Source organism: Epinephelus fuscoguttatus, linkage group LG18, assembly GCF_011397635.1.
Source record: "Epinephelus fuscoguttatus linkage group LG18, E.fuscoguttatus.final_Chr_v1".
Classification (NCBI taxonomy): Eukaryota; Metazoa; Chordata; class Actinopteri; order Perciformes; family Serranidae; genus Epinephelus; species Epinephelus fuscoguttatus.
This window is the reverse complement of record NC_064769.1, coordinates 21,921,340-22,026,885: the sequence shown is the minus strand read 5'-3', so window position 1 is coordinate 22,026,885 and position 105,546 is coordinate 21,921,340. Positions and strand designations below refer to the sequence as shown.

General features: G+C 41.3%; 5 protein-coding genes across 5 annotated transcripts; all 5 read right to left on the bottom strand.

Moving 5' to 3' along the window:
• Positions 1 to 20,997: 20,997 nt before the first annotated feature.
• On the bottom strand, positions 20,998 to 25,369 carry nrarpa (NOTCH regulated ankyrin repeat protein a). The gene is made up of 2 exons (XM_049604606.1): positions 25,212 to 25,369; positions 20,998 to 25,007 (listed from the first exon to the last, which is right to left on the bottom strand). Exon 2 carries the CDS (start codon positions 24,504 to 24,506, stop codon positions 24,168 to 24,170), a length of 339 nt encoding a protein of 112 aa, XP_049460563.1. The 5' UTR covers positions 24,507 to 25,007; positions 25,212 to 25,369; the 3' UTR covers positions 20,998 to 24,167.
• Positions 25,370 to 32,364: 6,995 nt separating this feature from the next.
• Positions 32,365 to 83,711, bottom strand: exd3 (exonuclease 3'-5' domain containing 3). Its single transcript, XM_049604370.1, has 21 exons — positions 83,619 to 83,711; positions 82,647 to 82,692; positions 78,081 to 78,145; positions 77,054 to 77,215; positions 76,363 to 76,548; positions 76,212 to 76,265; positions 75,943 to 76,082; positions 74,937 to 75,043; positions 74,776 to 74,849; positions 73,300 to 73,338; positions 73,046 to 73,212; positions 72,613 to 72,766; positions 72,233 to 72,431; positions 72,029 to 72,138; positions 70,030 to 70,213; positions 69,716 to 69,888; positions 68,791 to 69,009; positions 68,357 to 68,410; positions 68,109 to 68,240; positions 34,556 to 34,622; positions 32,365 to 34,376 (listed from the first exon to the last, which is right to left on the bottom strand). Exons 2-21 carry the CDS (start codon positions 82,672 to 82,674, stop codon positions 34,021 to 34,023), a joined length of 2,670 nt encoding a protein of 889 aa, XP_049460327.1. The 5' UTR covers positions 82,675 to 82,692; positions 83,619 to 83,711; the 3' UTR covers positions 32,365 to 34,020.
• A 1,165-nt stretch (positions 83,712 to 84,876) lies between these two features.
• LOC125906018 (protein AMBP-like) lies at positions 84,877 to 90,894 on the bottom strand. Its single transcript, XM_049604382.1, has 10 exons — positions 90,728 to 90,894; positions 89,069 to 89,208; positions 88,194 to 88,270; positions 87,969 to 88,085; positions 87,701 to 87,802; positions 87,414 to 87,469; positions 85,720 to 85,804; positions 85,440 to 85,607; positions 85,156 to 85,329; positions 84,877 to 85,069 (listed from the first exon to the last, which is right to left on the bottom strand). The coding sequence occupies exons 1-10, from the start codon at positions 90,845 to 90,847 to the stop codon at positions 85,044 to 85,046; spliced, it is 1,065 nt and encodes a 354-aa protein (XP_049460339.1). The 5' UTR covers positions 90,848 to 90,894; the 3' UTR covers positions 84,877 to 85,043.
• Positions 90,895 to 93,797: 2,903 nt separating this feature from the next.
• LOC125906019 (protein AMBP-like) lies at positions 93,798 to 99,008 on the bottom strand. The gene is made up of 8 exons (XM_049604383.1): positions 98,827 to 99,008; positions 98,555 to 98,700; positions 98,393 to 98,469; positions 95,848 to 95,967; positions 95,639 to 95,740; positions 95,424 to 95,476; positions 95,235 to 95,319; positions 93,798 to 94,073 (listed from the first exon to the last, which is right to left on the bottom strand). The coding sequence occupies exons 1-8, from the start codon at positions 98,944 to 98,946 to the stop codon at positions 94,051 to 94,053; spliced, it is 726 nt and encodes a 241-aa protein (XP_049460340.1). The 5' UTR covers positions 98,947 to 99,008; the 3' UTR covers positions 93,798 to 94,050.
• Positions 99,009 to 100,670: 1,662 nt separating this feature from the next.
• On the bottom strand, positions 100,671 to 105,322 carry ptgdsa (prostaglandin D2 synthase a). The gene is made up of 7 exons (XM_049604384.1): positions 105,108 to 105,322; positions 103,294 to 103,433; positions 103,088 to 103,164; positions 101,508 to 101,618; positions 101,316 to 101,417; positions 101,173 to 101,201; positions 100,671 to 101,075 (listed from the first exon to the last, which is right to left on the bottom strand). Exons 1-6 carry the CDS (start codon positions 105,201 to 105,203, stop codon positions 101,173 to 101,175), a joined length of 555 nt encoding a protein of 184 aa, XP_049460341.1. The 5' UTR covers positions 105,204 to 105,322; the 3' UTR covers positions 100,671 to 101,075.
• Between the last annotated feature and the right edge of the window lie 224 nt (positions 105,323 to 105,546).

Genomic DNA, 105,546 nt, shown 5'->3' with positions numbered 1-105,546 from the left:
AGATCACTGCTGATGTGTGATGTGTGAGTGTCATACTGGACTTTAAGTTTTTGCTTGATAGTTAGGGTTTTATGTCTATTTATGATATTAGTATTTAATAATTTAGTGTTGGAGCGCAAACACTGTTTCATTTTACCTGCATTACTGTTGTATGTTTGGTAAGATGACAATTAAAGCCTGACTTGATTTGATTTGAGAATAAACTTGAACTGATGACACATGTCAGAAATTCACTTAAGAAAATGCTGCATTACCTCTGTTTGGGGTCTCCGGTCTCAGAGACCTCAGCTGTGAAACATGTTTAGATATAAAGGATTTCATATGCTCTGTAACTGTGATTGCTGTTGGCAGTCTGGTGTTGACTTTTTACGCAGCACGGCCCTTTCCCAAATCCCAAATAAGTCTTTGTGGATTTATCTTATTATTAGAGTTGCAAAAAAAACTGGCACATTTGTCCATGAATGACTTCATCATATGTCGATGGATACATGAGGATTTTGTGTACTGTCTATATCTGTATGTTGCTATGTGTATATCTATATTTCTGTGTAATGGCAGTGAAAATAATTTCCCTCTGGGACAGTAAATCATTTATTTAAATGAAACATTGCCTTATTTGGTTTAATAACAATTTTGCAAGGTCATATCTACAGAACTAATTATATTATTAGTGTTATTATTGTCATTATTAAAATAATAATAATAATAAATTACTTTATTTCAAACTAAAAAATAAAATAAAACAAAATAAAACAAACAAGCAAAGCTAACAGTGTCCGAAAAGGAGTAGGCAGAAGTAACACCTATATAACCCTACCCCTTTTTTACATTTCTTCTTTTAACTCATATATTATTTCAAGAAAACAGTGTTACAAAATAAATATGCACTCCTCTAACACACCCATTCCTCATCTATATATCTGCCAAAACATCTTTTTGTATAGTTTTTTTTAAAATTGATTTAAATTTGTGCTTTGTTTCATCTCAACAGGCAGTCCACTCCACAAGTCCACTTCAAACACTGAAATACACAGACTCATCTGAGTTGTATGAACACATTGTTTTTTAAAATTAAATTCTCCTCTTCATAATAATATAATAAGTTTTTTTGGGTTCTGTCATCTCCACACCTTCTGTTTTTCATTGAGCAATAGTAGCCAGGAGGGGGCGGTATTGCTCTATTTACAGATGGTCCATATGCCTTTAACACCATCTGAATCAAATACAGAGCCACTATCAGCTGAATTTGCCAAGTAAGTGCACACATAGAAGGAATTTGACTCTGTTTTATGTTACTCTCAGTGTACTTGCACAGGAATAGACATACAGCTAAAAATATAAACATTTGATTACTTTATATGGATATAAATATGTATATGAAAATATATCTCTGTATGAGAAAACAACATAATGCAATTTTTAGACAATAGTGCAAAGGATGCTGGAATTAATATTGCAACAGGTTGCTGTATGCATTAAGTACATGTATACAGTGAATCAGTGCACAACAGCAGCACCACCCTCATTCCTGTGTTATTAGCTGGTGCACTTCCACGTTAACTCTCTCCCTGCTGCTCATGTTTGTTTTGTTTACAGAAAGTGAGTCATTCAATGCTGCTAAATAACCAGATAACCTCACCACTACTCTCCCTCTCTTTCTCTCCTGTGAAGGAGCCAGGCTTCCTGCTCTTAGTTCCCAGAGTTCCCGGCTGCTGGCAGTAGAATGCTGGGAATATCCGGAGAGGAAGGGGAAGTGACATCACAGCGGTGACCTTCCGTGCCAGGCCATATCACCTGGTGCTGGCTGGAGGAGAGCGACCAAACACGCACAAACACACACACACACATGTATACACACACAGTTCACCAGAAGCACATACTTCTCTTGTTCTCAGCACACACACATTCACTGAGAGACTGTATTGACACACTTTGACACATCAGTTTGCTTTGCAGAGAGAGAGAGAGAGAGAGAGAGAGAGAGAGAGAGAGGGGGGAAAAACTGTAAGCCAGTTCCCATGAAGAGAGAGAGGAAGCGATAACTTCAAGTGCAGAGAACTTTGCATAGACAGGCTGAGCTAACCACATGTTTGACAGGAAAGTTCCCACCGCGCTTCAGCTGGTTCCTCACATCAGCTCTGTCTGTCTTCCTATTTATTTGCCAGCTTGTACTTGCTGACCATCGAAATAAAACAGAATTACTTCATTTAATTACATAGGATTCAGTCAGTCACGCAGTCTACACTGTGCTGTATGAGTCAGCACCCTCAAAGTGTTCTAAGTAAGATACAAAACTTCTCATGAACATGAACTGGGTTATAAGTTCGAGGAAGGAACATCCAAGAAGGCCTGTCATGAAAACTACTTTTGTTGGACGATATATTGTCACAGAAATAGTGGCGATGAATAATATTATCTGTTAATTCAGTTGCATCCAAGACTTACAATGATAAGGAAAACCTTGCTATTTATTCTGACATCGTGTTGGCTAAAGTTTTTGGTGACTTTCTTATGTAAACACACGGCAATATTGTACAATATACAGACATGACCTTTATCCTTTTTGCTGACACATAATTAGCGTGACAGGCCTAAATTCAAGACAGTTAGAAGGATAAAAACCACATCTCAGTACTCCCCCTATACCGTCCATACAAAGCTGAAGACTTCCAGATTGTCCACTATGCTGTAGTGAGTGTGCTTCACCCTCAGCCAGGCCTTCAGCAGTCCTTTAACACCTGCTCAGGGTCCACACTGCCAACATCCTGAAACTGCTTGTCTCAGCAGCCAGACATATAAAAAGAATGAGTGTGGGAATTTTTCTTTCTGGATAAGTATTTTTAACCAAGTACATCTACTCTACATTTACTAATGAAGTGCAGTTTGATGGCACATGTTTGTCATATTTCAGATCTCCATGAGTTGCTATTTTCTACCAAAAATGGAGAATCTAACTAAGCTAACAAAATGTAGCATCTCCATACTAACAAAAGTTTACACAGAAATCTGGTTCTATAGATCCAAAGAACTTCTATAGAAATGAACAACTTGGCAAGCAGACCAGGCGTCTTTTTGAGACAGGCATTTATTTGTCAAAATGTGTAGCCACAATGGGCCAGTAAAGATATATAGAAATTAATACACATTTGTGTAGCAGAACTTTGTCATTTATCTTCTTTCCTCCCCCATAAATCATCTCACAACCTTGTGATCCTTTGGGGGATCATTAACGCTGCAGTTCAACCTGGCTGCAGTTCAACCAGCTAAATTATTAAAAAGCTGCTTATAAGTTAATGCATTAGTATTGACAGTATAATAGTGAAATATATACATAATGGTCTGTACTATGGGCCATTTGTCTGCATAATAAGTACTTTTATTTTTGATACTTTAAAGGAGTTGGATCTGGTGGCATGGTGATGAGGATTGCAGACTGCAACCTGCTGAAACGTCTCCCATGTGCCGAGTGTGAACTCCCGGTTAGAATTCCTTCAGTGTTCACTGTTCAGGACGATTTTACCACAGAGGTCTCTCCCTCTCCAAAATGAATAGATCCCGGGCTTTAAATCCCTTAAAACTCTGACGGAAGCAGCTTCACTTTAGAAATTACTTTTTCTGGGGAGCCAACTGACTTGCTTAGTGTCGGGGCTGTATCCTTGCCACGGTGGCCGTGGGTTTGGTTCCAGCCCACGGCTCTTTGCTGCACGTAATCTCTCTCTCTCTGCCCCTTTCGTGCTGTGTCTGTCCTGTCAGTTAGGGGCTCATCACCAAGGGGCTAATGAAACTAATGAAAAACACAAGAATCCCAGAAAACGAATGGCCCTATCTAGAGTCAGTGTTTGGTTTGTCTGTTATGGGCTACCATATAGTAACATGGTTCAGTCTGTGGGCGAGGATCTGCTCCTTATGTAGATAAAAACAGCTCATTCTGAGGTAAGGAACCCACAATTTTTTTTATTTTTTATACACTAAACAAACATACATATTATATTCACTTTCTGCCAGTATTACTTGGTATTTGTACTGTACTTGGTATTTTGAATGCAGGTCTTGTGCTTTTACTCAAGTAAAGGATCTGAGTAATTCTTCCACTGCTGCAACTACGTTAAATAAAAAATCCTCCACCAACCCAGAAACAGATCTAAGAAAATCTGACATGCAAAAACACTGTTAAACCTACAAATAGAGTGAAGATCCAGACATGCTGAGCAAAGTGAAACAGACGTCAGTACACGCAGGTTGCACACAGATGGGAGCTGGATGTACACACAGTTAACATATGGCCTGTAGTGGAGATATTTGCTGAGTTTGAAGAGTTGTCTCAGAGGTTACATTCTTTAGGAGCAAAGGCTGGAAAACACATATACAAACCCAGATACTTGCACAAACACAGACACATGCACACAGGAGATAATATACAGAGAGAACACGTGGCTCTGAAGTGCAGAATGGACAGAGGAAGACGTAGAAGTCTACAGGGGAGTTTGGGTTGAAAGAAGAGGGAGGGGAGTAAATAGATGCCAGGGAAAGAGAGAGAAAGAAAGAAAGAGAACACGCAGAAGTCCCCTGATGCCAAATCAGGCAGAGAGGGAGGAGGGATGAGTAGTGATGGGGTGAAGAGGGAGGGAGGGAAAGGGAAAGACACAGTGTGTGTGGTGGAGACGTCATTATACAGGATGACAAAAGGCGAAGGGATTCTCTGGTCAGCTGCTGCTGCTGCCACTGTCTATTGTCCTGTCGACAGAGGACCCCCCTCCACACACACACACACACAAATCTCTCTCATCTTGTGTTGGACATCACTTTCTTTCCTTCTTCAAGTTCAACTCTGATTACACGGCCAACCAACTGGCAGCCCCCAACGTTTAAAGACCCCGCTAACCCCCTCCCCTAAACCCCAGCTGTGTCATCTGAGTGCTTTCACTAAGTCTGAGATCCAACAGATGTTTCCTCTAAAAAGGACAGAATCCAGGAAGATTTGCAAAGACGCTCAGTCATGGAAAGAGAGAAAGAAAACCTTAATTACTTTACTTAAACATTAATCAAGTGTAAGTAAGACTGCTTGTGTTAAAAACTAGTCAAGGAAAAGTACAAAAATATTTGTTTTAAAGACTGTAGCCTCGGCAAAGTGAATACTGTCACATTTTTTTCCTGAAGTAAACTGTAAAACTGTTCAGTGAGAAACATATTCTTATAAATACTCCCCAAAAGGCACTCCACAACAGGAATATGTTTCAGCAAATTCACTCAGGCACATCAATGATTGAAAGAGTAAAAACAGAATTTAAAATTAAATGGCATATCCTCCTGATTGTGTAAAAAAAACAGCATAATGGTAACAGAAATATTAAGCAAGGGTAGGATTGAGGATCTCAGGTCATGACTTGAAGCATAGGTAGTCAGAAGCTCGGCTATATAACTGGGGGCTAAATCATGTTGAGCTTTAAAAGTTATTAAAAGAATCTTAAAATCAGTTCTGAAGTTAATTTGCAACCAGTGGAGGGAGAATTGGGGTGATATGTGGCCTACAATTTGTCCCAGTGGAAATACAAGCTGCAACGTTCAGCAGTAGTTGAAGCTACTGAAGATTTACTGAGGCATGTAAACAGTGCACTACAGTAGTCGAGGTGTGAGAATACAAAAGCATGAGTAAGCTTTTTTAGGTCAGAAAAAGACACAGCTGATTTGATTTTGATAATATTTCTTAGGTGGAAGTAGCAGGATTTAATGAGATTACTGACATGTGGTTCAAAGTGATGCCTAAATTTCTCGTTGAAGATTTTATATCAGTTGCCAGAGGACCAATAAAGGGTTGTGATTTCCTTGCTAAGTGATCAGGGGCAAAGATTATTTCTGTCTTGTCTGAGTTTCTCATCCATTGCTTAATAGCAGTGAAGCACTCTATTGAAGTGCTCAAACAGTTAACATTATCTGGCTTAAAGGACAGGTAGATATGGGTATCATCAGCATAACAGGATACTCCATTGAAATGACTGATAATGCATCCAATGGAAGCATGTAAAGTGAAAACAAAATAGGACCAAGAATAGATTGTTGGTCAAAACTGACCCCATTAGAATATTAGTTTCTGTTAAATATAAATATATGCTGGCTCATCATTTAGCTAAACATCATTAGTTAAATTCTATACTTACATCATTCAGTGTGTTTACAGTTTATTTGTCATTTTCAGTGTCAAATGATCAAACTTAAAAATATTAGTCTATCTCTCCAAAGGCTGCTCTTTGACGTGATTGTAAGTAAATCAATAACTGAAATTTAAGTGTAAATGTCATGTCAAACCCTCTCAAGCCAGTCAAATGTAAAATTGTCTTGCTGTGTAAAATAATGTTGCCTAGTTGAATGGTCCAGTGATGCATATGTGGTCAGCAGTAAATGTTGTATATACCTGACAAATCTAATTATTAGACCGAATCACAATGTTGGTTCACAATAACTTTTGAGTACAAAACCCCGATGTCACGTGTAATGAAGCAGCCCCGGGGAAATGCTGCCTCAGCTGGTTAGTTCCTAGCCACCACAAAAAAAGTCCCACTTAAAAAAATCAATATCAGTCTAAGTGTATGCTATATTTAGAATATTTTCATGGCTTTACCTTGATGTCAGACAGCTTTCTCCAACGGGGAACTGAATCTCAAAGCCGCCAGTGTCCATTGACAAAAACAAACAAACAATCACAGTGTTCCCTTTTGAAAGCACACTAAAACTTATCTATTCTTCGCAAGCTTTTAGTTAGTTTTTTCAGTGTATTTTTATTTGTTTATGGAATTAGTATCATTGTTGTTATTATCTCCCCATTTTTTGAGAATAATGATAATAAAAGTACCTTCTTATTTTGTTTGTTTCAAACATTTCCTTCTTGTTTTTATATACGAAATACTTGATTATCTTATATGATGTTTTATGTGAGTCATGTATGATGTATCTTAAGCACATTGAATTTATGCTTGTCGTATGAAATGTGCTATATTCATAAAATTGACTTGACTTTGTGGAACATGGGAGGTGCTGGTTTACTGCTGCCTTGACCAGTAAGTGAGTGAGGTAAAACAGCAAAAATATTCCAAGTTTAACATACAGTCACACTGATATTGCTGAGTTTCAGTGCCAGAAGATTAAGTTTATCAAAGACGCTAGCAAAGCAACACAAGCAGAAAAGTCACATAGGGTTGGACCACTGGTGTTTAGTTGTATATCTTTAAATGTTACAGTTACAGCTGGAAATTACCACAGAAATAAACAAGTTTGCTGATTTTACATATCTCCACAACTGCCAGTTGTCTCCCTGGAAGTGACTGTTGCTGTTAGCGCGATGTTACAATGATTTAAAAGGAGGAAAGATTCCCCTGAATATCCATGGGACGGGTATATGAAACTACACATGGACAGTTGGGGTAATGATTCAAAACTGCAATTCTCCTAAATAAGAAACAACGTAAAAATAAATAAACAAAATAAACATTAGACTTTCGAGAAATACCATGAACCTTTAATAACTTACTAACATAACTTCATACATGATGTATTCATTGAAAGCCATTAATAAAAAGACATCTGTTCTAATGAATTGCATATTATTTATCCATTAGCATTAAGAAATGACTCATTAATAAAGCTATTTACAACTTTACAACTAATGTATGCCTTAGTCGTCTGCCTAATCCAAACTCTACTTCAGTGAATACAGAGTTACTGATTTAAGAAAAAAAGAAGTGCATGAAAAAGCTGTTCAATTAAACGAACAAGAGTGCTTGTAATTAGTTGTTTTCCACCCGTGGAGAAGTTTGATTGTTTTTAAAGAGGGATGTTTTATAAGAAGAGGCGATAAATTCAGCCAACTAATAGAAGCAGCTATGAATGAAGCTCCTTTCTTCCCTTTGTGTGTGCAGCATGTATGTATGCTCCTCACGTAGTCGCCAAAGGTGCTGAGCTCTGCATTATCATTTATCTACCTCCCTCGCGTTTCGGGCACTGTGCAGCGGTGTTTGAGTGTATGTCATGTTGAGTTATAATATCAGAAAGTGTTCACGTACAGTCAGTGTGAGTTCATAACTGTTTACACGTCATTTTTCTGCTTTCAAATCAACCCAGAGCAAATGACCCTTGACCAGATGACCTCAAGAATATTTAACCCTCCACTGTCTCTGCACAGTGTGTGACACTCTGGTCCATTCTGCTTTGATTGACCTCTCTTTGACACACACACACACACTCACACAAACACAGAGGCTATATGACCACTCGGTGACACTCGCAGACAGACACAATAGAAGACCCCAGTGCATTCCTTTCCCCAGGTGGCATAAAAGACACAGCCAGATCAATGGCCTAATGGGCTCCAAACCAATGGCCGACGATCATTAACCCCCAACGAGTGTGAGTTCCTCACACCCGTAGCCAGACTATTGTGTGGCCACTGTGTGTTCATATACAGACTATTGTGTGAGGGTTTTTTCTGCCGTGTGGAGCTGGTTAACTGCTGGACAAGGGGGTCTAACTTAGGGTATTAGATGGTGACATGTGTTGTTGTGACCTGAGAAAACTGTGAAAAGCCGGACATTAACATGTACTAAAAAAAGCTGTCACACACAGATGTGACAGACAGAGAGTGGGGGAATGTAACTGAAGTAATCAAGTAAAATAAGGAGGTAATTGTACTTGAATGTTTCCATTTTATGTTACTTCACCACACTTCCTGGGAAAATATTGTACTTTTTACTCTACTATATTCCTTTAACTTTGACTTAAGTCAAATTTTGAATACATACATACCTTTAACGATCCAGCAAGTTTTGCTACACCATGCTGTTGCTTCTTTTACCGGAGTAAAAGGTCTAAATACCACCAGTGAGTCATTTATCACAGCGCCAAAACATTTGAAGCATTTGCAATAACACCACTCTTAAAAACATGACGTTCTTGCAGCATAATTATACCAACTTAAGACTTAAACCTTTATTGGAAGAGATACCTGGGGGTCACAATTTCGTTTTCATCCCTGTCCTCCACACAGCGCAGCTTTCCTCCCCTCTCCTCCTCACTTCAACCCCCAACAGCTCTCAGATTCAGAGGGGCTCACTCCATCCCTCTTTCTCCTCCAGGCCTCTACTCCAATTCCCTACAGCCGTGTGTGTGTGTGTGTGTGTGTGTGTGTGTGTGTGTGTGTGTGTGTGGAGGGGCTGGTGGTGGGAGGACAATGGGCAGTAAGGGGGCTGGCTGAATGGGACCATTGAGTCTGCTCAGCCAAACAGAAAAGCATCTTCCATCTCACTTCAAAACCCACAGTTTCACTCTGTACAACCAGGCCTTTATTCTCCATAATTACTCCCTGACACACATGTATACACACATGCTCACACACACACACACACACACACACATAGACATATGCACATACACATCCATACATATTTATAAATGTATATGAATGATTGCATATGCTAATTGCAAAAATAACACGCCACACTGACTCTTGACAGTCTAGAAATGTGTCAAGTGTCAGTTTAATAATAATAATACTGTTAAATATTCCATCATTACGGCTGAACCTAGGAGTTCACTCACAGAAAAATCATACAAAGGATGTATTTTACATTATTTATAATGAAATTACACAGCTGTACGTCCAGCTGTTTTAAGTCTATGTATGGATAGGATGACTCTCAATAAAGAAAGAAAACTGTTGCAGTGTAGGTTAAGAGTTAATATGCAAGCACAAATGGAGCCTGTCCTTTCTTTATATACTGATGAAGGCGGGTAAATACACACGTATCGTAGCTGACAGGAAGGCAATGGAAAACAATGCTACTTGTTGCTTTAAAAAGTTTGTGCTTTACAGTAAGTTCAGTTCAGCAAGGATTTCTTAAAGAGCAAAATGCCTTCATTCAAGTCTTGAGTCATTAAATCATGTTGTCATACTGTTTAAAAACTTCTTATGTCACTAACTGCTGACTGGTATACTGGGAGAATTTTGTAAAAAATATATAATCTATATCTATAATATATAATCTATGCATATCAAGGCCCCAAGTATATACATTGATATAAAATCATGCTTTTACACCTGGCCTGAATGATGTAGTTTTTTTCTGCTTGGAGACAGAGGGGCATCAGTAGTGTGAGCGATTTATATATTGAAGGGAATTTTGCCTCATTTACACAACTACATACCACTTATAATATTTCTGCCTCAAGCTTTTTCAGATATTTACAGATAAGACATTTTGTTAAGAAAAATGTACCAAAATTTGAAGTTCTGAGCAAACATGATATTCTCGAGGCAATGAACCAATTTAACCCGGCCACACGTGGGGCGGTTTCCCTTTTTTATCGAATCCTTCATGAGAGAGCTCTGCCGAGTACGGAGGTTTATAAAAAGGCATGGGCAGATGAGCTGAATATTGAGTTGAATGACGAGAATTGGGGGGAATGTCTTCGTAATGTTCAGAAATGTTCAGTCAACGTGAGACACAACCTTATACAATTTAAAATACTACACAGACTCCACTATTCACAGGAGAAGCTACACAGATTTTACCCTACTGTTTCACCCATGTGTAATCGATGTAAATCCATGTTAGGTAATCTTTCACATTCCTTCTGGTCATGCAGTAAACTTCAATCTTACTGGAAAAGCATTTTTCACTGTTTTTCTGAGGCTTTTGGAAAAAGCCTGGCACCCAGCCCGCTTGTAGCGGTTCTGGGAGCTACAAGTGTTCTACCTTCTACCAACAAATATGAGAAGAAGGCTATTCAATTCGGGATGGTGATTGCGAAAAAACTGATTTTACGTTTGTGGAAAATGGGCTGTGTACCGACATATGACTTGTGGCTGCGAGAAATGTCCAACACACTACATCTTGTGAGACTGAGGCTTTATAACGAAGATAGAGGAGAGGTATTCGACAAGACATGGGACCCTGTACTGAGATACCTTAAGGGGCACACTTAATGCTTCACTGTGCGCAGATGTATATGAGTTTGCATATACTTCACTTTATTCTTCTATTTGTTCATAAATGTTTTTCTTTAGTCGTTTGCCTTACTGTCTAACTATGACCATGGACTGATATCATAATTTTAGATGTGCTATGTTCTGTATGTTATCTTTCTTTTCTATGCTCTTCTTTTCCTTCTGTCTCTCTGTCCTTTGAAAAATAATAAACATATATTCCAAAAAAAAAAAAAATACAATCTATAAATGTTGTCTCGTTGTCTGTTTGCACATTGAGGCGAGACTGTAGCCAGAGTACAGAATACACATGTAGTGGTTAAGGTCCATGTGCAACATCTTACTGTTAAGGCCCTGACACAAGAAGCCAACAGTCAGCCATCAGTTAATGTTGTGCTGTTGGTGAGCGTCCGTTATGAAATCACTCTGATTGGCAGTTCAGCTCAGTGCACAAGAGGAGAAATGCAAGTAAAGAAAGCAAACAAATGGCTTGAGTCAAGAAGATGTGAGAACAAAACAAACTTGTAATATGAGGTAAGACTGTTTGTGCAGAAATGCTTTGTAATTGTTTTTGTCATTGTTCGCTAGTGCACAGGAAATACTACCCTTTGTTCTTTCAAAATCATGTTGTGTTGCTAATGTACTAACTAGTTAACTAGCATCTTGAATCTGTCCTAAAGGTTTTCCAGTTTCCCCTTTTTTACTGATGACTACAGACTACCACCATCTGTTGGCACGGAGAGTTATTTCCTCTCATGCAGGAGCAGAACGTACATGCTAGTTGGCCGTCAGCTGCAGTCCTTGCGGTGTGTTCAAGAGTAACTTTCTGGCCGAGGCACAGGCAACATGAGGCAGCGCAACAGTTGGCTTTCGTCACTACTAGTTCCTTGATGTCACTTTGGTTTGTCTGGACCTTCAGAGAATGAAAACCTCTGTTGACCCATTCACAAAGATGGCTGTAGTCTCTGTGGTGTGTTTAGGTGCAACTTTCAGCCAAGACATAGACAACATGAGGCGATGCAACAGTGGACGTTCATCACCACTAGTTCTTTGATGTCATTTTGGTGTCTGGGCCTTACGGAGCAGTGTCAGACTTTATACTTGATGACATCACAGATTTGAGGTTTAGCACTCTTGCTTTTGGATTCAGAGGAGAGTTGTTCATGTTCTCATATTTTCAATCTGTCCTAGAACCATAGGAGTAACATGTGCATCTTAAAAATGGGTGTAGTTCCCCTTTAAGGTCCAGCAGCAATGTGTGCAACGTCTTGCTGTTAATGCTTAGAGACCTGTACAGTTTATTTTGGGTGTCTGATGCACTGAACCAAATTGTGTTCACTCGGGTTAGCTGTGGGGGGGCCTCACGTGTTTCCGTTACGGCACTGGTCTTACTGTAAGAGTAATCAGTTTTATGCCTATATGCACTTTGCTCTTTGTCATAACATGGCAGGGTCATAATGTTGCCTGTTTTCAGTCCTGTAATGTTTGGATGCTATTACAGTCAGCACATACTCTACTTCCCCCCTCTCTTCACTTGCTGTTCACCTGCACCTGACCTAAATATAGGGTGGGATGCGCTCTCAATCACCGAGCCAGAATGCAGCAATTCAGCCGATGCACACAGAGTTTAATCTCCAAAGCCATTTAAGCCTCATTTTCTTCCCTGTAATAGAAAAAATAGCTGTAACAGCTGTGTCACAATATGTATTAACAACCTAATTCACTGTAAGCTCTTTAACAAGAGGTATTATCATAAACAGCCTGTCAGACAAAGGCAGCCGGCCCTGACAGAGAACGTGCTGTCACAGAGTGCGGTATCACCGACAGTTTTTTGTCAGTGTTACACTGGGCCATTTAAACTCCACCGAGCTCGTTAGCCTAGATCCAGCCCTGTGGCCAGCCTGCTCATTGTACACACAGCACACTGAATCATTGTGTAGGAGGATAATCCATACAGGGTAATTGGTACACCCTATCATGCAACACATAAGGACAGCAGGATTTAGGTGTGGATGACACACATGACATTATGTACACAGCTACAAAGGACTTTAAACTCGTAGATAATAATCTTAAACACAAACTAAGAAGAGTTTCAACACAGAGACTCGGTTTCAAAGAAGTGCTATACAATAACTGGAGTGAATCTATAGCCTTTCACATGTGCTAATATTATCTAGACATTAACTGGAGGAGCTGCACGTGAGAATGCAAATGTCCAAATAAGCTGGATCGGACATTAAACAGACTTCACCCTGCCAGCTTCCTAGTACAAAGTCCAAGTTAAGTCCAACTGAGCACATGTGTGAATAGAGCAGGTAACTGTACAGAGAATTCTCAGCAAGCAAGCAGGCGTGTTGATGATGTTTCTATTATACAGACTTCGCAAAACTGGAAGAAAGGATGGTCATTTACACAAAGAGTAACAAAAATGTCTAATTGGAGAGGTGACAATATTTGGGAACCTTCGTCGGTAAGGGCCAAGGTTGAAATCATCTGACAAAGAAAGAAACGGCAACGAAATTATGAATTGGCTACATGACCGCATTGTAATCCACCTCATGTCCTGCCTCCTGCACACTCTATCCAGTTGCCACCTTGTACCCAAACCCAGTGGAGTATTTCCAGTAGATCCAGACCTGTTCATATGAGGAAATGGCGTGTGATTCAGAGGTTGTCTGCACACAGCTCTCATCATGGAGGTGGCTGAGCTGGTGGCTAGCAGCTAACAGTGCTAACAACCTCAACCAGAGGATGGGTGCTACACTTCCACAATGGTGCCATCCCAAAATCAGTGGTAACTGCTGTATGAGTGCAATGCAGAGCTGCGGCGATTAGCTAGCCAGTGGGATACACACGAGATTCACATGCACGACTAAAAGACACAACAGAGGAACTTGAATAAGAACACACACGAAGGGAGTTTAACGTCATACTCCACTGTATCTTTACATATCAAATAGTTGTTTACTGCTATCTATCTATCTATCTATCTATCTATCTATCTATCTATCTATCTATCAGCAGGTCTGTGTGTTGGAATGGCATGACACACACACAGAGGAACAAAGGGTGCAGGCAGCAGGAGATGTGGTGTTGGAGTTGTGTGTGTGTGTGTGTGTGTGTGTGTGTGTTAGGGATGGGGGAAGGCTGGGTCGGGTGGGGTGGGGGGGTTGTGGGGAGGTGGAAGCTCCATATGGGCACCCCACCCCTTGTATCCCCTCCCTCCCCCCTGCAAACAGGCAGATGTCAAATGGGACGAGCCTCCCTGATGGGGCACAGGGTCACACTGCACAGGGGTAAATAACAGAACAGGAGGGACAGAGAGAGAGAGAGAGAGAGAGAGAGAGAGAGAGAAAGAGAGAGAGAAAATGCCTTCCTGCCAACACCCCCCCCACCCTCCTCCTCCCCAAAACACACTAAAAGAGATGTGTACACATGCTACCAGAGAAAAAACCTGCTGACACAAACATGCCAACACACAGCCTTGGGCGTTGAATTACAATCAGTCCAACAACTATAAGCACAAATATAGCATCTTATTGATCCTGACTTTCCAAATTCATCACATTAGAATTGGTTTACATGCATAAGAAAATAAGAAATGTAAAACATATGAGAAATATAAGGAATATTGATAAAATGTATTTACAACCCTTTAAGCATCATTTTCACTGTGATTTAAAAAGCAACATCCATGTCTGATCCCTCCCCAGATCGTGTTTTTTAGAAGGTTGTATCAAATTTAGTGGTGCATTTTTTAATATTAATTTCATCTTATTGTATTATTGCATGTTTTTATTGCACTGCTGACCTAGTATTACGCATTTTAAACTCAATCTAGGGACAAGCATCTCAGATAAGTTTATTTTAAATGCCATAATATGTTGCATTAGTCCATTCACTTCTAATATTTAAGCCGAATGCCACTGATATAAATGTAGAGAACAAAATATTAACACATTTCAAGTCAAACTACATCCTCAGAAATGATAATGAAGTTGAATGAACACCTCTGAAACAGTTGAATTGAACATAATAACTTAAGATAGCTATTATTGTAGGGCTATTGAGACTGATTTTTTGCTAGGTGTACCTAATAAATTGGCAACTGAGTTTACTTAAGTATAAATTTCTCAACACTGAGCAATGATTGGTGTGAGTTAGTGTGTGAAGACTGCATGCCTGTAGTGAGCCCAGCACTGTTTGACTATGAAGGGAGATGCAACTCGACACAAGGACAGGTGTCAGTGTGTGTGTGTGTGTGTGTGTGTGTGTGGAGGTATGGGCTGCAGTCCTAAACAAAGCAAGGGAATGGGCACGCACACACACACACACACACACACACACAGGCTGTTCTCTGTGTATTGAGCCCTGAATAGTTACGCCCGCAGGGCAGGAGTAAGGTTACTTTACATACTGCACTTACAGCTCCCTTTACCACTGGGGTATAAAATGGATTTGAATGAGAAAGAGGGGAACAGAGGGGTGGAGGGAGGGGGGGGAGAAGGGGGGAGGAGGAGGAGGGCCGGGGGACTCCCTTTGTGTAACAGGAGGCGAGCTGCTGCTCTGGCATGGCTATGGAGATGGAGGAGCGGGGTCACTCTCCCTGCGCTCCCTCCCTCTGTCCCTTCACTATAGGCTGGCTGCTCTGTCTCTCCTCCTCATCCCTCCCTCCCTCCATCCATCCCTTCCTCCCTATTAGCATAGCAGCTGCCTAATACAGGGCGTAGGGTGGGGAATGGCCAGGTTGCTGTGTGCATATGTGTGTATGAGGGTGTTTGTTGGAGGGAGGGATGTTGAGGGGGGGAGGACTGAGGGGGGGGTCCAGTCAATGGCGGTCCGTCTGGCTGGTGAATAGCAGCTAAAGCAGGCCCCCGTGAGCTAGACAAAGGAGCCGAGAGGGAGGGGATGGGGTCGGGGTGTGTGAGGGAGATGGAGGGAGGAGGGAGGGGTGGAAGAATGAGGCAGTGAATGGAGCGCCTTGTCACTAGCGCTATGGAAAGAAGCACAGAATGAACTGGAAGAATGAAAGAAAAGTTCAAAAAGGAGCGGAGGGCAAGGAAAAGACCGGCCCGACCACCTGTCTCTCTCTCTCTCTCTCTCTCTCTCTCTCACTTCAGCTCTTTTACTCCCCTTCTTACTCACAGGCAGACTCTGGGGAGGGGGGTTGTTCACTGGTCGTGTTTAGCAACAGACATGTTTTTGTTTTTGGGGAGGAAAGTGTTGGATCAGCAGGATTTCAAGCTCACTGTCATCCTCCAACATCACTGACTCTGTGCTGATTTCACTGCACTCAGTTGGTACTCTGCTTTAGATGAATAATGTGCTGCTTTCTGTGGAATGACTGTGATCAAAAAAGTATGCAACATAGTGCAAACTGTCAAAAAGGACTTTATAAAGGATTCCTCCACAGAAAATGTGCTGACAAGTTATAATAAAAGAAAGCAGGGTGTGACTATGGACACTAGGTAGAGTAGTTGCTGACTACAGACAGAGGAAAGCTCAATCTGTTCATCACATCTTGTGATTAAAAGAAAGCAAGTAAACTTTTGAATAAAGATGAATAAAGAAATACATTAAATAAGTTGTTTTCTTTCAGCTACAGTCTGGGTATATGGCCAAGTATGGCTAAGTATTGGTTAACTTTAGCTTAATGGTGTGTAGCTGACAACACTGAGTCAGTTTGTTGACTTTTAGACTGTGTAAAAGGGACAGCTCACCCCCAAACCAAAAACAGATATTTTCCCGCTTATCTGTGGAGCTATTTATTCATCTAGATTGTTTTGGTGTGACTTGCCAATTGCTGGAGATATCGACTGTAAAAATTTCTGCCTTCTCTCCAATATAATGGAACTAGATGGCACTCAGCTTGTGGTGCCCAAAGCACCAAAAAATGCATCTGGAAAACTCAACAGTAATGTCTCTTTTCAGAAGTCATGACTCAAGATAATCCACCGTCGTTGTTGTGAGCAGTTTCATGTGGGAACTATTTCGATCCAGTCTCACTCCGAAGTCATTGAAATCTGGTGCTTGAGCAGTGACTTGCGTTGTCAGACACTGGGGAAAAAAGACGTCCTTTAACGTTGGCTTGATGGCATCAGTGGTAAACGTGGCGGGACAAGAACAAAAGTTAAGGCGGCAAAAGTTCGAGTAGGGCAGGCGGGAGGGATGGTGGATAGGTCAAACACACACTGACTTTCACCCAGGAGAGCGCTGTTCTTGTTCCATAAGATTCTAAAGCCAAACCCTGTTCTTTTTTTCCCAAACCTAACAATGTGTTCTTGTTGCCTAAACCCAACCACGTGCATTACTTGTTGGACAAAAAAAACCCCTCAATTCGCAGTGCTGTACCGACAAAGTGTGTTTATTTTGAAAGAGACTGTATGTAAACAGTAAATTTCCTGTGAAAACAGAAGTGTATTTTGAAAGAAGACAATGCATGTAACAGGCAGAACTTGACATGGCGTCCCAGAACGTCAACAACCAATGCACCCAGGGTACCTTGCATGTCGCATATGGATGTGGAAGGTCCATAGCCAAACGTCAATATGTAACGAGGTCGGAGTGAAAATGTGTTGACTGTTTTCGTTTTACTGAACTACATCCTGACCAAATCACTTTGCGAAGCTAGCTAGCTAATGTTACAGCTCAGCCGAGGCGGATATCATCAATCTTTACATATTGCACTTTCACAAGCAACAGTCTTTGTCCTTGAGTAGATGCACACTTCCTTACAGCCACCAACTGTTGATACAGTTGGTAGCTGTAGATCAGTAAAAGAAAATAGTTCCTACATGAAACTGCTCACAACAAGGTCTGCGGATTATCTTGAGTAACCAGGTCATGATTTCTGGAAAGAAACATCACTGCTGAGTGTTTCAAATATACTTTTTTGGCACTTTCAGAACCACATGCCGAGTGCCATCTAGTATAGTATGTCACCGGTAAAGTTTTCCATGATATTATCATGTTCATAAAACAACAAGTTAGACGCTGACAGCAACAAGCTGGTCAATACAGTGGTGCATCTGGCTGCTAAAGTGGTAGATATTTCCAAGACCAAAACAGAGCTAAAAGAAAAGAGAATTTTGGATTTAAATTCATCAGGTGGACACAAATACAACCCCATATGAATTCTTTGGCTGCTCTGTGTCTACGAGATCTGAAAATAAGCAACTGCTTGCTGACAGCCTCACCGTATCAATGATATAAAGTCATAATAAGTGTTGTCTCTGCTCTCAACCGGAAAACAAAACAAGTTAATGACGTAAATTGACAAATTACAGGTGTCTGTCGCTAAAAATAAACTAATTACACGTCTGTTAAATAACCTCGCTGTTGTCAACCGAGCAGGTAAAGCACTGTAATGCCAGCCTAAGACACAAATTGGTACTTGATATCGTCATTTGAAGGAGTCAAGCACATGCAGGATATTTAGGGCAGACAGGTGTGTTGTGAAATAATCACTTAACAAGTGTAAGCCATCAGTACATGCCAGGCATGCTATACGTCTGTGCCACAGATCATTAATTATTGTCAACCTACTTTAAGGCCCTGCACTCCCACATCAGTATTTTCAGTTACTCTGGCTGATTGGATCTCAAGTCAGGTGGAGCTATGATGGAAAATGAGTGACATCACCAAACTGTGTGTACCAATAAGACTGATAACAGTAAAAGTTGTCCCGCCTTAACAGGTGCAACTACACTACTGGAGCGACTGTTTAACGCTTCTTTAAGTTCCTCTTTGTGCGGCCACAGGTTCCTGCAACAACTCTAAAAGTTCCTCATATGTGTTCTCATCCTGAACGCTAAACTCATTCAAACAAGCCGTTTGATTATTACCCAATCAGACAGCAATCATGTCCTGGGGAAGTCATACACAGGTTCTCACAATCAAAAACCCACGCTGACATACAGGGGCCGTTATAAAATGAGGAATTCAGTGTTGCAAGAGCAATTAAATTGTGTTTTACACATAGCACAAAATGTTCAGTTAATCTTGTGTCTTACTGATCAAGTGTAACCCTTCAAATGAGGGGTGTAAGCATGGATATGAATATTTTATGAGGCGCGGAACAATGGGCTTTTGAATGGAGGTGGAAGATAATCACACAGACGCACTTGATTGCAGCTGCTGTAACACTGACAAACTAACAATGTTATAAGTTGATTTGTGTGTGAAATACAGAAATAGACAATACACACACACACACATATACACACACACACACACACACACACACAGGATTGTAACCGGTTATGTACGCCAACGTGGCCTGTTCACTCTCTTTCATAAAGTCATGTCGATGCTTCCCCCTTAAGTTTTCTGGACTTTTCCCCAAACAATTCTTTATCTGATTTTCTCCCACTGTCCTCTCTGCAAAATTCCTTGTGTTGTCTGGCTCACTAAAGCAGGCAGCTCCGAGCACAGGCCAGACCAAGACGAGCGAGGAAAGCCAAGGCACATGAAGAACCTATTAGGGGGCCTAGCAGCCAGCAGCAACCCTGGGAGGCCAGCCAACTCAGTGTGTGAACAATAGGGAACCCAGCTCAACAAAAACATCCTGCAGAAGTGAGAGACTGGGAGGGAGAGAGGAAAGGACAAGCCAGATAGCCCGTTTTCGGCCTGCCACGGCATCAAAACACAGAGGGGGCTGGTGTTTGGAGGAGCTAACTTTCCTGGTGCTGAGCTTGACAAAGAGATGCATCAGGTCAGTGCTTGGTGCGGTCAGTGCAGAACATCTGAGGTCAGTGATGGTTCAGCTGCAGCTCAGAAAGCAAGTTTAGCAGCCGCTCTGACAATAAAACTTTTCTTCTCTTTTTGAATTTAAGCTGAAGTGAAAACTCTCAAACCACAGCCGCTATTTAAATTACATCTGTAACCCTCCTTGCTCAAACATTTGCAGTTAACAGCAGGTCGACACCCAGCGAGTGTTACAACATGAACAGGTCAGACATGCAGGAAGATGTATTGTCGTCGTCGCTTTTCCCACGACCCTCCCATTACCGCGCAATATCAGTTGCAGCGCAGCATTTCCATGCAACGGAGAGAGCATGACTCAATGAAGGGTTTCATTTCAAACAAACAGGTGCAGAGCCTAATGAGCAAAAGTATGTTGTGTTTTTATAGGCGCTACACTGAAGTACATTGAAGAAGAAGAAGAAGAAGATGATCACTGAAAGACTTCACTTAAGATTTACATTTACATTTGTTAGTCAGAACAAAAAGCACCCTTAGCCTTTTTGGCAGCAAATGAGTCAGCGTGTTGCAGTTTTTAGACTCATGATCGGTCCAAATTAGAGGCGATAACAGTTCAGCCATTTTCAGAGTTATTTCATGCACCACCACAGGAAGCTTCCAAGTACATATTTCACAAAACAAAAACTCCCCCGCAAAAACAGACATAACAAGTTTTCTTCCCCTCCAACGAATCAGCTGATTGCAAATTAGCGAGTGTTTTTAGAAGCAGAGCTACTCAGCTTATGGGAAGGGGTGAGAGAAGTGAAAGGCACAAAGATAACTGGAGAAAAAGAGTGTAGATGATGAGTGGAAAGACACTCGAGTTTGCGCGAAAGCAGGTTGTTAGCAGAGAGCTGAATCGTAGCACAGAGCTCGGGCCTTATTCCTCAGGAAAAAGAGAGCACAAGAGAGGAGTGTGTGTTGGAAAGTTTTCGAGTGTGTGGGGGTAACATAAAACCAGCTCTCCCACAACACACACAGGGGAGGGGACCCTTCTTTAAACTGAGCCTACCCACAATGCACTGGGCTCTTTTATCCCGGCAGTGAAAGGATGAGGCCAGATGAATGACAAAAGGAGAGAATGGGGATCTGGGTTGGGCCTGGCTTGGAAGACAGGGAGGGAAAAGAGCGAGAGGAGGGTAGGGGTGTGTTTCCCAAACCAACCTTTTCTGTGAAAAACCCAGGAGGAGGGAGGAGGAGGAGGAGGAGGTGTTTGAGTCAGAGAAGACGTAGCTTCTTGCTTTAAGGGATGAGGAAGAAATGTATGCATACACGGAGAATTCGAGTTTAATGATTTCTTTACTGGCTTGTACACAAACGTACAAAAATAATACAGCACTCATCTCCACATGACATCACGTCATCATCACAGTGTTACAAACGTTCAAAAAATAAAAAGAATACAAACAAAATCAAACATGATGGAACATCTGCATCACTCATGAAAAATCAGCCGTTTCCTCTTGCTTGAAATGAAGCAAGACCAGAAACACAACTTGGTCCAAAGAAGTCAGCACTTTTTTTTTCTCTTTAAAAAAAAAAATCATCTCACTCATGTACACCAATCCGGCGGCTGGCTCCTTACGTCATAAATGTTATGACCCTGGTATGCCAAACAACCACACAACCGTGCAATTTGTTTTTAATCATGTTACAATGATCTTACCATCAAATGTATTATTCCCCTTTCAAAAAAAACAGGAAGACAGCACTTCAGAAAAGAAAGTGCCCCAAGATATCATCATCATCATCATCATCATCATCAGCGTCGATATATATATCCATATGTATATATACATACACCCAATCACAGAGATACACGCATCTTTGTTAAAAAAAAACATCATGTTTTTTCCCACAAAGTAACACACACATTAGGACATTATCACCTGGAGCATATATTTATACAATAGTATTTTGTTGTGTTTGTTTTTTTTCTATTCAGAAAAAAATAAAATGTTGACACATAAAAGCCAACGTTTCAACAACAGTCATCAGTGCAATATTCAAAAAAAAAAAAAAAAAAAAAAAAAAAGAGAAATAAAACATCAAGTTTAAGACAAAGCGATGCATATTTAATTTGTGGCCTTGATACCAATCTATACCTTGATGTAGTGGATCTATCGCTTCAGTTTGAACTTGTGGTTCCAGGTTTTTAAAAATGGGAAGTTCTCTTGTTTTAACAACAGCAAGCGACACGGGGGCCCTCAGGAGAAGCACACAATCACACAGACACACTTCAATTAAAAAAAGACACACTCTCTTTCAGCAGCTTCTCATGAGGTACACCTGTGAAGCTTCTATATTGGCCATTTGAGCAGTAGGCTTTAAACAAAAAAAAAAAAACATTAACAAAAAACAAGAAACATACAAGCAGCATTGATACAAATGTTAGGGTGCCATGACTTTCAAAATGCAGCAGGCAAGTTTATGAAACCAATTTTCCTTTTTTTTTTGTCTGTGAAATCCTGCAATAGTCATGTGTTGTTCTTTTTTGTTTTATTTAAAGTCTTCATCGTCCAACAGTATTAGGGTCCTGCTCAGTAGTAGTAACTATTCCAAAGCCTTGGCTCCTGCAGTTACCCCGTACAAACACTGGGGGCGCACAAGGCTCCGCATTTTTGTGCAATAAAACTCCCTGCATTAAAAAGTCATGCGATACAATTCCATTTTTTGTTGTTGTATGACTGGAAAATGAAGACAGAGAGAGAGAGGAGAGTGGAGGTTTATAGGGAAAAGAATGGCAGTGTGTGTGTGTGTGTGTGTGTGTGTGTGTGTGTGTGTGTGTGTGTGAAAGAGACAGACAGAGAAGCAGACTCCCTTGCAGAGAAGCAAAAACGATGCATTGCTTGACAGGTTTGGTTGTAGTGTAAGAATAAACTGTCCCGACTGAGGATGCAGGAGTGGGTTCATTGCATCTTCTGTACTGAAGTCCATCTGTCTGTTAGGCTACAAAATAAACAAGAAAAGGAAAACATACTGGCATGCGGATGATCACAGACAAATTGTGAATCTCCTCAGACTCCAAACAACGTGGCAGAGTGGTGAGAGAGCTGAACAACTTGAGAATACTTTATAGTCGAGGTAGCTGGCAAAAGGCAACCAAACAAAGTCCTTTTAATGGGAGGGAGGGTGGGAGGAGGGGGGGAGAAAGTCCTCTTGAGGGTCAACAGGCTTCAACAGAGGGGTGGATGGAGAGGAGGGGAGAGGAGGGGGGGAGTGGCAGGTCTACCTCCACACGGGACAGTTTATACTACGAGTCTGAAGCAGCTTGAGTCACCCTACTTATATAGATTTTTTTTTCTTAAGAAGAACCACAACATATTCAAAAAAAAAAAAAAATGCATCTTCTCAATGTACCTTCATAAATAAAAAAAAAAACCCAGCCTGCTTTCACAGTGATGACTAGGATGTTAATAAAATACTGAAAGGAGATTATAAAGTGAATTCCAAATGCGACTTGTCTTTTTTTTCTTTTGATACAAAGCGAAAGCAGCGGTTTTTTCCTTAATAACACAATGACCATCGGCAAAGTGGTCGCAACTGGCCTGAAAAAGTTGGACGCCAGCATGGCAAGATCTGCATGAAGAGCGCATTCAGCTACTGTCTCTTTTATTCTTATCTCTTTTTTAAAAAAAAAACAAAAAACAAAAACAAAAAACAAAAAAAGTAAAGCTATTGTGTACAGTACTTCACAACAATGATGGAGCCACTTGTTGTTACATAATGATTACACATCTGAAAGCGTGTTGGATAGCCATAATGCCGCTCTTTAAGTAAAATAAAATTAAAAAAAATAATCAATGGATCTATGAAAGAAAACAGACCTCTGGTAGCCAACAGAGGGCAACCCTTCTTCTCTTGTTCATGTGTCTTCCCTTTCAGATATTCCAGCATGCAGCCATGTAGCATCAAGTGCCGTGTTTCATATAAAATAACTTAAAAAGGGTTTTACAAGTGAACAATGAGGAGCAACAGCCCCCCCCCCCCACAAAGAAACTATTCAACTGGGGGTCATGGATAGAGAAAAAAACTGGGCCATCTGCACTCAGGAGTCCAAACACACACACATGGGATACACAGACACTGGCTTCTTTTATAGTGGACGACGAGATCTAGTATAGACATTCAAGAGGAAAGCTTTAGTACCAACAAACTCACCGAAATGGCGTTGCTTTTGTTAAAGATTGAAGCGCTGTGTATGGAGCATGTGGTGCGCCACTCAGGAGTGCAGAGAGGGCCCCGTTTGGTTTACAATGAGGGAAGATTATTGTGCAGGTCTATTTTTATTTCCTTTTTTTTAATCATTTTAATTTGGCACAACTATGTAGATAATGGCAGTTTTTTATATTTGCTTTGACAAGAGCCTGGCTTTCCCGTGTGTTGCAGTTTTTTTTTCCACTTGTTGTTTTCTATTTTCTTATTTGTTTTACCTGACAGCAGAGACAGATCACCGGGCGCCAGAGGAGTACTTGGCCTTGGTGATGAGGTATAGCACAATGTCTTGGTGGCCCCCGAAGGCGGCGATGTGTAAAGCGCTCCACCCTTCCCTGTTGGCCAGCCGGATATCTGCACCAAACTTCACCAGCAGTTTTACCAGCTCCAGGTTGCCGTCTATGACAGACTGGTGCAGGGCCGTCTGTCCTTCTGGCCCGAAGGAGTTGACGTTGAACTCGCAGTTTGTCATGTTCTGCAGCAAAGAGTGCAGCTCCTTGGTGTTGCCCTTCTTCACCGCCTCCTGGAAAACCCTCTGCGGCGCGGAGCAAGTCGACACATCCGCCTGGCTCATGGTTGCAGCTCGCTGGAGGGTGGGGGAACCAGTAATCCTGCCTGGGCTCTAAAGCTGATAATAATCGTCTTCTCCCTGTTGAGCGTCTCTGGTCTGGTGACAATGCCACAGTTACACTGGATTATAACCAGTTATTAAGGCACTTTAAAGTACTTAAACAGAAAAACGACCACTGTATATATCCCAAAAAGGACAAGAGAGGAAATAACACACTTGGTGTGCAAAAAAATGTTAATATTTGAGAGATCCTAAAATCCCTAAACCATAAAGGGTGCTCTCAAGTGATCCAGGGGTGTCTAGACGTAGTCCCCCCTCTGTAGCAGCAGCAGGTAGCCTATAGCAGGGGATGGAGAAGAGAGACACCTCCGACTTCACTCGGGGAAATTGGAAGTATGACCACTATCTCCACAGGGCAGCCTCCGCAGGTTTTCCTTAAACGGTCCGACCTGATTCCTGGCTACACGTCCCGGCTATATGTCGCTGCTCATGTGGCCAGGATGTCTGAGAAAGGACAAAAAAAGACAAGAAAAGTCCGCATGAATCCCGATTCCTCACCAACAGACTGCGAGAGAGGACCCCGCATTCCGCCACATCCAAGCGTGAGAGGAGACCTCCGTGCGCACACGTTTACGCACGGACACACTGCTTGGTTTTTGCCACTAAAACATGTCTGGAAATGAAATCCGCTGCTGATATGAGACTTACCTGTGACAGATGGACGGGTCCGTAGCGACGAAAACGATACAAATCCACCGTGTGGCCCGGTCTGTGTCCTCCGCGCGGTCCGTGTGAGTCTCTGCCCTGCGCTGCGCTCTGGGGGAATATTTTACGCGTCCTTTATTTGCATGACAATACCATCCCAAAGAATCAACTGTGGAGGAATGGGCGGAAACCCGGGGAGGTTATAGGCTGCCGGCTCTGTTAGGGGGAGGGATCAGAGCCCCTGTGAATCTGCAGGGAGGAGGCGTGGTCTGCTCCGAGGAGGGAGCCAAATGTTGCTGCAGAAATATTAAACAAGCTGCCCACAGCAATATTATGGGGAGCTCTATATATCCGATCTCCTGTTGCCGACCCCAGGAAGCGGAGTGAAAGCCAGAGGCATGGTGCTGCCTGAGCTGTAAACTGCTGAGAGAGAGGGGATGTTGCAGGGGATCATCCACTGGATTAAAATCAACAGGAACTTGGAACAAAACGTCAATCAAGCGTCTCCATGTCTCATGAAAGCGATGTAAACAGACTTAAAGGCATCGGGGAGGATTTATTCATGAGGAGCAGCTACTTAAATTGAAATAAAATGTGCACTTAATTAAATAAATGAATAAATAAATAAATGAATGAATAGATAAAATGTGACAGTCGACCTTTAAACCTTCATTTGGAGTCTCACAACAGGTGGGAATTCAAGGAAGAAACTTTAAAAAGGGGGTAGTAATCAATGCCTCATTGACTGCACAAAATATTCGTCAAACTGGTTTATTATGATGTTTTTAAAGGACTATCTGGACTCATTAACACCCTCTCATGCTAAACGGGAACAGAAAAGGCGCTCATAATGACATATCATCCAGGGAAGGGTGTATTTTTCACCTTGTCACCCTGAGAAACCCTGTCACTGAACATCTCACTGAATTTATGCGCAAATATTCAAAAAAAAAAAAGAAAAAAAAAGAGCACAATTCAGGGTCCAGTGTGCGCTCCTGAGCGTAAAGGCAACAGCAGCTATCAAGTTAAAAGGAAGAGTTTTGTTCTCCACATAATTAAGGCTCAGGGGAGACACATAAATGTAGCTGTCTCAAGTGTGAACTCATCTAAAACCCACAGAGAGCCTGTGTGTTCTCTCAAGATTACCTCCGAACCAAATGGAAAAGGACAGTAAACCCCAAACGAGTCTCTGGGTCCGTCTAAAAACACCCCTGAGGAGGAGATTATAGGTGGCTGTTTGAATCATAAACTGCGGATATATTCCAGTTGTTTTAGACCGCGGGACTTCGAATAACAAAAGCCCTGCGCTACTTCCTTTTTGCAAGTGAAAAGAGGTGACGCTGTGCGCAGATTGACACGCCGCTCAGCCCCCACCACCACCGTGGGAACTGGGTGCCTGTGCATGTGTGTGTGTGTGAGTGTGTGTGAGAAAGACAGAGTGAAGGTGGTGATAGATATTGATAGATAGACACGGGGTTTGACAGAAAGAACGCATGTGAAAGTGACAGAGCTGGATGAAGAGAAGGAAAGAGAAATATGTGGAAACCGCACCAGGTTACATGTCAGCCTCTCTCGGGCCGTTTGCTCCATTTGGCGGCCCCAGACTTTATCTCATCTGTGTAACACGTTATAAACCGCTCTTCGCTCTGATGGTTTGGTGGCTTTCACACTGTCCTCGTTTTCCCACACTCTGAACTGTACATTTGGCGCACGTCTGTGGCCCTGTGGCTGCATCTGTCTGCACGACGGTGCGACGGTGCATTTGCGCGTCAGCGTGGGAGAGACGGTGACATACAGTGGATCCCACATATAAAGGTCACAACCTCATTTATTTCATATGGGAGAAAAGTCAATACGAAAACATGACTAGAGCAATATTTCAATTAGGTACCTGAAACTTAAGTAAACAGTCAACCACAGATCAAAATAAAGACACAAGCTGGTTTATTGAACCACATGTAACCATGGAGATGGTATTCATGCTTGAAGTGATGTGGGAGACGGCTCGAGTTTATATGGTCGTATTTGACTAAATATTTTGTTTTCACCTCTTGCTGTCAGAGTTGTTATAACAGAAATCACCTCCAAAGATATCTACAGTCTGGGCCTCTTCATATCAACACAACACAGACAACACTAGAGTCCACCGGTTACATCAGGGTAGAGGTTGTTGTATACTGTACAGATTGAAGAAGAAGAATAAGACCAATTGATGTGCTCAGTCAAGGACAAGTTCTGGGATGCCGTTTGAAGTTCTGCCTGTTACATGCATTGTCTTCTTTCAAATTACACTTCCATTTTCACAGGAAATTTAATGTTAACATACAGTCTCTTTCAAAATAAACGCACTATGTCAGTACAACACCGTGAATCGAAGTTCTTTTTCCTTCAAAAACAAAAACATGTGGTTAGGCTTAGAAAAAAAAAGAACAGGGTTCGGCTTTGGAATCTTACAAGACATCATGATCGCTCTCTCAGGTGAGAGTCGGTGTTTGTTGGAACCATCTACCACCACTCCCACCCACCCTAGTCAGACTTTCGCAGCCTGAACTGTCGTTCTTGTCCTGTCGCGTTTCTCCCTGATGCCGCCAGGTGTCATTAAACTTTAAGGGCAACTGGCCTAAGATCACGCCGATGTTAAAGGACGCCTTTCTTCGTTGGTTTCTGATGCTGCAAGTCACTGCCCAAGCACCGTATTTTGACGAATTTTGAGTGAGACCGGGTTCTATGTACATGTTACGCACACAAAGGCCCAAGCACAAACAGGACCTAAGCACATGTATTAAATGGAGAGACATCAGAGCAAGTGCTGCCCATGAACTGGCACCCAGAGCGGTTGGGGGTTTGGTGCCTTTCTCAGCAGTGCCCGCGAGGCGAACTGGCACTCTCCAGGTACCAGTCCACTATCCATACTTTGGTCTGTCAAAGTCTCCAGTTCCCAAGCCAAGATATGGACTAAGCCCCAATCCACTGTAGACACCTCAAGGCTTGACTTTAACCTATGCTTATAGGTGCGTACCTATGCTGAACTGCTAATGCAACTGTATAGTTATGTGCAGGCTAAAACAGCACGCACACGGATCTAGAAACGTGGTTTAACTATTCGCCAGAACTATGTTTCAAGGGTCCCAGTGCACAATGGAATCTCACCAGACACCTGCCGACTGATCAGAATCCTGTTGTTAAATCTTTCGTGTGTGTCATACATTTGTTGAAGTTGAGAACTTTGACTTTAGGACTTACATGGTGAACAACAGGCCAAACAATCTGTGTGGGAGCCCGTGATTCATCTGTTTTTCGGACTCTTTTAGGTGCATGTGCAGGTGACTGTGTGCTGTTTGTTCCTCTGCAACAAGTGGCCCACAGCTGCAAATGCTCCAACACAAAGACTGCAGCTCTGACTCATTACTAGAAATGTGGTGGATACCTCACACAGACCTTTTAATGCAAGCTACAGTAACAGTCAGATCTTTTAATGCAACCTTAACAGATGTGTGCTCCTCTCTACAGTTAAAATTCAAAACTCCCACAGTATGTTAGTTACTTATTCAGATTTGATAGCACAATTGGTATTTTAAGGACCATTAAAAGATTTTATTACATTTGTTACATATATGTTTTTTTAGGGTTACTGAATGGTGCAGAACATCTTCTGGAAAATGAGGAACATCTGTCCGCTATCAGAGCTTTGGCTTCAGTGCGTCTGGACACTTGGAAAACATTTGCACAGACCGCAGGAGCCAAACGTTTCTCCGATTGGATGAGTTTTTCTCCCCCAAACTCTGTGGCATTTGCTCTCCTCTCTCTGCCCCCCTCCACCACCACCACCACTTCGCTCCTGAGTCTTTCTTGGTAATGTGAGTCTGGGAAGCAGCCAAAACCAGATACAATGATGAGGCTGTTGTGTCGGCATACTTCAAGCAGTGATGAAATACTTTTACAGTTTGATTTTCTCTTTGACAGGCCTAATTATTATTAACAGTCATAGTTTGCCATAACTGATCCCTTAGTGAGGGTAGTCAGGTATTGTGCAGTCAGTCTGAGGGGTCTCCTTGGCGCAGAGGCTGCGCTGGGGCCAATTCTCCTCAAACTGGTCACACAAAGATAATACAAGTCTATTCTGGTACTATTTGTGCAGCCATATCTCTGTTCTATTGCTGAGTGTTGATAAATAAGACGTGTTTTTTCCCCAGCGGCACAGAGAGAACCCAGAGTTGCGCAGTGTGGTATGGCTGTCCTGCGCCGGACAGATCTGTGCGCTACGCCGAGTTTTGGCGCCGAGACTCGGGGCAGCCGGGGCCAGACAAGACGGGAGGAGCCTCCAGTCCCGTCCGGGAGGAATGCTGCGCACATACATGTCCCTGCAGAGGAGAGTCCAGGTCGGAAAACTCACACAGTGGGACACAGGAAAGAAAAACTGTCATGTAAAAATGTCGATCATTACGCATTGGCAACGTTGTTTATAATTCATGCCAGAAAGCATGCTGAACTGGAGACGAGAGAGAGGAGAGGGAGGATGACGTGTTACCGGGAGGGAGGGCCTTCTGAATCCAATTCATTCCGGGCACCACGTGTCCTCAGAGCGTGGGAAAGAGGCGAGCTTTTCTTCCCAGCAAAGAAAGAGCAAGGATCAAATAACACGGTGCTGCAGCAGAAAGCTCGCGCTCTGCTCCGCGCAGAGGCAGGGGCTGCGACCACCCGGACAAGGACGGGACAAGACACACAGAGAGAGGCTTATTTGGGAGCTGGGGTGTCGACTTCATTCACAGCAATAAAAATACTTCAGGGTAGATTAATGTTACTGTAGTTATTATACAGGCTGCTTAAAAACAGCGCAGGGCGAGCTGCCAAGATTTTTGTATTCCTGGATGTATGTTTGAGAAGAAATATCTTACTTAAAAACAGGCGTCTTGTTCTGCTCTCATTTTAAGGATAGAGATTTTTTTTTACCCTCCTATAATGTAACGTCCTGCAGATAAGAATCAGGCCAGTCTTCCCTCCAGATGATCTCAACGACCATCTTCTGCTGGCACCAACACTTACACATCCAGTTTATCACCAACCTTTTTGCACACCTGGTCCTGTGACATTGAATCATGTGTAATACCAAGTTGGAAACCGGTTTCCCTTATCTAAATGCATGAATGAATGGAGTATAAATAAAATGATGAATGAAACACATGGGTGTAGGTGTCATTTCAACATTGAGGAATGGAAAGGGATGGTTTAGGGGTCCTCTGCCAGAAATTTTTGAGTATTAAAAAAATCAATGTCCTGCATTCTAATGATTTTTTTTCTGCATCAATTTATGGTGTAAATGTCTTTAAATTTGTAAAAATAGAAGTCCTCTGCTGCTTTCCTACGTTTTTATCGAAGGAAACAAATGGACATGTTCTAAATATTTCCGCTGATGACTAAATGGAACCAGATATTTCCATGACTATAAGTCTGACTGTGGACAAAGTCAGGTGTTTCTTTGGTGTCTTGTTGGAAAGTTGTACCACAGACTCAAGATGCAAGTTAGGAAGTTAGCGCATTAGCAACATAATCCAATATTTGAAAGATCAAGGGATATTTAGCATGCACTAGCGAACAATAACACAATTACAAACCGTTTCTGCTAAAGTGCTCAATGGATAAAAGAAATACAAGTTTGTTTCAATCTCATTTCCTCTAGACTCTTTTTGTTTACTTTCCTCACTTGGGTTTCTCCTCTTGTGCACTAAGCTCAACTGCTATTCAGAGTGATTTCATTTAACGACAGGCTCCGATGTCTCCGATTCAACATACTGAATCAGCCAAAAAACATTCGACAAGAGCCGACTAGTGCGGGACACAGACCGACAGCCCGACACTGACCAACAGCTGACTGTCGGCCTGGTGTGTAGGGGCCCTAAGTCACGTCTTGAGACGGTAATCCACATGATCTCCTTTGTCCAGGTTTGTTTCTCGTCATAGCCTTGATGTAAAATTTACGTACAACATCTGAGCAGCTCAACCAGCACTCACAACAATGAACAGTGAACTTCACATTCACAGCCACAGACACAATCTTTAGAAGTGACAATACTTATCCTTACCACATTATTGATGGTGTAACATTACTTACTGCAACAATACGCCCTGAGCCTACATTTTGTAATGTACCTATGGTTATGTAATTGCTAAATGGTGTTACATTACTTACATGTGTAGGTTCTGACCTGCCGTGATGTTGAAAAATGTCCACTTATTCCAAATTACTTTGGAAAGGAAGGACATTTGGTTAGATAACACCTCATTGCAGAGTAATTTCTATTTCCACTGCTTGTTGTAATAAAGGTTGGGCAGCAGCTCAGCTCCCTGCAAACTGACGGCTCGTGAACTCAGTGATCCAAGAATTCCAGCTGTCACACATTGAACACTTAACATCTGTAAACTCCATGTGGCTATTCATGATTTGATAATCAGGTTATAGTGTCACATGTTCTTGAGAAATGCTTTCACCTTTGACGTCCTGACATGTTTTTTATTTTCCAGAGTTACTACTGAATCATCCCGAGGTTCAAATCTCTGACTTAGCATGGCCGCGATGATTCAAACACACTGAGAACACATTTACCTCAGTGATCCACAGTATGACCTGTCTCTGGAAGTGGCTGTGGCTTTTTTGATGTGAGTTAAGTGATCAATTAAATAAAGTGCACATCTGGCTGTGGTTAGGGTTTCTTGAGATTTTATGAGTGTAAAAAAAATTTAACTCAATCTCCATTTCAGGCTTAACAAAATGCATTGTATGCACTTGTCCAGAAAATCTTTAATTGCAGAATTTTCCACATTAGATCTCTTAAACTCCTTCTGGGCAATTTCAGTTGGAATCACACAAATCCAACGTGGGGTTTGGAAGCAGAGGAGAGTTAGAAAGAAAGGTATGAGAAAATATGAAGGGATTCAGGCGGTGTATGTGTTGGGTTACTCTTCTGACCCGTCTGCTCTTTAGCCTCGGGGCAGGAAACCCCCACACTGTTAGTGTTACACCTGACAGACATCAGTGAAGCTTAGATGATGTCATCAATCTGGCCACTCTTAGTCCTTCACCATCTGTTTCGTGAATTCAGAAACACATTAAAGAAATACCTGCACACTGACAGAAACATTGTGACTTCTCCCAGATAAATAAATGAAACAAATAACACTTTATTAACACACATTTAGCTTCAAGCTAAACGATTCAACATTGTACAAATGTAATCACAGAGAATGAAAATATACAGTACCACAGACTGCTAAAAAGGCCAGAGAACCATGTTTTGACTTCATTTAACTGCAGCTTTAAATCTAAACAATTTCTGTTGTGTGAAACAGAACAATCTTAAAGTGGAAATATAAAAGATTTTAGCTTGAACTTATTATTGTAAAGTAAATGTTATGAAGTAAATTGCACAATGTAATGGCTAAAGAATAAAGGCACCATCTACATTTAGATCAGTTCCCTGTAAACTCTCTTTCACAACACAATTCTGTCCGCCACCAGGTACCATTTTGAATATCTATGTAAATAGTTTGCAGTTACTACCCCCAGTCGTGGAAATAGTGGACGGTGGAGCAGCCACAGTAACTGTGGAAACTGGTAGTTTCTGGGGTCTAAAAAGTGATGAAAAGTCTATTTCTACTACAGACTGTATATAAAGATGGGCAACATGACAGCTCCCCGAAAATGAAGCCAGAACACCTCAATCGCTGCCAGTAGCTGGCTGCAGTACAGGTCATTAATCCCACCCTTCCATGTTAGAAGATGGGACATGGGCCAAACTAAAATATCAAAGTACGCGTCAAATAAGACATTCCCAAAGACTAGTTCTGTCATTTTAGGTAGTTCTTATCATGCAGATTTACGCTCAAGTCTTCATTTGTCTTGTCTAAGTTTAGTTATTTGATGCCATAGAAAGGGGGAATGACATCAAATGTGTGTGCCAGTTGGTGCTTATGATCAATGGTGCTGCTCATTACTGGTTGGATGGGAACTTGATGCCATGGAGATCGCTACTGCGCAGACTCTGGCTCCAAAGGACATCACCGGCACAAGATGGAAGCAGCTGTATCCGGGATATTTTGGCTTCATTTTTATACAGTGGGAGGAAGTGGAGACGCGTTGTCCATCTTTATATGCAGCCGTGGGTTTCCACTTTAACAAAGTGCTGTAAAGTCTGATGATGTAAATCCCTGGTGAGCAAAAGTGTTCTTTAGGAACAATTCAAATGATTTCAATACGATCCCAACCATTAATCACCAAAAATATGGTGTAATAGTGAATATGATCAACAACAAAAATTACCAAATCAAAACGTGATCACAGCGTGACCTGTCTTTGGTTTGGAAGTGGAGTTTTTAACTCTTATAAACGCAGTAGGTTTAAAACTGTCAAAACTATATACACATAAAAAGAACGTAAAACCCTAATCCAAATAAATTCTCAAACCACCTCTGTTTTTTTCTATATGACTGTCAAATTATAATACCTGATGGTTAATAGTAGATTCAACCTCTGAGTGAAGTCTGTTCATTCCGGTTTAAGAAAAATATTAACTCACTTATCATAGGAGGAATAGTGGGCTTATATTTATATTTCATCTAAATTGATTTGTTAATTCAAGAGATTTGAAATTCTCAATTTATGCCTCTTTCAATATTTGTATTGAATCAATTAAAAAAGGGAAAAATAAAACTCCTATATGAGGCAATGTCATTGGAGTTCATGACTGCAAGGTTCTACATGTGTAAAATAAAATGATGGTGTTAGAGGGTGCGGTAAACTGCAGTAGCTCTACATCAGTCAGTCCTGCGGTGCCGCTGCAGCTGATTCAGTGTCCTCGTCCGTTATTTGTAAGACGTCCTGAAACATGGAGAGGACGCGGCCAAAGTGAGAGCCTTCCCAGAACACCTTGCCACATCTGGTGCAGACGTAGAAGAGTGGTATCCTCGGCAGGAGGGCAGGGGGCACAGTGTGGAGCTGTACGGGTGCACCCCCGGGAAAGGTCAGGGTGTCGGGGTCCAGCCCTGAGAGGGGGGCCCACTGACACTGAACATACCTGGGAAAGTCAGGGGTCACACCAGGGGTCAGAGTGTCACCAAGCTTCTCCTCCTCCTGATGTTGTGTGTAGTCAGTGTTGTCCTGGTCCTGGAGAAATCCTACAAACAAAATACCAGTGTTTGATGACTGTATTCTGGAAAAGCCAAAATAAAGTGGGGTCCAGCATAGCAGATTAAAAACTACACTAAACAGTGGCAAAGACGTGAGACGTGATGTCATGTTATCATAAAGCGTGCACTAACAGTGAACCCTCTTGAAGCTGTGTGGTTTGACTGACCTTTCTGTTTCAGCATCTTGACCATGTCCTTCCTGGGCACTGCCACGTACTCATCACAGTTACACGCCTGGACGAACAGATGAAGGAGAAGGAGAAGGGTTAAAAAACAGTGTTTCCAAGAGCTTTCACTCATCACAGATGTATTGAAGAGAAAATATGCGGAAGAGGAGCAAGAGGAAATATGTCACATATTTCACCTATATAAGCCCATTTAACAATGCCTGTTCAAGGCAGGAACATTGCGCTGTTATTCCGCCTCACTGTTTTTTCATAAAAGGTACACTGATGGAATAAGAGGACAGAGTCTCTAATACTGACGTTTTAGTTATGTGAGATGGTAAACAGATATTTTGATATAGTTTTGCTGATTGGTCCCCAATCAATCAATAACTGTGGGGGCATGCAAGAAGATAACACGCCATGACTAACTGATTTACAAATGGTCATTTTTTGGGTGAAGTATTCCTTTAAGGCCCTAGATGGCGGCTTTTCTGCCGATTGAGCATGTTGAATAGGTGTCAAAGTCTGTCAGTGAGAGAAATCACCCTGACTGGCTGTTCAGCTTAAGCGAATCAGTGCACGAAAAGAGAGACGGAAGTGAGGAAAGCAAGCAACTTAAGTTCAGAGGGCACACATAGAAGGCTTTGCTCTTTTATTTTTTTGTCTTGTTCTCGTCAGATTATTCCAATGAACAAATATTTTTACGACAAAGTAGCCGTCTGGAATGAAGCAGCTGAGGACAAAGTGGTGAGCAGCAGTGGTGTGAAAATGGTAGACAAACGCTATGTACTGTATGTATTATCATCAATGTTTTATTTATCAGTCCTAGGTCTTCTGGTTTCCCTTTTTTAATGACAAATACAGACGACCGCCACCCGCTGCTATGCAGTTATTTCCTCTCATGCAGGCGCAGAACATACATGCAAGTTGGCTGTCAGCTGGGGTCTTTGCAGTGTGTTCAAAAGCAACATTTTGGCTGAGACACAGGCAACGTGAGGCGGCGCAACAGCTGACCTCTGCACCGCTAGTTCCTTGATGTCACTTTGGTTTGTCTGGGCCTTCAGAGCATGAAAACCTCCGTTGACCCATTCACACCGATGACAAAAAGCCATTTTTCTTTAGTGGTTGCTTTGGTGTGAAAGAGTGTTAAGGAAGATCAGATCAGTGTGTGAAGGGACAGCGTTTACGCCTCAGTAACGTTCACATGGCCGTGCTGTCCTGGCTCTCCATGGTAAAGGTCTCCTTGGTGGGACATTAGTGACCTCTTGTTTGCCGGCCCCTAACGTGCACACACACACTCATCTGTAAGCCGTCCTGACAGCATGTCAGTGCTAAAAGCCTTGTCAACACACCTGAGCTCCACCCAGCAAACAGCATTCCACTTAGAGGTGGGCTGTAAATCAAACCCGAGCTCACAGACCTCACAGAACAAGATCTTTGAGCGGCTCACTTAGAGCCAGTGTGTCTCTCTTTATCTGGCAAAACTTTAATGAAGACTGCAAATCAGGAGTATACACCCACCCAACGCAACAGTATGTCCCCTCCTCTGTGTGCACATGCAGAGCGGTGTTTGCCTCTGTGGTAACTGAGGTCAGGACAGGAGAAAGCTGCTAGACAGTGGAGGTGTGGGAATAGCAGAGGTGTCATCTCCTGTCTTGTCTGTGGGAATGAAGCTCATCTCTCCCTCAGTACACTCTGTATTCTCCTCTTTGTATTCTGCCTTACACACACACACGCACGCACACAAATTCACCATACAGACAAAACACTTGACAATTCGCACGGGCTACACTACAGTGCACATAGACCACATGCATACAAGTGCTCGCAGCGCATACACATGGCTCACACATACGAGTGCGGCGGCAGCCAGGAAAACAGACCCAGCTATTTGCTCAGCTCAAAGTTTCCCAGAGTAGAGCAAGCCAGAACCTGCTCTGAACTCTCAAGGCTAAGCCACGGACAGGCAGGCACACACGCACACTGTCTCACACACACACGCAACCTGGATGGAAGTAATTCTATCTATAATTAATCAAAACACAAATGCATAGATCACGCAGAGATCTGTTAGATGAGCTAATAAAGCAAAGAAGTGACACAGAAAGTGAAATTACATAAGTGTAAAAATTTCGCAGTGATATTAACACACATTATAGTGATATTAACGGACGTCAGTGCTTTAAGTGCAGTGACGGTTCTCATGGAAATGGACATGAAAAAAAGAGCTTGGTCAAAGTGGTGAGGTCTTGCGGTGCCTTGTATTTTAATGAACACAGATGGTAGCTCTGTGCCGTCATTCAAGATTTGAAGCCGGGTTGGAGAGGCTGATTTCTATTACATTTGTTCTGTTTTTGGCTCGCTGCGGGATATGAAGACTTGATTTTTCCACAGCACCACTTAACTACTGGAGTTTTCAGGCACGCAGTTGTCACAAAGAGCCAGAGAAGCACAAACATATGAGGGTGCCTCCTCTGTAGCTCCTGCATGTCTAGCGACACAGGGAGCATGAGACTGACAGTGTTGTCAAACCAATCACAGTTCGGCGTGTTTGCACAAGCAAAATATCATGTTTGTGATCATCAAGACGCACGACATGTCATTCAGTCACCGCGGTCTGTGCAGGTCGGTCAGCTGGACTATTTGAAGTTTTTATAGAACGGATGCACGCAGTCAATGCGTACTGCCATGTTATTGATTGTGTTGTAAACATGTGTCTTTCGGGAGCATGTCTTCTCTCAACCGCAACTCACAAGTTTCTTCCTGTGGTGCTAAATTTACTGAGCAAGTTGCAGTGAGGATGCTGGATTTTCCTCACAGTTTGACAGCATTTGCAAACAAATTCATTCAATACTGGCTTTAATTCAGTGTTCTCACCAGGCATCTTTTTGCAAGTTAAGGCCAGAGAAGGAAGATCAAAAGACCACTGTAAATAAAATCAGCAAACATAAATGAGCAGTTTTTATTTTTAATTAACTGTATAAAGTGTTAGAGAGTTGTGACATTGCTGCATTTTCTTGCTCCGTCTTTTGTTCTTTCTGTGTTTTTCAGGGAACCTCCTGCATTCTCACACTCCGTGTGGCCGCGCCAGAGAAAGAATGCTCCTTGCCGTGACAACAAAGGCTATCTAAAGTGTGATACTGTGTTTCAAAGGATGGGAGGTGGTGGAAAAAAAAGGAGAAAGGGGGATAGCGGAGTGGAGGTAGGAAAGAGGGGGGGGGTGGGAGATTTTTCCCTAACGTCCTCAAACACACACACACACACACACACACACACTGCACTAGCTCTGTAGGCAGCTCCCATGGGAAAATCCTAGACCAATCTCAAAAGGCGGTGCTTTTAGGGCCGATGTAGGTCACATGGTCAGAGCAGCCAATCGGGCCCTGGTGATTTGATTCAAATTGTGGTAAGTCAGGTAAGGGGCAGCGTGGGAACTGGAGAGAAGAAGAGCGAGAGGGGAGGAAGAACCGCACCAACGTTTCCCTTTGAAAATGTTGTCTTTTCCTTCTTAATGTGTCTTCAGAGTCCAAGCTAAGGTTAAAAATACTTAATTCCACTGCCTGGTGTTGCTGTGGTCTAAAACATATACACAGTACCTAAGAAAAGGACAGATTTCTCTAGAAACTGCATAGTATTCCTTCCAAGGAAAGAAAATTAAAACATACAACACCAGAGATTCATTGTTTGCTCCCATCATCCCATGTCTGGGAAATTCTGCCATATTCAGTTCCCTGTCATTCTGTTGGGCAGATATAAAACTTTCTTGCCACTATGAAATGATGTTGGCCCATTATAATTGGGATGGCACACTGAACTGGAAAAAGCAGCCTCACACTACTGTAAAAATGATGAGTAAGGAGAGGTGAAAGCACTGACCTTTTTTCACTGCTTTCCCACACAGTCCTCGGGTCATGTTAGGTGATTTGGACACCTTCCAACAGCGATCGACAATCTCACACAAGGATTTTTTACTGACGGATGCAAACTGTGGAAAAGTGACCCGCTCTAATTTTCTTTGGCTGTGCACAAGGAAGAAGAAAGTGTGGAAAGGAGTGGAAACATCTTGCTTCATTTAGCACTCTTCCACTAAAAAAGCTGACATCATTTCCGTGTTAATCATTAAATCAAGTTATCTTTGAGTGGAGAACGAAGCCTGACTACCAGTTGTCAGTCTGCAGTGTAATACTGGTGACCCGAGAGGTGAGAGTGAGTCACGAAATTCTCTTAACTGATGAAACACTTACTGGCAGACACAGATATGTTGATTTAAAATAGAGGCAATCTTGTGGTTTTAAACAAGGACTAAAATATTGTGCTCTATTGGGCTGACGCCTTCTGGTCGGTTGGTCGATATCCTCATGTCTGACCAAATTCTAATTGGTCGGACAACCTTGGTGTTACTTTCATAAGGGCATGTGTCCATCAAAGCGTTTTTTTGTGCAGCTGAAAATGGTGGTGCTTGTTGTTCATCACTTGTACATGTATGCGACGGTTTTACAATCTCTCCGAAAAGACCCCACAATTTAAAGTTGGATTACAAATGCAGCGTTCCATAGATATTTAATGTTAGTAACATTATGTTGTATACGACATTGTCAACCCCAAAGCTATCCTCTTTTGTGTCCAGTATGTCAGATATTTCTCAGACTCATGAGACAGACTTGTGCACGCAGCTCAGCTGGAAAAGCTCAGTTTCAGGGTTACGATACGCAGTTTATTTTCAGATAACCTTACATTAGACATCACATTTATTTTTTAACTTACGATCAGACAACTGTATGAGATATTCCACTTGTCCTAACAGAATTTACCTGCCCCAGGCAAGTGTTAATTCCGAGCTCTGAATAGCGCTACAGGCAGAGTGCACTCAATGCACTGCAAACATTTTAGTTAATCCAGAGATTACACGCAGATATTTTCCCTCCGTCAACCAATCGAATGGTTAAAGAGTAGTTAGAATTTTAGTGAATCAAGATTTATTTTCTTTGGTAGACGACAGCCCTAGTGCTCTACTGTTGTTTATGCTGCCAACAAGCTAAAGGCAGAAAACATTGTTTTTATTTCTTATATTTGCTACAAAACACCATCAGAATTGCAACCACTCTTCTCATGGTGAATGATAAGATGAGCATTAATGGATAAATAATTTAGTAATTCACATGGGCTGTATGGCCATATTGTTGATTTAAATTTACTCAAAACGTGGGTGAAAAAAAACAAATGTAAAGTAAGAGTCGGGATTTCACAAAAAAAAAAAAAAAAAATCAAAAAAAAAAAAAAAATCAAAAAATAAATCTCTGGGTTTACGGCCAAACATTGGTATTGATTGATATTTGCCTTGTTGACTGTCACTGGCTTCTCGACAAATGTAATTGCTTTACCAATGGCAGTGGCCGATGTTTGTCTGCTGTGTCACATAAATTTTGCACAAGGTAAACAGCAGACCTCAAAACAAACATCATACCGTCATCACAGGGACAATAGAAAATGTTTCTGGGACTATTAGAGATGTTCCCTGGAATGCCTTCGGGACAAAAGGACACAGTGAACTCACCATTGATGCTTCAGGAGACACACCCTATTGTTTATCCATTGTAGAAATAACAGGGTGTGTAATAATTCTACATTGTGAACAACAAATCTGTGATGAAATCGGCAGGAGAAGAGCTAGTTAGTGGCTCAACCTAACAGCAAACGTAGGTTGTGTAGAGTTACATTATGATGCATTCTATCTCTATTCAGTAAAAATGAGTATAGGACGAAGGTAAAATATAACGTTTACATGTGTTCAAATGTAATCTTGTAAAATTTAGTTTTTGGCAAGAAACTTGAATAAATTCAGTTGTTTGAAGGGGAAGTTTGTTGATGTTCTCACAGCAATATAAAATAGATATTTGTCAGTTTTTTTAAGTAGTTTGGTACACCATTTTAAAATAAATTCTTCCTGTATATACTGTATCTAAACACCTGGAGAAGCGGTCACTCTTCTGCTGCAGCCTGAGCACGAGGGAAATACAGCGGTGACCTACTAAATGTACTTTCCCACAGTATCCTGAGGGTATCTGGCCAGTGTCTCAGCCCGACAGTCTGAGGTAATTACCAGCTCTGTTAACTAACCATTACCACCTGACAGCAACCTGAACTTGGACCACAGCAGAGCCTGTCTGGGCTTGACATCACACACACCTTCCTCTGACTCACTTCACTCACACACATGTACAAACATACACTTGCACATACTTAGCAGGCATGCAGAAGATGTAAAAACTTGCATGCAACTCTGTCACACACGCACACCCTTCCCTGACTCACGTTTCACCCACTCATTTCACCTGCAAGTCACACTGTTTCCTTCTTCATTTTCCCAGGGATGCATCCAATATGACTGCAAGCTTGCTGTTCATTTTATATTGTGCATACACACTGTGCATGTGAGAAATATGGAAATTAGCATGCAGAAAGACCATATTACAAATCCAGTGACCTTTTCACCCAAGACAGATGTGCTGTGGTTTCTATGTCAAGTTGTTTTATTATTTCAACACGGCTCAAGTGCTCCTTGTGCTCTACTCAGTCAATTCTCTGAGGGTTGAGGGGCTGTGACTCCATCCGCAAACATCTTATTGGCAATAACGTCCAAGAATAAATTCCTTAAGCTGTTTTAGTTTTTGAGTTGTCTCTTTGAACAAGCAGGTTTGCAGTGAAAATATATTTCTTTCACTTTATATTCTAAAAGAAATCTATCAGAAATCTGTTCATGTTTACCCACTCAAATAACTCATGTCCTAAATGTATGAAATGCAACATTTACTGACTGATAGTCATTGAAGTGGTTGTGTTAAGGCTTTTTTGGACACTCAAGACACACATGTTTATCAAAGCTATTTTATTTTGTCCTTTTTTACAGTACACGTAGTTGACTTAGTTACCTCTTTTCAGGGTTCCTACAGTTTAAAGCAAATTAGATTTACAACTTGTAAAGACTTTTTCATTGCCACTAAGACTGAAATTTAGGCTGAAGTAAAAAAAAAAAGAAAGAAACAAAAACAAAAAAACATGTAGCTACATTAATTACTTAAAAAGAGATTGATTTAAGACATTTTAATACCACTTAAGGCCTTTTTTAAAGACATTTTAAGTATCCATTGGCAACCCTGTTTTTAGTTTAATTTTAAATAAAACTTTTAAATAGAGCTGCAACTTTTAATCAATTAGTTGTCAACTATTAAATCAATCCTCAACTAATTTGACAATCGATTAATCTGTTAAAGCAGTTATTTTAATGGTCCAGTGTGTATGATTTAGGAAATTATATTGGCAGAAATGTTAGGTAATTAAATTATGTAATTCATAACAATGTTTTTATTCGTGTATAACCACCTGAAAGAATCGTTGTGTTTTAGATACCTTAGAGTGAGCTGTTTATAGCTACATATGAAGTGGGTCCTGTCCCTCGGAGTCCACCATGTTGTTTATACCGTAGCTCAGAAAGGACAAACCAAACACTGGCTCTAGATAAGGCCATTTATGTTTTCCTGTCAGCCCCTGCAGTTCTCCTACATCAAGGCCTCAGGAGAGAAAAGTCAAAATTCCCAGATTGAAGCTTATTTTATCTTAATATTTTCTGGTTTCTTAACTCCTCTATGACAGTAAACTGAATACATTTGGGTTGTGGACAAAATAAAACATATGAGGATGTCATCTTGGGCTTTTGGAAGACCCCGATTGACATTTTTCTACAATTTACTGAGATTTTAGAGACCAAAGAATTAAACGATATATTGAGAAAATAATTGTCAGATTGATAGATGAAAATAATTGTTAGCTGCAGTTCCACTGCTAAAAACCCCTAAATGTTAACATGACTGGGCTCAACAATAAGGGTTGCCCGATTGCCCTGGCCAAGTAAAATGCCACATCCGGCTAGGAAATCCAGCAATGCAATTGCCTGAGCGAGCGAGTGGGAAAAAAACAAAAAAAACCCCCAAAAAACCCCAGAGTTTTTTCTGGAGCTGATAATTGAAGTAGCTAAATAGTGTGCCATCTCGCTTCCGTGTCATCTCCATTCAGAGTTATATATGGGCATCACTGATGGGGCACTTGAAAGAAAAAGGTGTTGATACAGACAAAGTTTATGAGCTGAAGCGCAAGCAAGCATTTAGGAGTTTAGTTGAGTGTTGTTAGAGGATGGTGGCAAAACTCCAATCATGTATCACGCTGTTTGCTTCAAGTTTGAGTTGTTATTTGACAACTGATCAAACAATTTGTAAGTAAAAATTGACTTTGGCCAAGTTGACTTCTGACTGTCTTGGCTAATCTGGCAACTAATAAAAAAAAAAAAAACAACAACTTTGAAACCCTCAAGATATTAGTTACTACATTAGGTTATGGTAGGTGACATTACATGTAAAATGTATTACACTGACTGTTTCATTCTTGTCATAACATTAATATTATATACATTTGAAGTTTTAATAAGACATCAGTAGCAACACAAGATGAGCCACAGAATATGCAGAGAAACTTTTCTAATTTTATGCAGTGCTGGTTTAGTCCCGCTCCCTCTGTCTGTTTAACTCTTGCTCAATCCCTTTTTTCTTTCTCTTGTCAACTTTGTTTTCCACTTTCGACTGTTTTCTCACCCTCCACTTGGCCTCAACATTTCTGCCTTTTCTTCCCTCCCTTAGTCCGTCTCTATTGGAGCTCACTAAAAGGGGTAATGAAGAAGATAATAGTCTAGAGTCTAGCAGATAACAGTCTAGCCGTCACACAAATAGCACTAATGCTTTCCTTTGGCTTGGCACAGTCAGTTCATTCTGTTTTTTACCCACTCAACCTTCAACCTCAACCTCTATCTCTGCATCTCTCCAACTGAACCTATGTCTTCTCTCTTGTTCTACGTCTTGCTTGAAGCTCCATCTACCCCCTTCCAGTGTTCCCTTCAATCTCCCTCTCTCCTTCTCTCTAGTTGTCTCTCACCTCTAACCTCTTTCTTTCTCTCCATCCCCAAGTACTCTTTTTTTCTCTCTCTTCAGACGCCAGATAGCTGGGGCCGGTCTGAGCCAAACAGCTGAGGAAAACAGCGTAATGAAAAGGTCCGTTGACAATGCTGCTCAATGGGCAGTGGGTTTTGAAGAGGGATAAAACAGCTCATCTCAAAAACATAAAAAGATGGATTAAACCACCGGCCAGCCACTATTGATGTGTTGCTTTTTCTGGATTATGGGTTGAAATTAAAACAGCCAGACTAAACAGTCTAAGTCGGAGGGGCAATGTGATAGGTGGCACATGACATTCAACACTTGCCCTACTGTGCTTTTCAATTGTAGCAGTTAATTCGCATGTCAGTGTTGGGTTGGGTCACAACTATGAAATGCTCTGTGCTTCAGACAGAGCATCGGCCAAAGGTTAGACAATTAGAAAATGAATCTGCAGCTACTTGACTTATCGATTAATTTTTTCAGTTATTTATGAAGCAAAAACGTTTGCTAAATATACAGTCGCTCCTCAGCTGTGTTTATCGGCTGTTTTTAGATGTAATGTTTTTAGATGTAATGATTGATTAGTTAGTCGAGAATGTAAACAGCAGATATTTTGATTATAACAATAATCGTTATTTGCAGCCCTAATCACTTGAAACGATCCTGGATCTCTTTCCAGATCCTAGAGGTGTAAAAAAGAAAAGGTGAGCATTTTTAGAAAGCAGAGACTGCAGCTTTATAGATGTTGGAAGGATGCTGGTGGTAGAAATGATTGCTGAGGAACAAAGACTTTAAGATCATGTATCATATGTGTTACTCTGATTTTTTTTTCATGGAAGCTGTAGCTTTTTGAATGCCAACAAACTAATTATACACATTTATTAACATCACTACAGCCCCTTCACCACGAGACAAAAAAATAAACACTTATGTCCACTTACATCTATATTTTGTATTTAATGGGAAAGTCTGCAATTGGCATTCCCTCCCAGGACAAATGACTGCAGTAGTCGGGCAAATTTTTGACCAGCTGCCACAAAAAACGTCCGTCTCCACCCAAACAGCCCTTGAACATTGTTCAGAGTTTAGTTGGCACTGAGTTTGAAAGAGAGACTAAGTAAGTAACAGATATTAAAAAAAAAAAGTAACCACTGCAACATTTTCACTGGCGTCCATGCTGCTTTCTATTGTTTACTAACCTGATTCCCAGCCTGTGTGTGACGCTGAACTTGCCACGTGACAAACAAAAAACAAAACAAAACAGAAAAACACAAAACAGAAAGGCATACTTGTCTACTGCGGAGCCATGTACATGACAAAGGGGTATAAGGACTCTAATCGCAAAAAGCTGTACTAGATGGTAATATAGCTTGGAATGTGGATAGTAAACGCCAAAGTGGTAGACCTGTAATTTAAAGAAACCCTACATGAGAAATTATATGAAGTTACAGAAGTCAAAGAAACAGCAGTGACGTGGCTATTACTATCTGGTGGCAACCCTCTACATTAAATTGCACCATCTATGCCATACAGCGGCAAACAGATCTAGGGTTTAGGTACATGTCCATACAGGTTACATACCGGTTCTAATGGTACTATACGAAAAGTGTGGGTGGTAAAGCAGCTTTAGCCTCTTTATTGTGACAGCAAATTCAAGTGTTAAAACTGAGAAAAGAAGTTCCCTTTAACCACATTCTGGTTTGACCTGAGAAATCAAAAATAATCCTTGCTTGGAGATTCACACATGAAGCAAAACAGTACTCTAAATTGTTCTCACAACCTACTGAAAAGGTTAAACTGAGGGAAAACTCCACATGCTCAGCTGCATTTGGTTGGGGGAACCCTGGGATCCTTCTCTCCCTGTTTTCGTTTGGAAAAAACAATTGTTGAGGAGACAAACGGTGGGCTTTGTGCTGCTGTCATATGTGCAATAAAGACAACTGGCTCTCTCCAAGATAAAACATCCATGCAACTGTCAGTTAACATTTGTCTTAAGGCAGACCTGGTGCAAATGTTTTCCCCACCTATGCGGTGTGACATTTACACACGCTCACACACTGTAAGTGTCTAAATACGCTGATTCTTCCCATGCATTCACTGCACCCTTTCAACCTGATATGATTACGACATCCACATTTTTCCTCGACATGCGCAAACAGTTCTCAAACTGTCACTACACCCACACACACGTTAAACTGAAAATCCACCCACTCAACCTGTATCCATCAACCTGAACTACATCTGCGCGCACACAGACAGACAGACAGACAGACAGACAGCTCCGTCATGGGAGAGCCCAAGCAGATTCCTTTGCTAAACATTTATCGCTGCCGGCGCATATTTCACCCTCCAGCCCCCCTCTTCACCCCTTCTCTCACTTTCTTTTTTTCTCATCTCTTCCTGATGTAAAGGCACGCAGGGAATGTTATTGTAATGCAGAGTGATTCATCCAGGACTGTAAATATTGACAGTGGTGTTAGCGGTGGCTGCCACTGCTGGTCTGGTCTGCTCTCTACTGAAGAGCTATGAGAGGAAACGACTCTCTCACGTGCCCTTTTGACAGACAAGGTGTTGGCATCAGGGTTGGGTACCAGGAAATTACTTTACATACCAGCCGGCCCTTTAATTGGCTAATTTTGTGGCTTGAGGCATGCACTGCTGGACAGATTCAGACAGGTGTGGGCTGGTTTATTTGTTCACGTCTTTTATTTACTCAGCACCATAGCAGGATCCCAAGCAGAAGATCTCTTATTTTGTTGCAATCTGAGAAGTACGTAAGTGCGCAGCCTAAAGCCGGGCTCACACTACAGGAGTTTCAAAATTTTAAATCAGGTTGCGTCACGCACATACGGAGAAACTTCACAGATGTTCTCCTCTCTAATCTGAAACACGCACACACCACTAGATTTGAAAATAATCGCGCAAGCACAAGCTACAGGATATTATTAGGATTAACGTGCCAGAGGGAGCATGAATGCATCACCTCACATAATCTCATGGGGAAACAGATGTAAACATAACAGAGACTGACATGGTGTGACTTGCTCTAATGTTAACAGAGCTTTGCAGTGAGAAAAGACAAAAGCAGAGGACTAAACAAGTCTGGATGAGAAAATGTTTGAGGAGACGCAGTCAGCACAGGTTGTCTTCTTCAGCAAAAAATGGAGATGAGATTTCAACTGTTAGTTTTAATATCTGTCAACAGCAGTATGCTAGCTAGTGTTAGCCTCAAGAGCTAGAATGCTTACTGCCGCTTGCTAACACCATCAGCTGCTTCAGGATGAATGACATCATAATCGTAATCACCTGAATTTTTACTCCCAAATATCAAAGACCAAGTGAGTCTGCAAGCATTTTGGGAAGTTTAAGACTGGATCTGAAAGGATCCCAGAACAGATTTCTCCTCCAATTTTTGGGAGAGGTGAATCAGGTATAAATCCATCCAAAACTCCTGGTTTCTGAGCCTGACTTAACTGAGATAACTTTATCCTTTTGTGTGGTCGCAAAATTGCATCATCTTCTACCTAATAATGTCAAATACAGCAACAACATCCCACACAGTATGAAGCGCAGTTTATAGTTTCTGCATCCATCCGACTGTGAGGGTCCATGTGACTGCCCATTTCTGTGAGGCTCTACATAAACTGTATGTATGGACTGTACACAAGGGATGTAATGATCCATCAACCTGGATCAATATATCCATATCCATATCATCATCTTTTAGGATACGGCTTTATTTTGAAATTCTGCATCACCGTCAAACAGCGCAAGGCAGATAATGGCAAGCAGCCAAGAAAAGACGATGAGGAAAGAGTTATTTACTCTGGAATAAATCAGCAGCGTGGAAGTATTTAGGATTTTGGAGAAAATACGGGTCAGCAGACAAAGCCCGTGCCATATGTAAACTAAACTGTTAGGAGATATATTGCTCGACACTCAATATGCAGCATGACGAACCTGCCTGACCGGGCATCTCACCCTGCCAACTTAGCTGCTCTGTTTCAACAATGTTGGGCTGAAAAATGCGCATGCAGGCTGAATGATGAGCTGAATTTTATACTTTTGTGAAATGATCTTGTTGTTTTATGGCAGTTGGGAGAAGTTTGCCTTCAGGGATTTGAGCTGGATAGCCGTGAAGTTCACGAAAAAGATCACAGTTTGGGTTAAAAGGGAAACATTTCTTCCAGAAACGACTTTCTGACAAAAAACCCTAAAGGCTAACTTCTTCCACATGCTGTTTTATGTGTGTTAGGAGAGTCAGTGTAAGCTAAACTTAAGTGCACTTAACCAGTTACAATTAATTACATTATTTTATCTGTTGTTTTAATCTTTTACGGCCAAAGGCAAAACAGAAAGGAGGAGCAGCTTCTTCTTTAACAGATTGTGTTAAATGGGCATCATCTAATATCGGTTGCAGGCTCCTGAAATGCACTGAATCGAAATCGTATCATGGCAGACTATTGTATCATGGTCCAAAGAACCAATATAATATCATACTGTGATGATACTAGTGATTTATACTCCTACTGTACACACCAACAAGCTTGTGAACACATCTGTGAATACAGACGTGCATGCGTGTCCACTGTCCGTGTCCCTTTTTGGACTATATCCGGCAGCCACTGTATATTCTACCCATCTTAGGACTAAACCAGCAGCGGGGGAGTTTTACATCACAGTTACCAAAGAGAGAGCAAGGAGCCCAATCACATGCAAAGCCGAAGACCATCCTTGAATATCAGTTAGGATTTCCCCTCCATGTATGACCACCACTTGTCCTGTGACTAAAGATTCATCCTCTGGCTCATGTGATGAACTGAAACCGCTCCATTCACTGAATGAAGACCATGAGAAGTGACTAAGAGCTCTGTCCGCTCATAATCTTTAAGCTAACATTATTTAGTTTTGATATTTATCAACTGAACTTCCATGCTCACATTTTTAAATGCTATTACCATGGTGATTACTATCTTAAAGAATGCCCAGTTGTTCCAAGCTGCAAATGTCTTTCCTAAATTCATTATGGGCCATCAGGAGTTTTAAGTGAGCATGAAATTCCCAACAGGCTCCTTTAGTGCAGCAGACGAACTGAGGAGGTCAGTGAGAACGGGTGATTCACAAATTTACAACTAAAAGCCACCACATTAAATCTGGCCCAGCACCGCAGCTGAGCACTAAATAGGTGTAAGAGGAAAAACTATGCACTGTGTGTTTATCTCAAGGACAGTAAGCTGTGTTAAGATGAGACCACAAATGACCAACTGGTCCACGGGACAATGGAGAGAGATGCTGAGCAAGATAGTAACATCATTACTGCTTCAAACCACTGTTGAGCTTGTGAACCTTCACAACCAGACACACCCACACACATCTCTGTCTGTCTCACATATACATTATCAGGACACACACACAAACACACAACTCAGAGTGGACGGGCTATGGGAGGGTGAGATAAAGGCAAATAAAAGAGGAAAAGGGCTCGGGGTTAAGTGGCAATAATGATGCAGAATAAGACATCAGAGTGTGTGTGTGTGTGTGTGTGTGTGTTCAACCTTACATCAAAGTGTCTCTGGGAGTCTTGTTCATGTCAACAGGAGACACAGGAGAGGAACACAGCATTAGAAACGCAGTGAGGTAGAGGGGGAGGTAAAGAAAAAGAAGAGGGGGTGTGGGGGTAAAAAGGAAGCAGTACAAGATGGTGAACAAAGGCTGAAGAGAAAGAGAGAACTGAGGTGGAGGAGGGTAAGGAAGGGTTAAGGAGAAGTGGGTCGGAGGTGAGAGGTTGGGGTATTAGGGCAGAGGAGGGGAAGAGAGGGGGCTCGCGGTAACGGGGTTCACCTCTAGCGTGAATGCAGTGAGGTAAAACCAAAAGAAAGGACGATGGAGAGAGTTCCTGTGTCATACACCCTCTTTAATTCCACCATTCCTTCCCTCCCCTTCTCTCCTCTCCTCTCCTCTCTCTCCTTCCCTCCCTCCACCGCTGCTCCCTCTCTGCGACCGGCCCCAGCAAATTCCCTAGGGCCAGGGGCAGTCCCCTTTCAGTCTCCAGTGACACAGTAATTAGAAGTGTGGGAACTGAATCCGTCCCTCTTTCTGAGCCCCGCACTCCCACCCGCACCCCTCCCTCCGTTGCTCCCTCCTTTCGCTGGCCCTCGCCGCCACCCCCCCCTTACCAGGTCTCGGCTCCTACCCTTCCCCTCCACCTCCTTTGCCACCTCTCTTTCTGCACCTCACCTCAGCTCTCAATGTCAGGAAGTAGCATCTACACTTAGAAAGAAGTCTCACATGTTGACATGATGATATTGACCTTATATTAAAAATAAAGTATCCACAAGTCTGCATCATCCACATCGAATATGATGGATGCCAAATTCATATAATTTGTATTTAACTGATAATCATCAGGGTATTGAAGATATGAATATCACCTACTACCAAATTCAATTAAAAATCTAATGAGAACCGATATAGCTTAATCCTCACGGGCCACCTGTGATGTCCATGGGAGCTACACATCACACACACTCACACACATACACTCTCTCAACCCCATACCCTTCATTCACCCCCCAAATCCACCCCACCTCACCCCCGCCTCCTCCACAGCCACAGAGTCCCCTATCTCTTCGAACAGAGCAACGCTGTCTCTCCCGCTCTCTGTCAAGCCCACCACCACCACCCCAACCCCCATTCGCTATCTCCGCGGCGATAACCATGGGAACAGCAGCACTGTGGGAACGGGCCACCAGTTGACCAAAATAGACAGCAGGAAAATGGAGGGAAAGAAAGAAAGAAAGGGCTCCCTGCATCCAAGGAGGCCTGTGTGTGTGTGTGTGTGTGTGTGTGTGTGTGTGTCTCTGAGGTCCATGGGATCATCCAGACAGACAGGTACTCAGGCACTCCAGTCACCTCTGGTTTCCACCGGCAACAAAGGGGACGCTGGGTGGCTTGAGTTGCTACATTAATTCATTAATGGATATGCGGCTTGGAGTTTGAGTTGGTGGGACATACTGAAAGCTCTCCTTCTCACACACTTTTAACGGTCCTTTGGTTGCTAGATAGCAGCGTCCCACGCAAAAAGGCTACACCCTTAACCACAAACACCCACACCCTAACAACACACTAATATTGCACCCTCACACGCCCAGTCACACCCGCAACCACGCACCTCTAAAAGCACACGTGCAAACACAAGTATTCAGTCTAAATGTTTACATAAGTCAGGAATGAGATGACTGGAATGATCGGCATTTAAATAATGATACAAAGATAACTTTCAACTAATACCAGGCTGAAATGTTTACACACTGAAATCAATGCCAACACTAGAAATTAAGCACTAAAATGATCTTTAATGATGATGAATCATGACTGTGATAAGTCACAATATTATTTGAGCTTTTTGTCTGTTATTTTAATCATCGTCACTCTTCAAATTTATCATCATCTTATGTATTTATCTTTGCAATTGCTCCAGTCTTTTCTAAATAAAGCACAAGGCACCTACATTCTATGAATTATAGTTGTTATTTCTAGCATTTGATTATCTGTATTTTGATACCATAAGTTAGGCATTTTTTTATTTAGCATGCACCAGAGCCCTATTGTGCCCTTAATCACAGGAAAACATGGTAGGCAGGATCGGAAATTAGCAACCACCAAGCGTCAAATGTGGGTCGATTTTCCTTTTGGTGAGTAAATCTCAGCAGGCTAACCACCACAACAGTGGGTATATGATTGCAGCAAAACAGTCATTTAATAAAAAACTATGCCGAGAGTCTGTATGATTTTTTTTGTGTGATTTACGGGCAAGCTACTCTGCTGCTTCTCTGCTATCAGTCACTATGTTTTCATGCACAAAATATTCCGTTTTTTGCCCTTATTCTGGAAAGACAATATTCCTACTAAGCTGTTTACATGGCCACTGACAGCGAATATTCCACCAGAAATTCCTGTTTACATGCAGATGTGCATACTCCAATTACCGTGTCCTAACATGAAGTTTATCACGTCAAAATATGGAAAAATTGAACAGCTGGAGCTGCTTGTGCAATGTTGCTTCTTTGCATCATGACAGGATTTTTACCGGAAGCCTCCTTCTTTCATTCCTTCGACTACCTTCTTGAAAATGTCGGCGTTGCAGTGTTGGCACATATCCAAAAACCTGTTGATATCCATGTATTTCATAATGTTTAGAAGTAGGTGTGTTTCTTTTTCTGACCAGTAATGTGGGCTGTTCTTTTGATTTTTCGTAATGCACTGTACACATGCCCAAATTATGCTATTAAAACCCGAATTATACCGACATATCATTCACGTCCTTATCGGAAAATGCTAAATATTGCCATATTTGGAATAATAGTGGAATATTAGTGCGCATGTAAATGTAGTCAGTGTCTATTGGAGCAGCAGGGCTGTCACAGACAAACATATGGACATATGCACACATAGCAGATGTGATTTTGCGCACGTCTGAACATCGTTTCTACCTGTCTCAGGTGCTCCTACTTCTGCGGTACTGTTTACCATACATCAGATTTGATTCACTAAACTATCACTTGCCCCAGTATGCAAAGAAAAGGGTGACTGCAGTAGAGAGTAAGGCGTCTGCCGAAGAGAATTAAGTTGATTAAAATCAATGAGCAATTTATTTTTATGTTTGATACTGAAGTACATTTAATGGCAAATACTTCAGTAGAAATTTGAGATCAAGACTTTCTTGGGTTCTATTCACGCTTGAATCGATGAACTGTTGATGAATATATTAAAATACTTTTGCTTTGGCCTCTTCTTTAGATTTATATTATACAATAAGTCATATTATCTCAATGAAATGTACTGAAACAAACCTATATTTGAGACAAAAAGGGCAACTTTTTATTTTGGCTGTTAAAAAATCTGCTTGGCCGGTGGGTTTATTCACCTACCAGTCCCCTTGGCCGGTGAAAAAAAAGTTAATTTCGGACACTAACGGCAGGATATCGAAGTTTTGATTCTCTACAATGACAACATACATACTTCTTTAAACATCCGGATTAAAAAAAAACAAAACTACTGTACTACTCAGCTGGGCAGCTGTATGAGCATAATCTGTTCATAATTATTGTTTGATACATTTATATTTGGTGCATAAGCAATGCCGCTGGTCTCCAGGGAGTACACACAAGAATACATGCATGCAAACACATTTGTCAGACTTCGTGGCATTAGTTAAAATGCTGGGCTGCAGTTCCTATGAGAAATATCGGTTTTCCTTGGCCTGAAAGAGGAGGAGGAGGAAACGGGGAAAAGACGCAAGTTGCGCATCATCATCATCCTTTTTTTTTTTTTTTTTTTACCTACTGCGGGTCTAATTTTCCATCCCATTTATATCCCGCGTGTCTCTCAGTAGCTTAGAAGTCCAAAAAATCCAAGTCTTGGCTTCCGCTCTCGTTTTATCCCCCTTTCTCTCTCCCCAAACTACGGTATTCATCTATCTTCAGCCTATCTCCCTCTTTTGTGTTTATCAGATATCTTTTCTCTGTACTCTCTTTTTGCTCTTTTCTCTTCTGATTCCTATCAATCCATCTACCCTCTATCTATCCCCTATCCGCACTGCCCCCCTTTGCTCTCTCAGGCCTTTCCCAGGCCAAACAGCCTGACCTCTCCAGCCTTCTACCTCTTTGCTCCCTGAGGGGGGGGTGGGGGTCTGCTTGTGACCATTCCCACCCGGCAAGGACTTTCACTTTAATCTGACTCTGTGAGTAACAGAGGAAAAGAGAGAACAAAACAGAGAAAATGTGTGTGAGTATGTGAGTGTGTGTATGTGCCTGCCAAGCCTGCAGCTCCCAAAGCAAACAGACGTCTAACCTCCTGATAGCATCACATCACGCAAACTGCAGGCTTTGGGAAGAACCACGGTAGGACTTAGTTTAAAGTTTTAAGGCTGAACTGGCCTCACATTCCCACACATGCACGCACAGGCAGCAAAACACCACCCGAACGCATGTCAGACATTTAAAGAATGTTCGCAGAGACCTACACTCGGAGCATAAACTGTGAAAACACACAGTCGCAACGACGATGTACAGAGTTTCACACATCAGAGACAAGACACAATATATCACAGTGGCATCGACTATGAAACACAACACACACACATACACACAACCACACAGACACGGACACACACACACCAAGTACAGTGGTTGAGTTTACAAACCACAGACTATGTGGGGGGTTACCATCTATTATCTCTGTCTCCATGAGGTTTAAATGTAATTGTTGACACAACTCATTCTCGGAAACTGCACACACGCACACACACACACATACACACAACCTTGCACTAACACACAGCGTGCGCTCACACAGGGGTGTCGAAAAAAATAAACTAAGCCCACAATGGATGGGGTTATTGTTGTAAAGCTACACAGGTCAGAGGTCCCCTGCCTTGCTGGTTTTCTATCCCATCCATTGCATTAACCACATTCATGTGACACTAAAGGTGTACATCAGTTCTTGATTGATGCTAGGATAAAAACCCACAGAACCAGGGACCAGGTCCACAGCTGCCTTCAGAGGGTACATATCTTGCACACGCAGAATTCGGGCAGAGATCCTTTTTTTTTCCCCCCATCTTAATAGTCTCGAAACTCTATAAACAGGAGACAGGAAGACACATACAACCACAGAATTTCAATACCCCTACTCTTGTGTGACTCTAAGCACACAGACAACAGACCACACGCATTCATCATGCACAGAGGCAGCAATCATGAGCTGAAAGGTAGCTAAAATTATGCAGTTAATAACCTAACATTAGCAAAACACAGCGGGGATGGATAACATGATTTGCTTCCTAGAATTCCCTCATGCCATAGGGGATGATGTTATTGTAAGAACAGACCTACCTTCTTCTCAAATATTGTTTTTATAACTCTGATGTCTACCAGAGCTTACACTGGTGTCCTAAACGTGAAAAATATGTCACCACAGATGTACAGTAACAGTAAACTTGGGTGCTACGACGCAGTTTAGTCACATAGTTACACAGAAATAAAATCCTATAGTCTTTGACGTTGGTAGAATGACAGCAACAGGGTAATAAGCAGTCTTGAATCAATCAGTAAACACAAGACTGGCTCCATGTTTGCCTGTTAAGTTGTTTGCCTCCAGACAAAAACTGATGTAACCCTCATATTCTTGGCTTAAACCTACAATCAAGTCATTCTCTCTCCTGGAAGTCAGGGCAATCAGCTCGCAGTCCCAAAAAACCCCTACAACCTTCAAATAGAAGGTAAAAAACTGGCCCTCTGCCAAAAGGACTCATTTGTAATATCACATGTGAACAGGCATGGCTGCCTCCGAAGCATGACTGCATGTGGAGGAGTTAGCCGAGCTACTAAAGTGGGCCCGTGTGCCTGGGGTTGTGATAATACTGACCCTAAACCTCTCGGCCTTTTCTCACTGGCAGGTATTACCATGGTTGACAAGAGTTCTTTATCATCCCGGTTGTGTGTGTGCAGCGCAAGGCTGACTGAGCTCGGGATAGTTTGCTATGTTGCACTGCGTGTTGAGTGTGGGAGAATGATCTATGATTCACTAAGCTGCAAAGACCGAAGATCACATTTCACTATCGCAAGGGAAACCATTATACCATGACCACAGACACAAAGACAGTCATACCAGCAGTATCTGGGAGAGGAAAACACGATTGCCGGGGCTCGTTCTCACAACATTTTTCTAAAGTTACCTACTTGATTTCCACTTCATTGGTGGAGGCAAAAATTTGTGGGTAACCTTTAAGTAAATCTAGACAAGATCGCTGCATGGGTTCACACGCTTTCATACAGTTCACAAATACCTCCAAATATCTCATTTTCAAGTTTTGCAATTGGTTTCATATAGTCGAGGTCTCAGGGTACCCCAATTATATTCTTAGCCTGACTTATGTGCCTAAAAACATGCCCACATTCTCAGGTTTTTCAACACAGTGAGCAAAAATGCATTTTTAACGGCTTTATATCGGTTTTCTGAGCGGTACTGTTGACAGTTACCCAAGCTTTGTTATTATACTGCAAAGAATTCTGCCTCCCTTGGGAGACTATTTAGACGCAGAGGGCAATCACTTACAGCAGCACAGTCTGGCCGTGCAGCTACTGTACTCTGAAAAACATGAGAAACTTCCTCTTTCTGTGTGTGTGTTTGAGAGGAAAGCATCAGTAAGTGGTTCCCTCTCCCTGAGCGGCAGGGGAAAGTAGACCCTCTCGAGTGCCTCTCGGCTTCCCCACCTCCCCCATGAGCCAATAACGCAGTCAGACAGACACACACACACACACACACACACACACACGGACACACAGTGTGGTTTCTCCTCTGGAGGGGAACATAAACAGGGCTGTCTGTCTGCGAGCGGAGAGCTAGTTCTCATGACATCACCACCCAGCAGGAATGCTCTGCTCTGCCCCGTCAAAACCCCTCCACCGGCCAGCGACTCGCACACACATGAATGCACGCACACACGCACACACGCACACACACACACACACGCATACACACGCATACACAAAAACACATGTTGAATGATTTATGCACGTCCACATTTTCACAGGGAAATGCACCACATACACAGCATGCACCCAAATGGCATTTGGAGCTATTTTCTCTCTTCTGGACTTTTCATACTTTGCAACTGTTTTTCATATCTCGCTGCAGACAGACATCGTCTTCCTCTGCATCTCTTCCCCTTATCTTTATCACACTGTTTTGCTCACTCTTCCCCGTAATTTCTCATCCTCTCTGTATCTGTATCACTTGTGCTGTCCACACTGTCAGACCACACACAGACCACAGAAACAGAGAGCAAGCACGAGAGAGAAACGAGAAACGCTCAAGTATAACCACCTAAATCCATACAGAATAAAGCTGTAACACCTATGAGAAATGTGTGTGTGTGTGTGTGTGTGTGTGTGTGTGTGTGTGTGTGTGTGTGTGTGTGAGGGTGTGGGGGACATGGGAAATTACGCACTACTTCATTGTATTGGTGTTTGGAGGAAAAGCCCTATTGAAGCTCTCCCTCCTTCCTTCTCACCTCTCTTCCTCCCCCTCTAACTCTCTCCTCCCTTTTCCATCCCTCCATCACTTCCTGCCTCATCATTCTCTTCCTCATCACCCCCCTTCCTCAGTCTCCTCTTTCTATTTTCTCCTTCTTATTTCCCCTTCTTGGTTCTCCCCCTCTCTCTTCATCTCAACCTGTCACTGTAATGTTTTCTCACAATTTCTCTCCCGTCTCTTTTTCCTCCTCTCGGTTTCTCTCAGGCTTTTGGGGAAAGCAGGGGCAGGAAGCAGCTTGGCTCTCAGACAATGGAACACATCAAAAAGCAGCACCAGCCTCACCAACTTCACACACACACACACACACACACACTCACACTCACACACACACACGCACACACTCACACACACAAACAGAGCAAGACAAACAGGACATTCCAGCTGCCGGCTGCACCGGATTCCTCGCCTTGGCTAATCTGAAACGGAGGAGAGTGAGACTGGGAGTGGAGCGGAGCAGGGAGGCAGGGTGAGAACAGCGGGGTGAGGGAGAGCAGGGGAGATGGAGAGCGAGAGAGAGAGAGGGCCAAGCTGAGGGTGAGAAGGAGAAACAGACACCGGGAGGGAGAGCGAGAGATGTTGGGGTGCGAAAGAGGGGAAACTGGAAGGGGGGATTAGAGAAGGTGAAATATGACTGAAAACGGATCTGCGAAAAGCCAAGTTTAGTTTTTAAACAACTACTGCAGAATCCATGTTTCCATACACGTGTCCTCATGTTGTCTAAGAAGCCGTATGTTTATTGTGGTATGCATACGAATTATGATTAGGGCTGCATGACTTGAGGAATGTATGCAATGTGCGATGACTTTAATATCGCTGTAACAATGTTACTTACAATAGAGAAACAGATATTAAAGTGTACTCAGTTCTGTCTTTCTGCTTTTTTCAGTATATTAGTGTTGTCAAATAATCGTCACATATGAATTCTGAATATTTGAGACTAATTTCCTGCAGTATCGATGTACCAGTATCAGCTGCGCTTTCTCACTTTCTCTCATTTCTGTTTACTATAGTCCTTCTGCTGCTCTCTGCTACTAACCAAAAAAAGAAACTGCTGATATCATGTTATTGCTGTTAAATTTATCTTCCAATAAAAGTGTTAAATGCAATTTATGCCAATTTTCCCTGTGGTATCAAAAATGATATTGAATGTTGATATTTTTCAAGATATTGTATTAAAATTAAAAATGACAGTATTGTGAAAACACTACACCGCTCAAACAGAACAAATTGTTTGAAAGGAAATTATTTCCAACGTTATTTTACTGAACTTAACACAAAAAGCACCAGTAAAAGAAAAAATGACAGACATTTTAAAGTGTAGTTTTCTATTGATAATGTCTTCCAGTTTGTAGTTTAAAAATCCCAATATCACATATTTATTGGACAATTAAGATAAACAATATGTTGTGCAGCCCAGCCAAGACAGCAGATGGAAAGTGACCTATGGAAAGTTAATCTATTCTTTTTGTTTGACATTAATGTTGTGTTGTACATAATCCCTGTTAAGGCTGCACAATTAATCAAATATTATCAATATCACAACATGGCCAAGTGCAAAAGCCAAATTGCAGAAGATGCAATTTTCTGATTAAGGAAAAATGTGTACCAACATACCATTATAAATGAAGCATTGTGGTGCAACAAAGATGCCTCGACCTACAAATCATACTCTGGACGTAAGGGAACACGACTGTTTGGTACAGAGCCCAGCAAAAATCATGTCATCATAATTTTTTGTGTTTTCTTTTCAGTGAAAACAAAATGCAAAAATGACCATTCCCACTAAAATAGTGATTCATATTGCAATAGAAATCTATCAAAAATAACCGCAACATAATTATTTTGCATATTGTGCAGCCCTACTCCCTGATGCATTTGATTTTTAAAAGAAGGTCTGAATTTGTTGCATTAGTGAATTAAATATGTATGTGTTTAATTCAAATAATCAAGCACAGAATTATTTTCACTTCCCTTTTATCTGCTCTGTGACAGTGTGTTTGAATGCTGTATGTGTGGCAATGAATGGTGTATATATATTGTAAAAGAAGAGAAAGAAACCAAACAGAGAAGAAACAAAGTGAGGAGGTGGTATGAGGTCGAGAGAGTAAGAGACAGGTAGACAGAAAGAAAATGGGAGTGGAAGCAGAGACAGAAATACTATTGCTACGTCTACAGTGTTGCAGGTACATTCACATCATTTACAGTGTATTCAAATGGTGACATTTATTTATTTATTTATTTTGTATGCCTTCCCTTTGTTCACCTTTTCTTTCAGGCAGCTGACAAACAAACTAGTCATGTAGTTGTTTGAACTTATAGACCATTCTGACAAACATGGGTGGATACGCGCTTCGACACGGCTCAGTTCTTCAGACTCTCTGTGATCACTTATTTTCTGTTTCAGTGTACAGACTGCACAACACAGGTGCTCACACTGGCTTATATTACCACCTCTGGTTTACAACTAATCAACTAAAGTTAAAACTTAAGTAGAGCTCAAAGAAATATGTCAATGACTACATCTGTACTGTGTGATCGGCTATAAGTTCATACAAAATAAACCATGGCAGGGAAAGCTGGAAGCAGCAGAAAGCTGGCGTGTCAGCAAATTATTACCTCTTGAATGATTCCTAGATCTGTAATTAACTTTCCTAAAAAACAAGCTACGTAACATGCACTTGTCTGCCCTCGAAGACAAATCTCTGTGGTGTCTGAGTAACTATAAATTCACACGCAAGTATGCATGCACACACACACACACACACACACACACACACACACACACACATGCAGATACATATCATGCACCCGCACACACAGGTGTCACTGCATTGCTATGTTATCCTGGGGCCAACTAGACTGTGGGAAAAACGAGCAGGCATGATTTCTTTAAGACCAGATGCTTGGTGAGTGATGGCTCATCTTCTTCCTTATCTATCTGTGTGTGTGTGTGTGTGTGTGTGTGTGTGTGTGTGTGTGTGTGTGTGTGTGTCTCTGTGTGTGTATCTGCTATTGTGTCTGCTCCGACAACCATGAGAATCAACTTCAAAATGAGTCAGGGACACAGGTTACAAACTGCCTGTGTTTCTGTGGAATTTTACACCTCTTCCGAAAAAGAGCCGACCCATTTCTCACACTTTCAACATCTAACCAAGACAAATTATATGCTGCATCTACTGCAGGTTAAATGTGCATATCTAAGGGATTGTTAACCATTAAAAAACACAGTGATCTCCAGCATTACGCATTTTCATTAAACACTTTTTCTTGAATTCTTCAGATTATCAATGTGTCAAAACTGTGCGGGGCATCTTTTAATTCCAGTCCAGACTGATCATCATTCATCGACTTTCAGCAGAATCATATCGTGATCTTATGATGACACACCTTTACAAATTTCCCAACAACCTTTGACTAAGAATGAACTTAATGGTCACCAAAAGTTTTTCATTTTCACATACAAAGAGTTTGGTCTCATGTAAGGTACAGCGACAAAACACAGCTGAGTGGTTTTAAAAAAATCAATATGGTAAACTATATAATTATAATATGTGACTGTGCATTTATTTGCTATATCATGATATAACTCTGTCTCTGCTGGGATTGTGATTTCAACAAGGGATGTGCATGCTTGGTCGACAAGACGATTTAATGGTGCTACCCTCACTAGTCGGCACCAGAAAAACTGGTCTCCTAAACTTATCATTAAAGTTCTTATTATTTTATGCAATTGCGTTGACACAAAGGTTTATTTTTTAATGAAAACTATTGTTTTCCATAAATGTGTAAACTTTTGTTTTGTTAGTTATGTTTTGAGGGATAATGTGCAATGTTCATAATACATGGTGCAAAGTGCCACATATTTCAGCAGCATTCGAAATACAATTTAGCTATTAAAATATATGTGAAAAACAATTTCAAATTGATGACATATGCTTATGATACATGCTATATTTTTCAGACAATGTTTAATGTTATAGATTTAACTGTTTTCTGAGTGTGTTCTTACTTACAGATTCATCGACTAGTCTGTATTTAAACATTACAGAGATTACTCATACATCCCTAATGTCAACCACATCACCCAGGCCTTATGATTCACTTTTTTCCTATTGTTAATCCAATATCAATGAATCTGTACTGTACATACTATAATAAATGTGACTTATAATTATCCTTGCCAAGGACTCCTTCATTAGTGTGAGCCGTTGTTTCCCCTTTTATCGACTTGTTAATAATTCCATTGTGCTCCAGTGAAGCACATGGGAATATTTTCATACAGAATTTCTGATGAACGATGACTCGATGAGTCAACATCTCATTCCAGTAAAGAAGTCATCTCTACAGAAAATGTTACACCCCTGAACAGCAAAGTGAAAGCTTAATATTTGTGGTCACGTCTGACATGCTCGCTCATTCATAAAATCACACGTTGGTGTGACACAACAATCACAATGGCCTTTCCAGAATTGGCTCCTCTACTGACTGACAGACAGAAAGACAGACGCAGAAGCGACAGCACGTCGCCCTCGAGACGAAAAACAGACAAAGGAGACGGACATACAGGGTGCCCATCACTCATAACTGCACCCACTGACTTTCTACATGTGTATGTCGGAGAGATTGTGAGGGTGACCTGTGTTGCGTGTGGGAAACACTTTCTCCCAATGTGTGTGTATTCGCTTTTAGCACTTTCTCAAACCGTGTGTGTGCAACAGGAGACGCGAAGCCCTCGCCACACACAGTGGGAAATATTTGGGATGGTTTCCCTCGGAATGTCTTGGCGTGCCTATGGAATGCCCCCCTCCCCACTGCCTCTTCCTCCTCCCCTTTCTCGCTGTCGCTCCCCTCTCGTCTCCGGAGAGGGGAGGGAGAGTGGGAAAACGGCGGGACACACAAATTTGAACCCTGTTTTGCCACTGTGAAAAATGGTGCATGCACAAAGGTGGCGCACGAATGCAGACGAAGCAACAGAGCTAAAATGCACAGAGATACAGTGTGTGAAAATGTGTTGGGTTTGTGTGTGAGCACAGCATGACACTGTGCATATCTGTGGTTGCCTACAGATGCTGTCTGCATTTAAAACAGTCAAATATGAATCAAGGTGTGAGAATATGAGTATGTGTTGTTTATTTTTACTGCATTTTCACGCATACGTACATCCTGATACTGGCTAACCCCCCTTCACTCACATGCACAGATATACACACACACATGCACACACAGTCAGTGAAGGGTAACTTTAAACGTGTCTCAACCTCTCACATTCCTCCTGTTTCTCAGCCCGCGGCTCTCTTTGTAGATCAAAGGACAGACAACAAGTCTTTCTATCGGCTCGCCCTCCTCCACCCCTCCTCTTCCTTCAATGCCACCTTTCTCAGACACTCTCTCTTCCTCTTGCTCTTCCTCACTCAACAAACACTCGGCTTGCTTGCACACACACACACTGATTATTTCTGACTTTCTCACACAATCTCTCTGTAATTCCGTTCCTGCGACTCTGTGTTATTTTCGTCTTTCTCCCTAATTGACTGCTCCTTTTTGTTTGCTTTCAGTGCCGCTCCATTTCTCTGTCTGTCTCTTTTACCTCCCTGCCGTCACCTCTGTTCTCACTTCTCTCCCTCCCTCCCCCTTTTCCTCTCCCTAACCCCACATCTCTCCCACCCCTCCCTCTCACGGTGTGGCGGTTCCTGTTGCTCTTGTTTTCACTTCCCCAGTAGTCTGGTGCGTGGGAACCAGTGTTTCTGCTGCAATAGTGTCTGCGCTTGCCTCTGAGCGTGTGTGCATCTGTGACAGAGCCTGCATGCTCTGTAAAGGTGCTGAGGTAACTGTGTGTGGGTCTATGATGGTGTCTGAGTGTGTTTATCAGTTTGAGGTTTTTGAGAGTGTATGCTTATCACTGTAAACGTGTGTGTGTGGCTTCATGTCTATCTCTCAGGATATCTCTGCTATCTCAACATGTCTATAAAAGGCCAGTATGGGACATCTGATGGAACTGCACAGCCCAACGGAAGTGTGTGTTTGTGTGTGTGCGCATGGAAAGTATAGACGCAGCAGGCATTAGTGGTAGGGATAGGATATAGCTGAATAAGGAAACTGTAATGGACCAATAGCCAACTCCACCCTCTTACCCAACCCCTTGCTGGTATCCACACAGATGAAATTTAAGGACTACAGACTAAGAAATACAGTGACACGTGTCAAATGGATCTTTCTTAATATATTTTTGGTATATTTTGAGGCTAAAATATGTTTTCTTTTTTACGAAAAAACTATTTAAGAATAAATAGATTGTTCCTTGAATTAAAAACACAGGTTCACATCCTGTAGTTTCTTTTGTTTATGCCAGAGGGGAGTGACAAAAATACATTCTTCTGAGCTCTGTTAGTCATGTGAAACATTTTATTTTCATAACAATAGTTTAAATGTGTTACAGCCTTTAGGAGAAACCAAACAGAGTCTTTTGTATCATCTGTCTATCAGCTGAAAAATTTATGAACATGGCTACAAACCAGAAACAGGTGCATTTGGATGTGTGACCGCCACACAGAATACGGATGAAAATAAAATCTTACTCAATAATTTATCTATCTAAATTATTTTTTGATATGTTTTTCCAGCCACACCGAGAGATGGTATTTAATCTTTATATTTTCCTTCCTATGTCTTTTTATAACAATGAATGTTTCTCTAGGGTTATCCAATTCATCGTGTGTAACAGGCCTCCGACATGTTTATTATCATTTCTTTTTATATGCACATGCAGTATATGGCATAGTCTCAGGCTAGAGGGACAGGACTACACTGGCACAAAATCAGATTTTCATAACACGATTGTCATGGCCAAAAAAAGTTCACAATAACTATACTATCGCAATATCTACGGTAATTTGAAAAATAACTGAATACAGCAATTAAGAATAATACTGCTATGAGTCACATTTATAATTAAGGTTGTTTATTGTGTGTTTTGTCTCTTTTTTGGCAAATTAAATACACTCAAAATTCAACTGTAGGGAGGTGGAGAGACAGTCTGTAATTGTAACTGCACAAAAAAGCAAGCACTCTTAATGGAAAGTGAAAAAGCAACAATGCCATCTCTAGATGAGCCATTAAATACATGACAGAATCCACTTTTACTACAGGCAGATGTTAAAATTCAAATTCAAATTATTCTTCCTCTTTTACATTGAGTGCACAAGTACATGTATCTTCTAAAAGAACAATAGGAATACATGATATGCACACCTGAGGGTAAGAAAGGTGAAGATGTAGTGAGCAAAGATAGATGATTTAATGTTCCATAGCTCTGACCTAATCAAATCTACCTGACATTACTGTTGTTAAGACAACATGTTAGAGTCTTCCTCCAGCTGCTGAGCCGTCAAGTACTCGCTGGACTAACATCAGAAGTCCATATGTCCGTGGTAAAACTTATGGTGCTCACGCTGATATCGACCAGACGTGTGTGGTGACAATATTATACAGAGCAGACAGGGGTACGTCTGCAAAGTAGCAGAGGTTTGTAAGAGTATACTAGGGTTCCAAATATGCCATTAGCTGTGGAAATTCTTGAACTTCTACGACAGAAAAAGGCTGGTCATCAAGTTCCATAAATTCTGTGACTTTGTTATTACTACTTTAGCCTTTTGGCTGTCTTTAGAAAACTTTCTAAACACAAAAAGTTGTTAAATACCTGTTGAACAGGCAATGCTGCACTTTCTTTGGTGCCTACACTGGCTGCTGCTGCTTCGTATAGAGAGTGCTAGGAATGAGTCCTAAAACCTGGAAATGAGTTAGTGTTAGATGCCTGAAATAAGGTCTGTGGTTAATAGTAACTTAAGAGACTTTTAAGTTTTGTTCTAAGACATAAAATACATCAGTAAATACCCCACTCATGAACTTTGAAGCTTCTATGTGTCTTACAAAAGGCGGCTGCTAACAAGAGGCAAAATGAGACTACAGGATGTCATCATGCCAAGCCACGCTTAACACGGCTTTACAGTCTTGTTATGGTGGTGACGTTGAGTAAAGTGACCACAGTGTAGTTCCTTTATAGCCTCACGTTAGCTTTTTACTTCTAATTATTACATTTAGGCTTCAAAAATCATAAAAATAGTGTGCATTTGTTTAGATTATCTTGCTGAACAGAACGTGGCCTGACAGGGCTGATTTTTTTTAGCAATAATCCAAAATCCAATAGAAAATCCTGTAAGCTTTTTGACAAGGGAACCGGAGCGATGCTAACTTCTGCGTCGGCCTACAGAAAAACGTCATCCCTGGAGCACTCTATTTCTTCAATACATATTCTTTGCCATGACGACTTTTTAGCTGACTGAAGTTTTGTTGTGTTGAAGACCTTTCCCCTCTTCTCGTTATCTTTGCAGGACTCGATAACCAAAAAATCTACACATCGGCAACAACAGCACACTGCGCTGCTTCTTCTTCTCTGTGTTTATTGGCAAATCGCAAACAACTTTGAAGTTAACGGCTTCATTATCGGTACAATACATAATGATTCAAATTAACCATATATTGCACATCCCTAATGAACAACTCTTAGTTTTCTGGAGTTGGATTCTTTTAAAGCCAGACTGATGAAAATTCAGTCGCAGAGAAATCCATCAAACACCATCAATAAAGGTTGAATCACTGACTGATTCATATACACCGCAGTGTTTTCACCACTTCATTGTTTATAAGTACACACAAGTATGCAGACAAGGACACACATACAGATGAGGCCCTTCTCCATCTCCCATTCCCTCTTGGGGTCTCCACAGAGGACACACATTCCGATGCCTCTAAAAATCTCTGTTGGGCCTATTGATACACAGAGACAAACATTAACCCTTTCCCTGCACAATCATCACACACACACACACACACACACACACACACACACACACACACACAAATCTGTGGTTAATCTCCTCTTCTGTGTTCTTTTTTTTTTTTTTACTTCTCTTTCTTCATGACATTCATCAATGGTGTATGCGCATGAGAGAGAAACACAGAGAGACAAAAGCAGAGAAACTAACCCATCCATTGCTAATCAGAGAGCTTTACAATCAGATAACAAAGGGGTTAACTTCGCCTGGGTGGGCCACGGAGCAAGCCCCTGGGTGAAACTCTCTCCTAACACACACACACACACACACACACACACACACACACACACACACCTAAATTTTAATATGCACTTTATATCGTATCATACAACCTGGGTCGTTAAGGTGAGGTGCTTGTATACACTCATTTTTTATTATTGGTGGTCGGTTCTTCTTCAGTTCTTCAAAAATTAAATGCCAGCAAATTATCAAGGATTAATTAAAAGGGCAAAGGTAGGTGCTTTTCAGGTAGCTGTCATTTCCATTTATTCATTTTAAAACAGATTTTAAATTAGGGAGAAATAGCCACAACCTGGTTGAGATTGTAGGACAAAAGTTTTCCCAGGTTTGCCATCTGAATGATGGGAGCGATGCGAGGCAGAGCTGTTACTGGTGGTGTGTAACACTAAAGTCACATTTGGCCTTCCTTTAAGTGACGTCAGGAGTGACCAGTAAATAGACGAGTCAGGCTGACGACCATTTGGCCTGTGTGTGTGTTTGTGTCATCATCAGGAGGTAGCATCAAGGTGGTCCAGGTTTTTTAAACATTTTTGAGCTGAGTCAAACGCACCCAGTGGTGTATCTTGACACATTTGGGGCCTCCTACTAGGAGCAGACCAGAACACCCAAGTTTAGAAACTGTCCTACAAAGACGCCTCTCACAATCGCAACTGGCAGCACAGGCAACACAAATAGAGCCGTCGCAGCTCACACAGGTTTCCATAAACAGCCACCCATGGAGATATCTGCAGGTCAGGTACCGTAAATCCGACAATGACTGGCTAACAAACAAACTTTTTTTTTCAAGCCCCACAAACAAGATCAAGTAGTATAATCTGTACATAAGTCAGCATTGTTTCTGAAATTGAGGAAAGAAAATAGTGGTACTGAAAGACTTAATTTTTCCTCCAGGTTCAACTCCCTTCCTTCATGGATCCCTCGTGGTTGTGATAGAGAATGACCTCTTGTTTAACTCTTCCCACTGAATAAGATCCCCAACATTTTTCATTTTCTTATCCCCTCTTTTTCCACCCAGGTTGTGGTGGCAGCAGCCTAAACAACGTAACCCAGACGTCTTTCTAATCAGCCACATCCTCCAGTTACTCCTGGGGTCCCCGAGCAGTCTAAGGCCATATGGGATATACACTCCTTTCAAGGCTATTCATTTTAAAACAGCTTTATATCTCCAAATGATCTCCATCCATCCTAACACCCCCGAAAACTGAATGCACATGCTGGGTGTAAACAGGAAGCAGATTGCCTACTCTGCAGTTGGATGCTTAGTTAGAGAAATTCTATGGAGGAAGAGCAGCAATGGCGAAAAGTAAGACTTAGTAAAAGTAAGACATGAGTTTTTAAGGTGGTCAAGGCAGGGCAAAACAGATTAGGAGTCATTGCATATTAACAGTGGTACTGGGGGCATTATCCATTGCAAGAGGAAGCCTTGGCAATGGGAACAGAGTGTCCACACAAGAAAGGTGGAAATCACAAAAGATATGTACATCTTGCTATAATGCTTTGTTTGGGAAACGAACATATGTGTCTCTGTCATCTTTTTCAAAAGTCTTTGTTACCAGCCATCCAGACTAAAATGCAATCCCAGAGTGCTGAAGCCAAAACAGAGTGAGCAGCGTTTTCAACAGTCTCTGTTTTTCGGATTTGAATACGCCAGAATCTATTGGACGTGGTGAAAGTTAAGCATTTTCAACTTCACGCTCTTTTTCCATCCTGTCAGTAAAGGTTAGCCTGATTTGGCTGCTTGTATCTGCAATCTCTTTATTTTGGTCACTATCACCACAACAATCCAGTACAATACACACATTACTTACATTTTCTCACGAAAGTAAAATGAAGGGTTTTTTTCAAAGCCCCTCTTCTCCATTTCCCCTTATCACATAAATTTATTTCTTCCCCTTTCTAAGTATTACACAAAACACCACAGCCACCACAATCTTTTTTCCTCAGAATTCAGGAACCAGTTCAGCTGTGTTATAAAACCAGAGAAATATTGCACTGCTATTTATATTGCTTCATACGCGATTAAGGAACTCAAGTCTTTTCCTTTTCTCATGAACGCTGTTCTGTATAAATGCATCAGCTAAATGCCCAGACAGAAATGCATTTACTGTACTGTATGTGAAACGATAGATGGTTGTTATTGTTTAATTTTATGAATGTATTGTTTTGTCTTAGACTGCTGTTGGTGACTATACGACTCTACATGCTCACTGTTCTCTCATCTGTGTGTACTGATAAGCACTGGCATTATTTTAATTTGTACAACCACACAGAACTCAGCTGATGCTGAAGTTCATACACAGTTGATTTCAAAAATACATTCAGAACCAGTGTCCATTTCCTTACCTGGCAGCGGCTGAATATATCGCTGGGGGTGAGCTGGATGTTGAAGTGTCGGAGGACCCGAACAGCCTGGTCTCTGGCCTTTTCTGAACAGTCCAGGGACAGACAACGACCCTCGCCTACCTGGGACCGCAACTATGTGGGGAGACAGAGGCAACATGAGTATACAAGCAAACATGGAGCAAACACGAACATGCAAATGTAACCACACTTGCGGATTTGTTCATGAGTTCACATTAGTTCGTACTTACACTTTGGAACGGTTGTCCACATGTGAGTATGACACGGCCTTCAGCTTGTGCTAACTGACACACAACAAACACACACACCAGAACGAAACAATAAACTCTTGAATGCAGTGATGTTATTATTGGTTATCTATAATATGCAAAACAGCGATACTCAATTTATGGTCCGTGAAAATTGATTAACACTGGGATTTTTTTTTGTACTTTTAATGTAAATAAGGTGCCAGAGTGTATCAAAAAATCTAAACAGATTTTGTTTACATAAAAAAGAGTGCCGGGGAGGATCTCCCAGACACCCATACAGAGGTCAGGGACAAGCCTGAATGTCCTTGAATCCTACAAACACCCCTGCGTAAAGCAAACGTCAAAATGCTGAAAACAGGCAATTTTTTATTATATACATTGACCAATATTGTGTGTGTCTTCAGCTAACTGACCTTTGCTGCTCTTCTGTGATCATCAGTGTTCTCCAACATGATCACATCGACTCCTAAACAGCGCAGGTACCTTCCGAGTCCCTGCAGCATGTTGTCACACACCACCCGCAACTGCTGGGGGGGCATCGGGGGGCTGTCTTCTGAGGGCTTCTCGCCACACAGGAGGCCTTTCTCTGTGTCGGAGCGAGGGGGACTGACCCTTTGAGCCCCCTGACATTCCTAAATGGACAGAGACAATAATGTGATACTTAATTGATCCCCACAGGGGGATTTTCTTTTCACTTGCACCGCAGCGCAGTGAGGTCAAAGCACGGGGGTGAGCTTTACAACTGCACCCCTGGAGCTGGTAGGAACTGCTGAAGTGTCTTGGTCAAACACATATTGTCCCCTCCCTGCAGGATGGATGCTCAAACCCAGGTTTTTGTAATTTCTCTGTATTTATCGTGTCACATGGAAGCTCAAAGCTCTTAAATTCTCAAAAATTTGGCAAATAAAAGGACAAATCTCATATACACTGTCCTCTTTGAGTTGCAGTTATGTGGCTTTTATTAAAAATACCTTCTCGTACAAAGTTACCTGCTTGTTTTTCCTCTGGTTCCTAGTTTATTCATGACAAAGTTCCAGAAAATGTATTAAAATCTGAGAAGACATATTACACTCATTCAGAGTCAAACGCGAAGATGCCAAGGTCAGGGTCAAGAGCAGGTCAAGTAGTTAATGGATTCTGGCTTCCACAGTCTCATTAATTAAATTTTCCCCCTCTTGATTCCAACCAATCTGTGTCTAAAAGTCTAAACGTCCACGATGGATTTATTTGTCTTCACATCCTAGACCTTAAGGCATTTGGTATTAAGTGAAACCTTCCAAAAATCACTAAACAAATCAACAAGAGCAACGGCTGGAAAAATAGTAATTGACTCCTGACCTCGTTGCCATGGGCCTGTTTCATCTGCTTGGCTTGTTTCTCCTTCTGCTTCTCGTCTCCACTTTTCTCTGACTGGCTTGACGAGAAGCTGCGCAAGTCAGCTGGCAGCCCGAAGTATACTGGGTTGCTGGAGAGGACAGAGAACACATCCAGCAAACAGTGGGCATCTGCCACTAGACGGAGGTTAAGAAACATAAGAGAGAGGGGATAAAGTTATTGGTTTGCAATTTGGCCAGGGATAAGACAATAACCTGTGATATTCTATAGTAAATAAAACAGCAAATATCTGTCTCCCTGTCTCCCTAACACCTTACCTGCATATCTAATTTGGCTGATGCGCAGTGGCCGTTTCTCCCAGTTGGACATCTGCTCTGTCTTGTCGAGGGGCCTTCCAAGGACCTGTTGTACCAGCAGACTGAGACCCTTCTCTGCAGAGTCCTCTCCTACCAGCACCTCTTTAGGTCCATTTTGTGTCCTGTTGACCTTTCGACGCTGGATCTGTAAAAACGTAACAGACATAACAGAGAAAATTAAACAGCATGGTCCTGTTTTAAATGTTCCTCCACTTAAGACCTGCTTTCATGGTTGTAATAAGCAACTTTATCAATTTAAAATTATCTAGAAATTATGACAATACAAGGCTCCAGGTAATACATTTTTGAAATTTAAACAGTCCTTCTCATTTAACATTCTGCCACAACTTCCTTATTGAACTAGACATTCCTTGCAATTTTCATTTCTTGGATTCCTGACATCCTGCAACATGCAGCCTACTCCAGCAGATGGTGAAGCAGCCTCATCACTTACAGACCCATGTTGCCATTTCCACATTCCTGTCCACCTAAGACACTGCGAGCTTCGCTACATATGTCTCAGGCAAACTGCTGGGCCACAGCTGCAGTGCGTACCTGAGTTATGACCATGCAATGAAACAGTTATAATAAACTGAAAATAAACAGAAAATAGTAACATAAAGCCATTTTTGCTGTCTTGAAAATGTATGTGAGATAAGTGTGATACTGATGTAACTTAACAAATCAAAACGTGGATTTAGTAAAGGATCACATTTCTACTAAGTGAAGCTACAGTCCGACTGCTTCTTATAGCCAAGGTTCCCACAGACTTTTCATCCATCCATCAATTCATCCATCCATCCATTTTCAACCACTTATCCAGGGCCAAGTTGTGGGGGCAGCAGGCTGAGCAAAGCACTCCAGACATCCCTCTTCCCAGCAACACTTTCCAGCTCCTCCTGGGGGATTCCGAGGCATTCCCAGGCCAGACAAGATATATAATCCCTCCAGTGTGCTCTGGGTCTGCTCCGGGGCCTCCCACCAGTTGGACATGCATGGAACACCTCTAACAGGAAGCAACCAGGAGGCATCCTGATTAGATGTCCGGACCACCTTAACTGGCCACTTTCAATGCAAAGGAGCAGCGGCTCTACTCCGAGCTCCCTCCGGATGTTGAAGCTCCTCACCCTATCTCTAAGGCTGAGCCCAGCCACCCCACGTAGGAAACTCATTACAGCTTTGTATTTGGTCACTACCTGAAGCTCACTCTCCTGGACAAAAAAAACTTTTCCATGACTTATCAAGGATCCTTAATAGTTTTTGTTTTTTTTTCTTGCATTTTTTCAAAGACACAGGATTCAAATTCCATTCAAATATAATTTCAGCTAACTGGCACACATGAGGGGAGAGACAGAATGCTGAGAGAAAATGGAGAAACGTACGTGATAGTAAATGAAACGTTACATCAACAGCTACAGAAAATAAATTTGCCATTGTTACATTACATGGAAGCTTATTCATGAGTGTAATGATTTCATTACACACCAAAAACATGTCATGACTTTTCCAAAACTTTCAAAGATTTTTAGTTTTCCATGACCATAGGAACCCTGAATAGCATTCACTAGAATCTGTCACACCGAAAACAATAAATCAGAGTCGAGGAGTCTCTAACACAGCAGCCATTCATGTCAATCACAACTACTCAACTAGGCAACACCGATCAATCATATGAATCAAGAAACATATTTTAGTGTACTGTTTAGCTGAAAAATAAGAACCAAGACAAGACAAAAGAGTAGGCAGAGGAACACCATTTTTTCACAGATGGTCTGTCTCATTTTGTGCAAATATATTAGCAAATATCAGATTAGTTATTTATCATAAAAGTTGCCAACTACAGCTTTAAAGAGGCCTGATGCTCTAACAGTGTCTCTTCTATTGTCACCATAAGACCAACTGCATGAATAAATTTAGAAGTAGTCTGTATGAAGTTATGTGAATGACAGGATAATGTTACCTTCTGGTGTATATTAAGAAGATCAAGCATCCCCTCCATCTGCAGTGGCTCCTCTAAAAGCTGGTGCCAGGTGGCCAAGAGACACTTGAGATCCCCTGACATACCATAACCTGAACGGCAACAAAGGAGAAATGTAAGAGACAGAAGTATAGACAAAAGGCCTAAAACGAATTTGATTTAACTTTCATCAAGTCTGTTTCTTACCCAGTTTAAGGATGTTTCTGTCAGAGAACAAGCTCCTGATGAAACTGATAGTGTCTGGGTGTTGACAGAATCCATTTGCACAAAGGTCTAATAAGAAAACCTGGTCCGAAACTGCAAGTTGTATCAGGGCAACTTTCTGAGTTGAGATGCAGCCAAATGTGGGCTGCCACTCCATGTCAACTCCTACTATACCACCGTCCTGAGAGAGGATAAAGACAGGAGTGAGCAAGACAGCAGTAAAAATAACTATAAAAAAAGATTCATATTAAATACTTTTAATAGTAACCACATTTGCCTTCCCATTAGATACAAATATTCTCATTAATGGTTGATTTAGAGACACAAAACCTTTTTTAAATCAAGCATTTAGTTCTCTGTACCTTCAGCACAATGTTTCGACATCTCTGAAGAGTTTCCAGCGAGTCCACAAAATGAACCTTGTCCTTGGTGAGCGGCACCTGGTAGAACTTCTGACGGTGAGACTGAGACGGTATCCACTCCTCAGCTTGTGCTGAACCACTCAGACCTATCTGTCTAAGCAGAGGCGACAAATGTGTGTATTTTTGTTAGAAAAGAAAAACACAACACAGCCATTGCAGAGTGAGAGTGGACAGAAAACATGAAAGAAAGGAAAAAGAGTGACATGCAATATGTAAGCAGGGTATTTAGTGAATAAAACCTATGCTCAGGATGGAACCTCAGGGATAAAAACTCTGAGGCTGCAGCTATGCCTCTTTATATAAAGCAAGCACAGCCTGTGTATACCGCAAGTTGCATAAAAGGATATGTTTATGCATATTTTGGCCAACTCACTGTAGATCAGGCGGTAGACTCTGCTGAGTTTCCCATACCCCACAGGGAAGTCGATTCCTGGGGATGTTGTATCTCAGTGACCACTGAGAGGCTTTCTGTAGACCACAGTACTTCACCAACATCTCCACTAATAGGATCTGCAGCTCAGAGTCATCTGCCACAACGTACTATACATACATGCAGTTAAAAAACACAACCCGAATACCTTATTGATACCAATACAATAAGACAGTATAGTATCTCTACACACCTACCTGTACATGGTCGCTCCAGTTCTCCTCTGTCATGCTTTTCTAAAAGAAAATAGAGTACAGAATACAAATAAATGGGAAATCTGACTCCAATATTTCCTCGTCCATATTGCGATCGCGTTTAACACTTGGCATGTGGGATTCCACTGCTTTGATTCCCTGTATGCAAGGCTTGTAAAACCTTTTGCATAAAACACACCAAGCCTTTCATGCACTGCCTTGTTCCAGTTTCAGTCATGCCACAAAAATCTGAATTAAACAGCCAATTTCTGTCGAATTTTCACTTCCCGATATCGTCCAGGGTGCAGTGACAGCTAGCTAGCAGACAGTGGATCCTTTGCTCTGAGCATTCCGGCCAGAAACAATACATGAGTGTTGTTGGTTCCCTCATATTATATATGCTGCCAATTATTTTAAGATTTTACAATGCTGCCTCAGAAAAGAAAGATTCATAAAATCCTGTCTCCCAGGTCTTTGTACTTTTGAGACATTTAAAAGATTGAATTAAGACATTTTAATACCAAATGAGACTTTTTTTTTTTTTTTTTATACAAAATAATGAATTCAGTGCCCTTTAAGACCTCTAAGAATCCACTGGAACCCTTTGTGAAAGGTCCTGCTGCATTTATTTATTGATAAAGTTGGGTGAATAAATATAATAATATAATAATATGTTAACAGTAATCAGTGTTTTTCTCTGGCACCCACAAGTCTGGGCTTAAAAGTATTTCTTTAGAAAACCTCTAATGCCGTCATCTGCTCATGTTTTAAGGAACTGAATCTATCCATCACACCATAAAAATCAACTCCACTGAGATCTTTTACAAGCTTTTATTGGCTACAGCACGCATGATTATGACTTTTGATCAGTGATTCAAGTTGACGTATGTGTAACTAAAACGGCAACACGAGATCTGAGAAGAAAAACTTAACAATCTGAATAAATACTTCTCAGACACATGCTTCTGCTTCCCTTATTTTTTCTATGATAAAACTGCACTAACCTAATAAAACAAATACCTCTAGTGTTGCTTTGGTGTTTAAAAAACACAGCATTTATCAGTGTATCAAAATTCAAACACATCTAATTTAATTTTTAGACGATTTTGTGGTCAGTTAACTTGAGCCGAAACCCATGGGCTATTCATGTTTCATAGCAGTATTTATGTGCCAAGCTTGTCTTAACGCTTAAATGTTTAAAAATATTTCTTAAGTCTTCTCTTGCTTCTCATACGTACATTACTTATTCACAAGAGGCCAAGTCCCCACTCCTCTTTTACATATATTTTGAAATATCCAGGAAATTCCTCCCAAGTAATTAGAGTCTGACAGACCATGCACTGCTTTTAAAGTGAAGAGCACAACCTTGAAATTAATGCCACTGCCATTAATTCAAAGGAGATTAAAAAATGTAGCATGTGAATACCTTGTAAAGATTACGATGCTTAAATGAAATAGAAAGCCTGCTGCATCACCTACCTCCACAAACCTCTTGTACATGAGGAAACGTAAAGAGTCCAGCCTCCTCTTGTGTAGAGCATTGGGACACAGTCCTGGGTCAAAAAGACGAGATTGCAATCATTTCTGCCTTTGGGTGATCATCCATACATGAACATGTACGCACGTGTCCGGTTACACACCTTGGTCAATGTTGAACCTCTCCATGAGTCTGTAGACATGTTTGGTGAGCAACTTGGGGTGGATCTGGCTCATGCACTGTTTGGTCAAAGAGCAGTGAGGGAACTGCCTATGGAAACACACAGATGCAGTTAAAACCACATGACTTCATACAGCTGCACACTGATGCCTACATACATACTGTACAGTAATTCCCCTAGGATTGCATGAGTTTTTTTGCACTTCCTGAAGATATTCAGGGTGTCCGCTGACATGAGAAGACACATTTGTACACAGTTGTAGATGTCAATTTACTTTTAATAAAATGCCTCCTATACATCATGATGCTCAAATCAGATGCATCATTTGAAATGTTTTTACCAATGTTGTGACTCTAACACCGGTCTCCCCTAACCAACCCTGCATTTTCAGTCGCAGAGAGAAAACGACTCAAATCCTGGAGAAATGCAGATGACAGCTGGTACGCATTAAGATGCCATGTCGGTCATGTGGGTACAATACAGGACAAAACAAAGCTAATTGTAAACACGGTCAGAAAACAGACGAATGTATTGCAGCATCTACAGAAGCGTTTAGTGTGGTATGTGTGTGTGGCGAGTGAGAAAAGAGAGACGGTGTGTCTGCATTTGGGACAGGTAGGTGAGCTAACAGTGAATGTTCAGTATGAACTACAGTTAGTCAGAATCAACAGACCAGTAAAGGTATTTTAGCAGCATGTAGAGAGATCGTCTTGCACGTTTTATGTTATCTGATCGGCTTTTCTTATCAGCCTTAAACTATACAGAAGGAATATCTGCTGTTGATGGTGTTAATTTTATAATTCTTGATCCTGCCTGACACTTATTGCTTAAAGCATAGAAAGTATAACAGTAGTAGAAGTGAGTTAATTGTGTATAGGGAGATCTTTAGCAGTGGTGCTTATCATTAAGACGCCACTGACCACCACTGCTAACTTAATATAGGGGAAACACTGCTGTACATTCCCACATGTTCACATATGTTCAATACCTGCTTATCTCTTCACCACTGAAGCTGGGGTGACACCACGAGTCGAGCAGTGTGACCAGTCGTTGTTCTAGATGACTGTGGCCTGTGACGAAGGACTCTGCCAGTGGCAACTTATTCTGCAAGATCAGTGGTACACATATCTGCAGGAGAAGATTGTAGGTGATGATTTTGAAAGCTTTTGATGAGGCCATTTTGCAAAGATCAGATCTAACACATTTTAAGTATGCTTATGTATTCAATGTTTATGAATAAAGAAACGTTTGGCACACCTCCTCCATATTCACTTCTTCCTGTAAGTTCAGCTTTATGCTGAGCACTGCTGCCTGTGACAAACACAAAGTGTAATTCAGTGTCAATTTTTTTTGTGTGAAATCTTTCTGGCATTAAAAAAATGATGTAAATGTCAAATGAGGAACTCACCTCTTTGTAGCAGTGAAGAGCCTGCAGCCTCACGATGTTCAGTCGGAGTGTGGCTGGATCCAGGGTATTGAGTTGGTAGATGCTTATGAGGCCGTCTACAAAGCTGGGCTGGGTATCTGTTAGTAGGCTCAGAGCCCGCCGTTGAAGTGCTATTGCTTGCTGCTCTGGGAGTGAGCTCAGAGTCACCTGATGGAGGGACAAAAATGACGAGAAACCAAATATTTATACAGAAAAAATATTCTTAAAATGTGGAAAAAGACATTATCTTGCTCGACACTAAGACTGAAAATACCAACAACAGAAAAAAATAAGAGCCTGAAACATAAAGCAATAATTGCTGCTGATAGAGAATTTTAAAATAAAGTTATTCATGAGACGACTCTGGATCTGCTGGAGCTAATATAGCTGTCATAAAGGAAGTGGTAATACGTGTGTGGCCATGAAGTGTGAGATCATCTGGAGGTCAGTGACAAAAAAATGTCCCATATACACCACCACTTTAAATGATCCATGTGCTCCAGTATCATCTTTCGCTCCAGACAGGGCTATTTGCATTTTCACATCAGCCACTGTAGTTCTCCTACATGCTTGGCACATGGAGGAATATTTAATTCTGCAACTCCGCCACTAGATACCACTAAATCCTACACACTAGACCTTTAAAAAGGTTTGTTTTATATATTCCGTCTACCTGAGGATGTTCTTTCATCCACGTCTGGAATTCCATGAGGATGTGATGACCAAGGGTGTGGCTTCGGCCCTTCTGTTTGCCTGGACAGCCCTCCAGAATTGTTAGTAAAGACTCCAGAGGCTCAGACAGCTTTGAAAATCCATGATGGGCTGCCAAATGTAGCTGTGGAGGGGTGGGGGGGCAAAATAAACAGAGCCTTGTATGCATTACCTTGTATCGGTTTCAGCCATGCCACAAAATCTTAGTTACTTAGCCAATTTTCGCTGAATTTGCACTTCCCTATGTCGTCCAGGGTGCAGTGACAGCTAGCTAGCAGACAGTGGATCCTCTGCGTTAAGCATCCCAGAAACAAAATGAGTGTTGTTGGTTCCGCTATTCTGATTAGCATGACACTGATACCAACTAAGGCCTTATTTTTATATTAATGAATTAATCACCTAAGACTTTTTAAGGATGCGCAGGAACCCTGACTTAAAAAAACAGTTATAATCATACTGCCAGTAAATGAGTCACAGCTGTTGGTAAAATGAGTTAACAAGCAAGTGAATTTTTAAAAAGGCTGACATACAGTAGCCAATATCTGTGCAGAGCAGACACAGAGACTTGTGACAGATTTTAGGTCTCAGCTAAAGAATGCAAACTCTGGCATTAGAAACTTCCTACACAAGAAAATAATATCTGTGTGAGAATGCCTTGCCCTGCGTCTTAATTTGCAAAACAGATGTCATCCACTCAATATCCTCCTCACACAGATCTCAAGTTCATTCAGTGCAACGCAAATTCCTTCCTTCCTACTGACAGACACTCTGGTTTCCTCATTAACACACACACACACGCACACACACACACACACACACGCTGGTGAGCTTCATTTAAACATGCCGGTATCCAAGCTCTCTCTCGGGTTCCTTCCTGTGCAAGTGCTTCTCGCACACACACACAAAGACTCCATCTCTCTACCTTTGTAAACACACACACTCAATATTCCATGTGTGGAATTGACACACGCTGTGAAAGTGACTCTCACCGTCTGCAGATCTTTCCGGTTCCATAGCTCGAAGAGTTGGTCTCTCAGCACGGCAGGGTCAAGACCTGGGGGGAGCACACACACACACATAGATGAGGTGGGGTTTCACTCTGACCTTTGACCTCTATCAACCTGTCAAGGAATCCAACCTATCAGACTTTATAGATTTTTTTTTCTTTGTGAGACACCTGATGGTTTTCTATTAGGACTTTTGGTCCTTAAAGTGACGAGCTCTGAATTGGGAAAATGAAACTTTTTCAAGATGCAAATCCTCTACATTGAATCTTCATGGACATAAGTCATTAAAAATATGCAAAAGTTATACCTGACCTAATGAGCTACTGTAATTTTAACTACATTTAAGCAGTAGCAGTCTGCTGCAATAGATTTATCGCTACTGGCAGGTCATCCTGAGTGGGTAGCTGTACTTGTCATAACACCAGTCATGTTAATAAAATGTAAAATTTGTCTTGAAATCCCTTGTTTTGTGTCCAACCTAAATCTTAGTTTATAGGTAATGTGATATACTGGAAATACTGTCATTTAAAACAGGCATAGCAGAGCAGCCATAACATCGGATTAACAGCTGAGACTGGTTGGATAGTAGAGGAACCCGGCATTAGCTCTGCATTCCATCCGAATCTGCAGCCAAAATACTCCGGAGAAGACTCTTGGGGCGCATTTTTTGGAAGGTCATGGTGAGTAAAAGAGCCTAGAAACAAGAGATGTAAGCATGTATGCACGTTTTGTGTCTATCTGCCTGTGCGTGTGTTCCACTTAGACTTCCCAAACGCTCCGGCTCTTTCTCGGTCGCTCATGCTGTGTGGGCTTTACCGTACCTGCCCCCCTGCCTCCTTCCCAGGGCTAGTTTTCCTGTTCTCCTCTCCCTCCCTGCAGCAGCCTCTCTCGATTTTGTCTCGGATTTCCCCAGGAAAGGGCTATGCGCTGGTCATGGTGTAAAAAATACAACCTTCCTGATGCATAGCCTGGGAAAGCGGAGCAAAAGGCCTCTCCCTCTCTCTGTGTTGGCCCCTTTCTTTACTGCATCGCTCCTGGCCTGACACTTTTTGTCTCTTTCAATCTGCCTCTTACACAAGAGCTTTACCTGCCTGAGAAGCTTTCAGCTGCACCCTTTCTCCTGCAGCTTGTTTTTGCAGTCACTATGCTTCTCTTTGATTCACCCATTTTATCTCACTTACATGCTAATTATATATCTGAGTCTGCCTTCCTTCCCTGTACATTTCTCTAGGCTTTGTTTCTCATTCTATAACAGCACATAGACTCAAAAAACAATCTCCTCTTTGCCAAAACAAAAAGCAGAATCATTTTTTCACTGTCACTTGGCTCAGAGTTTTTACAAAATGCCAGTTATGCCATGCTATTTGCCTTTTCTGGCCCATTTAGTACAAATCATGCATTCACTGAATTATGCGCCAGCTACTTTTCAAAATATACACGGTTCTGATTTGTGTTTTTTGATTGTTTTTAGTGTCCACTTAGTATTAAAAACTATTTCCAGTTACTTAGAAGTTGCCTGATAAGTTGCTATTTAGTACATCTCCTTGACTATAATATCTGCTTTAATTTTTGTAAAAGAAACTCAACTGTTGCTTGGTCATGCAGCACAGGCTTTTAAAATTAACCTGCACTTCAATACCTCACCATAATACCACATCTTTGAAAGCAACATGATGACAGCGTGCTTTGGAGAACGGTCTATGGTTTTGGGTTGCAAACTGTACACACTTTCTTTCATCAATCACTGGTAACATTAGCACATTAGCAATCAATTATACTATTATCCCTTATTTAAATAAAAAAAAGGGGGGGGGGGGGCTAAACATGCTTTCAAAATACACCATTACTTTTAGCTGGAATCTAATGGGAGACTACATATTGTTTGTATTTCAGAATCAGATCTTCACTGGATAAATTCAATTTCACGTGTTTGATTCAATTCCAAACGACCGATAAATCATTATCATCCCTAGTCTACAGCAAAGTAGACTGAATAATAAATGAGCTAAGACGAGCTAAAACACTGCAATGAGCCACTGAAAGGCCCTTTAATTTCAAGCATTTCAGTAGCAACAGAGTTTTCTTTTTCTGTTCTCCATGGTCCTCTGCTGTTATACACTCCACTCCAGCCCATTCATCCCACTGACGAACATGCGTACGTGCACAGGGGCTCACAGAAACACTAACAGCGCGATCCACTTCACTTCAGTCTCACTGTTGGTGTGAGGAGAGGTGAGGAGAGGAGAGGAATGTGGAGCATGTAGCTTCCTTAGAGTCTTGGCTGCTGGATGAATGACAGGGCTGGGGGCTCCCCATTCATTGCAACATAATAACCTCCATCACCACATACAAATACACAGACACACATACAGTACATGCACTCATTCACCTCTCCGAGGGTGATTTTTTTTTCTCTTTATATTTTGACGCAAGTCAATTGAAATGAGAAAACTCTGTGTTCACACTAAGTGTATTTTCAAGTAATATGACACGATGCAACCTCCCACTCTCACAACACAATTAAGTCAAACTTAAATTTCAGTAAAATTAGACAGAGACTAAATCTACAGGCAGGTCTAACTGTCTGTTGCCAGGCAGCTGCCAAAACAAAGGAAACACAAAGATCAAGTGTCTAAATGGGGCATTTGGTGTCGCTACAGCCACCAGAACAGCTTCAGTGTGACTTGGCAGAGGTTGTGCAAGTGGCTCAAATCCACTGGAACGGTGCCACAACATTCTTCTACAAGTACTGCTCTCCTTTTGTGTTTTGTTGTAGGAGCTGGAAAAACGTTTCAACAGGTGCTATGACAGAGTCTTGAAAACGAGGAGAGTACAAGCACTTGCAGATTTTGATGTTTGTTCGCTGAGTGTTTGCATGTTAATTACCTCTTCAGAATTTACTACGACTTGGTTTCTGTCCAAATGTGGACTGACACATATCTACAGACTCTACAGGGAAAAAAAGGACTGACGATGCTGATATCACTGAACGCCCCATGAGCTCAAACCAATGTTGCCAAGAAACACATCTAAATAAAGCCATAAATCAGAGATGAGTCATTGTTAAATTACGACTAGGGCTCTGTGATATGGCCTATAAATAACAGTGCAATATTTTTGGGCTATATCACCATACACAATATATATCTCAATATTTTAAAACCTCCTTTAAACTACGACAAAAGACTAAACTACTAAAAGAACTGCTGTTGCAATAAAGTTAATAAAGTACTGTTATAATGAAGTAAAATTAAGTATTGTTATAATGAAATAGATCAAAGTGTAACTCTTTTCAAGCCTCGGCTCATCTCGGTCCAAAAGTGTTGACGTCTTTGCTGTGAACTTGAAGCCTCACAGTCAACAGTTAGATGTTTTCGGTTACCGAAGACTTAAACAGCTACAGCAGCCCAAACAAATGTGAGAATTTATTCACTGCGAAAAAGATGTACAGTTCCCCAGTTCACATATAAATAATACCAGTGCAAGATGGAAGCTTTCAGTCTGTGGCCCTATAGATTCGAAAAACCCTCAGCCTGCTCACACACTATAACCCAGGAGAGGGTGGTCTAAATGGGTGGGGAAGTGTGTGTGACACATCGTATTTGTGCTGGTGGCTTAAGAAAAATGATGCAACATTTTATGCTTGATATTTGCTATATAATCATTTTGTATATCCCACGAGGTAAAAGCCGCAATACACTATAATTACACTACTATTATACTACAGTATAATTGATATATTGCCCACTCCCGGTACCTAGGCACTGGCAACACATTGATCTCTACACTACAATAGCGAATAGCATAAAAATGCTGAACAAGTGTTTAAAACTGTTAGTTGGAGTTGATAATTTAATCTATGAAAAGACCTGGGATTTTTATTAGATTAGATTTTTATTTATTAAACTAAGACACAGATAATACAGTCCAAAAGAGTGATAACATAGTTACAAACTCATTTCAGCATAACAGCCTGCTGGCCGAAACATTATCGAAACAGACTGATTTGCTCAGAGCGCTGCTTTGTTAGCTGTTACATCAATTCCTGTGATAGCCAGTCATTTTATTTTCTCCTGAATTGTTTTAGGACAACGTGTAAATTTGTAACCACTGTATATGAGTTACCTTTGAAGTCTGTATACCCATCATCACTCTACATCTAACTCTCATGTGCGTTGTTTCTATATTACTGGGGCAACAGTAGCTCAGCCCATAAGGTCCTGGGTTGGGAACCTCAGGGTCGGCAGCTCAAGTCCCCATCCAGACTGAATAAGGAGTGTAGACTGGCAGCTGGAGAGGTGCCAGTGAGCAAGGCACCAAGCCCCCCCAACTGCTCAGGGCGCCTGTCCATGGGCAGCCCCCTCACTCTGACATCTCTCCATTTAATGCATGTATAGGTCCTGTTTGAGCATGTGTGTGTATTTCAGGCCTATGTGTATATGACAACAGAGTGAAAAATGTAATTTCCCCTTGGAGGTTAATAAAGTATATCTTGTTCTTCTTGTTAAATATTGAAAGATGTGTGTGTTGTAAAACTGTGACACATACCCACTGCCTCTGGAGTAAAATGGTTCATTTTGGTGGTGCTGTCGGTCTGTTGAGGAAAGCACACAAAGCAACACAGCACCCCAATTACTCATACACATCTCTATCATAACTTAAAACATGCATCACATACAGTTATATGGTAAAGCAACTGCACTGAGCCAGTAGGCCAAGACATGATACCCTACGTGCAACTTGTCTCTTAGATTATGCATTTGCTTTTCGTCATTTGCAGTGTCTTGGGAAACCCCCCCCCACAAACAAACCAAAAAACTGAAGTGAAACTCAAACCAAATAACGCATATAGCAGTTGAAAACACCATGCTGAAGTGTCAACCTAATGATGAGAGAGAGGGAGAGACGTGTGGGAACAGCAGCCTGAGAAAGGGCAAGCTGCCAGCTGGCCATGAGACTTGATGTCAGGCTAAGGATGTTTTTAAGGCCTCAAGTCTGGTTGTTTTTCCCTGTCTGAATGACTGCAGGCTTTGGAGGCCGGCCTTAGCATGCAGCACTATCCGAGCAACAGCACTTTTTTCAGGGGATGGAGGATGAAGAGAGCGAAGCACCTGTCGCCATGGCTTTTAATTATCTTCTATCGCCACCTAGTGGTGATACGTAACATCGCACTTCCTTAGTGCTAGCTTCAACACTTTCTGTTAGCAAACATTAGCTTGTCTGACACAAACAAAACAGGCTCACCTTCTAATGACACTCGTGTCTGTGTTAATATCATAACTGCTCGAGTGTGTCTGATATAACAGCTAATTAAAAGCCAAAACAATGTTAGTAGTTTTGCCAGGGGCGCTTTAATTTACTGGTTAGCTCGTTACTCACTTTAAGCTAGCTCAAACCTCAGTGCTAGCTTGTCATGTTACTCTCCACTATACAGTCTGCTTCATTTTTTAACGTGTTGACAAGTAAAATATATTAAATTAGGCTAATGTAACGTTACGTTGCCGACGCAAATGGACTCACCGTGTGTTACTTTCTTCCAGTTCTCGTCAGGTAGTCAACAGTAACGTTTCCTAGCTTGTTGAGTTTGAGTGAACAGTGTACTCATATGTTGTGTGCAAATTTCACCCTGAGTAATGCGTCGCAGGCAGCTCCTGCCCTCACACTGTGCACAAATACAGATTATTTCGTAAGGATTTACAGACTGTGACCCTTTGAACCATGTCATAACTCTACCAGTAAACACAACTATCCATGCTGTCAGATATTTGACGATGGAGTTTATCGAAAGGCATCAAGCCCCTGTGTGTTTCTCTGCCTGTAAGCCCTGACTTAGGGGGAAAAAAATCCATGTTTCTCATCTACTTCTTGCTTGTCAATGGAAGCTGTCATGCAGGCTCAAACTGCACTGCTGCCATCTTCTGTTGTTTTTCTTTACATATTTAGTTTTTGCCCCCCTCAACATAACCACATAACCATCAGTTGATTCACTGATGAAAGATGCCAATGCTGGTTTAACTGCCTATTTCATATGGTTCAGATTAAACAGATTACCTTTGACTATAAGAAAATCTAACGTTATCATTTTCAGTGGCAAAAACATACTACAAGATTTATCCAAAAATATAATTGAGTCTGTTGAGCTGCCTCAAGTGTCCAGTACAAAATCTGGGGGCATTTTTGTTGATGAGAGTTTGAATTGGAGAGAACAAACTGACTGTGTTAGTAAGAAAATCCATAAATCTCTTGGTATAATAATGAAAGTCAGTCATCTTGTTACCACAAACTGTCTCCGAACCCTATATAGTCTGATTTACCCCTATGTTTCATATTATAATATAGTTTGGGCAAGTACTTTTCTGACTATTTTACATAAAATTTTGGTCCTTTATTTCAGAGACTTCAGATTCTCACTATTTCTGACATTAATATATTTCAAATATGTGTTTTTATGTACAAAATTCCTGAGCAGTTCATGGCTTCTTTCACAGCTTGTTCACACCTACATTCATACTTAACTTGTAAATCATCAGATCTTCATCTTCCTACATTTCTGACTTGTAGAGATCAATTTTCTTGGCTGCTGTAGAAAAAACAGTTGCTACAACCCCCTGTTTTGTATGTGTCGCCATCCCCCCCATTGTTAAAACAAAACCTACACCCTTTGTACTGTGTGTATTGATGGGCACCAAGAAGCAACTGCATCAGCAGAAGGTAAGAGGAATCCTACAGACAAGAATGGTGATAATAAACAAAAATAACAAACACATGAAACACCAGACAGAGTTATCACTCATTTTATTTTTGATCTGTTGTGATATAACTTCACATATTCTGTGACTGCTGAGACAAAGTCACATTTCCTTAATCTGCCCCTTATGTGGTGCTGGTTCGTTCTACGTCTCTGTTTGATGAGTTCATTTGAGCGGTGATGTTTCCTGATGTCATTCAGTTTGTGCTCAGGAGCTCTCCCTCTGTAAAAGAGCAAAAAGACATGAAACATTTTGATGACAGTTGAGTGGAGATTAGGTTTGTTTTTTTATCTACTTTATCATCTCACCATCGTTCATCACCCCGCAGTATTCGTCACACTCTGCTTTGCTGTAGAACTTGTTGGCATTGCCCTGGCAGTAGCCCTGTTTGTAGGGCACACACAGACCCATGGTGGAGTCAAAGGCCCAGATGGATGGCTGGCCCGTGCAGGATTGGGGCGCCAAGGGCAGACGGCACACAGCTAGGGAGACACAACAAATCAGTGTTCATATTTGCCTGTATTTCCAGGAGTTTCATTTTTAATTTTTTTTTCACAGCTCACACATATGCAGATGTTTCTTCACTCCTCACCCTCAGTGCGACATCTCTGCAGACACTCTCTCTCAGTTTCAAACTTGTTCTGGTTGCCCATACACCCTCCATAGTTGAATAGTTCACAGCTCATTGAGGAGGAGTTGTAGTAGAAACGCTGGTGCGTCCCAAAGCATGGTCCTGTATCTGGTGCTGCATTACAGGCCTCTATATGGAGAAAGAGGGAGAGAGACATCACAAAGACCATTAGCTGAAACAGGATGTGCCATGTCATACAATAATATCTAAGCGTATTCAACTGAGCAAGACAATCACTCACCAGTTCCATTGAAAAGAGGTGTGTCATCACCAGAACCCTCAACATCTGCAGGAGCCAAAGTAGGCACCACGTCTCTCTTCCTCCGCTATATCACAGATTAGAGATAAAAAGACATTTGATCACCAGATATTCTGCTTAAATGTTCCATTAGTCTGTTTCAAAATCTTTTGAGACAGGAACTCCAAACTACATTATAGTTGCAGCATTTAATCATAATAGTAAAATTATAATGGCATTGTAAGTTACAACATGTAATGCACTGCCCACATTTATTAAATAATTATTTAACATTGTTACCTCCCTGCAAATATGTAAATGTTTTTGTGGCTGTATGACTGAACAATGCTGTTAGGGTGGAAAAAAGAAAAAGAAAAATATGTATATAAAGTATGATTGTTTTTTATGTACATGCTTTCTAATACTAAAAAAAAGATTTAAAAAAATTATTTAACACTATATTATATATTCCAACTCTTAAAACTATGTTTTTTGAAGAGATCCACGGGACTGATGACAAGCTTGGCTGATATTTGTGTCTTTAAGAGGCTGTAGCCGGCTGAGTTTTAGCAAGAGTGAAGATACTGGTATCATGTGAAACTTGAGGGCCTGAAGAATCCAAACATGCTATGCTATCTTATCAGGAAGGGTCCCTTGACCTCTCATCTCAAGATATCGAAATGAAAATGGGTTCTATGGGTTTTTCTCCCCTTTACAGAAATGTCCACTTTATGCTAGTCCAAAGCACTTTAGGGCAAAAACCACGCTGCATTTTGCATTTGAATATTTCTGCAAACTGGGGTCCCTGCAACAGTCTTGGAATTGCATATATGGGGTACAGCTGCAAAGCTGAGACTCTTGTGGATTCGGTGATCCAGTTTTATTCATGTGTAATGATGTTAGTCCCCACAGAAACCATTTCACTATAGTGAGGCCATTTTTGATAGACATGACTGTATAAAATGACCTATAGTGACCTCTCCAATAACCACAGCCTCATTAAGCTTTACAGCCACAAACTAGAGAGCCTGGATATTCAGAGCATGCATGGCTTTCATAAGTATGTTAATTGTTTCCAGTACAAAAGTGCTCACCAATGTCAAAAGGTTTTGATACCAAATCACAGCATGTAGTTTTCTATGGCGCTCGTTTAAGGTCTTGGTTCGTAATGTGGTATTTTAGAGGGATTTTTACCATTTTTATCAATTCTCAAGTGTCCAAATGTGCTTAAATTTAGTGCCAAATCTGTGTAGCAAATGGTATCAAAACAAAAAATTGCTGCAACAATTTGTGAGACCTAACTGTGCATGGGAATGACCATCATTTGCTTCCATTATAATGTTCTTAGGCGCCTTTTTACACTCTAAATTCTAAAGTTGGAATTATTTTTTTGTATATAGTTATAACTAGAAAACTTGTTGCACCTCAAATTAATCTTCAGGTTCCCTGCTTTCAGATCAATACCACTTCTATGTAGCGTATCCTGTTGACCTATCTCCGCCTAAGATTCCCTGTGCCCCCTAAAAATGACAAAAACGGGCCTAAAGCAGAGCTGATTTAAATCACCAGAAGAATAAAACAAGAACCAAATTATATTAAAAATGTAGTGCATTTGTTTCATTGTGTTTGGTTGAAAACAATCTAAATATACATCATATAATAATTCCGGTTAGATTAATTAAATATACTTTGAGTACCTGAGGCTCAGGCTGAGCAGTCGGCTCAACCACCACCACTCCAGGAACACAGTCACCTGCAAAGATTTTAAACAGAAACATATCATGTAGACACCCACACGCTCTATAGCTATTCTTTCAATGTCAACATGTATTATTTATTTGTATTATTTGCTGCATAATTTCCTCTTTTAGACAATAACTGTTTCATGCAGAGTAATGGTAGCATCTCTTTCCTTGTCATCGCTCCTTAAAACATTGTCTGAATGTTTCATATCCTGAGGTCTATGCAAGTATCTGTGTTGTACCTTTGTCCTGCTTAATGATAATGGTGTCATCACTCATTCCCTGTTCTCTGACCAGTGTTTTGAAGTCCTGCAGCACAGTGTCTCTCACAGTCATAGTTCGACCTGAAGGGGACAGAATAATTGAGATGAAGCGGATGTAAATAAAACAAATAATTAATAATTTATTCATGCCCAATGAGATGCTCTATCTTAGTAAATTGAAGCTGAAATTAGCAAATAAATAACAGAGTGAAATGTTCCAGGGCATGTATGAAAAGTGTCCACTCACTGTAAAGCTTAACGGAGGTGCTCTTATCCCCTGACGATTTCTGTTTGCCCATTATCACTATTGCATACTCATTGTAGTTTGTGTGAACCACGTAGGCATCCACGTCTGCTGCCCACCCTGTTGAGAGGACATTGAGAGAAAATATTACCTGTAAAGAAACTTTGTGGACAACATGAATTGCAAAGCGAGGTGTGTCACTGCAGGATTACACAGAGGGAAACATACTGGCAACATGGTAGGTAAATCGTCCTGGTGTGGTGGTCAACTCATAGTCCACAGTCATCTCCTTACATGTTCCTTGCCTGCACATACACGAAACATTTAGATATGAATTGTCACACAAATCATGTTTGGGAAGAATATATATTAGGGTTGAGCTAATACTTCGATGAAACAAGTATCCGGTACAGATAATGTACTTTTTATGGGTACAGATATCTTCCAAGTGAAATGTGGCTTAGGCCCCACCCAAGTCCAGTTTTAACCCCGCCTGTTCAGAGTACAGATATGGATACAGATTTTATTGGCTGACCACATACAAATACAGCTACAGATAATGAAGCACTTGCTCATCACTAAAATATATCATTGAATTATTTTTAATGTTCTAATGTGTAAGCATCACTAATGTTGAAGCTGGTAAAGGTGGTGCTAATTTTAACCTCTTAAAATACTGTTGGCTATCAATCTATAATAACTCATCGTATCACATATTATATTTTGTGTCATCTGATCTGTCTGATGAAGGACAAAGTACAATACTTCCCTCTGAAATTTAGCGGAGAGGAACAAGTATAACATAGTGTAAAATGGAAATACTCAAGTTAAAAATGTACAATTCAGCACTGTAGACCTAGTATTTATAGTTAGTGACCTTCCACCACTCGATTTTACACTTTAAACTTTGCACTGAAATGTTGTCATATCAAGCAAGTACAAAATATTTGGAGAGAGAGTCAAAAATTTTAAGATTAAACATTCCAAATTTTCACTTTCGACATTCTTATTTTTTCCAAATTTCAAAAACATATGTTTTGATACACAGTATTTGTGCAGTAGTGTGTTTGTGTAAATGCACAATGCGTGCTTTTTCTACAAACCTGAGTACCCTTCGAGTAGTCTTGAGTTTGCCTTCAGTGCCGCTCTGCAGGATCAGTGTCCCAATGGCTGCATCTCCCCTGTTACGTTGCATATAGGGACATGAACTCGCCACGGCAACGTCATGCCATGTTCCCAAAAACTGTGAAAAAGAGGTCCATAATCTACCTATCTAAATATTACTGATGTAATACACAAAAAAACTATAAGCTCAGATCAAAAACACCAAAATAATTTTGTTCATCTCACTTTATTAAAATACACATTTACTGAGTACTATAAAAATAAAGTTGTTACAAAATGAAAATATTTCGCGCAACTGAGACTAGTACTGCATATCCCATCACTACAACCTTCCCAACTAAAACTACATAAAGTTTTAAGTTTAAAGTATTAATTATATTTCTAGATTTTGATATATTTATTGTACTGTATTTGTTTTAAAGATACTTCTCATGACACTTTAAAGCAGCTACAAAGATTTTTTTAACTGGTTATGAAACAGTCTCAACTCAATACTGATGTCCTCATATGACCTACCTAAGCAAATGAGGCAATCAGCGAGAAGATTAGCTATTTCTATATAGTTATTCTAAATGCCTGTCCCCGGGCGTGATTCTCTGTAAATCAGGCAAACAAATTCCTACTATTGCTTCCTACTAGACAGCTAATATGTCTATTTTATTTATGTAATACATTGCGAGACAAGGTTCGACATCAATATGTGAATTTCTTTTGGTGGCTAAAACATAGCCAAGCTATCGTGTCTGTTTTTCAATCACTTCCAAAAATAAACGCCCACACTAGCCAAATTAAGATCTAGGGTTGCAATGGTATGAGATTTTCATGGTACAGTAACCATCTCAGAAATATCGCGGAGCCACGGTAACACGCCATTACTGAATTTGTATCATTATCAGTCAGAATGACCTTTAAAGGAATGAAAATGGAAGGGTTATTGTTGGTTGAACAAATGTTTTATTATGATAACTGAAGCTTGAAACCATTTTGTAAATGGAAGTATGTGTAAAAAGTCTGCCCTTTGAAAATATTGAAACTAAAGGGGAAGTCCAACATCCAGTTATATTACTGGAACCCTATTAAGGTCTTACAAGGCGGTGGTGCTAATGGGAAATGCAGTCTTCATTTTGAAAACACTACTGCTTTCATCCACAGAGGCCGCCAAAATCAACACAAAATGAAAGTTTCTTTTAGCTGCATTAACACTTGTAAGAGGCACTAATAAAGGACGCATACTCAACCAATTGCAAGATATCAAGCCCTTTGAAGAGCTCATGATAATAGTTCTCACGATGAAAAACTTCTGAACACAAAGTCTCACTTAACACAGACAATATAAACTATCGCCTCTGGCCCAAATTGCTTTCACAGTTTCAACATTTCACAGGTGAAGATCATCAGAGGTTTTATTTTCTATTCATGATTTTAATGTTTTTAATATATGAAAGTTTCCACAGCTGGCAGGATGACACATTTTATCCCCAAAATATCAAAGGATATTAATCTAATAACTGAAAGTGAAGGATAGAAAAGAAAACACATAAGAATTGTGCTTCTGCCTTTTACCTTGTATGCTGAATGTATGCATTAAAAAAAGACAGAATGACAAACATAAAAGAGAGGAAAAACTCAAAACTCACCCTGTTCAGGTCAAAGTTCTCCTGCGTAGGATAGAGAGGCTCTGGAAGTGTAGGGAGTCCCTGAAGGGTCTGGGACCAACCCAGGACCAGCAAGGAAACCAGAATCACTGCCTTCTGCATCCTGACAGCCTGTGTGTCCACTCGTCTCTGAGAGGAGTGATGCCTGAGGCACTGAATCCCCCAGAAAGGGCCACCTCCTCATTGTTTCTTACACCCCCCACTCAACTCTTCAAATGGGGACAGGGCATTGACCTGTGTTTTGTGTACTGTGCATGCACCCGCTCCCTTAGCCAAGTAAAAAACAAACAAGTAAAAGAGCAAAGTTCTGCTTTGTGCTTTGACTTGCCTGAGCGGCTGATCATTTGAACGTTGGACTCCAGAGTTTTGGTAACAGTAAATCGATACGAACCATGATCTGAGAGACTCATGAGTAACGTGATATTGTATCCTGTATTCTATATGGTAGGCCAGTGGTTCTCAACCAGGGGTCAAGGCCTCCAGAGCTCCTTGAGTACCCAGATAAATGGGTAATGGTTTATTTTTACTATTTAATTCGCTATAGAAGTGAGTCAAGTGTTAGTAAGACTCTTAAGAGAAAATATTCTGATAGGTTTTACTTACTTTCACGATTATCAACTCAACTGATGTTGACCAGTATGGAATTCTGATCTTAACCATATCTAACAATCATAACTGTTTCAGACAGAGAAATGGGGGCACTTGAACTATGTGTATTAATTGAGGGGTCCTTGACATGATAAGGGTTGAGAACCACTATGTTAGGCTATTTACATGCACCATTTTTTAGAAGCTCTGTACATCAAATGAAATGAAAGTTATTTACAAAAATCCAATAAACATGGGTGACATAGTGGTGCATGGGTTAGTACTGTTGCCTCACTGCTAAAGGATTGTGGGTTCGAATCCATCGACTTGGGCCCATTGGACATGTCTTAAAGACATGCAGGTTAGGTTAACTGGTGACTCCAAGTTGCCCATAGATGTGAATGTGAGTGTGAATGGTTGTCAGTCTCTATGTGTCACTCCTGTGATAGTCTGGTGACCTGTCCAGGATGTACCCCGCCTCTTGCCCAGTGTCAGCTGGGATAGGCTCCAGCCCTCCTGTGACCCTTAACAGGATAAGCGGTTACGCATTAAGAATGAATAATCAACATTTAAAGGGGAGCTATTACACTTTTCTCTATTTGTGTCATGTTGTAATAAAGGATGCTCATATTAATCTTCACCAAAGTTTCACATTATAAGGCAAACGTACATAAAAGTAATCCCTGTGAGCAAAAACCTACCAATCTGAACGTTATGCAAGTGTTAACTTTATGTAGCCTACACTGCCACATGAAGCTACATGCAAGCATCATGGAAACATGTAATGTTGGTTGCTGACATTGTCACGGGTATGGTAAGAACCAAATTGCAGCACCAAAGGCAGACAGGAAAGTTTGTAATGTCCTGTGTTTGCTTGTCAAACACAGAATGGGCAGGCAGGTGAAATAACAGAGTGAGACAATTTCTTGGCTCAGAGCCTTCCAAGATACAGGTTCAGTACTGAGTACTTGGCCTAGCACACCGAAGCAGAGAGCAGGTGAGTCACAGGTGTCTGCTGGATGCACACAAACAGTTCCAACATGTGCAGTGGTTCTGTGACAGAGCAATCAGGAGGCAAAGTCAGAAGAACAGAGGGTCAGATACCAGGTGAGCTCTTGGTTGGGGATAGAAGGCTAAGTGGTTTACCAGGGAGCAGACGAAGCAGGAGAGTCAGTGACAGGTAAGGTCAGCAACAAGAAAGCAGTCCAGGAACACAGACTCAAAAGTCTTGCATGAATATGACAAAGACCAATCTGGCCACGAGAGTCTGTAAAGCTGGGATATTTATAGTGGCAGGGAGTAATGAGCAACAGGTGAGCAGAGCTGGCTTAATGAGGTGTATGTGGTGGATCAACAGGAGCAGGAGATGTATGGACAGGTGATAGACTGACAGGTAGGTGTAGTGGAGAGGCGGGCTAGTGGAAATTTACATGGTGAATTGAGAGAAAGGCATGTATGGCAGGTAGAAAGTGCAAACTATGAAACATGTTGGTAATTTTTCCTTGATTTCAGATCATGTTCCTGATAGTACATGTCTGGTTGTGTTAATAAAACTTTTATTGGTGATTTTTTTAAATGGTAAAAAGTGCCACTGTTCTCCATTAGTCATTCAAATTTAAGAGACAAACGTTTAAACAGAGGATGAATACAGGTGTTTCAGCACAGACATTGAGGCATGTAAACAACTTGTTCTAGTAGAAACCTTAATACAAGTGTGAACCTGTAATTAAGTATAACAGGTCCTCTTTAAATGGCATTATATAACAAGGCTTCCCGCACATGTTTTTCTTTTTAGGCCTCAGCTATTGCTTTCATTCAAAGAGCATTTATTCATTCTGCATTAGAAGGACCCACAGCAGAGTTCCCTTCATGATAAAGAATTGAACATAGATAATCAATAGATTTAAAACAATATAGTATTTGGAGTTAGAGTGCTAACCAGTATATCTAAACAGTAAATATTCATTCATTCATTCATCTTCTAACCGCTTCATCCTCTTGAGGGTCGCGGGGGGGCTGGAGCCTATCCCAGCTGACATCGGGCGAGAGGCAGGGTACGAGGCAGGGTACACCCTGGACAGGTCGCCAGACTATCGCAGGGCTGACACATAGAGACAGACAACCATTCACGCTCACATTCACACCTATGGACAATTTAGAGTTATCAATTAACCTAGTCCCCAATCTGCATGTCTTTGGACTGTGGGAGGAAGCCGGAGTGCCCGGAGAGAACCCACGCTGACACGGGGAGAACATGCAAACTCCGCACAGAAGGGCTCCCACGCCCGGGATCGAACCGGCAACCCTCTTGCTGTGAGGCGAGAGTGCTAACCACCACACCACCGTGCCGCCCTACAGTAAATATTGCTCCCAAGTATTTATTTCATCAGCAAGGGGAGTTAAATTTAACTTCTTACAGAGTTCAGAGCTCCGAAAGATCAGGTTCACACTGATAAAAACGGAATCATTTTATTTGCAAGGTGCCATTATAAATTGACTTTCAATTTTATCAAGCATATTATGAATATGAAAATACAAGACAATAGTTATAGTGTAACATATGGTAATCATACAGTATGTTCCGATCTACAGAAGTCAGTACCAACAAAACAGGGTCATTTTATCCATTGAGTAATTGAGTTTTTTTTTTTTTTTACACTCAGCATAGTAGTGTGACAACATGATAGTCTGGTTTGTGTGACGATTCTCCTCTTCAGTTATTCCACATGATCTGTCCACCCTGTAACAGTAAACTAAATATTAATATGCTCAAACTGGATAGAAATACAATATGTGTCATGTTTTTCTTTATTTCTTTTTTTTTTTTAGATTTGATATTTGTATGCACACAACTGAATACTTTAGAGCAGTGATACTCAACCTACTGCCTACAGGCCAAATCTGGCCCAGTGTTGGGTGGCCAGCCAGCCATTTTCTAATTCTCAGTGAAAATAAATTATGCTTTGAATTTGAATAAGGGGCCAGAGTGCACAAAAATCAGCAAAACAGAGCTTGTTTATTAATTTTGAAAAGTGCCAGTGGAGGATCCCCCCAGTCCTCAAATCCTAGAAACACCCCCTGCATACACCTGACCTGTGCAGGGCTGCTGGGACTGGATTTGCCTCTTGGCAGAATGAGTGAGGATACAAACACTTAAAGGTTGGAAACAGGCAATTTATTTATTATATACTGATAAATATCACCAATATTTTTCTATTGACTACCCCCTGGCCTCCTGTCATTTTGCCAACAAGGCCTCTGGGAAAAGCAAGCAGGCTATCCCTGCTTTAGAGTGTGTGTGAGGATGTGAAGTAAAAAGGCTTGGCATGAAAATGCCTGCTGCAGTTTATTTTCAACATTTCTGTCCTCTCGGTCATCTCTTCACTCCACACTGTCTGATAAAGGCAAAACATGTAGACATGAAATTGAATAAAATGTTGATGACATTGAATATGTGAGGATTACTGATCCCATGGGCTACCACATGTGATCTGTGGTAGTCAGAGTGAGTGTATAATGAGAGGAATTTAACACTGAGCACAATTCGGTTTTTTGTAACCTGTAAAGCTACAATTTGTAACATTTATGAAAATATCATAATTGCTGAAACTGTCACTATATTTTAAAGGGGTATATGAGGCAATTAGTCTGCACTGTCTCCTCTTCCTACTGCTTCTAATGGCATTCATGACGCGCCAACAACCAGTCAGAGCTGAAGAGTCTCTAACAGCTGCCAGTCATGTCAGTCACTGTTAGAATAAACAGAATCTTGGTTCATTTGATCAACGCTGCCTAGTTAAACAGTTTGACCACAGTTCACCAACAACGACTGACATGATTGACAGCAGCATTAGAGACTCCTTCTCCCTGATTGATTGTTTTTATTCAGGTGTGCTCTCACCTGGCCAAACGTTGCCAGCATCCTCCTCCTGTGCAGGAACCATAGGTAGCACCGAATTTCTTTTCCTCCTCTTGGGATCAGAACTCTTAATGACAGACATACAAGGTTTAACTGGTGACTGATTAAACACACATCTCTGGTTTCATTATGCAAATGTCACTTCAGCACATCACGGTGTGAGGCACCTACCTGAGGCTGAGTCGTGATGGCCTTTGTCACCTGCTCATCTGGAACACACTCACCTGGAACGACAGTAAGATGGAAAGGGGGGTGTCTGTCTTTCATTTAGACAACATTTGTTGCCTCTTGTAAAAAAAAAAAAAAAAAAAAACGCCAGAGAAAATGAAATGTTTTATACTCTAGGGAGGGTTTTAAGGAGAGTCCTTAATGTTAGTGTGCATCACCTTTATTCTGATTCATGATGATGGTTTCATCACTCACTCCATGTTGTCTGACCAGAGTTTTGAAGTCCTCCAACACAGCTGCTCTCACACTCATAGTTCGACCTGAGGACATTATTACCATCACACAGAGTCATCCATAAATTCAATTAAAAACAATACATTCATACAAAAAAATGCTACAAATTAATATAGATTCAATTGTCACTCACTATAAAGCTTGACTATGATGGTTTTATTTCCTGATGCTTTTTCTGTGCTCAGTATCAGCATCATTGCGTACTCATCATAGCTGGAGTGAACCACGAAGGAATCAACATCCACTCCGAACCCTGCAGACAGGAACACAGGGTTAGGGTTAGGACATGTTTCTGGATCATTTGTCATTTTGCAGTTTTTTCCTTGCCTATTTAAAACTGTTTTTATTTGACATTGTGGTCCTGGGTCAACACAAGCACTGCACTTGCAAAAAAAAAAAAAAGGCTATAAAAAAGAGGGAAAATGTGTTAATTGTGGGTATTTGCAACTGAAAAATGATATTATCCACACTCTTCATTAGTGTACAATATTTTAGCCAATTGGCAAGCTTACATGCTAGCATAGCCTTCCTAGTTAGCAAGCTAACTTGCCAATATTCTAGCCTTTTAGCAAGCTTACTTGTTAGCCTAGCCTTCCTAGTAAGCAAGCTAACTTGCTATTCTCGCCTATTGGCAAGCTTAGTCATTAGCATATATCCTTCCTAGTTAGCAAGCTAACACGCTAATATTCTAATCTATTGGTAAGCTTACTTGTTAGCCTAGCCTTCCTAGTTATCAAGCTAACTTGCTAATATTCTCGCCCACAGACATATAAGTATGTATACGTAGACAGTGCATCGAGTGGGTTTGCCCGCTGCTGCGATACGTCAACGTCGCCGCCATATTGGATGTGGCAAGGCTGCGCTGTAAACTAATACAAGTGAATGGACTTAATTTCATAAAGCGCCTTTCCACAAAGAAATTTACGTTAATGCCTCTCGTTTATTCATTCACACACACACTAATATACTTGGGAAACAGTTAGGCACCAAAAACAATGTATTTGATCTTCTCAGATGGCTAAGATAAGAACTTTATTGATCCTACACAGGAGTAATTCACCGTACATCAGCCATAGAGAAGGTGGTGCCGAAAAACAATACACAGTATATACTGTGAATTTTTTCGGCACTACCTATATATATATATATATATATATATATATGTAGGCCTACTGTAGCGTCCACCAGGACGTGTAGAAAGGATGACGCAGTTATTCGGTAAACCACTGTTTATTACTGAACAGTACAGGTTACTGTTGGCCGTAACCACGCCAGAACAACCAACAAACAAGAACTTAGCTGTAACTCCAACTGTGCACTCCTGCTCTCTCCTCCAGCTCGCTCCTACACACACCAGCCCCCTCACACATTGCTCATTCCCATCATACTTGTACCCCACCCCCCTACCTATACTCATTCAATCCCAAACATGCCATTAACTCACAGAACACTGACATTATAACAGAACATTTACTGCAGGGTCGCTACTATATATATATATATATATATATATATATATATATATATATATATAGTAGCGACCCTGCAGTAAATGTTCTGTTATATATATATATATATATATACATATACACACACACACACACACACACACACACACACACACACACACATGTGTGTGTGTGTATATGTGTACTGTGTACTGTGTATTGTTTTTCGGCACTACCTCCTTCTCTATAGCTGATGTAAGGTGAATTACTCCTGTGTGGGATCAATAAAGTTCTTATCTTAGCCATCTGAGAAGATCAAATACATTGTTTTTGGTGCCTAACTGTTTCCCAAGTATATTAGTGTGTGTGTGAATGAATAAACGAGAGGCATTAACGTAAATTTCTTTGTGGAAAGGCGCTTTATGAAATTAAGTCCATTCACTTGTATTAGTTTACAGCGCAGCCTTGCCACATCCAATATGACGCTGAAGTACAGCTCAGCGCTCGATGCGGCGTCTATGTATATATGTCTATGTTCTCGCCTATTGGCAAGCTTAGTCGTTAGCATAGCCTTCCTAGTTAGCAAGCTAACTCGCTAATATTTTAGCCTATTGGCAAGTTTACTAGTTAGCATAGCCTTCCTAGTTAGCAAGCTAACTCGCTAATATTTTAGCCTATTGGCAAGTTTACTAGTTAGCATAACCTTCCTAGTTAGCAGATTAACTCGCTAAAATTCTAGCCTATGGGCAATATTACTCGTTAGCTTAGCCTTCCTAGTTAGCGAGCTAACTTGCCAAAAATTCTAGCCTAATCGCAAGCTTACTCGTTAGCATAGTCTTCCTAGTCAGCAAGCTAACTTGCTAATATTCTAGCCTATTGGCAAGTTTACTAGTTAGCATAGCCTTCCTAGTGCCTATGGGCAATATTACTCTTTAGCCTAGCCTTCCTAGTTAGCAAGCTAGCTTGCTAAAATTCTAGCCTAATTGCAAGTTTAATGTTACTGAGGATTTTGTTCAATTTTACCAACTTAATTATGGGGAGCTAGCTAGGGCTGTGATGATTAGTTGATTGCAATGTTGGTCAGAATGCAATGTGGGATGTTGATCCAGGAGCACTTGGCAAAATCACGCTATGTGCATTGCATGACAGATTTAGTTTAGCATAACCAAGGGCAGAACTTAGAGTTATATTCACAAGTATGAGGAGAGGAAGGAAGTTGGAGAAACATACTCGCAACATGGTGGAAGAATCGTCCTGGAGTGTTGGTCAAAGCGTAATTTGTGGACATCTGCTTACATGTGCCATTCCTACATGCAGGCACACATGTAAACACAGCACAGGTTATACTAAATGGAACATACTTTACACTACCACATGGCATGTAAGTCTGACCTGAAACTAGTGGCTGTCATTGTGAAGTTGCCTTCAGAGTCAACATGTTGCAGCTCCAGTGGGACAATGACAGGGTTTCCCCTCTTGCGCTGCATGAAGTGAGGGCAAGTAGACACCACAGCTACCTCATACCACCTGCCCATGAACTGCAAGGGACACAGAAATATTTGTGCAGCAAAGCTTTGTGCATGACAACAAGATGGAGGGGGAAAGAGAAAAATATGACATGATTTATAAAGAAAATACCAGAACTTATGTTTTAGCCTACTCACCCGGCCCAGATCAAAGTTCTCTTGTGTGAGAATAAGAGGGTCTGGGAGCACTGGGACCGCTTGCCCAATCCAGGCCGACCCCATGACCACCAGACGCACCAGAATCACGGCTCTCTGCATCCTGTCAGCCCCTGTAAGTCAAACTGACTCACTGCCTGTTTTGGATTTTGTAAATTCCCTCCCACAACACTACAGGAAACACAAAACTAAAAGAGCAAAGTCTCTTTATCTCTTCTTTGTGTGTGTGTGTTTGCATGAGTGGGGGCGATCCATTTAATCAGCAATGAATCACTGGACCTCAGAATTATAGGCAAACAAACAGCCAATCAATACATGTGAACAGATAATCGCCCTCTTCACAGGAGACATTTTGGCTCGTCACGGTAGGAAAAGCTCAGGTGTAAATAATGAAATTAATGATGGCTGAAATCCATTTATTTGCTTTGCTTTGATTTCAGGTTCATGGTATTGTGCATGGTTGCTCGCTGTCACTCTCACTGGAACACTTCAACAGAATAGAGGCATCATTACTGTTATTAATAACACCTGTGCTTTTCCTGCTATGACAAGTCAAAATGTCTGCTGTAGGATAACCCTGTTAGTACAGCAGGAGTAGACAACCTGCAGTGCTGCATGTGGCTCTTCAGCCCCTCTCCAGTGCCTCCCTGTGGCTTTCAAAGTCTAAACTGATTCTTACACTATTCAACTGCAAAAATGTGTCACCACTGAATTAAAAACATTTCTCCACCTAAAATGTGCATTACATGCCTACAGCCTGGCACCATGGATGGATTATGAGACAATGAGCCCATGGGCACATTTATGCAAAAGGCCCCACCACCTCTCTTACACAGGAGCAAGACACACAGACCTTTTGGTGGTTTTGCATTAAAGCTCTAGTCAGTAAAAAGTGAGTTCTGCCAAACCTCCCTAGCGTTGGCTAGTCTTGAATCTCCCTAGGTTGGCAGACTATAGATTACAAATCCAAAAAAGCAAAAGTCTTGAAGCAAAATAAAGAATTTAATAGTAGTGTAAGATTAAAGAACCAAATAATCACAAATAGCCCACAACAGAGTAGCTAGGTTTCCGTAAAAGATACTGAGTGCTCAATTAGCCCTATTAGTGGAGTTGATAAAATAATTTAGACTTAATAGCCTGTTACCTTCATTATAAGGTTTAAATATGTATTTATTCTTTTTGGCCCAAAATGGCTTCTGTAGGGGCAGCTGTGGGTCAGGAGGTAGAGCAGGTCGTTCTCTAATTGGAAGATCACTGATCTGATCCCCAGCTTCACATGTCAAAGTCTCCTTGGTCAAGAAAACTGAACCCCAAAATGCTCCTGATGGCTGTGCCATCAGTATGTGAGCACATTTAAACTGAGTAGCAGGTGGCACCCTTTTAGCTTCGGCCATTAGTGTGTGAATGTGTGTGTGAAAGGGTGAATGTGACATGTAGCGCTAAAGGCAAAAAAGGCACAATACAGGTGCAAGTCCATTATTCTTGTAGTAGTAAAGGTTTCCGACAACCTTTACCAGTAAAAGGCTGATTACTGTCTGCCACTGTGTCTTTTCTGAAACTACCACAGGGGGCACCAAACTCAACATAGTGGCTTTGACTTGATTGTTAAATGTGCATTATAGGCTGTATGATATCATATTATCTTGCTAGCTTTAGCATTAGCTAGCACAAGATGGCACATTGTAGAGCTGTGAGGTCTGATTCACAGCAGTAAAACACTGATGTGCAGTGATATGTACTATCTGCCCCCTGGTGTTTATATGTGAACAACACCACCTGCACAAACTAGAATAAACACACACTCAAACATGCATTTGCAATCAAGCTGGAGGTTAATATTGTTTATTTAACTCTGTCAGCAATGTGGAACAGTACAACTGATTATATTTAGGTGGTTAACATTAAAAACTCATAATATAATTTGGCTGAAAAAAAAGCTTGGTGACTTGGAAAAAACAGAAATGATTTAAATAGCCTGGGGGTTAATATTAGTATGTTTATCTATGTCAGCGCAGCAAAACCTTGGAAATAATGTAAAACACCACATAAAAGAGGAAGATGCATACATTTCATTGCTTTTGTTATTTTTGTAGCTTGAATGATGATGCTTGCTGAGAGAGTTCTTTAAAGTTCTTTATACAAAATCCCAGGAAACCGAAACCAGTGAGCACAGAGCTGGAGCGATATGTCAGAAAATGCTTGCCACCGTCATCTCAGGTACATCAGGGACCCTAGAGGAAGTAACAGAAGGTCATTTACACTCATACACCTGAATGTACAAGTAATTCCCCTGGTTTTTGCATTTGAAATATAAAAAATAAGACTCACCTAACCAGATCTTGATGCTGGGCAATTTTCTGTTGGGCAGAAAACATAAGGGAAACTTTAGGGTCACTTAATTCTCCTCATTATCCCTGTGTGTGCGTGTGTAAACTCTTTATATGTAGATATGTGTGCATTCCTCACTTTACCTGCTGGAGGTGGAGTCAAGATAGACTCTCTGGGGAAACCCTGGTGTATAGCGAAGACTTTAAACTTCTGAATTACATCAGTTCTGACCGTTTGAGTGCGACCTGCAGACAAGTACAGAGACACATACAGTCGGTGTTGACTCTGCAGCTCACAGGTTTAGCATGATGTAAAAATGTGTGTGTGTGTCTCACCGTAAAGTGCCACCTGTGTGTACTCTCTGTTAAAAACTTTGTGTTTGACCACCAGAGCGTAGCTAGTGTAGTTTGTTTCCACCACGGTGATGTCCTTCACCATGTTGTGGCCTGAGAGAAAACACAACACAGAAGTGAGGGACAGAGACTTTCTGTCATTCAGTAGGACATATTAACCTAACCAGAGGCATGTGAGAATGAATGGAAATCCATGTAAGTGACATTGTAATGTTCTCTATAGGATAATATAATATAATATATTTCTGCTTTGCTTTCATTCTCATTCTTGCAACGTTTATCATAAATCATTTTTACGGCACTTATAAATACATATTGACTGTAATGATTGTCACATGTCTTGCCTGGGCACTATGGCTTTTATTCATGTGCTCGTTGTGGTCATATGTGATCATGTGTGGTCATGTGGGTCACTTGACAAGAATATTTATTTATAGGCCTTAAATGATTCTTACATTCCCCAGCTGTAATCAGATTGAGTAAGCAAATCAAATCCAATAAAAAAATGTGAAACTGCATCACATATCTACAGCCTGGCGCCATGGGTGGATCGTGAGACGATCAATAGACGATAGGAACCTGGGCACATTTCTGCAAAAGACCCCATCACCTCTCCTACTCCTGTATTGGCTCTTTTTTATGATTTTGTGTCTTCTTTTGTTGTTTTGCCCCATTTTGTAGCTATTTTGTGTATCTTTGCATCTTCTTGCAGTCTTTTTGTGTCTCTTTGCATCCTCTTGTGTTCCCTTTGTGTCTCTTTGGGAATGTTTTTCCCCATTTTGTAGCTTTTTTGTGTCTCTTTGCATCTCCTTGTGGTCTTTTTGTGTCTCTTTGAGGTTGTTTTGCCCCGTTCTGTTGTTAATTTGTGTCTTTTTGCATCTTCTTGTAGTTTTTTGTGTCTCTTTGAGGACGTTTTCCCCCATTTTGTAGCTATTTTGTGTCTCTTTGCATCCTCTTGCAGTCTTTTTGTGTCTCTTTGTGGCTGTCCTACCTTTTTTGGTAGATAATGTCTGTGTCTTTGCATCTTCTTGTGTTCCTTTTGTGTCTCTTTGGGAATGTTTTTCCCCATTTTGTAGCTTTTTTGTGTCTCTTTGCATCTCCTTGTGGTCTTTTTGTGTCTCTTTGTGGTTGTTTTACCCTGATTCATAGTTAATTTGTGTCTCTTTGCATCTTCTTGGTTTTTTTTTGTTTCTCTTTGGGGATGTTTATCCACATTTTTTTAGCTATTCTGTGTGTCTTTGCATCTCCTTTTAGTCTTCTTGTGTCTCTTTGTAGTCATTTTGAGTCTCTTCCTGGTCAATACTTGTTAATTTCAGTGACATTTTGCCGATGAAGGCCAGAGGGGAGCCCTGATACTTTGGGCCCTGAGGCCTGGTCAGTGATCCATCTGTGGTTGCAGTTATTTGCTCGCAATGTTGCAGGTCCAGACATACATTTTTTTTGCTCTACTGCTGCGAACACTCACTCAGTGCCAGTCAAATATTTACATTGTAACTAAGTAAACCTGTCTCCTCATTCCTGGGAAGGTTGATGAGTCAGATTAAAAGTGAGCAGAAACTTACGTGTGCTGAAGTAGGTGAACTGTCCAGGTACATTGGTCTTCTCATAGTGATACACCTTCATCTGACAACCTAATGGTCTGCAGCACACAGAGGAAACACAATGTGTCTTTATCTTTTCTGAACCTCCCTCCATGCATCCCCTTGTCCTCTCTCTTATTTGACCAGCGCATACACTTGTGTTTATTTTTGTGCACAGACAGACTCACGTTGCATCCCACATTGTGAGGTTAACGTTTCCGTTTGGCAGAGCTGTGACGATGCCCATGGAGGCCTTCAGTTTGTCTCTGTAGGGGGCAAAACCCGGAGAGTCATAGGCCAGGCCCACCCGGTACCATCTCCCTGTGAACTAAACACAAACACAAAATCAAGTGGACATATTAACAATCTTGAGTTTCTGAACATTAATTTCACTGTTGCACCTGTGCATATATTTTGTCATTGTCAACACATCCTTGGAAAACACTAAGACCAATAATAAGGGTTGTTGCCAGAACCCTTCGAAGAGCACAGAGTTGTATTGTTAGTTGCTCAAAACTCTCTATTTCCATTGTCCAGTGTGCTCGCTATTATTATAATTCATTATTTTCTTTTATATTTGAGGTTTGGCTGGTGCTTTATTACATCTTCTACTGTGGCACCTGACTGGAAAATTGGCACAACAATAGTAGTACAGTAGTGGTTGGAAAAAAGCACATAAACCTGCTTTTTTTTTTTTTCAATTTCCTGTCCATTAAGTTAAAATTTGTGCTGCATTTGAATGGAAACGTCCTGTTTTTGATACAGCAGTGGTCGACGCACTTCCTCTGTGTCATAAATTGAGCCTTCAATTTACCGAAAGAATGTACCTGGAGGCAGACAAAATTATTATTCTCTAGCCATTGCATTGTGCAATTAACATTTGCTTCATAATGATAAGTTAAAGCAATAAAACTGTCTTAAAAACTTTTCACTTTAAGGAAGCAATAAGGTGTGTGTGGGAGTGACTCAAAATAAAATACAGTGCCCATATTCATCATGATGAAGGAACATGTCCCATGGTGCAGCTGTGTAGCTCATCTGTATTTAATAGTTTTGGACCAAAATGGAGTTATATGACACAGAGGAATAAAGTGCATCAGGCTTTGCAAGCAGTTCTTGTTAATTAGACTTATCCTTTAATGTGCATTGCAATATTTACAAAACAGTTTTTTACGCATACATACACATACAAGTGTGGTGTCGATATTTTTAGCATAAATGGCCCCACTGGGAAAACAAGTGAGCTGTATTTGTACCCTGCTGCAAACACTGCCGCTAACCACAGCATTTCCTCATATCTGTACATAGATCCTGTTAAACACTGACTGGACGGAACGAGTGTGAATGTTGGATTCAGATGGGATATACTGTCTGTATGCTGCTTTATTGTCTTTGAGCTGCTTCAGGCTTTGTACAAAAGGGAAATCATAGCGTAAGTTACTGGCTCACCGGCTGGATGTTGTCCAATATTCAACATTAACCCACAACAGATTGGCAAGTGACTGACCCTCTGATGAAGATGAAAAAATCTCACCACAGAGATCTTTAAAATGCTTCTGGGATAAATTGAGAATCAAATCAGCCACAGGAAACAAATGAAGGCATTTCTCATGATGTGTTTACCCTGGGAAATGTCAGATTGACCTCTCTCAACCTCTCGTGTGTGAGGAAACCAGGAAAATAAGGATTCACAAATTTATTAATCATAACAATTTGTCCTGAGGCGAGACTTAATCCCATAATGTTTGTTTTGGGTCACTGTTCCTAAACTTTGACTGTCTTACTCATAGCCACACACGTATGGACACGTTGTCACTCTCACTCTTGCTATTCTTCTCTTATGCAAACACACACACACACACGCACAGGACACAGCGTTCCCTCATCATATCTTGATACATGACACATAATGAGAGAAGAACCTTTAACAAATCAAACACTTTGATGCTTTAAACAAGCATTCTAAAAAAGTAGCGTGGATGTGTGTGTGTGTCCATCTTACCTCCTGCAGGTTGAAATCTTTCTGCGGCTTCACTTCTGCGTCCACCATCATCCCGCACAACATCACCATGACAACGGCGACCCCAGTGGTCCTCATGGCTGAGTGGAGCAAGGAAGCGGCCAAGTGAATGGGCTGAAAGGTTGAAAGAGAGTATCGGACCCGAGCCTAAAGTGAACTGTAGGCAGTTCAGGCAGGTACAGAGTGGCAAAGCCTGTGGCAATGTTTGTTTTTCTCCTGATCCACCCACCTGGTTGTCAGCCAATCATCGTTGGGGATCAGGGAACACTAGCCAAGTGTTGAGGATGTGTGGTTCCAAAAACAGCCCTGAGTAGTCTCACTTCCCATAGGTGCAGCAGTTTATCATGCTTGCAGTCTCTTGACATCAGCTGAAGTTCATGTGCTGCCCTCACAAGCAAAGACACACTGGTTTCACAAGACT

Bases quoted from the DNA above. Each gene is read 5' to 3' on its own strand.
- ptgdsa (XM_049604384.1), bottom strand. From the start codon at position 105,203: ATGAGGACCACTGGGGTCGCCGTTGTCATGGTGATGTTGTGCGGGATG. The intron at 101,619-103,087 runs GTAAGTTTCTGC...GTTTTCTCTCAG, and splicing joins GTTCACCTACTTCAGCACAC to GCCACAACATGGTGAAGGAC. The intron at 101,202-101,315 runs GTAAAGTGAGGA...TCTGCCCAACAG, and splicing joins CTTGACTCCACCTCCAGCAG to AAAATTGCCCAGCATCAAGA.
- exd3 (XM_049604370.1), bottom strand. From the start codon at position 82,674: ATGAACCATTTTACTCCAGAGGCAGTGG. The intron at 74,850-74,936 runs GTGTGTAACCGG...TTTTTGACCCAG, and splicing joins GAGGTTCAACATTGACCAAG to GACTGTGTCCCAATGCTCTA. The intron at 73,213-73,299 runs GTAGGTGTGTAG...ATGTATGTATAG, and splicing joins ACTGGAGCGACCATGTACAG to TACGTTGTGGCAGATGACTC.
- nrarpa (XM_049604606.1), bottom strand. From the start codon at position 24,506: ATGAGCCAGGCGGATGTGTCGACTTGCTCCGCGCCGCAGAGGGTTTTC.
- LOC125906019 (XM_049604383.1), bottom strand. From the start codon at position 98,946: ATGCAGAGAGCCGTGATTCTGGTGCGTCTGGTGGTCATGGGGTCGGCC. The intron at 95,477-95,638 runs GTGATGCACACT...CTGTCGTTCCAG, and splicing joins CATCATGAATCAGAATAAAG to GTGAGTGTGTTCCAGATGAG. The intron at 94,074-95,234 runs GTGAGAGCACAC...TTACTGTTACAG, and splicing joins TGCTGGCAACGTTTGGCCAG to GGTGGACAGATCATGTGGAA.
- LOC125906018 (XM_049604382.1), bottom strand. From the start codon at position 90,847: ATGCAGAAGGCAGTGATTCTGGTTTCCTTGCTGGTCCTGGGTTGGTCC. The intron at 88,271-89,068 runs GTTTGTAGAAAA...GTGTATGTGCAG, and splicing joins ACTACTCGAAGGGTACTCAG to GCAAGGAACATGTAAGGAGA. The intron at 88,086-88,193 runs GTATGTTTCCCT...TCCTCTCAACAG, and splicing joins ATTTACCTACCATGTTGCCA to GGTGGGCAGCAGACGTGGAT.